The sequence below is a fragment of the Zootoca vivipara genome, chromosome 6 (genome assembly GCF_965207765.1).
Source record: "Zootoca vivipara chromosome 6, rZooViv2.hap1.1, whole genome shotgun sequence".
NCBI lineage: Eukaryota > Metazoa > Chordata > Lepidosauria > Squamata > Lacertidae > Zootoca > Zootoca vivipara.
The window spans coordinates 96,274,981-96,399,403 of NC_142589.1; the positions used below are offsets into that span (position 1 = coordinate 96,274,981).

Consider the following 124,423-nt stretch of genomic DNA (forward strand, 5'->3'; position numbering starts at 1 on the left):
TTGTGCATTGCAGATTTGCAGATTTTCCCGGGCTTCTTATTATAATTATGGTGAACTACCACTGAGCCCAGGGCTTGCTGATCAGAAGGTCGGCGGTTCGAATCCCTGTGATGGGGTGAGCTCCCGTTGCTTGGTCCCAGCTCCTGCCAACCTAGCAGTTCGAAAGCACGTCAAATTGCAAGTAGATAAATAGGAACCGCTACAGCGGGAAGGTAAACGGCGTTTCCATGTGCTGCTCTGGTTTGCCAGAAGCGGCTTTGTCATGCTGGCCACATGACCTGGAAGCTATATGCCGGCTCCCTCGGCCAATAATGCGAGATGAGCGCGCAACCCCAGAGTCGGTCACGACTGGACCTAATGGTCAGGGGTCCCTTTACCTTTACCTTACAACTCCCATCAACCCCAGACAGCTTGGACATCGTTTATTATTATTATGTTATGAGGAAAAAACAGCTCCTTTTGCCCTGGAGGAGGGCAAATGTTGTCCCTATTTTCAAAAAGGGGAAAAGAGAGGACCCAAACAATTACCGCCCAGTCAGCCTGACATCAATACCAGGAAAGATTATAGAGCAGATCATTAAGCAAACAGTCTGTGAGCACCTAGAAAGAAACTCTGTGATCACTAAAAGTCAGCATGGGTTCCTGAAAAATAAGTCATGTCAGACTAATCTGATCTCATTTTTTGACAGAATTACAAGCCTGGTAGATGAAGGGAACGCTGTGGATGTAGCCTATCTTGATTTCAGCAAGGCCTTTGACAAGGTGCCCCATGATATTCTTGTAAAGAAGCTGGTAAAATGTGGGCTAGACAATGCTACCATTCAGTGGATTTGTAGCTGGCTTACTGACCGAACCCAAAGGGTGCTCATCAATGGCTCCTCCTCATCCTGGAGAGTAGTGACTAGTGGGGTGCCACAGAGTTCTGTCTTGGGCCCAGTCTTGTTCAACATCTTTATCAATGACTTGGATGATGGGCTTGAGGGAATCCTGAGCAAGTTTGCAGATGACACCAAATTGGGAGGGGTGGCTAACACCCCAGAGGACAGGATCACACTTCAGAATGACCTTAACAGATTAGACAAATGGGCCAAAGCAAACAAGATGAATTTTAACAAGGAGAAATGTAAAGTTCTACACTTGGGCAAAAAAAATGAAAGGCACAAATACAGGATGGGAGACACCTGGCTTGAGAGCAGTACATGTGAAAAGGATCTAGGAGTTTTGGTTGACCACAAACTTGACATGAGTCAGCAGTGTGATGCAGCAGCTAAAAAAGCCAATGCAATTCTGGGCTGCATCAATAGGAGTATAGCATCTAGATCAAGGGAAGTAATAGTACCACTGTATTCTGCTCTGGTCAGACCTCACCTGGAGTATTGTGTCCAGTTCTGGGCACCACAGTTTAAGAAGGATACTGATAAGCTGGAACGTGTCCAGAAGAGGGCAACCAAAATGGTCAAAGGCCTGGAAACAATGCCTTATGAGGAACGGCTTAGGGAGCTGGGTATGTTTAGCCTGGAGAAGAGAAGGTTAAGGGGTGATATGATAACCATGTTCAAATATATAAAAGGATGTCATATAGAGGAGGGAGAAAGGTTGTTTTCTGCTGCTCCAGAGAAGCGGACACGGAGCAACGGATTCAAACTACAAGAAAGAAAATTCCACCTAAACATTAGGAAGAACTTCCTGACAGTAAGAGCTGTTCGGCAGTGGAATTTGCTGCCAAGGAGTGTGGTGGAGTCTCCTTCTTTGGAGGTCTTTAAGCAGAGGCTTGACAGCCATCTGTCAGGAATGCTTTGATGGTATTTCCTGCTTGGCAGGGGGTTGGACTGGATGGCCCTTGTGGTCTCTTCCAACTCTATGATTCTATGATTCTATGATTCTATGATTCTCTATCGGTAGGAGAAAATAAGAGAGGCCAAGCAGAGACTATTGAGAAGCAAAGCGGCTAATAAGCCTGATTTTTATTGAACTGTTGCAACTGTATCCTCACTCCCCACATGCGGGAGGAACCCGGAACAAAAGTGCACAAGCTCTTATATAGACTTTTGAAATCGTCCACCACCCCCACCCCGGAAACATCATGCATATGTCACAGGAGGCGGGTCTCCAGCAGAAATCCTGCCTGCAAGGATACTTGATAATGGTCACTGATTGTATTACCTGGGCAGCCTGGCCATTATTTGGTAATGGTAAATACTCAGTTCCCGAACCCAGGTCACAGGCTCACCCTATTCATACACAGATAGGGCCTTAGGACAGGATTTGTGAGCACAGAGACAATGGGGAGGTTTTCCCATTTCCTTTGTCCTTGCAGAAGAAACATTTGAGGTCAATCTGGGAGAGTCAAAATGATTTCAGGACTTTTTTTCCTGTACTGATTCAGACACGTGGTTTATACAGTATATTTATGTATGTATGTGTTTGGCTGGTACATTTATGAACATTTATTTTATACATTAGAGTTAGACCATATAATTCTCATAACATACCTACAGAAATACATACAATTATTTATTTATTGAGTTTATATACCGCCCTATACCCAGAGGTCTCAGGGCGGTTCATACAAAAAGATAACAGTATATAAAATAGAATAAAAATAAAAGCAATAACCTAATAACACTACAATGATAAAACCCAACATTTCACTACAACTCCTGTCAGCCATTCTGGCTCCCAATTGGAGTTATACTTCCAAAACATCTGGATCAGGCAGCATATTGGGGGGAATGGCTGCTCGAGGGCACCTGTACCCCCCCCCCAACTCTTTCTGTTTCAGCCACCTTGTGAGGAGACCCCAACCCCTCAGAGCTACGGTTCTCAGCACCGTTCACAAACTACGGTTCCCAGGATCCCTGGGTGGTGGTGAGCCACAATTGCTCTTCAGCAGAGAAGGGCTCCCAAAGTGAACCAGTAAGAAGCCAGATGGGCGGGGTATAAAAAATTGTTGTTGTTGTTGTTGTTGTTGTTGTTGTTGTTGTCATCGCCTTCCTGAGTGGCAGATGAAGATGATGGACCATGCAGAATTGGTGAAGCTGATGGGGAAAATCCAAAACCAAAAAGACTGGAGTAAATTTGTACAATATCTGAAGGACAATTGTAAGCAATTAACAAGACTAGCAGGGTTGCAATAATAAGACTTGTAATGTTAATGATTATTACCTTTTTATATTTATTTTTTTAAAATGGTGATAACTGGAAGAAATGAAACATAAACTGAAAGAGGTAGAAATGCTATAATGTAAAAATGAATTATGAAAACTATGAGGCAGGAGGGAGGGAAGTCGACAAGCTCGTACGAGCAAACAAGTAAAGAGTTGATTAAGGATGTGTTTAAATGTTATAAAATGGAAATTCAATCTATATATATATATATAAATGTTCCCACTGCGTGCGCGGATGTAACACCCTTCCTCCATAACCGCTGAACTGAATTCCAACAAATTAGGACACAACGTACCTTGCCCATCAGGGAGGGATCTGTCATAATTTTGCCCCCCCCCCCAAGCACACCTTTCACACCTAAAATAATGATTAAACACACAAAAAAGTGGCGTCCAAATTAGACATCACCAGCAGAAGGTCTGAAGACTCCAGCAACATCCAATAGAAAGGCAGGTCGCACGCTGCTGCCTCCAAAGCCGCGCCACCAGATGACACCACAAAATTCCACAGTAACCAATTGAAAACAGGCCTTTTGCAGCAACAAGGCCCAACATTGCCCAGCAGACTGAATAGGCCGCAGCAGATTAGGCCGCTTTCCAGACTAGGCCAAGTGGAGGTAGGGGCCTGACTGGGGCTGGGGGGCAAATAGGTCATAGGTTGGGACAGAGTGGGCCCAATCACAGGAATGAACCGGAGGATGGGGGGAGGAGGGACAGAACAGGGTGAGGGGAGACACAGGGATGCGCCTATGTAAACATAACAAGCGAAAAACAGGTGGACTCTGAAGGTGAGGGGGGTCTGAAGGGGGACTCTGAGGCTCCATTTAACAAACTGAGCCACCGCAACACGTGGCAGGGCCAACTAGTAAAAATATAAAAAAGGAGAAGGCATTGCTGTCATGTGGCAGGGAGTTCCATACGTTCCCTGCATGGCAGGGGGTTGGGCTAGATGACCCCCTGAGGTCCCTTCCAACCCTACAATTAAAAGTCGCTTTTTGAGTGCTGTGTGAAGCAGCATTTGTTGAGCTATTGCTTAGTGGCCCTCAGAGGGTTGGTTTGTTTATTATTATTATTTACCGCTTTTTATTCAAATAAATGCCAAAGCGGCTTACACACAAAAGATTAAAAAATAACAATGGAACTACAACTCCCATCAGCTCCTGCGAGCAAACAAACCAAAAGTAGCCGGGAATCTCGGTTAAATTTATACTAGGCCGGGGGAACAGGCCTTCCACCTTCTTTCTGAACTCGGACTCCCGTCATCCTCCGCCGCCGCCCAAACTGGCCGAGGCCTGACGGGAGATGTAGTTTCCAATTTCGCGACGCTCTAGCCGGCTCGCTCTTTCTCTTCTTTCCAGGAGCCGCGACGCTCTAGCCGGCTCTCTCGAATGCCTCTTCCCCCCTCCCCTTCCCGGAGCCACGTTTCCGGCCCGGGAGTTTCTCCTTCCGCCGCCACTGTCATGGCAGACTCGGGCAGGGCGAAGAAGCGGGCGGTGGGAGCGGGCGGGCCCAAGCGGACGCGGCGCTCCCCGGAGCCGCCTGCCTTCGACCCGTGGGGGTGGGGGGACGCGGAGTGGGACTGGGAGCTGCCCCCGCCGCCGCGCAAGGTCTGCTGGGAGTCGGAGAGGCTGGCGGCGAGGGCCCCCCGCCCCCCTTGGGAGATGGCGCGGGGCTTCCCGCCCCGGTGGAGGGGCAGAGGGCGTGGTGTCTGGGCGGGGCCCTGGAGGGGGAGGGGTCCTCGCAGAGGGAGGAGGGGCCGGGACCCGTGGGGGGGAGGGAGCACCCCCCACGAGGAGGAGGGGGAGGAGGAGGAGGAGGAAGACACCTGGAGGGGTCCGAGCAGAGGGGGGAGGGGCCCAGATCTATGGGGGGGAGGGAGCACCACCCACGAGGAGGAGGGGGAGGAGGAGGAAGACACCTGGAGGGGGAGGGGTCCTCGCAGAGGGGGGAGGGGCCCAGATCCATGGGGGGCAGCGAGTCCCCCCCATGAGGAGCAGGAGGAAGAGCCCGGGAGCGGGAGGGGTTCTCGCAGAGGGGGGAGCGGCCGGGATCCGTGGGCGGGCGAGAACCCCCCCCAGGAGGAGGAGGAAGAGCCCGGGAGGTGGAGGGGTCCTCGAAGAGAGTTGTGGGGCTGGGATCAGTGGGGCGGAGAGAATCCCCCCCACGAGGAGGAAGAGGAAGAAGTGCCCCGCCAGCAGCAGCAGCAGGAGGAGGAGGACCCCTTTAGCAGGAGGAGCCGGTGGGGCAGTCGGGAGAGGGAGCCTCCCTCGTGGGAGCCGTTCCCTGCGGCCAAAGCCCCCCGGAAATCCCACTGGGGTGGGAGCCCCAAGAGGGAAGCAGGGGTGCGGGTGCTCCTGACGCCGCCAAGGCAGGCCAGCCTGGAGCCGGGGGGCTGGGGAGAGGGGGACTCGGCAAGGCATGGGGTGAGGGAGCAGCGGCCGCCCCCTGGCAGCCCCCCTCGGGGAGGGAGCTGGTGGGGCGAGCCTGAGAGGAGGGATGGGGTGAGCCCCGGCCGAGAGGAAAGGGGCTGGGGGAGGCCGGCAGAGGAGGGGCCCCGGGAAGAGGCCACCTGGTGGAGCTCGGAGCACGGGGGGGTCTTGGACAGCCTCGAGCGGCTGGCTTCAGAGCAGGGCGGGGACGAATGGCGGAACCCCGACTGGGTCAAGGACCAACCTGTGAGCGTCACTCGGGGCGGAAGCCAGAGCGGAGACCCCGAGGCCTGGGGCAGCCCTGAGATGGAAGAGGAGCTGGGCTGGGGCGCCGGCGAAGAGGACGGCGTTTCCGGCAGCTCTGCGGTGCCGGCGGGCTCGGACGGCACCTGCTCCGCGCCGCAGAAGTGGACGCCCCGCCAGGAGGTGGTGGACTTCTGGGTGAGGGTTTGCCACACCTGCCTGAGCCTCCGGCAGAGGAGGACCCTCATGTCCTTCTGCCCGCGCCCCACGCTGCCCGACAGGAGCCACGAGACGCCCGCCCTCAACCCCGACTTTGCCAACCTGGGCAACGCGCCGGAGCAGAGGATGCTGTTGGGCGATGCCCAGAAACTGGGCTGGCTCCAAGACGAGGTTCTGGACACGCTGGCCCCGGCCATGAACCTCTACGAGATGGCCGAAGAGGCCCTGGAGAAGCGGGAGCCTGTCGACCCCCTGGAACTGCGGGGGTGGGCCCAGCGCCTCCTCCGCCTCCTGGGCAGCCTGAGCAACCGGCTGACCCTGCACCGCCGCGTGAAGGTCCTCCGCGCCATTAACCCCCGGCTGCAGGCCATCTGCTCCAAGATGAGCAGCCGCAACAGCGACGGGATGCTCTTTGGCGAGGACAAAGTCCAGCTCCTGAAGGAGCTGCTGGCCAGGTTCCCCCAGCTCTCCCAGAACCCCACCCCCTACAAGCGGACCCGCAGGAGCCGGAGGAGCAAGGTGTACAGCAGCAGCAACCAGCCCCAAGGCGCAGGTAAGGCCGCCTTGGCCGCAGCCCAAGCCAGTGCCCACCCTCACCCGACATGTTGGGCTGCGACTCGGGGCCAACGGGAGTCCAAAAGGTTAGGGGGGGGGCCAGCATGTGTCTGTCAGCCTCTGAGTCTCCCTGAATGTAGTTGGGCTACAGCTCCCAACACCCTGGAGACCCAGCAGGAAGGAAATTTCAGGAGCAGACACACATTTAACATTTTGGTAGGGACGTGGGTGGCGCTGGGGTCTAAACCACTGAGCCTCTTGGGCTTGCTGATCGGAAGGTCGGCAGTTCAAATCCATGCGATGGGGTGAGCTCCCGTTGCTCGGTCCCAGCTCCTGCCAACCTAGCAGTTCGGAAGCACATCAAAGTGCAAGTAGATAAATAGGTACCGCTCCAGCGGGCCTTCTCGGTGGTGGCGCCTGCCCTGTGGAACACCCTCCCATCAGATGTCAAAGAGGAAAACAACTACCAGACTTTTAGAAGACATCTGAAGGCAGCCCTATTCAGGGAGGCTTTTAATGCTTAATAGATTACTGTGTTTTATTTTTCTGTTGGAAGCCGCCCAGAGTGGCTGGGGAAACCCAGCCAGATGGGCGGGGTATAAATATATTATTATTATTATTATTATTATTATTATTTTATTATTATTATTATTAATGGTGTTTCCGTGCGCTCTGGCACTCGTCACGGTGTCCCGTTGCACCAGAAGCGGTTTAATCCTGCTGGCTACGTGACCCGGGAAGCTGCCTGTGAACAAACCCCGGCTGCCTTAGCCTGAAAGCGAGATGAGCGCCACAACCCCAGAGTCGCCTTGGACTGGACTTAACCCTCCGGGGGTTCTTTACTTTTGTCTTACCTTAAACTTTTAATGCAGAATAGCACCAGCCCACAAGGGTTATTTTTGAGTCTATAGAAGTTTGAAAACCCACTTTTACAAGAACCGAAGAAGAGCGTGCCAGCTGTGTGGAAGAGCTCTCTGGATTTCAAGTAGGCCTCCCACACCCCAGAGCAGCTAGGGCTCCTTTCTTTAAGATGCATTGGCTAGCAATAGCCAAAGGCACTGAGCCCTGTGGCCCATTCCATGGCGGTGCTACTCCTTGTGTCTTAATGGGAGTCATTGTTGCTAAGCCTTCTTCCACTTAGCTTAGCTGGCCATTGGGAGGACCAGCTGTTTTTCATTTTTTCAGAGCGGAAGGGGCATGTTGCTTCCCGTTGAACAGCTAGGGGAACTTTTTTTCTTTTTGCCCCACAGCTTTGGGGAGGCAAGTATCTCCTCGGTATCAGGAAGCTCAAAACAGGGTCTTTCCTGGAATCAAATTCCAAGCTGTATTATTAACATCAAGGGACGCGGGTGGCGCTGTGGTCTAAACCACTGAGCCTCTTGGGCTTGCCGATTGGAAGGTTGGCAGTTCAAATCCCCGCAACAGGGTGAGCCTCCCATTGCTCTGTCCCAGTTCCTGCCAAGCTAGCGGTTTGAAAGCACGCCGGCGCAGGCCCCATTGCGGCGGGAAGGTAAACGGCGTTTCCGTGTGCTCTGGTTATTGTCACCGTGTCCCATTGCGCCAGAAGCAGTTTAGTCCTGCTGGCCACATGACCAGGAAAAGCTGTTTCTGGACAAACGCCGGCTCCCTCGGCCTGATAGCTGCCTTTGACTGGACTTAACCATCCAGGGGTCCTTGACCTTTTACCTTCTATTATTATCATTATTCTTATTTACATCTCTACCTGACTTTTTCCACGAAGGACCTCAAAGTGGTGGGATGCTTTGCTTCAAGGAGGAGTTCCAGCAGACACAGACTGTCTCACAAGGTGAGCTCCAAGCCGCACAAATGATACCACCTTGTTTTGGGTGTTAGGAGCTCAGATATATCAACTAGGCCCCAAACGGCTCCTGAAACCAAGGTTACAGTTGCCAAAACGGAATGTGCAGTTGCCCTTCTTTTTATGCCTTAATTTTCAAATGATGGCCTGACTGTGATTTATTCTCAGTTAAACATGGTGCTGTGGTCTAAACCACTGAGCCTCTTGGGCTTGGCGATCGGAAGGTTGGCGGTTCAAATCCCCGTGACGGGGTGAGCTCCCATTGCTCTGTCCCAGCTCCTGCCAACCTAGCAGTTCGAAAGCATGCCAGTGCAAGTAGATGAATAGGTATCGCTGCGGCGGGAATGTAAACGCCATTTTCATGCACTCTGGTTTCCGTCACGGTGTCCTGCTGCGCCAGAAGCAGTTTAGTCCTGCTGGCCACGTGACCCGGAAAGCTGTCTACGGACAGACGCTGGCTCCCTCGACCTGAAAGCGAGATGAGTGTCGCAACCCCAGAGTCGCCTTGGACTGGACTTAACCGTCCAGGGGTCCTTGACCTGTTTCCTTTTACCGTACTTCTTTTTCTTAACGATGACACAGACCATTAATAATGTAGGAATATTCTTCACAACGGTGAGCAGGGGAAAGCGGAGGCAACAATGCGCTATAACGCCGTTCGCTGCTCCTGCTCAGGCTGCCCAGAAAAAGCATTTTTGTTCCAGAAATCCATTCCCCCCCTGTGCGGATAAACTCTAACTGATGAAATTCTATAGGATCTGGCTATTAGTGTGTGAAAGCAGTCCAGATCTGGGGATCCCCAGATGACTATCGCAGTATGCGCATGGCGGAATTCGAACGCCGATCAGGGATAGCTCAGTGGCGGTAGAGTTCGTGATTTGCCCCCACAAAGTCTGGGGTTTTCCTTTTGCAGGTTGAGGTGGCAGACTCCTTCACTGCAGGGTTTTAAACGGAGATCAGGGGTCTGTTTCCCAGGGGCTTCGGTTCAGGGGGCTGGGCTAGATGACCACTGGTGCCCCTTCCCCCTCTACAGCTCTGTGATTCTGTTATTCCAGGTATCTGGGCCGGCACAGATAGCTCCCTACCCGAGACCCAGCCGGGCCATGCGCTGAACTGGGCAGACTTCGGTTCCTGATCTGTCGGGGAACGGGGCGGTGGAAAAACCAATGGCGTCCACTTGCCAAACCCCCCCCCCCCGTTCTCAGGGGCTTAACTGGCCCCACAGACGCCCAGAAGGAACCCCCTCTTACCAAGAGCAGAGGGAACTATTTTTGCAACAGAAAGTGGGAGCAGAGGGGCCTGGAAGCCGGAAGCGGACCATTCCTCTCGATGGAAGAGATCCCCCAGCGCTTGCCCCCCCCCCGCCTGCTCAAGAGTCTGTCCCTTGGCAAGCCAAGCAGGGCCACCATTGAGCAGTTGGGGGGGCAGCAGGGCAGAATGGGATCCCGGGAGCCAAGAAGACGACTCTTTCGAACACGACTCTCCCCAATCCTCTCTTGACTCTGCCGCAAGACTGTCTGGCCCCCTGGGGGGGGCAAGCTCAAGCAGGGACGGTTTAACACCCCCCCCCCCAGTGAAAGGCCTCTTGGTTTTTAAGAGATCAGACATTCCATTACAAGAAGATTTTTTTCTCCCAACGGTGCAAAACAGTTTGTGTTTGAACTTGATTTTTGTTCTTGAAAATTTTCTGTGGTTTTAATTTTTTTTTGGGGGGGGGGTGCTTGCTGGCACCAGGAAAACCTGGACCCCTCCTTTCCCCCCTCCCTTTTCAATGCCTTTTGCCTTGCAACAGAAGGGGGCACCCTTTTCAACTCTTGGGCTTTCCTGCGTTTTCGTTTCCTGACGGAGGCGTCTTGTGGTGGGGAGTTTCCAGCTGGGCTAATCCTTTTTTTCGCCTGCTCCCCCCCTAAAAAAATAAGTTTTCGCCTGGGGGCAGGAAACAGAACCTCCATGGGACTTTTTTTTTTTTTGCTGACAGTTTTCCCGTGTTGGATCTCTGACGGACACCCAACCCAAATTGGCTGCTTGGCTGAAGAAACCACATCCCGGCGGTTGAGGTCTTGGAGGAGGACCCCCACTCCAGATTAAGAGGAGCACGCTTGTTCTGTTTCCTGAAGGATGTTTGATGGATTCCTGCAAAGAGGATCCCTGGGAACCGACCGATTGCTTTTCGGCTTGCAACCGAAGCGGCCCCTGCGGTGATCGGAACCGGAGCAAGACCTCGGAATTCTATTTCTAATGGTTGACCTTCTGTAGTTGAATAAATGTTGTTTTGCTTTCACAAGCTGTGTCTTTTGGATTAATGCTTCCCCATCGCACCAGGAAACACCCCCCCCCACTCCCCAATTAAAATAGAAACAGAATTAAAAATGCACAATGGAATCATGGCTGTCGTTTTGAGATGTTGGAAGAAAGGGAGCATTCGCCTACAAAAAGGTGAACCGTCTCGCCTGGAATTGACCTGCATGTCTCTGAGCTTCCCTGTATTTTCTTTTTCTTTTCATTCTTTCTTTTTTGAAATAAATTCTTACTGGTTTTACAAAAGCAAAATATATACCGGGGTGGCCAACTCCCAAGAGACTGTGATCTACTCACAGAGTTAAAAACTGACAGTGATCTACCCCTTTTTGGGGGGTTCAGGTCAAAGCTGTTGAGCTTTTTTTAGGAAGGGGAGCCCTGTATGTTTAGCCTGGAGAAGAGAAGGTTAAGGGGTGATATGATAGCCATGTTCAAATATGAAAGGATGTCATATGGAGGAGGGAGAAAGATTGTTTTCTGCTGCTCCAGAGAAGCGGACACGGAGCAATGGATTCAAACGACAAGAAAGAAGATTCCACCTAAACTTTAGGAAGAACTTCATGACAGTAAGAGCTGTTCGGCAGTGGAATTTGCTACCAAGGAGTGTGGTGGAGTCTCCTTCTCTGGAGGTCTTTAAGCAGAGGCTTGACAGGCATATGTCAGGAATGCTTTGATGGTGTTTCCTGCTTGGCAGGGGGTTGGACTGGATGGCCCTTGTGGTCTCTTCCAACTCTATGATTCTATGTTGTTGGACATGCTTGATATATACGAACACAAACTGCAATAACAGATCTCTATAAGAGAGATTCTCCCAATCTCGAGACTCCGCCCCCTTCCTCTCCATGGGGGTCCCATTTTAAACATCTAAAACTGCATATTCATCCAGACTCCAATTTTTATATCACAATTTTTGCACTACAAGTGAGTCAAAATTCTGCTCTTGTTTCCTTCTGCTTACAGTGGTCTGCTAAACAACTTACACATTTTCCCCATTCTTTTATAAAGTTTTTCTCTCTCTTTTCCAGTCAGTTTTGCCACCTCTGCATAATCTGTCAGCTTGATTTGCCATTCCTCTCTGCTAGGGAGTTTGATCTTTTCCCCAGTTCTGGGCTAATAACATCCAGGTGGCCGTTGTTGAAGAGTTACTTTAAACAGAGCTTCTCTGTATTTTCAAGCCATAAAAGCCCTTTTTGGGGAATGCCTGGAAGATTCCTATTTGGACCCAAAAGAGAAGGAAAAGGAAGGGGAGAGAGGAAGAAAGGAATATATAGAGAGAGAGAGAAGGGGAAGGAAGGAAGGAAGGAAGAGAAAAAGATAAGAGAAAGAGGGAAAAGGGAGGGAGGGAGGAAGGCACTTCTGTTTCAGCGTATCTGAAGAAGTGCGCATGCACACGAAAGCTAATACCAAAATAAAAACTTAGTTGGTCTTTAAGGTGCTACTGAAGTAATTTTTTATTAAAAAGAGAAAGAGTGAGAGATAGAAGGAAAGAGGAGGAAGGAAGGGAGATAAGAGAAGGAAAGGGAGGGAGGAAGATTATTATTATTATTATTATTAATACCCCGCCCTCCCCAGCCTAGATATAAAACAACTGATTAAAATACAATAATAAAAAGAGATAAATAGGGTGAGAGAGAGAAGGGAAGGAAGGAAGGAAGGAAGAGAAAAAGCGTGAGAGAGAGAAGGAAAGGGGAGGAAAGAGGGGAGGAAGAGAGAAAGAGAAGGAAAGGAGAAAGGAAGGAAAAGAAAAAGATACGAGAAAGAAACGAGTGAGGAAGGAAGGGAGAGAAAGGTAGAAGAAAAGGGGGGAAGAATTCGCTCCCTTTCCCCGCTGGTGCCACTGGGGGGCGCCCTCCCTCCCTCCCTGCCCCTCCCCCGAGCGGACTTCCGATCTCGCGACAGTTGCGCGTCAAGATGGCTACAAAATAACAGCTCGGCTGCCTTTGATGGTGCGGGAAGAGGAAGCCGGCTGCAGCAGCTGGAAATCCGCCCCCTTTAAAAAAAGCAGCAGGGAAAAGCAACGTCGTTGCAAAGAGAGGTTTCCCTGGCGCAGAGATGGTAAGGCTCTTCTCGTCCCCCTTTCCAAGATCTGGGGGGGGGGTCCTCTCTTAACCCCCCCTCCTCTCCTGCCAGGGCCCCCGATGGGCTGCAGCGATTGCATAATAACAATGCTCAGAGCGATGCACGCGAGTTGGGCCCATTCACACGTGCCCGGGGCGAGAGTGGAGCCGGGCAGGGAAAGGGGGACGTTGCTGCCAAGAACACACAAAACCGGCTTGCAGTGTTAGGCCCCTGACCTCCATGCTGGCTGCCCTGGCCGGCAGCCGGGCCCAGGATCTGGCCCATGCCAAGCAACTGCTCTGGCCCTTGCACCCAAGTTTCCAGTGCTCATGGGTGGGAATAAAGGGCTGGTTTTAATTCGGAGATGCCCCAGGAGCTTCACTGTGCAAGGCAGGTGCTCTAACTACTGAGCATCACAGCCCTTGCCTGAACTTCAGCAGCTGATTTATACAACTTTTTAATAGGGTGCTTCAGCTATAAATATGGTGTGCATGTGGGATTATTATTTTGTTGCTTTGGTTTAATTATTTACTTTTGTTTGAAGGTTGGTGTATAAATGTTCATAATAATAATAATTTATTATTTATACCCCACTCATCTGGGAGGCTTCCAGCAAAATATTAATATACAATAATTAATCACATATTAAATATCAAATATTAAAAGCTTCCCAACTTGTTTTGTTGTTTTGGTTTAATTATTTACTTTTGTTTGAAGGTCAGTATATAAATTTTCATAATAATGATAAGAAGAATAGCAACAGCAACAGATGATAATATTTTGCCTGAACACAACTGCCAACAATATTTGGGCCCTGCAGGGCATGTTCTGTAGGCAAAAGCCCTACAAATCTTGGCTCGTCTTCCTCCGGCGAAGGGGCTTTTTGGGACACCCTACCTTGCAAAGTTGTTGTAGACTTTAGCGTTTGGTTAGCTGATGATTGAAGGCTGCCGGGGGGAATAAAATGAAAGCAGCTTTCTGAGACAAATTTTGGCTTCTCATTCACCGCCAAAGAGGAACCTCGCTCCTGTTTCTGCAGAGTTTTAGAGAACGACCCACTTTTGAGAGGGAGATTCTGATTTTGGTCCCCTCAATCCCCTAAAGGCCGGTTATTATTATTTTGTTTGCATTGTCTCTTCCCCCAAATAAGAGGCCAAGATCAAGAGCGAACCCCCCCCCCCGCCTGTGAATAGGGGAAGGGAATTGGATTCCCGCTTGGCGTCCAAAAATCAAACCCAGACCAACTTCTTCAAATACATATCTCTGTAGCCCAGAAAATCTCTTTAGATGGTTTATCAATATGCTATTTTATAATGGTTTTGCTCTTCATGATTTGATCTGACCACTGCTTCCCCGCAAGAGCTGCAAAAAGTGGATTAAAAAACCCCAACAACCAATTTTTAAAAACCCAAATAAAGGAATATATTATGACTAATGAATTCACTGAAAAGGAAAAAAAATAGTTCACTCTCAATCAATTCAAGAATGGAAACAAGCATCCTTCCCTCTCCCATCAGATACACTGAGATAATAATAGATAATATCAATAATAATAATAATAATAATAATAATAATAATTTATTATTTATACCTCGCCCATTTGGCTGGGTTTCCCCATCCATTCTGCATTAAAACATCAGTCATTATAAACTTCCATCAAAGCATATGTAAGTCCGAATGCCTAAAAATAATGTCACCCAGCTCCTAAAACAGGGGTGTGGAAGATCTGGGATGCAACTGAGAGGCAGTGTTGCGTAGTGGTTAGAGTGCCGGGCCGTGATTTGGATTTTAATCCTCCCGCTTGACCGTGAAGCTCAGTGCATGCTTTGGGGCCAGTCGTGTGCCTCTTGGCCAGGCCTACCTTGCAGGGTTGGTGTGGGATCAAAGGAGAGACTGCGTTGAGCTCCTTGGCAAAAAAAAGGGGAGATTGAAATGCAATAATTGACAATACAAAGGTCCCCTGGTTCTCAAACTGTTCCAAAACCAAAGTGTTCCAAAACCAAGGCACGCTTTCCCATAGAAAGTCATGCAAAACGGATTAATCCATTCCAGACTTTCAAAAACAACCCCTAAAACAGCAATTTAACATGAATTTTACTATCTAACGAGACCATTGAGCCTTAAAATGAAAGCAAAATGTGCCATACTATAAAATAAGACCGTATTGTAGATGGTAACAATTAAAATTATTATTTTTTGTTCCCTGCGCTGATGATTGTTTGGACGGGGGGCTTTTATCCATTTCCGCAGTCGCACAATCGATCCATCAGTAGCAGAACTGGGTTCCACACAGTCACAAAAACAAATGAACGGAAAAAGCCTTGAAAAAGAAAAAGGGGAAATGAAGAGCAAAACCAAAAGCGCCAAACACAGTGGCACCTTGGTTCTCGAACTTAATCTGTTCCGGAAGTCCGTTTGACTTCCGAAATGTTCGGAAATCAAGGGGCGGCTCTGATGGGTGCAGGCCAACAGCTGCAGTGGACGTTTGGCATCCGGAAAACGGTCAGAAACCGGAACACTCACTTCCGGGTTTTCAGCTTTTGGGAACCAAGGTCCCACTGTAATAATTCCCACCATTTCTGGCCACAAGCACATCTGGGGGGCTGCAGGGGTTTTCCCCATCCTGGCCGAGAAGCCAACAAAGTTGCCAAGTGAGCTTCTCTTTTTGGGGGGGGGGTAGATGAGATGAGAGCTGCCTTGCTTGCCCCTAACCAGCTGCCCCCCTTTCACCCCCTCCGGCCAGGAGAAGACGCCGCCACCTGCTGCTGCCCCACTTGCACCCCAAGACCTCCGGCTGTCCCCCAGCCGCGCCAGGAGCAAAGCGGAGAAGGAAGAGGGGCCCCTGCCGTTAGTGACCTCTCCCGTGGCCTCTTTGGGGGGTGAGTAGGGGCAGGAAATCAGGCCTATTCTCTCCCCCCCCAAAAAACCAAAGCCAACTTTCTAGTCCTCATGAAGGCTCAAGGAAATGTCTATGGTATATCTTGCTCTGTACTGTCTGTATGGACTGGCAGCAATTAACATGGGGGAAGGGGGATTCCCATCCCTACTTGGAGATGCCTGGGGGGGGGGTGGAGCCAGAGGGAGGGGGCCCTTCCGCAAGCCCAGCAGGGACCCTGCCACCAACCGCGTCTCTTCTTCCCAGGCCTGGCCAACTCGGGGGTTTCGGCGACCCACAACCACCCCACGCCGAGCAGTGGGGGGCGGAAGCAGGACCTGCGGCTGCCAAAGAGGAGACCCCCAGGTGAGCTGGAGGCCAGGGCGGCCCTTCTTAGCAGGGGGCAAAGGAACGGGGCACATGGGGGCCACTTTGGGGGTGGCCCCCCCTCCTTTCTCCCCAAAGGTGGGGCAGAGAATCTGTGTCTTTCCTGCTCTTGCTTAGTCTATTTTTCCCTCTGCCCCCCCCCCACTGCCAAGTGGCCCTTGGAAGATTATCTGGGGGGGGACATGGCCCTCGGGCCGAACAAGATTCCCACCCTTTGCTCCAATTTCCTGTGGATCCTGCGTGTGTCGTCGCCCCCCCCCCAACCTTTGGAAAGTCACTTCCGGTAGATGTGTATTTTGCCCTAGAGAGGACGTGTGTTCCCATTTTACAGAAAGGGAAAACAGAGGCACAGGATTGCAAGCTGCTCCAGCCTCAAACGGGGGCTGCCAAGGCCTCTTGAATCATATAATAATTCATATAATAATCATAATCATAATAATAATCATATAATAATTCTCTTGCCTCGCCCTAGGGAAACGCTACCAGTGTTCTGGGGACGGCTGCCGCCTGGCCTGCCGCAGCATGAAAGAACTGCTGGATCACATTGCGGTTCATTATCGGCCCACGCAGTCGGTGGAGGGTAAGCCGGGTTTGGGGGTGGAAGAGGGTTGGCCAGATCTCAAATCCGACTCCAAGCTGCCTTTGCTCCCTCGCATTTTCCACTGCAGTAACTTTTGGGGGGGGTGGAGGGGGGAGTTTTTTCATTTTAAAAATGAAAACAGAGAAAAATTGAAACGACCGGAAAAAATGGAAAGGTGTAAAGCAAGGCTATTGAAATGGGCTTGGAGAATGAATGAGCCCAGTTGCCTCTCCGTTTCTCCAGGGAAGATTTTCCGCTGTTCTTCTCCGGGCTGCTTGGAATCTTTCCCCAACATGCAAGTTCTCATGGAACACATAAAGGTGCACTACAAGCCGAACCGCTACTTCAAGTAAGGCTATATTATTATTATTATTATTAATTATTATTATGGGCAGGATCTAGAGGGGGCCAAGTAAATCTACTCCCAAAGCTCAGGTTCCCCCCCTCCCCCGGGGCCTTGCGCAGAAGAGGGGCTGCTCCAGTAGACAAAGCCAGATGGGGGTGTTTTTGGTAGCATGGTACTATTCTGCCAGTTTCCAAAGAGTCTTCAAGGGCAGCCCCGATAGAGCGGACATTGCAGTAGTCAAGACAGGGAGACCAATTCCTTCGTTGTTTCCTCAAAGCGATGCCAGCTTGCAGCCAGGGCCGTCTCTTTCTTGCATAGCAAAAGGCCATTTTTCCAAAGGACTTTTGAACATGTTTTTGTTTTTTGTTTTAAATAATTGTATATGTTGCGTGTCTTTTGTCTCTTAATTTAACCCTTTTGCATAATTTTGCACGATTTCTGCTATTTCATGCATTGTGGCTTGCCATTTCTATCCATTACAGAAGAGCCATTCTTTATTGTAATAGGTGTAAAACTGTCTAATTAATTACTTGCTGACGTTTGATTTTAGCGTTTACTATGGGATTCTAATGCGTTATTGCATACTGCTTGATTTGGTATAAGTTGTTTATTTTAATGTCATTGTGACTTTTTACATAGGATCTGATCGTTATTATTAATATTTGTTGTTTGATTATTAATTTTGTGTGTGTTGGAAGCTGCCCAGTGGCTGGGGCAATTCAGCTAGATGGGCAATGTATTATTATTATTATTAATAATGATAATGTCAAGAGCCACCGGAAGGCGTGGGCGATGGAGCCCCCCACCCACCCAGTACACCTGTTTCTCATTCCTCCCTGTACTGTTTGGAGCAGCTTGGATTGAGCCATCAAAAGATGGGAGTAGCGTGTGGGAACTGGGTCCTTCAAAGGCCCTCCATCCCAACCCCCTCTAACCTGTTCCCCCTCCAGGTGCGAGAACTGCATGACGCGTTTTCGGACACACCGCTCTCTCTTCAAGCACCTCCACAGTTGCTCCTCCGCCGGAACCGCCACCGGAGCCGCCCCTGCCCCCGCCCCCCCGCCCCTGGCGCCGGAGAAGCCCCCCCTGGAAAAGGAGCCCCCCGGGAAGCTGCTGGAGGTTCTCCCCCCCAAACTGCAAACGGTCATCCAGCAGCTCAGGAAGGAAGCCATCCTCCCTAGCGAGGTGGAGGCTCCACTGCCAGCCCCCGACCCGCTCCCTCCCAGCCCCCTGGGGCCCTTGCCCACCCTGCCCCCGGGGCCCCACCCCTTCCCTCTGCTGGAGCCCTCCCTCTTTGGACCCCCGCCGCCCCTGGCCAGGTTTCCGGGGCCGGCTCCCCCCACGCTCCCGGGACCCTTCCTGCCTTACGTCCATCCTGGGAGCTACGCCTTGCCTCCGGCCGCCGTCCAGAGCCGCCTCCGGCCGTTCCTGCCGCCACAGGGACTCCCCATCTCCAACGCCGTCTGGAAGAAAAGCCAGGGTGAGCAGAAGACTTCCTCCCCCCCCTTCACCCCTGTCTGCCAGTCCAGCAATTGTGCCCAATTGGCTCAGATTTTAGATTGCCCTAATCCAGGTTTCTGGGGACCCAGGTGGCGCTGTGGTTAAACCACTGAGCCTAGGGCTTGCTGATCAGAAGGTCGGTGGTTCGAATCCCTGTGACGGGGTGAGCTCCCGTTGCTTGGTCCCAGCTCCTGCCAACCTAGCAGTTCGAAAGCACGTCAAAATGCAAGTAGATAAATAGGAACCGCTACAGCGGGAAGGTAAACAGGCGTTTCCATGTGCTGCTCTGGTTTGCCAGAAGCGGCTTTGTCATGCTGGCCACATGACCTGGAAGCTATACGCCGGCTCCCTCGGCCAATAATGCGAGATGAGCGCGCAACCCCAGAGTCGGTCACGACTGGACCTAATGGTCAGGGGTCCCTTTACCTTTACCTTTAATCCAGGTTTCTAGTCCTCATGACAGCACCGGGGTGGGTGGGGGGTATTTGAGAGGTTTGGGAACTGTCCTTAAATGTTTCACTGTGATGGCAGGGCACTCTCTGTAAGGCTCCGCTTGCAGGGTGCTGCAGAGAAAGTGCTTTAAGCAATAACAGGCAAAATATATGTAACCTGTATTATTTCACAGTTCTTAAACCACGGGTAGGCAAACTAAGGCCCAGGGGCCAGATCCGGCCCAATCGCCTTCTCAATCCAGCCCACGGACGGCCTGGAATCAGTGTCCTTTTACTATATTTAAAATGCATCTCTGGGTTATTTGTGGGGCAAAGGAATTCGTTCATCCCCCCCCCCCCTTCAAAATATAGTATGGCCCCCTGCTGAAAAAGTTTGCTGACCCCTGATTTGAATCAATTTGATTTTAATCAAATCCACCCCGGAGAGAAACCCCCCCCCCAGATATTTAGGAAGCTGGCCCAGGTTTCCACCTGCTCTGAAGGCTCTCGTTACTTTGACTCTTCCAGAGTCTTGCGTGAGGCTTGTCCGTTTGCTCCGGGGCTGAGCGTTCTTCTCTTTTTTGCGCCGCCGCAGGGCACTCCTCCAACAGCCGCATCGTGTGGGAGCACACACGGGGGCGCTACAACTGCCTGCAGTGCTCCTACTCGACGGCGTCGCGGGAGGAGGTCACCCAGCACGTCGAGGACCACCGCAAGAACCCCTCCCCGCCCGGGCGCCTGGACGGTGAAATGGGTGAGTGGGGGGCCGGCGGGGGGACCTTCCCTTTGCCCCCGGCACCTGGGGCAGCACGGGAGGCGGCTGGGTTGCCTGGCAGGTGCGGAGGACCTTCCAGTCAGGGCTACAGCTCCTGTTGCCACTGGGAGTTGTAGTTCAGCAGCGCCCGGAGGGTCCCCAAATCCTACTCGGGAGCAGAGCCGTCGCTCAGCTCCTCTTGTTCAAGTTTGGCCAAGGCTGGGATGTAACATGGTGCCCCAAGGAGGTGGTTGGGCTACGACTCCCATCGGCCAGAGGTGAGGGGAACTGTAGTTTGGCAGCGTCCAGAGGGGCAAAGGTTCCCCAGATGCGGAGTTGTAGTCCAACCATCTCTGGGTGGAGAGTGCCCATTTAGTCAAGGCGGTTTTGTGCAGTTTTTATCAGTTATGCGTTTTTTGCAACGGACAAGTTTTGCTTTGTGATGGATTTTAAATGCCCCTTAAAAAAACAAAACTGACGTCCCCCCTACTTTCCTTTCTTTCCTCAACCAGACTTTGGGGTGGGGCTCCCCTCGTTCCACCCCAGACTGACGCCGGAAGTGGAGAACACACTCTTCTCACCGCTGTGAGGCTTCCGCGGTGCTGACCCCCCCCAAGACCCCACCTCGTTTTGTCACCATCACCGTCTTCATCCCCCCTTTTAAGGTGCAGTAAGGATGGTGGGGGGAATCTTGACTCCTCCCCCCCAAAAAAGGGAGTAGAGGGTGCAGACACCCCCAATAAGTCTTTCCTCTCCAACCCCCCACAGAATGTGTGCGCACAAATGGATGGTGTTTGATGGGAAGGGGGTTGGAATTTAATTATTATTGATATTAATTTAATCTAGAACTTTTTCTGGTGCATTCTTCTTCCCTCCCCCCCCCAAAAGGTTTCTCTTGCTTTAAAGGCAAAATGCTCATTTTCCCCCTGTTCTCTTGGTGAGGACACCTCCAGTCCCTCCTTCCCTAAAGCCGATGATCAGGTTTGCTCAGGTTTGTTATAGTGGGCTATTTGCTGCTTTTGCAAAAAAAACACACACACAAAAAAACAGAAATAAAATGGAATTGTAAATAATAAAATAGAATTGTACAGAAAATGTGAGTGAGCCTTTTTGTCTCAGTGCGTTTCTTTCGAGCCCTATTTTTGAGGGTGGGGCAGTGACAAAGGCAAACAAATACACCTACCTCTTGCCGTGTGTGTGTGTGTGTGAGCGCAAGGAACACCCTTTGTTTTTTTTTAAAAAAAACCGTTTTGTTAGATTTAAGCAACCCACCAGAGTCCTGACACCCTCCCCACCTCTCTACTCACACACAGAGAGAAACTGCTCAGGATTCAAGGTGAGTTCCACCAGCAAAAACACAAGCAGAATTTTTGGGGTGTGTGGAATTGGGGCCTCCCCCTGTGAGGTCTGCAGTGAGAAGCACCCTGCTCTCTGCTCCTGCAGGGATGAAGGGGGGAAGCCCACAAGTGCCCCTCCCCACCTTGGCCAACTCCCAGAGCCGGTCAGGGAGCCTCCTCTGTCCAGCCGCCAAGAATGACTCTGACTCTCTTCTCCTCTCTCAAAAAAGTGCACGGTTTTAATAGGAACAACGATGCATCTCGTCTTCTTTTTGGTCTCTCTTCAAAGCATTATTACAAAAAACCACACAAACCCAACAGTTCTTGTAAACCACTTGGACAGTCATCAAGACAGGATAGCGGAAGGGGATGCGAAATGGAAAGGAGGGGCGTCTCTCTGCCCCCCAACTCCCCTTCGAGGGGTCCAGTCGGAGTCTTGTCGGGAGAAAAGGTGGGCAAGGCACCATGGACGGGGGAGGAGGAAGAGAAGTGCTAAGGCCGTTTTCCCAGGCTGCTCAAAATTGCCGGCTCCTTTTCCGAGGACGGGACTCTGCCGGATGCAGAGGGCCAGGAGAACTTTCCTTGTCGGGCAACTCTGGAGCCAGGCTTGCCAGAGACCTGCTGGTGACCCGGGCACAGAAGAGACACTAGAGGGTGGAGGAGACGTCCGGCCACCAGACCCTCAGTCCTGGGGTCCAGGGCTGCAGAGTAGCGGCTGGAGCTTGGCAGTTCACAGCAGTGGCCTTTCCTGGAGCAGCAGAAGCAGCGGAGAAGGCAGCTCCCACCCGGAGGCAGAGGGGGCGGGGGGCAGCCTTGCCCCGGTGGGGAAGACCAGGGTGCTTGGCGATCCTGCCGCGTCTTTGGCAGGTGGAGGGAGGCACCGGGCGCAAGGGGACTCACCGCTTCCTTCAGAGAGAGAACGGGGACACAAGGGGGGGGTGAGCAGCCAGCGCCAGCAAAGAAATAGAGAAACAACGGGCAGGGTGGCACAGCACCGCTCAGTGGGTTGCTGGAGGGGGTCTCGGTGGCGTCTCCGGGGGGCTGAGAACCCCCCCCTGCCTAAAATCCCAGAGAGTGGCTGCCAGCTAGTGTGGACACCACTGAGCCAGGTGCACCAGAGGGTACAAGGACCAGAATTTTGTTCCTGTTTTAAGGGGAGGCGGTTGGGGAACGTCCCAGGTCCAAACCCCAGGGGCACCACCATGTTGGTGATGGGAAGGGCTCCTCCTGCCTTCGGAAGTCTGCTGCCAGTGCTGAGCCAGGTGGGCCAAGGAGGTAGATTCAGTCCGAGGCAGGTTCCCAGGAAAGCAGAAGCGTGCACCTTAATACTGGCTGTCGGGGTCCGGGCGGCCCCCTCGCTCCTCCAGCAGGCTCTCTGTGCTGGCCGACGTCTCCGAGTCCAGGTTCTCCTCGTCAGAGCCCCTCTGGTCCAACTCTGGCAACCGGTAGGTGATGTCTTCTCTGCGCCAGAGAGAGAACGGAAGGGCCATGCTCACAATGCTCCCAGAGGGGAGGTATTTGGGAGAAAAGGCAAGAAAGGGGATGCTCACCAAGCTCTGTGTGGCATGGAAAAGAGTTCCCCTCTCTCGTAATGCTAGATCTCGCTGGACGCCCAGATTGCTGTGCCAATCACTGCCCCTGAAATGCCAGGGCAGCTTGGAGGGAAACTCCTCCTCTGCCTTCCAGCCAAACCCCCCCCCCAGCTCCCTTTGGGGGCCTGCCACTCACTTCTCCTCTTTGATCGACTGGATCCTCTCGATCAACAGCTCTTTCTCTCGGTTGTCCGTCTCCTCTCCCTCCGGGATAGCACCCAGTTTCAGCGCAGTTCCGTCGTCTGACCCAGTGTCTGGGGGGCCTTTGCTCTGGAAGGGATTGGGGGGGGGGGAGATAGCAAGGTCTGGCGTCTGTTCTGGGCCAGGAAGGAGGCAAACGGTCCTTCAAAGCCTGTCCAACCAAAAAGCCTCCTCCAGGGTTGCAATAAGGTATGAAGCAGCATCCTTTGGGTGGGCAATTTGACACTCGCCAGCTTTTCCCAGTGCAGAAAGAGCACCAAGGAGGGAGGAGGAAGACTTGGGGGCAGCGCAGGTAAAAGGGCCTCTCTCAGGACCATGTCTACCTCACAGGGCTGTGGTGAGGGTAAACTGGGAGAACCACAAAGGTTTCAGTAGCCTCACAGCCTGCTCCAAGCTTCCTGTGTATCCAGAAATGTTCGTTTTTCCACACCGTGAGATTTTGTGGTGGGGGGTGGTGGGGTGGGCCCAACACAGCCCATGTGCAAAGAACCATCTTCCCTTGCCACCAAGCAGACACAAGCCAGCCAGCATATATATATATATATATATATATATATATATATATATATATATATATATATATATATATATGAGAGAGAGAATGAATAAAAGATTAGCTGTTAGTGTGAAATCCTTTATTAAAAAGAAAGAAAGCGTGGAGGAGACTTCCAAGGCTGCTCTGAGAAGACTTGCAGCAGTTCCTATTTTCTGAAAGAGAAGCATAGCTTTACAACCTCCCCACAAACCACACTTTGGACACGGCTGTTGTAACTGGGGAACTAGGAGATACATGCAGCCACGCAGCATGCAGCGGAGTTTGGAAGGGTGCAGGTTAAAAAACAAAACAGCTCTGAAAAGTCGCCTTTTCTGGCTTTGGGGGTCATGCTGTGTGGCTGTCAAAGAGAAAGGAGGGGGGACACGCCACTTGTCATGCACTGAGAAAGTGTCTACCTACCGGTGCTCCCTTGCAGGGAGAGGAAAACCCAAGTTTTACAGGCCATAGCTAGAAAAAGGGAGAAATAAACGATGGCCACACTCACAAAAGTCAGACACTCCTTGAATCAATTGCAAAATTGTTGGCATGGTCTTGGTGGAACCGCTTCACAATCTGCCAGCCTGCCGCAGCAATGGCAACATGCTGTGCTAGACGCGGGGCAATTTCTAAATCTATTTCCATGGCTCCTTTCGTTTCTTTCCCCGCAGAGTTCAAATTGCAACCCATGCACACAAAGATGTGATACTGGGAATGAAGGAAGCATTTTTACTTCTTGTACTCCCAATATTGTTGTTGCAATCTGAATCCCAGAGAACTGAAACAGGAGCACAAAAATTACAAAAAGAAGCAATGAAAAACTAGCCATGACGTTTAATGCAGGTGTACTGCAGAGCAGGGACCCCTGGCGGTGGGCAACACCTGCCCTAATCCAGCCAATCCATGTTGCATAACAATCAGTTACACTCAGAGTAAACCCACTGGCATGAATGGAGCTAAGTTAGTCACATCCATTTATTTTAATAGGTCTCTTCTATGGATGCCACAGGCTTTTTCTTTTTCTTTTTCTTTCCTTGTACAGCTGCACCTCCTTCAGCCAATGGGGAGGCTGCAGTCCAACAACATGACAGCCTCGTTGTTGTTGTTGCTGCTGCTGCCCTCGGGTCCTGCCCTCGGCTTCCCTTGGGGACCCCTTGCTGCCCACGGTGAGAACAGGGTGCTGGGCCGGACGGTCCCTCTTTGTCAGAGAGGGGCTCTGGCCTTCCTCGAGGAATCCGAGTGGCCCCTTTGAGAACAGGAGGCTGGGCTAGAGGGGGCCCCTTGGGCCTGACTCTGCTGCGGGGCTCTTTGGAGGTTCTAAGCTTCTGGAGGGCGCCAGCAGATGTGCCCATTCAAACCAGCGGCTCCTCTTTGGGATGGGCAGCAGCTCACAGTTCACAAGCCACTCCCCCCCCCCCACTGGGCAATCCACAGGCAGCAGGCTTTGCTCGGGGAATAGCTTACTGAGTTCTGCCGCAGCAAGGAGAGCCGTCGGAAGGCGATGCTCTCAGCAGCCTCCAGCTGGCAAATCTCATCCATCTTCACCTTGTACTTCCGCATCTGCTCCTTGATGATCATCTCCACGCAGCTGGGGGCAGAGCAGTTGGGAGAGGAGAGTGAGGACGAGAGGCTGGCCAGAGAGCAGGACCCGTCTCAAGAGGCCTCTGGCGGTGGGGGGGGGGTGTACATAGGAGGATGGGGCACATGCATGGATGAACTGGGCAGAGGAGACCCTGCAGTGCCCCTGTGGGTGGGTGGTCACAGGCGAGGGGCACACAAGCCAACCTCCATTTTCTCTTCCAGGAAGGACTGATCCAGGCTCTGCAGCCCCACAGGAGGGAGGCAACTAGGTCACAAAAAGGAAACCGGTTCCCCATGCAGGAGCATGTGTAGGAGAGGAGCGGGGCTGGGTCTCTATTCATGGGGCAGCAGCTCATGAAAGAGGCGAGAGGACCCTTCAGGTCCCCTGCCACCTGCCTAGGAGTGGTGCTCCACCTGCCCTGCTAATCCAGTCCTGGCTTCCCCTGGGCTCACTCACATGGTGGTTTTCGAGACGTCCTTCATGCTGGTGAGGGGGTCCGAGTTGTCGGGGCAGCGCAAGAGGCAAGGGGCGAAGACGATGGCCAGGGCGTTGGGAGACATGCGGTTGAAGTCCTCCACTAGGGCGACCCTGTGACACACACACACACACACACACAGAAATTACATATTGGAAGAGAGAGAGAGAGAGAGAGAGAGAGAGAGAGAGAGAGAGAGAGAGAGAGAGAGAGAGAGAAATGACACAATGGCGGTTCTTGTGGATGCTCCCATTGGGAGGATAAGGCTGTCTTAAGAGGTCACTACTTTGCTCCTCGCCCATCTCCCTCCCCTCCCTCTTTCCTCATGTGTCTGGTCATTTGAGTTCTGCAAGCCTGATGCTGCGACTCCTTTCTCGTTTAGAAACACCCCGTTAGCGACTTTGGAAAAGGATCGTCCGAAAAGCAGGACAAAGACAAAGTCAGTGCCACCCCTCTTGGGGTTTCAACTGCGCATGGAAATCTTGTGGAGCTGTGGTTTCAAAGCTGCCTTTGTCTACACACACGGGGGAATGCGGAGCATGTCCTTACTTGACCAGGTGGAAGACCAGTCGCTCCAGAGTGTCGTGGTTGGCCTGCGGGAGCTGCTCCAGGACGCTGTAGATGGTGCAGAGCTGCTCCTGTTTCCCCGGGAGCTCTGTGGGGAAAGGGGGAAGGTAAGAGCAGAGCATCGGGGCCAACAGGCAAGGGAGCCCATCGCCCGCTGCCCCCCACCCACAACAGGTGCTCAGAGCGGCAGAGCTGAACATGGAGGTTCTGCCAAGTGAAAAGGATGTTTAAATGGATCATTCCTCAAAAGAACCTGAAGCCTTTTTGCTAGGTATAACGGGGACGGAGGTCCCGAAAAAGCTGACTTATTTATGTACGCTAGAACTTTATGTGCACATAAATAGAAAGAAGAAGGAATACCACCAGCGAAGGAGGAATGGCTTATGAAACGGAGGGACTCTGCTGAAATTAATGACAAAGTGTTTAAGGAGGTGCCGTTTGGGATGGAACCCGGGGCCTTTGGCATTGCGAGGGGCGTTTTCTCCCACACAGACTCACAGCCCGGCCCTCGGAAACTCACCCACGGCCCGCAGGAAATCATGGTACTGGGCAAAGGTCATGAGGGGGTCAGGAAGCTCCCTCAGCCACTGCTTGAAGATCCCGGTGATGGTATGGATGGGGTAATTCTCCAGCCGCACCGAGTTTGGGTCTGAGGAGGAAGAGAAATAAAAGGAGGGAAGGAGGGTAGTATTAGAAAAGAACTGTACCCAAATGACTCTGCCCCTTCCCCAAGAACAGCGGACGATGCTCTTTTGCCTTAAGGTGGAGGAGGGAGAGAGGCCCTTCCCCAGAGTCTGTGACACCCCCTGCCACAAGGCCAGGACATCTCCTTTCCTGGGACCCCCTCACTGTTTGAAAACTTACCTGTGCCTAACAAAACATTAAAGCTTGAGGCCTGAGGGTTCGGATGTGTGTGACTCCCCCCAGAAGCCTCTCTATCTGACCCATAGGACTCTCCCCATGGCCACCCCTCCTTCATTTTGCTGGGCTGCAGATGTGTCCTTGAGCTCTGAGGCAAGAGTCCCTTCCTTGCCCTGACGGAGGAGAAGTCCAAAACAAAACAAGCAGCACGCAAAGGCACCAGATTCAATTAAGTTTCAATCCAGTATTATTAATCCAAAGAGAAAACAATAAGAGAACCATATACAAGTGCTGACACAGGAGCCAAAATCAAACGTTAAACAGATAGCATGTACAAATTAAAGGCAAACCAGTCTTTATAGTCTTTGAGGCTATATAGCGGTCAGCAAAGTGGCAGCAAAAAAAAACCGCCGGCAGCCTGTCTACTACTATTGACACCTCGCTCGACCTGCTGCCACTTTGCTGACCGCTATATAGCCTCAAAGACTATAAAGACTGGTTTGCCTTTAATTTGTACATGCTATCTGTTTAACGTTTGATTTTGGCTCCTGTGTCAGCACTTGTATATGGTTCTCTTATTGTTTTCTCTTTGGATTAATAATACTGGATTGAAACTTAATTGAATCTGGTGCCTTTGCGTGCTGCTTGTTTTGTTTTGGACTTTTGAAGAAATTGGCAGCATTAGCCCATTATCTCTGACGGAGGAGAAAGCACCTGATTTGCCTCTGGCCGTGTCAAACATTTAAGCCCCTGTAATAAACGGTGGGGGCTATTTTTGGGCGATCTGGAACAAGCCAAGGGTCTGCACCAGGGCCCCTGTCAGGCTTCAGGGAATTGGCTTCCTTCCCCTGTGGCAGTAGATAAGCAGAAGAAAGGAAAAGGAGTCTTCTTACCAGTTGGAAACTTTAATAATCACAGCGAGAGAACAAAGAACCCACCTCCCAAAATGGCAGTGCTCCCATTTAATGATGCCACCCCCTCCCTTCTGTCTCTTAATCCACATCACTTCTACATCTTGTGATCTGAGTTTGTACCCACTGCTTTCTGTTCTGCCACTTTCTGAGATCTCCATGACTTTGGAGAAGGGGGTGAATGCTGTCCAGAGACGGTGAGTCGCCATTGCCACTTGGTAGGCTCGATGTTGAGCTCTAACCCGTGTCCGGTCTGATTCAGAATGAGCCACCGGCGCTCTAGCCGTCCCAGCGATTGTTTCATCACCCTCAGCTCCGGGGAAAACCACGGGGCTGTCCGGGCTCCATGCAATCGGAGAGAGCGCTTCGGAGCCAGACAGTCAATAGCCCTGGTTAACTCCACATTCCAGCGGGAATCAGCTGAAAGGCCATCAACATGGGATAAAACTGTACTGTCCTCCTGCTCCCACCATTCCTCCTCTGTGCAGCCCTCCTCAGCACGGTCCCTGACAGGCCCCTGGGAAAGCAGTCCCCCGCTTACCTGCCTGGAGGGCCTGCCGCAGCTCCCGCATGCGGTTGGCTGAGCCCGACTTCCGGTAGATGCCTTCCGTGTAGAGGCCGTGCATCTCCACGTACTCCAGCAACTTCTCCATGACGACAGGGACAGAGTTCTTCTCGCTCGTCAGGGTGCCGACACCCACCCCAAAGTGGCGGGGCTCCAGGTCGTGGTCGCCCTGTGAACGGGAGAGGAGGCAGAGCGTGAGCCAAGGGGGGCCAGCATATGTGTGTGTGTGTGTGTGAGAGAGAGAGAGAGAGACAGGGAGACTCTAAACCTGGCTTCCTTCAAGCATTTTGGACTGCAATATGGCTGTGCCACCTGTGGCTGATGGGGGGGGGGCTGGGGAGGGAGGGGGAGTGTGCACCACCCACCTTCTTTGCAGCCGAGGACATGCATCCGCTCTGGATCTTGCAGAGGCACTTCTTGTGGCAAGTCAGCTTGCAGACTAGAGGAGAGAAACGGGGTAGCCCAGTAAAATGGCAAAAATGTACAGAACCAGCTCAAATGTCTGCCAGAAATGTAAAAGGAAAAAGGGTACTTTTTTATCATATGTGGCAGTCATGTGGGGTGGTAAAAAGCTTTCTGGGAAATACCGTATTTTTTCGTTTATAAGACTAGGTTTTGGGTTTTTTTTTACTTAAAAATTATGTGAAAAACTGTGGGTCGTCTTATACACGGGGCAATCTCCCCTCTATTTTCTTAAACTGGAGCATCTTGGGGCATCTTATACATGGGAAAATACAGTACGGTATATCTAATGAGTTGAAAAAAATGTTTAAGATAACTTGTCAAAAAACCAGAAGATTTTTTGTTAGGCATTATAGGTGCAGAACTACCAAAATAAAATAAAAGACAAGAACAGCAGCAAGGATGCTCTTAGCCCAGAGATGGAAAGAAGAAAAAGTACCAACCAGAGAAGAGTGGCAGACCAAGAGGATGGAAAGATCAGAAACCAGTCTTAAAAGACTGGAATAACTTTCTAATATATCTGAGAGACCACTGTAAACAGTTGAAATCGTTGGCAGGAATAGTGACACTTGTAAAGTGACATTAATTTTGGATACTATGATTATATAATAGATTACAGTAAAAGATGCAGGAATAAAATTTAGAAATGGAACCCATGGAGGGAAGCAAGGAAGTCTGAAGGTTTGAAAGAACCCTTTTTTTAAAATGTTGAAAATGTTATGTTTGTGGTGTGCAACTTTAATGCAAAACTAACAGACAGGAAACAGACAGGAAAGGTCTGTTGATGTCTCCTTCTCATCATCGCTGAGCAAGTTTGAGGCCCTTTGCGCAGCAAGCGGCTATTAGGGACTGGCTAGACCACCTGGGAGAGTGGAGGCTGGGAACTGGGGAGTGGGCACTGGGAGAAGGCAGGGGATGGAGACTTGACCTGGGAGAAGGGATCGGTGATCTGGGGGAGCTTGTAACTGCCGGGAGGCGAAAGTCAGAGGCTGGAGAAGCTGTCGGATTGAGGAACAGCTGCAGGAGGAGGGAGAGAGGGGTCTGGCTGCGGCAGAGTCATGGGCTTCCATACGTCCTCCTCCTCCGGCTCCCACCTCTCCTGCCCCCCAGGACCAGGCGAGAATGGAAGAGGGAGGAACAGAAGCAGGTTATATGCAGGGAGAGTCTGATACATAAGCTGAGGTCAGGGTCAGGTCCTGCCTCACTGGAGCAACTGGACCAATGCCGTTCCTTAACTTGCAAGAGGGAGGCTGGTGGGTGGCAGTGACAAAGACGGGAGCCCCTCCCTCCCCCCCCCACTTACTGCGGCAGAGACAGGCCTTCTCCATGGGCCAGATGTAGGAGCAGCACTGCTCACATGACTGCAGGATGTTCACCTGGTAGCTCCCAAACATGTGTCCGTTCAGTTCTTCGATCTGCAAGCGGGACAGAACGTTATGGCTCTGCCACGTCTCTCCAGAGGGAACAGCGCTCTTAACATGCTTAGGAGCATGGGGACTCAGGGAGCTAGGCCCTTATTCCCACTTAAGCCACACCACCGGGGACCTGGCGGGATGCCACTTACCACGCGCTCCTGTTTCCGCTTCTTCTTCTGAGCCTTACTCTGCTGTTGGGGAGAAGGGGGAAGAATGAGAAGGGAAAAAATACCACCACCCCCCATCTCTTTTCTCTTCCCATCATCCTCAGGGTCTGGACAGCTAGCGGTGTGGGATGACGGGAGTTGCAGCTCCCAACCCTTTGACCCTAGGAACCGGCCTGCCAAGAGTCCAAACTGGCTGAGGGGGCCAATAAAAACAGCACCAACAGGAGGAAGGGGGGGTCTCCCCTGTGGCAGAGGGAGGATCCCTCCCTAAGCGATCCATACGACCCACACCCACAAAACTCTCCTGGGAAGTCCGGGCGGCCCCACGAGGGAAGGAAGAGCCGCCACAAACCTTGGCTGGCCCCAGGTCTTCCTTCTTGGCATAGCTGCGAGCGAACTCGTCAAGGAGGGACTGGAAGAGGTTGAGGACCAGCTTGACCTCCTTCTCCTCCCTCTGCTTTGCCATGTTGACCAAGAGCAGCTGGTAGTTCTCCATCAAGTCTTGGTAGCCGACGTGGATCTGCCCGTTCTGCAAAAAGAGGCCGTGATGACAAGTTCATTCATTTAACTATGCTCTGCACGCAGCCACCTCTGCCCCACAGGGCTCTGGGTTAGAGGGGCTTCTCTTCTGATTTTCTGGGGAAGGGCTTCTAGAGGGTCTGGAAAGGGGGGAGCAGGACGTTAGACATGAAGTCCCCGCTTCATGTGCAACTTACGGGGCTCGAGTACATCGTCTTTATGTTGCCACGGAACTTCTCAGTGGCTTCGAAAAACAAGCACTCGATGGCGGACTTTTGCGAATGGAGATCGTTTATCTGGAAGGTGGGGGGGGGGAAGCAGAGACACGGATTTAATCGCCAATACTCTGAAGAGGAAGGTGCATTCTGTAATCTCTATAAAAACTGGATTTATCTGTTTGTGCTCTATCTGGTTAAGTCGCTTTGATCCTTCTGTTTAATGAAGCAACCATCTCAGACATCCAGACAGCTTTTTAAGATGATGAACTGAAATCCTGAAAAACAAACAAACCATTTATCCCAGCTCTGCCCTCTCACCTTGTTCAGAAGAAATTCGTCCAAGTACTTCAGCTCATTGGCGTTGGTGATATCCCTCAGGAACGGCGCACGCCACTTCTCGGGCGCTGTCTTCCCTTTCCTGATCTTAAGGGTGCGGCTTCTCTTTGCCTTGCCCCCTTCTTTGGCCTGGCGCTCCTCCCCAGGGGGGTGGTCCGGAGGCCTGGAAGGAGCTGTGGGGGACAAAGCAGAGGGCAGGGCTTGAGGCGGCTCTTCTCTGCCAGCCCATTAACCCCCCTCAGCTAGAAACCCTTCAGAGAAGATGACCAAGCCTTCAGTTTATGTTGGGGAAGGGAAAACACTTGTTGGTTTGAGGGCCACATTCTCTCCGCCTGTGGGTGGGCAAGGCAGAGGTAGGCAGAGCAAAGAATGTGAATTGTATGTTTTGTACAGGAGGCAAGTTTCTGCACTCACCCACCCCTCTCTGTGTTCTCCATCCAGGCAAGCAGAGAGGCATGGGCAGAGTTCAAGGGGCCCTTTCCACCCAGGCACAAAACAAGATAAACAAACATTATATTAAGTGTGTGTGTGGGGGGGGGTGTCAGTGAGGAGTGTTTCAGAGGCCAGACAGAGACCTGGAAGCCGAAATCCAACTACCAGGCAAAGATGTTAAAAGAATGAGGAAAGCTTCTAGCCCAAGACACTTGCGAGACCTGGAGGTCAACCACCCAGGAAAGGCTCCCTTCTTCCCTTCTCCCTGCCTCTCTCTCTTTCCTCACCTTCTGCCGCCCTCTGCACGGGCCCCTCCATGGGTAGCACGCAGGCCAGGAGCTGGAAACTCTCGCCCTCATCTGACACGTTGGGACTCTCCTTGAGGTTCTTCCTCTCTGGCTTCGGCCCAAATAATTTCCACAGGGGGCTCTTGAAGGCAGACCTGATGAGGAAAAGGAGGCTTTGAGGAGGAGGATGGTGGCAGGATGAAAAGGCTTGCCAGGGAGAAGGAGCTGCCGCTGCTCAGGATTTTATTTCCAGCACCACACAGGAACCCCCCCCCCCTTCCCTCTAAGCTGCTCAAAGCAGCTCGCATGACTCTCCACGTTTCTGCCCTGGCAGCAACCCTGTAAGGTAGGCTAGGTGGGAAGATAGCAACTGACCCCCCCTCCCCCAGTCACACCCAGGGACCTTCATGACTCAGGTCTCTCTCACACCCCAGCCCAACACTCGGATCTAACAGTTCCCAAATTGGGTACCACTGCTCCCGGGGTGGGGGGTGGGATTGCCAGGGGGGACAGTAAAGCAGCAAGGGGGCGCAGGAGGTGTAAACAACTATTGGCATCAAGTTTGTTCATTTTGTTGAATTAAACAATAGTTTTAACTGAATAAGTGACTGACTTTCAGAAGACATCTGAAGGCAGCCCTGTTTAGGGAAGCTTTTAATATTTGATGAATTATTGTATTTTAAACTTTTTTTGGAAGCCGCCCAGAGTGGCTGGGGAATAAATAATAAAAAATCACCACCACTATCATAATCATCATCATACACCTGGGTTTCAATCTGGGTGGACTACAACACCCATCACCCATGGCTAAACTTATTGTTGTTTAGTCGTTTAGTCGTGTCCGACTCTTCGTGACCCCATGGACCAGAGCACGCCAGGCCCTCCTGTCTTGCACTGCCTCCCGCAGTTTGGTCAAACTCATGTTCGTAGCTTCGAGAACACTGTCCAACCATCTTGTCCTCTGTCGTCCCCTTCTCCTAGTGCCCTCAATCTTTCCCAACATCAGGGTCTTTTCCAGGGAGTCTTCTCTTCTCATGAGGTGGCCAAAGTCTTGGCTAAACTAGGTGGGGCTAATAGGAACCGGAGGGGGGGGGACCCAAGGCGGAAGAACACTTCCCCCCACACCACAATGGCTCTCAGGATCAGGGGCGACTCTGTCCCACGAGGCCCAGACTTGGGAACGCATGGCTGGGCTTTCAGAAAACAAGGGCTTGGGAGCCTAAGAGGTGAAGGAGGAGGGGCTTTGCCAACCATGAATTTTGCACCAGAGCAGCTCCCTTTGTAGAACCACCACTAAGTTGTTAGAGTGGGTCTGGGATACTAGGACAGCACCAGGGGTGGGGGCTCTCCAGGGCCAATGTCTACACTGAAAGTGCCCTGCCGGTTTTCTGCCTGGACAAGCAGAGCATGAGCACCTACCTGTTGTCCACCTGCTGGCCGGAGGTGGCTGTGGGGCTGGCTGCGTCCAGGACGGAAGGAGGAAGCAGCTCCTGGGCCTGCCTTGGTGGTGTGAGAGGCTTCTTGTCGTTCCGGTCACCTTCCGGCACGTTCTGAGGTTGCTGTGCAAGATGGAGAGAAGCAAACTGCCCATGAGAAAGGACTCCAGCAGCAGTAGCAGCAGCAGCAGCAGCTGGATCCGACCCAAAGGGGCCTGGTGTCTAGTCCTTACAGGGGCCGACCAGATGCCCCTTTTAGGAAACACTCAAGCAGGACTGGAGCCCCACAACAGCGATTTCCCTCACTTATGATTCCTAGCAAGCTGGTTTGATGCAGGAATAACACACTTTACCAACCCTGAAATTAACATGCACAAGCAACTTTTGTCTGTTAGTTCCAGTGAGTCTTCTCTGCGTAGAACTCGGCCGGATGCAACACATAGGACCCTCTGCCACTCTTTGCTCACACTGTGGTGGTGGGCAGAATTCTGTAACTGCACTCCCACCAAACAAACCAGGTCCAACCTGCCTGAGCACTGCCCTCACCTGGGTGGGGACACAGAGCCTGGGAAGGTCGTCCAAGGAAGACGCCGTCTCCTTTTTCCTGCAAAGAGGGAGAAAGAGGCATTTCAAAATGGAAGCACCCATTCCAGAGATTGGGGAGCACCTTTGGGAACCCTGATGCTGGAGGGCTGCAGGTATTTCTCGGCTTTTGAAAGGCCAAGAACATGCACAATTTCAATCTCCGCGGACAAATCATCAGCACAAAGCTAGCCCTCTTTGGCCACTGTCGTTTGGCTTTGATATCGTATCATCTGCCTATAAAATAATGCAGAACTGGGTTGCTGCATTTTTAGGGGTTGGGGGGAAAGTGGCTTCCCTCTTGTCCTTTCAACACCCCTCCAAACGCAGAGGCTGCAGTCAGAAAACTGAGAGGCAGGATAGAAATCAAGCAAGTACAGGAACAGGTACACAGTCCTGCATAATAGCCCTTTCTCTTATCCTTCCCAGTATCTCATCCTGACTACAAGTTCCTTGAAGCTGGGAAATCTGCTCCCCTTTGGGCTTATGAGACCCTACAAAAGCTCTCCTAGCCAGAGACTAATATGTCTCTAGGGCCATAGTTACACCATGCGCTTAAAGCGCTACAATGCTACTTCCTGGCTTCCCCCAAAGAATCCTGCTGGATTCAGCACTCCTTACACTCACCTTAGCTGCGGGGAAGGAGACCGGGCCGGCTGCCCCCTCTCGTCCAAGGACTGGCTCAGCCCGTCGCTCTGCCCGCCTCCGGCCAGCTGCCTCTTCCCCTTCCACCTCTCCCGCTTGTCCCGCAGCCTCCCGGGGTCATCCTGGTACCGCTGGATGTGGAAGGAAGGGGGGCTGTCCAGCTCCTTCTGAGATGCCCGCCGGCCTTTGTCTGCTGGGCTCCGGAAGCTCCAGCTGCTGGCCAGGCCGCCGGGGAGGCCGAGGGCCAGATCCGTGGGCCTCTCGGGGTACGTGAAGCTCTGGCTGACGCGGATTTTGGGGCTGTCCTGCCTCCCCAGCCCATTGGAGTCCTTTATCACCACAGTCCTGTCCTCTTGCTTCGGTGTAGAGGCCGGAATGCCACCGTCCAAAGGAAGCCGGTCCTCCTTGCTGCCTTGAACTCTCTCTCTCAGCATGCTGCCGGGATGCGGCTGAGGGGAGACCACCGCCTCCTGCTCCCCTTCTGCTCTGGGCCGCTCAGGCATGTCGCCCCCTTCCCTCCTCGATGGGCCGCTTTCCCCACTGCTGTGGGGGTCGTCCAAGGAGAAGGCAACATGCTTGCTCTGCAGCTCGTTGTGCTCCAGGCCCCTCTGCCGGCGGAACGCCCGCTTCTCCCGACTGCTGGCAACACCTTTTTGGGAGAGAGGAGGGGACTGGTCCCTGCCATCGCCGCTGCTCCTGGCTCCTTCCTCGTCCTCTACCTCGCCTGTCTCATCCAGGGACGCCTCTGTGGGCTCTGCTGGAGCCTGGCTTGAGACATGCTCCTCTGGCTGGTGTAGCCCGTTCACCTGCTGCTGCTCTGCAAGAGCCTGCGCGACTGCTTCTTCCTCTCGCTTTTTGTCGGCGATCATTTGATGAAATCTAGATTGCAAGGTGTGTGTGTGGGGGGGGGGGAATCAATAGTTAGTTTAATGGAGGACGGTAAAAGTAAATGAAGGGAGACACCGCAAAGGGCCTTGTAAATGAATGCAAAGGTTGAACAACGCAGGCCCTGCCAGACTTTTGGTCTGATCTGGCAGGGGTCTCCTCCTGCACCAGTTTTCCCTCCTGGGGCTCAAAATGAGCAAAGAGCGCCTTGCCCCCCTCACCTCTTGCGCTGCTGGTGTCCTCGGACCAGAGCCTGAACAAGGCAAATCCTCGCCTTCTGCCGGCCGTAAGACGTCCGCTCCCGGTACCCACGCCACGCCGACTGGATGTAGAGGGCCGCGTTCTCCCTCTCCAGTGCCCTGCGGACACAGTAGGAGCGCCAGCAAGCCTGGGAGCCCCAAGGACAGGTGAGAAGCTGTGTGTCTTTGCTTCTCACATTGTATTGTGTTGTTTTATGCACTGCAACTTGCTGCTGTTTTTACTGGCTATAGTTTAGTAAGTATTTATTGTAATTGTTAAGAGTGAATCTATCATTTGCTGATATTTAATTTTAGTGTGGTTAAACCACTGAGCCTAGGGCTTGCCGATCAGAAGGTCGGTGGTTGACGGGGTGAGCTCCCATTGCTCGGTCCCAGCTACTACCAACCTAGCAGTTTGAAAGAACGTCAAAGTGTCAGTAGATAAATAGGTACCGCTACAGCGGGAAGGTAAACGGTATTTCTGTGTGCTGCTCTGGTTCGCCAGAAGCGGCTTTGTCATGCTGGCCACATGACCTGGAAGCTGTACGCCAGCTCCCTCGGCCAATAACACGAGATGAGCGCCGCAACCCCAGAGTCGGTCACTAATGGTCAGGGGTCCCTTTACCTTTACCTATTGTATTCTAATGGACTGCTGAATATTACTTTATTTGATATAAATTGATATAAATTGTTTAAAATAATGCTTTTGTTTTTAATAATTTTTATTAGCTTTTTACACAGAACTTGACATTCTTCAATTCACTTTCAATGTATTTATTTCTTACATTCTGACTTCCCATCCTCACCTCCGTGATATTCCTTCATCTGCTGCCATAACTGCCATTCATTTTCTATTGCATCGTAACTTAACTTTACAATCGTTTATTCATTCTCCTTCCCTTGCGTATTATTCAATTCCTGCTTGTGATTTCATTTTGCTAAGGTCCACCCCCCACAATGGCTAGGTTTCTATTGTGATATTTGTCTTGAAACTTTAATAATAATAATAATAATAATAATAATAATAATAATAATAATACCCCGCCCATCTGGCTGAGTTGCCCTAGCCACTCTGGACGGCTTCCAACACACACAAAATTAATAATAAAACATTAATAGTAACAATCAGATCCTATATAAAAAGTCACAATAACTTTAAAATAAACAACTTATGCCAAATAAAGTAGTATGCAATAATGCATTAGAATCCAAGAGTAAACACTAAAAGTAAACATCAGCAAGTACAGTGGTATCACTGTAATGAAATGAAATGGCTGGGGAAACCCAGCCAGATGGGCGGGGTATAAATAATAAAATTATTGAAAATATTATTATTATTATTAGCAGGTAGGGGAAGATGGACCACCTAGCTTCCGGTCCACAGAAATTCCACATGGTGTGGACTGAGTCTCTCCCATCTGCACATAAATCTGCTGCCAGTCAGTGCAGGAAATCCCTAGTAAGACGGAACGACGGGCCGGACTCTGCGTAAGGGAGCTTCTTGTGTTTCTGTGAGGTGGGGAGAGGAAGGATGACCCTCCTACCTGCAAGGTAAGGGCTGCCTGGTGAGCCCGCAAGAAGCGCTTCCTCTCCAGCACCATCCGCAGCCAGCTCTGGAGGACTATGATCTTGCGGATGACTTCCTTGTGGAGGGTGTCCTGCAGCACCTGCCTCACGGCCTCCTTCATGAACACCTGCAGGAGGGAGGGAGGGGAGGGAGGGGAGGGAGGGGAGGGAGGGGAGGGAGGGAGACGCCAGCCAGGGTCACTTGAGGAAAGGGCCCCTTGCACTGCTCAGGAGCGACTGCGGCTCTCAAGCCATGCGTTCCATGCAAGGCCCTTTAATTTATTTCATAAAACTTATATACACAGCTTGACTGGAAAAACAAACAAAAAACCTCAAAGTGGTTTACAAAAAAAGGTAAAGCAATAAAATTAACAACAGTTAAAAGACTTTTGAAAAGTTTAACAACAGACTAAAAGCTGATTAAAACACACCAGCTTTTGAAACGTCAAGGTAGGCTTGTCTGAACAAAAATGCACTTAGTAGGTGCCTGATATCAATAGGCAAAGAGCTCCAAAATGAAGGTGCATCTGTAGGATGCTGTAGGTTTGCTATGCTTTTATACTTATTAAAAGTTTAGTGTTGTGTTTTGGTTTAAATGATGTTGTTTTATGTTGTATACACTTGTATACATATATACATCCAGGGCTTTTCTCTAGTAAAAGAGGTGGTGGGACTTGCTGAGCAGCCAAAGTTGATGAGCTTAAAGAGCTTTCAGAACACACCTGAAAGGTGCCAGAAATCTAGTGGGTTCCAGCTGGAAAAAAGCACAGTGTATATCTAAGAATATAGGTGCATGTAAGAATGGCTGATAAAGATGATGGACTATGCTGAAATGGCAAAAATGACCGGTAAAATCAGAGATCAAGAGGACAATAAATTTAATAAAGAAAGGGGAAATTTTATAAGCTGCTTGAAGGAACACTGTAAGCAATTTAAAACATTGCCAGGATTGTAAAAAAAACAACATTTGCCATGAAGTAAGAATCATGGTTCCCATTGAGTTTTAAGAAAGTTTGGAGAATAAGATACGATGCAGTTTGAAAAGAATATTTAGGGAAACAATGGATGTGTGGAGGAAAGTCTTGGGATTCTGAGAATCCTATTTGTAAAATGGTTATGATCTAAATATGACGACCATTGCTAAAAATGAAAACTAATAAAAAAATTAAAGGAAAGAAAGAATATAGGTGCATGTATGTGAAGTGATTCATACAAGTTTTAAAAATAAATAAATGTACCCCCAGGAAGAGGGTTTTTTGCACTCAACCCCCCCCCCTCGTGGCTTGATCTCCACACCCAAGGATTGTTAAGAAGAGGCTTTGTGGCTGCTGGAGGGAGATTTGGTTGGCTCAGAAGCAACAACAAGCACCACAAGGACAGACCTTGGTCTTCCCGATTTGGTAGCTGCCGGCGCCCAGCTGCAGCTTGGTCAACAAGGCCGAGATCTCCTCCTTAGAGACTTTGGCACTCTTGGGCAGCAGGACTTGGAACTGGTCGACGAAATCCTGGGGAGGCAGCGACAAGAAGCAAACAACTTAGCAAATATCTCCCATTTCGGAAAAGGACAAGGCGGCAGGTGTAATTGTCTCTGTACCCAAGACCCTGGAAAGATGCCACCAGCCAGAGCATATAAAAGTAGGGCTGTATAAACTAATTAAAGTAGGGTGGTCATATTTCAAAAAGTGAAATCTTTCAATGCCCCACTGAATTGAAGGGGAGGGGACACATTTGCCCCAGACCAAGCCAAGAATAAACCCGGCCAGGATCTCTGATAGATGCTGAAGCGAGGGGGGGTCTTGTTACCTGGCATGAAGGCAAGGGAGAGACCTGCCTGCTCCACTGCTTAGTAATACCTGGAAGTTAAACTTGGCACTGTAGCCGGACTGGCGGATTCTCACGGTTTCCAGCATCCCTGTGTACCTGAGCTGCTGGAGCACGAGGCGCTCATCGAAAAGGAGCTCCCTCTGGAACAGAAAGCAGGAGAGAGTCAAGCAGAGATGCCTTCGCTGGCCTCCCCTCCCCGACTCCCGGGGAGAAGCCCCATCCACCCCAAGGGACATGGTTTGCTGAGGTTACCATCACTAGAACCAGCACTCTCCGGATCCCGCACACTGGCAGAGCTCAGGTCTGTGCCTGGCAAATGGAAGGAGCAGGATTCGACCTCTGTCAGGGCTGCAACTAATTAGTCCATCGTGCTAATTCAAGATTAGCCCATGTGGTGCCCTAAGAATGTGGTAGGACTACAGCTCCCATCATCCATGACTGTCAGGGCGCTTTGGCTGAAGCCCAAAAGCACCGGGGCACAGATGGTCCTCATCCCTGATCTGAGAAGAGGCGCTCCCTGCTCTTAGGAGGGGACCTCTCACGCAGAGAGGCATTCCTCTGTCCCTTGCGCACCACGGGGAACACTACTTCTTAGGTTAGCAGTGGAGAATATCTGTGGCCTTTCAGATGCTGCTGGGCTCCAGACTCCCCTCGTTGTCATCTCCGCCCCCCCTGGGAGCCCAGCGACATCCACGTCGGCTGCTCCTGTGCCAGAGGCTGCAGGAGCATCACTGCAGGCCGACTTCCCGAGAGGCAGACACCCTTGCAAAGCAAAGGGAACTCCACTGAAAAAGCAAGTTTAAGCACAAGGTAGGAAAAGGGCAGGAGATCGGGGGGGGGGGGTATCCCTCCGCCAGCATAATACAACAGCCTCCCATGGGAAGGCCCTACCTTTTCGGAGTTGGAGCGGATGCAGCGAATGAAGAAGGGTTCGGCTTTGTTCAGGGTCTCCAGGAGCTTGTTGAGAGATGTCTGCAACGAATCACAGGTGTGTGAGAGGAGTCAAGAGGCCAACCTAACCGCTTTGGGTGGGCTGCATGCATACAAGTGGTTAGAGTGTCGGACAAGAGCCTGGGAGAGACCAGGGTCCGGATCCCCCCACTGGGCCATGAAGCACTCGCTGGGCGTGACCTCGGGGACCAGTCCTTGCCTCTCAAGCCTAACCTACCGTGCAGGGTTGTCGTGAAGATTAAATGAGCGGAGCAGGAGGGGGAATCATGTACATCCCTTAGAGCTCCTTGGAGAAGGTGGAATATGAATACAACCAAATACGGTAACTAATAAATAATAGAATAAATAACATTTCTCAAATTTGGGTCTCCTCAGCTGCTGTTGGACTACTAGCTAGCAGGACCAGTGGTCAGGGATGGAGTTTAAGTGGTGGGGAAGTTGTGTGTATCTGTTTCTCAATTTGATCCTTTTTTGTGGTTTTGTATGTATTGTGGTTATTTTTGCAGTTATTCTTATTGATCACAGTTTGGTAGTTATTTATTGTAATTGTTAAGAATGAATTTCTGTGTAATTATTTTTTGCTGACGCTTTGAGTTTTACTGGTAGTTTTATTGTGTGCTATTATAGATTATTATTACTTTAAAGTTATGTTTTATGATTACTTTTTGCACTGGATCAGATTATTGTAAGGTGCATGTTCTTTGTTGCCTATTTTTGTTGCTGCAGACCACCCTGCGTTGGGTAATGCAGAAAGGCGGTATACAAATCAAAAGCGAAATGAAGGGAGTTGTAGAACAACAGTTTGAGAAACCCTGGAATAAATCACAGCTGGCCGGAATCTCAAAGATCTTTGGGTCTTGGTTAGTGGAAGGACCCTGCCTTGGTTCCTTGGGACGCGAGGGGCGCCTGCTCACCTGGAACTGAGCGCTGATGCTGGGCGGCTTCTTCTTCTTATGCAGGTGCAGGAGGGACTTGGTGGTCCGGTCGTGCAACGTCATGCTCACAATGAGCTTCAGGGACTTGGAGTCCAGCAGGTTCTGCAGCCAAAGGGGACACAGCTAGAGAGTCACACCCTCCACAGAGCGAGCCGCAATCCCTCTGCAATGTCAGGTTGCGGCAGCGGCTGGCGCTGAGCACGAGGGGTTCAATTTGCACTTCTGCTAACATCGTGCAGGTGTGTGTGTGTGCGTGCGTTGGACAACAGCCAAGCACTGGTGTGCTCTGGCAATGGGCCTTGGCGCCCCTGATTCCCCACGTATTTTCAGCCTCTTCATAAGGACTGGAAACTTTGCGTTTTGTTCCAAGCGAAGACTGATCTCTGCTCAGCAGGCCTTGGAGAGTTAGTGCCATGTAGCAGATGGAGTGTCAGACTAGGACAGGCATAGGCAGACTCTAGCACTCCGATGTTTGGGACTACAGTACAATTCCCATTATCCCTGACCACTGGTCCTGTTAGCTAGGGATGATGTGAATTGTAGTCCCAAACATCTAGAGGGCCAGAGTTTGCCTATGCCTGGACTAGGACCTGGGGGACCTGGGTTCTAAAATCCACCCTTAACGGCCACACCATACCGGCTCTCTAATCTGTTTCGGAATATTGCTGCTTATTTGTTTTGAAATGGTGTTCTTGGGTAGGAAGGGTGAGATGTTACTTTTATATATACTGTATCACAAAATCATAGGGTTGGAAGGGTCCACAAGGACCATCTTGTCCAACCCCCTGCAATGTAGGAATGTTCTGCTCCACGTGGAGCTCAAACCCACAACCCTGAAATGGAGAGTCTCAAGCTCTCTCTATATCAGGCATCCCCAAACTGCGGCCCTCCAGATGTTTTGGCCTACAACTCCCATGATCCCTAGCTAACAGGACCAGTGGTCGGGGAAGATGGGAATTGTAGTCCAAAACATCTGGAGGGCCAAAGGTTGGGGATGCCTGCTCTCTATGCATAGCAAATTGACTCTGGTACCTGCGTCAAAGTCACACACATTTTGCAGGGCGCAACAACGTGAAACTTCCACAATTTATTTATTCTATGTTGTCCTTCATCACCATGTCCCCAACCAGCCCAAAACCGTTTCTCTTTTAAAGGAAAACACAGCCCAGCAAATCTCCAGACGTTATCCGCCGAGCTTACCTTTGGGATGGCCTGTCTTTGCTTTGGGCCTCTGCTCTTCCTGTTGAAATATACACATATATATCTGCATTTTCAAGTTACTGGCGCGACGAGTGCTAATCAGCAGCCCTGGCTTTGTTTGTCAATTCAGCGAAGCCATGCCTAGCAGATTAGATCAAGCAAAGCAGGCTCAGGGAGCTAGGTGATGAGCTGGTGGCGGTTAGGGGTGGGTGGGTGGGTGGGTGGGGAGGGTCCTGCTCCAAAGGGTGGCATGAAAAGCCTGTCCCATGACACCAATCCCACGTTGCCAACTCCTGCAATCCAGCAAGGCGCTTCCTTGCTTTGGTTTTAAGCCCCGAGCCTTTGAAAAGTCAGGATTTCACGCCCTCTTTCTATTACGCTTGAGCTTTTGCTTTTGAAGCCTAAAGGGTGGCCCCTGCAGCCCCTTCAGAAGATCCGCCTGCACCTGCTTAGCTCCACACTTGCCACTCTCCTCCTCCGTGCAAATTTCGCAAAGCAAGCAAGTCTTGGTCTTTCTCTCCGCCCCACCCCCACCCCAAGCGCCAACTCACAGGAAGTGGCAATTGGACCTCTGGAGCCGGCTGAGCGATTGAAGGAGCTTGCGGGGATCTTCGCCCTGCCAGGGCAGGCCCTTGATAGTCCTGACTATTTGCTCATGCAAGTCCCTAAGACACGACACACACCCGACAGAGGAAACACAGCACAGAGAGAGAGAGAGAGCCGTGAAGAGACAGAACCACCAGGGATTAAACAGAGGATCCCCATCATTGCCCGGCATGCTCAAAGGATGGATGACAAGAGAGGAGATGGTCCTGGGGTTGACCTGCTTTTAAACGTGGACATTTGGGGTGTGTAAACGGGGGTGCTGCTGGTGCTTGACTACAATCACAGTTTAGTTTCCTTAATATGCATTAATTTGACAAGTTTTTACATAAAACCCGTTTAAATTCCTTCCAACACTGTTTGCAGAGCTGAATTATCTCAGGATTTATGAATCGTATAGATCTCAGTTGGTTAGAGCATGGCACTGATAATGCCAAGGTCCCTGGTTCAATAATCCTTGTAGGGGCCAGCTGCATATTCCTGCATTGCAGGGGGCTGTGCTAGATGGTTCTCGGGGGTCCCTTCTGACTCTAAAGTTCTCTGGATCCACCCCATAGCCATGGCTCTGCACAAATGCTTCTTGTTCCATGTTTAGCTCCCAAGGTCAGCCAAGGAAGATCTCCTCCAGCCCTCTACTCATGCACCATGCTTGTGGAGAGAGTGCCTCCACACATACACACACAAAACCCTTACCTTTGCCACCCTCCAGAGAGAGGCACAAACCAGAAAGAGGACAACAGAAATGTGTGAAAAGTCACTCCTGGGCAGATGAACACTTCACAATGCTGCTGGGCTGTGCTGACAGCCAACCCATTCAGATTCGGACTATTTGCATATGGCATGTCCCCCGCTCCTCAGTTTCTCAAAACGTTCCATAGCTTCAGGGTGTAAACTGCTGCATTTTTTGCACCGCTGAGTTAGCGGAGAACAAGGGGCCACAATGGCTGCTGCAGCCAGGACATTCTGAGCGGGCAGAAATTAGCCCTATTCGGACCTTTACACTATGGCAAGGCCGAGGTTACAGCTGAGGCTCAGGGTGGGTCCCAGCCCCCTCTCCTGCTCTGCCCGCCCTGTGTGCTTGGTTCCCTGTGCCTGGCAAGCACGGAAGGTCCGTCTGCCCAGGATAGCATCTCCCCGGCCACCGAGAGCCCACTCCTCCGCCTCTCCCCCACTTACTTCTTGCTTCCGTACGAAGCAAAGATGTCCTCAAAAGCGTTTATATCAAACTCCTCAGAGCGATCAAAGGAGAAATCAAGCACTGAGCAGCTGCAAAAAGGGAGGGGGGACACACATGCAGAGAGAGGCTAAATAAACAGAGCAATACAGAAGCGAGTAAAGAGAACGGCGGCGGCAGCGGCAAGAAAGTGGCGGGAGATCATCATATCCCTCCCCCCACTCCAAAAAGTCTTCATCCTCCACATCAATTGCTGGCTCAGATGCCCAAAGAGAAAAAGCAGGTGCAAGCAAATGATGCTTTTGGGTGGCAGAGGACGGACACATACTCCACCCCCCAGGAGGGACACAACATGCTGAAAGGAAAGACACAAGAAATCTGGAAACCAGGAAGAGGCTGCAAATAGGCAGCTGCAGGAGAAGGGTGATGCCTTGGTTATTAGGCCAAGCCAGTAGTTTCCCATACTTTTGGGGGCCGCTGCCCTCCCACTTCCATGAGCTCACCCCCAGGGCCCCCTACCCTACAAAAAGCTTTATTCAGAATTGCAGTTTGCACGACCCACTCAGGAAGATAATAACCCAGTAAAGTTCCTCCATCCCTCCAGTTAAAATTGGGGGAATGCCTGGATCAGGGATGGGGGAAAACTGCATCCCTCCCAACATTACTGGGGGACTGGAATGGTGATGGGAGTTGGGGGGGCAGTGACATCTGTAGGGCTGCCACCACCTGACGTAAAAAGGAAAGGACACCTTTCTCTTTCAGAGCTAACTTTTAGGTTCAGTTGATGGACCAATGGAACACTCAGCAGATTCATCCCCCATTTGACCGCTTCATGATTAACTGTTCCTTCATGGGGCCAGGCGAAGCCCAGCTGGGGAGAAGGATCCTGGTAAACCAAGCTCCCCTGCTGCTGCTGTGATTCACACAGCCCCGGACTCCACCACAAGAGGGGCTGGCCTCCCTGGTGGCTCTTGAGGGACCTGCAATGGCCCAGGAACACAGCTCTAGGCAAAACAGAACCAGCAACTTCAAGTAGGGGAGCCCACCAACCCAAGCGTGGAGTCACAACACCCATTAGAAAGATGGGAGGGTGGGGTGGGTGCTCTTCTAAGCGGTTGGATCAGAGAAATGTGCAGAGGGGACCAGCCCACTTTAACCTTCCCACCCTATGACCTCCTTAGCTACAGATTTCAGAGGGTTAAAGGGGTGGGGGCTCAGCATGAGGAGCTGCTTTGGGACTTCATGTGGTGCCTACCTCTTCCTCCATAATTCGAGCACTGGCTGGGGAGACAGGAAGACAGAGAGAGAGAGAGAGAGAGAGAGAGAGAGAGAGAGAGAGAGAGAGAAAGAAAGAAAGAGAGCATGTGTATACCCATGCGGATGCAGAGTACAGGTCACTGATGGCAACAAGGAAGAGGAGGAGGGGTGAGGAACCTCAGGCCCAGAGAACAAAGGGGCTCCCCCAAAGTGTCTCCGTGTGGCCCTTGGAAGTGGCCACACGCCTCACAGGCCAGGCCTACTTGTGCTTCTGCCCCCCCCCCCCGCCACTCAATTGTCCCACTGAAAAGGGTTCCTCACCCTGGAAGCAGAGGGCCTGCGCATCTCTTCGGACTGCGGAGAGGGGGGGCTTTGCAGAAGCAAAGATGCTATAAAGGGAAGCCTGAAGACGCGGGGGCCGGGGGGGGGGGATCCAGACACAGCAGTGAAGAGGAGAAGCTGGCTTCCGCAATGCACAGACCCACAGTCCTCAGCCCCTCTTGCAAAACCAGGACACCCTGGGCTTTTCCTTTCTGCTAGTTTCTTCAAGTTGCCCCCCCCCCCGCTGTCTGAGGGAGTTTTCAAGCCTGTGTGTTAAAGTCTTGAAAGGGGGTATTTGTTAACAGTGAAGGCAACAGGATCACCGAGGTGGGATGGGAAGAAGGGCAGGGACTGATACAATTCAAGGACTCCCCTTTCTGGTCTAAAAGAAGTAATAATTAAGAAAATAAGAGTAGTAATCAAAGCCTACCGATAAACTCTTTCAATTGGGGTGTTGGCTTGCTGCAGTTCCCCCAAGGGTACTCTGGGTCCGTGGCGGACCACGCCTGGAAGGGGGGAAAAGAGAGAGAGACTCCGTTGGCGCTAGATAGACTGTCAGTGGCAACAAGCGGTCTTTCCTCCGCAACTTTTGAGGTTTCGCTTGGTTTCAGTCGCTCGGAAAGGCTTTCTGACAAAAGCAAGAGCCACTCAAGGAGGGAGCCGGTATTTCCCTTGCAGGCGTTTTTGTTTTTAAGTGTGCTCTTTCCTGGCCTGCTCTTCAAAACTGACTCCAGTTTATTATCACGTAATCTGTTATGAGTTTATAGAACACTTGATGCCAAAATAAGCTTCACAGCAGTATAAAAACCAGTTAGGAAAACATTAACGCCTGATCTCCCTTTCTCCCCTTGTGTGTTGTCTTGTTTTAGATTGTAAGCCTGCAGGGGCGACCGTGTCTTAATGGATTGTAGGCAAGCCGCCCGGGGAGCCCTTTGGCCTGAAGCGTGGAGTGCAAATGCTCTAAAACAAACATTAAAATATACACACATGTAATTAAAACGCACGCTAAAACAAACCCGCAAATAACATAGTAATTAAAACAGGAGACTCGGGTTGAGAGGCTGAGAAACACCTGAGCAAATAGATACATCTTCAAAAGCCGTAGGGATGAGAGCAAAAAAGCCTGCCTCCGCATTACCACAATAAAGGAATTGTAAAAATTCATTCTTAAGGAATTGTAAAAAATCCATTCTGAAGGAAATCAGCCCTGAGTGCTCCCTGGAAGGACAGATCGTGAAGCTGAGGCTCCAATACTTTGGCCACCTCATGAGAAGAGAAGAATCCTTGGAAAAGACCCTGATGTTGGGAAAGATGGAGGGCACTAGGAGAAGGGGACGACAGAGAACAAGATGGTTGGACAGTGTTCTCGAAGCTACGAACATGAGTTTGACCAAACTGCGGGAGGCAGTGCAAGACAGGAGTGCCTGGCGTGCTATGGTCCATGGGGTCACGAAGAGTTGGACATGACTAAACGACTAAACAACAACAACAAAAAATATAAAACCAACTTTAAAAACAGGAATGCCAGATTTAAGGTGGAGGGAGCACTGAGCCAAGGAGGTGTAGAACAGAAAGCGAGAGGGAGGAGGGCGTGAAAAAAATAAATATGTAGGGGCGGGGCACCTAATCTTCTCCTTGCTCAAGGCGCCATATTACCAAAGTCTGCCCCTGTCTCCAAGGTGTCAGACTCAGGGGTCTCTCCCAGCCCTCCTTGAGATGACGCCAGGGAAGGAACCTGGGATCTCGTGTAGGCAAAGCAGGAGTCATGGCCCTTCACAATGCAATAACAGACAAGAAGCGATCAGGAAACTGCAGATAAAAGGAGCGGGCTGCAATAATTAATTCAAGGGCCTGAAAGAATAAAGGAAGGTTTCAGACGGCTCGATAAATGATATCAGCCTTGGCACAAGCTGTGCCTTCCTGGAGTCAAAGCTATCACCATTATGTGGCAAATAATTACCAGCCATAAAAGCTGCAATCCATCCCTTTTTCAGAGGAGAAACCCGGCTTTTAGGTCTGTTGCAGCAAAATGCGAAAGAGGAGTCTTGGCAGGACCTTAAGGCTCAATGCCACAGAGAAAAACAGGTGTCTTTTTAAGGAGTCACACTTCTGACCCAGCAGGAAAAAAAGTACTCCAAGTGGTAAAGTGTGCAGTGTGCTGGACCAAGAGATGCTTGGGTTCAAATTCCCAGCAGCCCATGAAGCTCGTTGGGTGACCTTGGGTTGCTCACTGTCCTCTCTTGGCCTAACCTGCCTCGCAAGGCAGTTGTGAGGGGAAATGTGTCTGGAGGCCATAGACAAAGTGTTCATTGCCTCCAGTCACAAGACAAAGCTAAACACAGCCATCTGCTATAAACCGTTTTTCTGGTCTCCAAAGTAAAGATCCCTATGTACAGATCCGCTTATAGGGCCGGGCCATATGTGATTTTCAACATTGTGAATTATCAGCAGCTAAATATTGTGATGTATCATGATGTGGGGAATGTATCTTGCCTGCTTCTTCCTCCTCACTTCAGGTGACCCACCAGGAGGAAAAGTTGGCCCGCCTGCCCAGGAGACCAGAGCCTGAGAAGGTCCCGGGTGAGTACCTTCTCGGGCTGCATCTGCAGGCAATTTGAGCTGGTGATACATTGCAGCTCCCCAGCTGCCGCCAGCACAGTGCAGCCAGGAGTCATGTGTTCTGGGCTGGAGGTGGCTGGGGAGCTGCAACATACAGCCAGCTCAAAAAGTCCGAAACTGGGAAACTGCGATCTCAACGTCCTGCCGGTTTCAGACAATTTATCAAAGTATCACCCAACTCTAATCACCATGCTAGCTAATGCTGCCATGTAAAACCCGCAGCCTCTTACTCCGAGTAGACTTGCTAAAATGTATAAGTTTGAATCAGATAAGTGCTGGAGTTGTATTGAGGTTCAGGTCACGTTTTATCATATGTGGTAGACTTGTAAAAGGGTAAAAGAGTATTGGGAAATGATATAAAATGAATTGAAAAAAATGTTTAAAAGTAACTTTTAAAAAAACCCCAGAGTCCTTTCTGTTGGGGATAATTCAGAGGGAAATTCCAAGGAAGCTTGCAGATTTAACTTACAGAATAAGAGAACAAGAAGAATGTACATTTAAAGAAGATTGGAAATTGTTTACTGAATACAGTGGTACCTCGCAAGACGAAAGTGTTTTGCGATGTTTTTGGTGCTTCGTGAGACGAAGTTTTCTATGGCCGCGCTTCGCAAGACGAAGTTTTTCGACTTTTTTTTGCCGTGGCAAACCGCGCTTCGCAAGACAAAGTGACTCGCGGAACGAATTACTGTACTTTCGTTTTGCGAGGCACCACTGTATATGGATGAAAATTGTGTTTATTTAAAAACGCTGATAGCATTAAGATAAATTCAACAGTGTAAATGAGTTTTAATGGATGTTAACAATTGATTACCGAATGGTTTAGTTCATGTAAAATATGCAGGAATGTATGGTATGCAAAATGAACCATGGAAAGAGAAAAGGGGAAGTAATTGATTTAAGGTTGTTTAAATGAATATTTTGAAATGTCAATTAGAACATTTAATAACATATATATACACCCTGCAGCCTCTTCCCCCGACTCTCGCCGATTCAGGGTCAGAACCTCACACTCACCTGCCATTTTCTGGGCTCTCTGGCGGCCGCCCTCTGCGAAAACAGCCATGGCTCGGATGGCGGCTCGGAGTGTGGCCCACCGGAAGACAGCCACGGGGTCCATCCCAATGAGCTCCCGGACGTAAGCGCTGTCGCTGCTCCGCAGCAAGGCGACAATATCGGGCCGCATGTAATCCATGTTCTTCTCCCGGAAATCCTGCAGGGAAGCGGGGGCCAATGAAGGCGAAACACAGAGCAAGGGCAGGCAACCCCTTACCTAGTGTTTCTCCCCCCCTACCTTTATCTGGTATTTCACTTTGCCTGCAAAGTGCTGGATGATGAAGGCCGGCTCCAGGACGGGCGTCCCAATGAAGAACTTGTTGTCCTCATGCTGCTGCTTGAACTTGGCAAGGAGGGTCTGGCTGGTGGCATGCGGGAAGCTGAAGCAAGGAGGCAGGAGAGGGAGAGGGTTAAAAAAACAACAACACTTCTCGTATTGTTGTCAATGGAGTCTGTCTGGAGTGTGGTTCCGGGCATGAAATAAAACTGACCAAAGTGACCTTCACGGGGCGCAGGCCTGGGCAATGTGCATGGAGGTCCTGGCCTGTCAGATCACACACCCACACACCCTCGCTGAGGTAGTCCAAAGGAAAGCAGAGCAAGACGTTTGGAACCAGCTTGGCTGCAGGTGTTGCCAGAAGGGGACATACGAGGCTCCATCCAACCGTCTTAGGGACCCCACTCTGAGTTTACACCTGAGCCTTTTCTCCCCCTGAAGATATACCACAAGGCAGTGGAGGTTTAGGATCAAAGTTTCCCTTCTTATATATTGGCCCCCTCCTTTCCAGGTGGACGAGCCCGTTGCCCCTGTCTCACATTACAGCACTGAAGCAAAACATCTCCACGTTCCCACTTTCTCTGAAGATGTGGGCTGGGATTACATCAGAGCTCACATCCCTTAGGTTGCCCCTATTTGCAGCTGGGAGTCAGCTTTAGCTGCCACATGAAATCATAGCAACCAAAATGTTCTGGCTCAATTCCAAGAGCTGCTTCTGACCTACAAAGCCTCAGAACCCCAACACCACAAGGACCGCCTCTCCCCATATGAACTGGCCTTTTCCGCGGTGTGCCTCCCATTCCCCTGGCTATTTTTAAGCTGTGGTTGATTTTTCTTATCAGCACTAACTGCCAGACTTTTTTTTTCTAATGCCGCATGCTCAATGAGCTCTTGCCTGTGGCCCCAAATAGAATGGAAAACTATGAAACATCCAACGGCCTGGGAGCTGTGCTGCCTGCTGCGCTGGGGGAGGAAGAATCCCCTTCTCATAGAGAGGATGTCAATCGGCACAGTCTGGGGCTCAACAGCTTTATTGTTTGGGTGACGTTGTTGCTCTGGTCTGCTCCATTTCTATATTACTGTGCTTGATATTAGAGTGATTGCAATGCTTTGCGTGTGTGTGTGTGTCTAATGCAGGCATCCCCAAACTTCGGCCCTCCAGATGTTTTGGACTACAATTCCCATCATCCCTGACCACTGGTCCTGTTAGTTAGGGATCATGGAAGTTGTAGGCTAAAACATCTGGAGGGCCGTAGTTTGGGGATGCCTGGTCTAATGCTATTGCAGAACTGCTTTGAGCTTAACATTTGCTGCTGGAGAATAAAAACATTAAATCTAACAGAATCAACATCGCCCCCTCCAGGAATAATAAAAAGAGAGGGTGCACTGGTACACTGGTCCCAGCGTGCACGGGGATTTACACACCCCCAAGCCAGCACCTTGGACTTAGCTCAGTAACAAATGCACTCAAGAAGAGCCTGCTGGATCAGGCCAGCAGCTCCTCCAGTCCAGCATCCTGCTCTCACATGGGCTGATGACATGTCTGTGGGACACCATTGAGCAGGAGACCAAGCCCAAGAGCAACTCTCCCCTCCTGTGCTTGACAGCAGCTGGTGTTCAGAAGTGCTTACTGGCTCCAGCTGTGCAGACACAGCCTTGCCCTCCATGAAAACGTAACTCTTTTCAGTCAAAGGCTAAACTCTGCGCCAACTGAACTTACTTGCTTTCCTCGTCCAGCAGGTAGAAGAGGCCGGTGGGCTTCTTGCTGATGAGGTGGATGCAGGCCACATTGTCCGTATAGTCAATGTTGTGCCACGTGATCCCTTCGCTCTGATACTCTTCCTGTGGCAAATGAAACAGATCCTTGAAAAGCCGATGTCCCCTACCCTCGTAAGATAGGACCTGGGGAGGGGCGTTGCCAATGGAGTTGACTGGCAGAGGGCAAGACAAATGGCCCTGCATGGTTTTAATTTGTGCGAAGAGGTGGATGCTGCTTGGATGGCTTTGAAGGAGGATTGTTTTCATTTCATGAAATTCACTTACTGCTTGATTGAGGGGAAAGAAACCCCTGAAAGCAAGTTTTCAAGCAAGGTAAAACAATAAAATTATCAGAAAGATACAAGCAATTATCCTCCCATCCAAGCACAAAAAGAGGCATTTTCATTCCCAGCAGGGTGAAAACCCTCAAAGAAGCAAGGCCTGGGGAGAGAGTTCTGTGGGCTTGGAGGGTCGACATTTCAGCCCCAGAATACTGAAGCTCCCCACCAACCGGTGATTCCTTACCTGTTCGAGCTTGAAGATGTGCTGGTTGAAATAATACTGCAGCTGCTCATTGGCGTAGTTTATGCAGAACTGCTCAAAGCTGTTGGTGTTGAAGTCCTCAAAGCCAAAGATGTCAAGCACCCCGATGGAAAAGCACTGCACAGTGAGAAGGAGGGGGAGGGAGGGAGGGAGGAAGGAAGGAGCAAAGCAAAAGAGGGTGGCGTCAGAAGAACGGTGGGGCAGCCACTGCTTAAGAGACTCGTGATCTTTGTTGGTGTGTAATTGGGGCAGAGAGTCTGCTAGGGCTGGGCAATATATGGATATATCGCCCCAAACCGATCTGAAGTCTGTATCGTGATAACGGTTTCATTATTGCTGCAAAACATGATGCGATGTGGGGGAAACCGCGAAGCCCGCCAATGCCTCTACATTCCAGACATCGTGATATATCAGCATATGGCGATGTTTAGCTGGCGATATTGAAAAACGAGTATCGCCCAGCACTAGAGGCTGCCATTGTTCCCTGAAGACATACCACCACAGATTCCTCCATGTCCTTCTTGTTGAGGAGTGCGTGGTTAATTCGCAGAACGATCCAGTCGAAAAGGGCGCTGTAGAGAGACTTGGCCATGGAGTCACGAGCCGTGATGGCCTGCAGGTTGGAGAAAAAGGAACAGACAAAGGAACGTTGAGGAAATCCCAGAGGATCAGGCTCAAGGGGCCCCTCTTGGTCCTGTTCCCACACTGACTTAACCAGACGCTCTGAAGGGAAGCTTTCAAGCAGGACCCGAGCTGCTCTTAGTGTTCTTTACTTGTACATCCGTAGATCTCAGCGCAGTTCACAGTATAAAAATACCCCACAGCATACGCGTCCACCAAGATCAGTGTTGTCTACACTAACTGGCAGGCACTCTCTATGGCTTCAAGCAGGGCATCTTTCCCCAGACTGAACCCAGGTCTTCTCAGCTGCTGTAAGAACCCCTGGAAGGTTAAGTTCAGTCGAATTTGACTTTGGTGTGTGGCGCTCATCTCTGCTTTCAGGCTGAGGAAGCAGGCATTTGACCACAGACAGCTTTTCCAGGTCATGTGGCCAGCATGACTAGACCGCTTCAAGCGCAACGGGACACCATGATGAGTGCCAGAGCGCACAGAAACACCATTTACCTTCCCCCTGCAGCGGTACCTATTTACTGGCACTGGCGTGCTTTCAAACTGTTAGGTTGGCAGGAGCTGGGACAGAGCAATGGGAGCTCACCCCGTCACAGGGATTTGAACTGCTGACCTTCTGACTGGCAAGCCCAAGAGGCTCCATGGTTTAGACCCCAGCGCCACCCTCGTCCCATCTGCTGTAGCTATATCTCTGTGACTCCCGCTGTTATGACACTTCTTTCCTTGTTTTTTTTTCTTTCAAATCATGAGAAGGCAGCTTACGAAAACCTTGAAATAAAGAAGACCATTGGCTCAGCTCACCCTATGATCCGACCAACTCCTAAAAAAATAAATGTTGCCTTTCTCTGTGCTCTATCAGTAACACTCATTAGCCAGCTCTTAGCACACACCAGCTCACCTCGCTGAGACTGTAGGGCAGGATCAGCTTGTCGTTCACCGTCACTGTTTTTCTTTTCGTTAATACTTCCACCAAGATTTCACGTTTCACCTGGAAGAGTGGGGACGGCGGAAGCAGGATCAGGAATGAATGACCTGAGAGCGGCAGACAGAGCCAGCCTGCAGTGGTTTTTCTACCCCTTGGCCCAGAGTGTCCCCCAGGGACCTGCTCCCTCAGTCCATGAAATATATCCATTAGATATATGGGAGTTTGGCATCTGGAGGGCCAGATATTCCCCCACCCCTGAAATAAACCTCCACCACTCCTGGATCACTTTTAAACTCTGAGGTGGAGAACTTCTGCGGCCCTCCAGAAAAAAAGAATGAGAGAACTAAATGTTTGGGAGGAATAATAAATAAAATGTTAGGTGTCATTGTCCCCTCCATACCGCTGCCCCCCAGCAATTAATCGGCAGATTTTTTTAATAAGGAGCGGTCTGGAACCTTCAGGAGCTGGGAGAGAATATCCAGCACTTCAGGGGGTCCGACCTCCAGGCCTTCGTCCCGACCTGCTGCCCGCTTCTTGTAGGTGACGTTCCCCAGGTACAGAATAGCAGACAGGACTGAAAAAATCCTGGAGAAAGAAAAACACAGAAAGTAGAGTTGAAGACACCAGCTTACATGTGCAGATGCCCAGAGTGGCTGGGGCAACTCAAGTTAGATGGGCGTATAAAAATAAAAAAATAAAACTGGCTGCAACTTTCTAAATATCTGGGTAGACTTGTCTAAACAAAAATGTTTTTAACATGGAAAGCTTCCCTTTGGAGCATCTAGTTATCCACTGTGAGAACTGGACACCGGACAAGGTGAGCCCCTGTGAGCCTGACCCACCTGTTGCAGGGCTTTTCTGATGTTCTTATGTACTTACTGTTTTTTGGTCGCCGGAAGGAAGCCAACCATCTCCATGGCTTGCTTTAACCGTTCAAAGTCGTGCTTGAGGTCTTCCCCATCTTCAATTTTCAAGTTATGCTGCAAGAAGCAAAAAAAATAAATAAACGACTAAATCTAAGTACAGAAACACAATTGAAGTTGGGGGCAGGCGCAGAAGTCCTTTGCTAAGACGACACTTGGTAACATTTGAATTGAATCCAACGAAGTTCTGCTCAGAGCACCGCCATGGAATTTCATGCAACCAAGTTAGTCATGTCCAGCGGCTCTAACTCAGAGCAGGACTAATGCTGATCAGAGCTCCTTATTTTTAAATGCAGCTTGAAATTTTAGCACTTCAGCATCTGTTACCAATTAAGTTCTCATTGAACAGAAGAACACAAGAAGAACTCTGCTGGATCAGACCAAAGCAGTCCCACCTAGTTGAGCAGGGACCCTGTCCTTCCAGTGGCCAAGCAGATCCCCCAATAGGAAGCCCACAAGATATTGGATTAACCAGTAATATATGTCACGTACAAAAATCCAGGGCAGGTGGTTGGTGCAGAAAGAAAAGGGCATTCTCTGTGGCAGCTCCTAAGTTTTGAAATTCCCTCCCCAGAGGTGTGACTGCCTCCTTCGCTCTCCGGCCTTTGATACCTGAGATGCATGTTTCCAGGGCCCACCTTATCCCTGAGATTGTAATCTGTTTTTTTTAAATCGCTGTAACCCAGCCTGGCTGGTGAAGGGCAGCTAAAAAAATTAATGGTGTTGATAGTAGTAGTAATAATAATATAGATAGATAAGTTGGGTATGTTTGGCCTGGAGATGAGAAGACTGAGAGGTGATCTGACAGCCACCTTCAAATACCTAAAGGGCTGCTCCATGGAAGTTGGAGTGGGTGTGTTTTCTGAGTGTAAGAGCCACTTGACAGTGGTCTCCCTCCAAAGATGGTGCATGTTCCTTCCTTGGAGGTTTTTAAGCAGAGGCTGGGAAACCATCTGCCGTGGGTGCTTTAGCTGAGATTCCTGCATTGCAGGGGGCTGGACTAGATGAGGTCCCACCCAACTTTACGATTCTATGATATGTGTGTGTTAGTATTAAATATCATGAATAAAAAAAAAAAGAGGGAGGCATGTGGTGCTCAAGAGTAGGGTGTCTCGAAAGTATCTGTACCACAGCATACCCATTCCTCCCCATAAAACTAAGGGAAATCCCCACAACACTTAATAGGTACACACAAACCATGTTCAAAGCATGGAAAACAGAAACAGGCAAACTATCCCCAACCCCAACCCCACTAATCTCCTTGGCTTACCACCCATTATTCCACCATGCAGCACAAAACCTCCAGATAAAAACCTGGCAAATCAAAGGCTTATATCGCCTAACAGACTTTTATAAAAATAACAAACCTCTGTCAACACAAGAAATACAGGATAAACTAGAAACCACCCAAATACCCTGGTTAGCACAACACCAACTACATGCCCTCTTAAACAATCCAGCAGTAAAATCGGCAGCAACTAGGCCCCTGACAACCTTTGAAAACCTCCTCCTAACGACAAAGGGACACGGCAAAGGGATGGTATCTGCAATATATAAAATACTACTCCAAAATCCCACAAGTCCCCTAGACACAATCAAAAGACAATGGGAAGATGAAATAGGTTACAAGATTAATCCCACTCAATGGACCAGAATGTGGTCTAAACCCCCCTTTAAATCCATATCAACAAAAAGGAAAGAACTCAGTCTGAAACTCACCTACAGGTGGTACCTAACACCAAGAAAACTAGCGCTAATATGCCCAGGAACCTCACCAAAATGCTGGAGAGGGTGCACCTTAACAGGCACATATTTCCACATGTGGTGGGAGTGCCCCAAAATCCAACTATTCTGGACAACAACCATATGGGAAATAAGTAAAATAACCAAGCAAACATTAGAAATGACCCCAGAATTGGCCTTGCTAAACATCTTCCAAGACAATAATGCCCAAGTACACTACAAAGAACTCATGGCCCACTTACTCTCAGCAACCAGAAGCACCATAACCAGACACTGGAAAGACCTGTCAGGAGTAAGCCCTACTAGAAAAATTAACCAATAAGCTGAAACTGACACGGGGACAAATAGAAGACGACGACTTCACCCCGGTATGGCTCCCCTTTATCACATACACAGCCCAACAAGACAATGACAAAAATCCACCAACAGCATACAAATCAATATGGCTAACCTGATCCAAAACACCCACCCATCCCACTCACACATGAAACAAAGACCACCACAGCTAACAACAAATGAATAACCATACCCTAGGCCAACCCCAACCTCTCTCACCACTAAAGGAACACAAGGGAACAACAGAGAACCTGCACAAGCAACGCTGACAAAAACACCCCCCCCACATCTATTAAGTAAAATAGAAACATTGTCACCTGACCCCCCCATCTCCCTCTATCCCCCTTTCTTCCCAATGTCTCAACAAATGAAAACGATTTGTAAAAATGTTATGAGAGACATTGCATATATTTCTGTAAATCAAGAAAATCTTTAATAATAATAATAATAATAATAAGAAGAAGTAGGGTGTCCAGCTGGCTGCATCAGGCCTGACCCGGCTAGGAAACCCTACTCAAGACACGTGACCTCTGGCCTTCAGGGGCTGAGCAAGGCGATCCCTGCTGAACACTTGAGTGAGAACAAAGGAGGCCTGTTTGCCCCCCCCCCCAGCGCCTTTTGCGTCTGTCCCAGCCGGGCTCGCATAAGGAGGGCCTTTGTGTACCTGGTTGAGGTAGAAATAGTCTTCAGGCTGCTTGAGGTGGAATTCCTGACGCTCCTCCTCGCTGACGCCGAGCAGCAAATAGTAGAACACATGGTAGTTCCTTCAGGAAGGAGAACACACACACACACACACACACACGGGTCTGTTAACAAAAGCCGCTTGGCTTGCTCTTTTCATAGCTTGCGCACCTTTCTGCATGTGCATCATCCACCAAACATTCTATGTATCTGCCCCCTTTTGCTCCAGGGAGCACAAGGGGGTACCTGTGGGGAATTCTCCGTTTGACCCTCACAACAACCCTGCAAGGTTGGGTGCAGCTGCATGCTCAGTTGCACCCAATCCCTCCCAAGAGTTCAAGTAAGAGTAACAGGGTCACAAGCCCCTCCTCCCTGTCTTGACCACGGCCATCCATCTGGGAGACCAAGGCTGATTCACTCCTGAAACCAGACTGAAGTGGATCAATGGGCCCTCTGGATAGGTATGGGCCTTTGCAGATTTGGAAAGTTCTCTGCCCGTTCCTGTTTACACCCCTGAGTGTGCCCATTTTATCTTCACAACAAGCTACACAGTGCATTAGGCTTAAAGGCAGTGTCTGGCCTGTTGAGATTCAATCCCAGGTCCCAGGGATTTTGCATGTCTTAATAGATTTCTGGCTTCTAAATTATTTGAGCCCTCCCTCATTCACCCACCCTTATCTCTCCTCGGTTCCTACTCTGGGTGCACAATAATAATAATAATAATAATAATAATAATAATAATAATTTATTAGTGATTACTTTCCCTTTTCCGAAGTGTAAAATGCACCATGTATTCCAAGTTAAACCACAAACTTTCTCCTCACCTTTCGTTCTTTTCCTGGGACACCAAGCGAGATTTTTCGAGTAGGTACTTTTCAACCACAGCCCTGGAATCCACCAAGAGAAAAAAAGAGTGAATGGGGGGAAAGAAGGGAAAGCTGCCCCCCCCCAAGGTTCTATGGTGCTAGAATCCATGGAGCCAGGCAGGCCATTTTCCTTATGAACGACAGGGGTGGGGTGGGGGGAGGAAGAGAGGGGTTCTCACTTCCAGCAATATTCTGCTGGTGGAGGGGACAACTGCTTTGTGAAACAGAGAGGACAACCCACCCACCCACCCCTTCACCCAAGAGCCTGCAAGCTGCACTCACCCCCGGACAATGCCGTTCTCCAAGTAGTTGACCTGGATGAATTTCCCAAACCGGCTGGAATTGTTGTTGTGGGCTGTCTTTGCATTTCCAAAGGCCTGCAGTGAAGTGAAATAATGAGGCAAATGTCTGCAGCAAAGTTCAGAAATGGCTGACAGTAGCAAGGGTGAGTTAAGTATTTTTATTTATTTACTTGGTGGGGGGCAGATACCCCTCCCCCCTCGGCTACACCCATGGGCAGTAGCTCTCGGGGTTTTTTGGACTGCTGACAATCCCAGTCCTAAGTATATTGAAGCTAGGACATTCAGTGAGCAAAGCCTGCATCCTATCACTGAGTTGCGGCCCTTACCCTAAAAATAATGTACGATTCTAGTCCTCATGGTCTACAAACCATGGTTGATGCTTATAAAGAGGTGAATTGTTCCTCTTCCCTACTCAAATAACTAAAGGCACCCAGGATTAAACCCAAGATTTTCTGTACTCAGCAGGTGCTAGGCTCTGCTGTTGACACAGCATTGTTACGGATAGAGTAACAAAGCGCTCTCTCTCTCTCTCTCTCTCACACACACACACACACAGCTCAAAGTGCTGGCAGCACATCACCCACGCTAATTTAAATCCAGAAAACCGTACTATATAAATTTATCATGCTTGTAAAACAAAGTTCAGCACCAATCCTCCTTTGGACCCCATCAGTGAGGCCGAGAGGGAAGTCTTGCGCCCTGTGGAGGTTACGGTTTGACTTCACCCCCAGAGGTTCACTCTGTTGTCTCTTGAGACAGATGGATGCCAGAAACGAGGCACGGAGGCTGGACCAAACTGCTTTCTCACCTACTCTCCTCCTCCAAGTGCACACACACACACACACACACACACACACACACACACACACACTCAGGCGTTGTGGCAGGCAGGCAGCTGGCTGCAACACCCACAACATTTAGCATATAGCTCACAGGCCTGGGCGGAAACCAACCCCAAACTGGGGCTGACTCATTTATCCTAGAGTCACAGAGCCAACACACCATCCTTGTGACATCAGAAGAATAAGCAAGGCTATTTCTTTTTCTTCTTTTTTTAAAGGAAGTTAGGGCCTTCTCTCACCCTCCTCTCTCAGAAAACCTATTGACTTGATGACCTCGTCACCATCAGCTGCAACCCCCTGGGCTGAACCCAGGAAGAAAGTGAGAAACAGAGGGGAGAGAAGATGAAGTAACAAAAACCACACCAAAAAAAGAGCAAACGTGGCTTCCAGAACAATTGAACTCAGAAAGGTTGCAGGAGGGAAGGGAGGGCTTTGGTAGGGGGGCTAGTGCGAGACAACAGGCAGCGGGTGCCTCCTGCCATCACTGCCTCCTGTGGGAGGGAGTTCCACAGTTTAACCCTGCATAGGAGGGAGAAAGGTTGTTTTCTGCTGCTCCAGAGAAGCGGACACGGAGCAATGGATTCAAGCTACAAGAAAGAAGATTCCACCTAAACATTAGGAAGAACTTCCTGACAGTAAGAGCTGTTCAGCAGTGGAATTTGCTACCAAGGAGTGTAGTAGAGTCTCCTTCTTTGGAGATCTTTAAGCAGAGGCTTGACAGGCATATGTCAGGAATGGTTTGATGGTGTTTCCTGCTTGGCAGGGGGTTGGACTGGATGGCCCTTGTGGTCTCTTCCAACTCTATGATTCTATGATTTTAACCCTGCAGAGTTAAACCCTGCATCTTCCAACATTCAGCTTCACTTCATGAATTCTAGCGTTATGAGGGAGGGAGAAAGCACTTTCTCCAAGCCATGCAGAATGTTATAAACTGGATAGTCACCTCTCACTCGCCTTTCCTCTTTACTATAAAGACCCAGATGCTGCAATCCTTCCTCCTAGGGGAGTCACAGTTGAATGTCTGTTGGCTGGATGACTAAAGAAGGCTTTAGGTCAGGGGTGGGGAAGGTCTGTGGCCCTCCAGATGTTACCAGATGCCACCACCCCCACCACTATTCATGACCTTTGACCCTACTGGCTGCAGGGACTGCTGAGAGCTCAATCCCCAACTCCCTGCACTTTAGGTTACATTCCTAGATTTAAAGCAGGCTCCATTTTGTTGCAAAACAACAGGTTTTTTGTTGTTCCAACAGGATGTATTGAGGTCATTTTGAGAAACACCACAAATTTTGAACTGGGAAGCCTGGGTTTAAAAGCTCAATCTGCCCTGACGAATCTCCTCATTTCCCTTCTTCTCCGCCCCTTTTACAATTACCCATATAAGCCGCCTATGGTTTTCTGAAAGGAACCCAAGAGTGTGATGACCTCATCTGTGTGGTATTTAGCCCAACTACAGAGCAAATTCTCCAAAGCTGATTAAAAAAATAAAAAAATAAACCCAAGCTGGGCCATATAAAGTCCCCAAACAATGTCCATGGCAGCGAAATGTGGCTATTTTTTGAGAAAGGGTACCCACCTACTCTTACAGCCTCTCTCTCAGAGAAAACAAAAAAAAAACCAAAGCAAGTTGCTAGATTAAGAGAACAAAAAAAGAAACTCTCTCCAAAATGCTACCCGCAGTGCCAGGACAGAATCTGTGCCACAAAAGGCTGCCAGTAGCTCTCTTCCCGCCCCCGCCCCCATTTTGTTGGGCTTCATCCACTGGCAAGTCCAGTGGCATGGGTGAAGTCGTCCCAGAAGCCATGGAAGCCAAGGGCTTGAAATGAGTCTGGCTCAATGCAGAACTCTCTTCCCCATGCCAGAAGGCAGGCATGACTCCGAAAGCATCGGAGCAAGAGACCTTTCTCGGAAACTTCCAAGAAATGAATTTCTGGAGGCAGATGTGGGGTGTGTGTGTGTGTGTTTCTTCCCAACTACTGCACGAGAATCTCAGCTTCCCAAACAGCCTGCGGCCAGACATGCATCCTGGGAGTGGTCCTCACGTTTTCTTATGATATCTCAGTGGATCTGAAGACCCTTAGTGCTATCTGCTGCACCCTCCCAAAGGCACCATGATGCCTAGGCTCTGAGGCCACTGCTGGGGCCAGCAATGCTACCAGTTGCTGGAAACCACAGGAGGGGAGAGGGCTCTTGTGCTCACGTCCCCCTAACTTGTGGGCTTCCCAGAAGAGCCATCTGGTCAGGTGCTGGACTAGATGGGCCACTGGCCTCAGCCATCAGGCTCGTCTTAACTTTCCCTCAAATGGAACCTGAAGAACTTCCCTTCCCTTCCCCCCTCCCTCTCCAAAAGTCTGAATGAGTTAGTAGCAACCAATGCCATGCCATCAGCTGATCCCGGAGGGGCTCCCCACAGCGACCTCCTTCCTGTTTTGGCCGACAGACCACAAGTGGAAGAAGCTCAAAGAGGTAGCCAAGCCTCAGAGAACTTCACTTCTGCTTTCTGGTGGAGGTGGGGAGGGGAGAGGGAAGGACAGACACACCATGCAGGACCTCTGAAGCATCTTGCCCAAGTCACTTTATGAATGGAAGCAAGATTTGGGGGGTGGGGGAGAGGCAGCGCCTGTCTCTATTTGCCAGCTGAGGTGGATCCTCCTTACCTGGGTTTAGGAAATCAGAGATGGTAAGAGAGTGGAGCTTATTTATGTGTCAGAACAAAATCACAAGCCTTGCTGAGAAACTCCCTAGAGCAGCCTTTCTGAACCTTGGGTCCCCGGCATAGCTGCCAAGTTCTCCCTTTTTTTAAGGGAAATTCCCTTATGCTGAATAGGCTTCCTCGCGAGAAAAGGGAAAACTTGGCAGCTATGGTCCCCGGATGTTGCTGGACTACAACTCCTATCATCCTTGACCGCTGGTCCTGCTAGCTAGGGATGGTGGGAGCTGTAGTCCCAACAACAGCAGGGACCCAAGGTTGAGAAAGGCTACAGTAGAAGACAGGGGGAGCACTTGGGGCCCTCCAGATGCTACTCCCATCATCACCAATAAAGATTCAATTTCGTTGTTCTGTATGGGACAATGACAATAAAGATTATCTATCATCATCATCATCATCCACAGACGACTGGGGAGCAGGAGGGTATGGGGAAGGCCACAAATGTTTCCCCAGCCCCAAGTTAGAAGCAGTGCTCTTGGGCTCAGTTCCTGCTTGTGGGTTTTCCGCAGGCATCTGGTTGGCCACCGTGAGAACAGGACGCTGCACTAGAGGGGCCCCCTTTGGCCTGGCCCTGCAGGCTGTTATGTTCTGATGATCTCAAGCAAGCAACCATAGACCTGGGCATTACATAGTGCAAATAAAATATGCAGATAAAAATATAGAGACATCTGGACATAAGGGGCGAGGACAGCAAGAAGCCTGAGCTAGCTGCTATAAAGCTTAACAGTGACTGTCCGTCCATCCCTGTTGTTATTTTCTGCTTTTAACAGTATTTATTTTATTATATTCCTGGAGCCCCGCCTAGATTAAAGGCTCTAAATACAAATACAGTAATAAATAGAGCTGACTGGTCTGCAACACAGGAAAAAGGATTATTATGGTTATTCTGAGGAACACAAGAAACTGTCTCATCCCAGTTCAGACTAATCCTTTGTTTAGCCAAAGTGGTCTGCACTCTCCAGGGGTCTTTCCTTCCTACCAGGAGACAATTTGGGGGGGGGGGAGAGAACCAGGGACAGTCTGCCTGCAAAGCGCTGCTCTGCTACCGAGTGACAGGCTCCCTTCTCCAGTGGTCCTTAACAACTTGAAACCTGAGCTACAACCAGAAGAAAGTCTCTCAGATGCTCCTCCCATGTATAGGAGGAATGGAGTGCTTTCCCTGGATGCTCCTGAGCTGAGCAGGTGTCTTCTCTTTCCATTTTTAAGCACCTGCTGGCAATCTGTCTATTCCTTCAGGCAACTAGGAACACACATTTCCACAATACTGTAGCTGGCTCATATATTTTTTTACTTTTATTTTTTATACGGTTTTATGTACTGCTATTGTAAACTGCTCTGGGGCGTACAGGGCGTTACGGGGGGGGGGGATCTCTGGTGGGGGACATGCCATGCTCCTTCTGGGGGGTAGTGTGTCCACCTTTGGTCCCCACCCTGCACTCAGCTGTCAGCATGGAGTAATGGCCACACCCTGGGAGTGGCTTCAACTGGCTGGCTAAACCAGGCAAGGGGTGTTGGTGGATAAGGAGAGATCTCTGAAATCCCGGGAAAAATTCCCTTGCATGTGAAGACAGGCTCCAGAGGATGGAGTGGATGGGACCAAGAGGGGCTCGAAAGGTAAAGAAGGGGGTTTCTGCCCCTGTTGTAGAGGGAAGTGAGGGGCAGGTGGGGCTTGCCTACCTGGGAGAAGGGAAACTCTGACCCTAAATCTCCTCTACCTCAGGGGAGATCTTGGGGAGAAGAAAGGCTCAGGAGCAAACCTTCCACAAATCCAGAGTCAATAAGGCATTTGGATGGCGCCTGGTGTGCTGAAGGGGTAAACGGTGCAGGCTGGTGTTGGGAGCACACTGGAACTCTGCAAGGACCCAGGAGGGACAGAAGCCGCTCACCTGAGTTGCAGCCAGCCTATTTGAGGAAGAGGGTTCTTTGCTCGCCGAGGATTAGGAAACGGAAGCATGTGACAGAAAGAGAGCAGTGCGGGGTGGGGGGGGACAAGAGAGAGAGAGAGAGAGGCCTATGCAAAGCAGAGTGCAGCTCTACACTGTGCAGAAAGGCTAGATCTTTGTGGAGACTTTTGTTGCCTCTCGCTCTGATTAAGTGAAACCAAGCCATGAGGTCAGCTTCAACTCAAGACTAGAAAAGAAAAAGGCAGCCAGCATCCAATGACCCGCCCCCCCCCATCCACCCCGCTCCTGTTTCTTAATCTCCATTTGCGAAAGACGGCATGGGTCAAATATGACTAAATAAGGAGAGATCTCTGAAATCCCAGAAAAAAATTTGGTTGGGGGTGGGGGTGGAGGAAGATGCTGCTAAGGAGAGGGTCAGGAGGAAAGCCCTGCACAGAAAACAAAGCACGGCCCAGCACAGAGGAAAAGGCCCCGTTTTAATACTTCCTTCCTCAGAGCTGTTGAAAACCTCAATAGTGAGTGGCTTAAAAACCCATATAAGAACATCAGAGGAGCCCTGCAGCAGCTGGATCCAGACAACGTGAGCCCATGTAGACCAGCCTCCCATCCTCCCAAAGGCCAACCTGATGCCCCCAGGGGAAGCCTGCAAGCCGGATATGAAGGCAACAGAAGCACCTCTCCCAGCACCTGGTGAATGCCAGAACACAGCCATCGCAGCTGGTAGCCCTGGGCAGCCTTACGCACTTGTCAAACCCTCACTGAAAGCCATCCAAGTTGGGCGTCATCACAACATCCCATGGGAGCAAATCCTACATTGGCTCCCACTACGCTTCCAAGCGTTGGTGCTGACCTTGAAAGACCTAAATGGCCTCAACTCCGTAGATCCGAAGGAGCGTCTCCACCCCCATTGTTCAGCCCAGACACGGAGATCCGGCTCCAAGGGCCTTCTGGTGGTTCCCTCCCTGCAAGAGGTGAGGTTACAGGGAACCAGGGAGAGGATCGTAGTGGCGCCTGCCTTTGTGCAACACCCTCCCGACACATGTCGAGGAAATAAACAACCACCTGAGTTTTAGAAGACATATTAAGGCAGCTCTGTATGGGGAAATTTTAAAATGTTTGATGTTTCACTGTGCTTAATTTGTTGGAAGCCACCCAGAGTGGCTGGGGCAACCCAGGCAGATGGGTGGGATATCAATAAATAAAATAATAATAGTAATAAAAATAGTTTAGCCAAGCACTGGGTAAAGATGAATCTCCCATAAGGACCTAAGAGGATTCAAAGTAAGCCCATCTAGATCAGCCACCCATCCTGTCCCCTAGTGGCCTGAGCTCCATAGAATCATAGAGTTGGAAGAGACCACAAGGGCCATCCAGTCCAACCGCCTGCCAAGCAGGAAACACCATCAAAGCATTCTTGACATATGCCTGTCAAGCCTCTGTTTAAAGACCTCCAAAGAAGGAGACTCGTCCACACTCCTTGGTAGCAAATTCCACTGCCGAACAGCTCTTACTGTCAGGAAGTTCTTCCTAATGTTTGGGTGGAATCTTCTTTCCACAGAAGCAATCCTCCCCGCTTGAGACCCCCAGAGACCGAACCCATCCTTTCCGGTTACAAAAAGGGCTTGACAGCAGAGAGAGAGTTTTACAGGTTGCTTTTCACCTCCAGCACCGGTCCAGCCCCCAGAATGGTCCTCTCCACCCCACTGGCATAGCCCTTCTGGCTGAGGGCGGTGAGGCAGTGGATCAGGAAGTTGGTGCTCTGCGTCTTGCCGGAGCCGCTCTCCCCAGAGATGACGATGCACTGGTTGACGTGCTTCTTCAGCATGGTGTGGTAGGCCACGTCGGCGATGGCAAAGATGTGGGGCTCCAGCTTGCCCAGCTGGTGGCTCTCATACATCTGGACGTACTTGGGGTTGTAGATGGGCAGGAACTTGAAGGGGTTGATGGCGATGAGGATGCTGCCGGCGTAGGTGTAGATCTTCTGCTTCAGGAAGCGCCGCTTGAGGTTCTCCAGCAACGTGGCCTCTGTCAGGTTGGGCAGGTTGCACAGGTCGTTGACGTCCTCCTGCAGCCAGGGGAGGAAGCCTCGCTCGACCAGCCGCCGGACCTCCTCCCGCCCCTCTTCCTCCCCGGAGGCCACCTGCAGGTGAACGTACTTGATGCTGCCGTCCGTGTTCCTCTCTTGCAGCAGGAAGTAGTAGCCGTCCTGCCGGGGGTGCTCGTCCTGCGCCCGCCGGGGCCATAGCAGGACCCTGTGCACCGGCGAATCGTTCCCGTCTAGCACCCACTCCTCCCCGCCCGACTCCTTCACCTCCACCAGAACGTAGTGCTTAGAGACGTCCAGGCTCAGGGAGCCGATGACGTCCCGGATGACGTCGGCGGTGGTGGCGTCTTTGGTTGCCGTCACGCGGCAGCAGGAGGCGCTTTCGGCCGAGAGCTGGGGGTAAATATGAAGAGTGTAGGCCGCCTTCTCCGGACAAGCTGCACCGCCGGCATCTTTCGCGCTCATCCTGCCTCGGCATACCGCCCTGGGCTCGGCTGCGGGGCTGGGTATCTGGAAGGAAAAGGAAGGAGGGAGATGGGTCAGGGGAGGATCCCAAAGCGGAGGCGCTGGGCAATGGACCTGGAAGACCGGGGTTCGAATCCCCACTCGGCCATGAAGCTCACTGGGTGACTTTGGGCCAGTCACTCTCTCTCAGCCTATCCTACCCCACTGGCAGTGTTAGAAACTTAAGATACATAAGCAGGGCACAAAATGGTTCCTTAAACCAAGGTTGCACTTGCCAAAACGGAATGTCTAGTTGCCATTTTGGGTGCAATACGGCTCTAAAGTCTCATTTTTTCAAATGGTGGACTGACTGGGACTGATTGAACATCTGGCTAGTTCAGAGGACAACCTTGAGCTAGGTGAAGAGCTTTTGAGAACTTAAAGAAGAAAAGTCACTTGATCCAGGGACAGTCCACAAATCTATTGACCCATTCCAACCTCTTTCTCTTTATTCTGACTGCTCCTGCTCAGGCTGCGCAGAGAAAGCATTTTGGTTCCCAACATTCATTCCAATTGTGCAGATAAAACATAACGGATAGAATTCTACAGGATGGGTTATTAGTGCGTGAAAACAGTCCAGATCCAAGGATCCCCAGATGGCGGAGATGTCAGGCACAATCCTTGGTCTGACTTGAAATAAGGCAGTTTTCTGTGTTCCTATGAACAGCAGCTTAAGTGTCTGCAGAGACGAGGTGACCAGTGTGGCTGGGAGTCAGCAGCATCTGGAAGGGGGCCAGAGCAGTTGCTCCTGGGGCGGAGGTGACATGCACCCTCACAGCAGGAACATTCAGTTTGCACTGTTTGCTACAAGCTGCTCTGAGTCTCTGTGGCAAAGCCTGGGCAAAAACATACCCAAAATCAAACTGTCCAATACAAAAAAGCTGCTTTGGATGGGGAAGATTCAGGAGAAATGCCAAAGGGACACATACGACTTTGGTTTTTTTAAGCTCCTTGAATACACCAGTGTTGCTCCAGGTCTAGGCAAGCCCAAACTACCGTCACCTTGGATTTCTGATGTCCCAAGGGAGGAAGAGAAATTTCCATGGAAATGGTACGATGTGGGGGATCTTTCCCACCTCAGGGAAATTTCTACAACACATTTTTCAGTGGAAAATTTTCTCCCATTTTAAAAGAAATCCATAACATTAGCTAGCGACATTGTAAGACGCCAAACTGAGCAGCTGGAATGAACACGGCAGTAATCAAATCTGAAAATCAGAAGCTACAATTAGCTTATTTCACGTGATTAGTCCGAAGTGGTACATGCATTCACAGTCAAGGATGGTAACAATTCCAATTGCCTTCAATTTTTTCCTTAAAATCTACTGTAAGGAATGTTATCGCCATATCTTAAAACATTTGCAAGCATTTCATTAAAAAGTACTTTCCAATGGTTGTATCAAACCAAGTTCTACTCAAGAGTAAACCCCCACTGATACAGATGCAACTGAGTTTGTAATGTCCTATAACTTCTTTGGGTCTACTCATTTGATACAACCCTAAAAAAGCTTCCAGTTTGTTTAGAGCAGGGATGCAGAGAAGCATGAGGTGACAACAGCCACAACTGTCCAACTAACAGGCCAATCTCAGCCTCGGTGAACAGGCGCAGAGTGACCCTAACATGCAGCCACCTGTGCAAATGGACAATGGCATTTTTTTTTTAAAAAAAGAGCCCTGTGCACACAGAATTACCGTGACTGCAGTTCTCGATGGGAGGAGCCACACCTTAAGACAACTTGTAAAAACAGCCCAACACTGAGCTACGAGAGAAGGTTAAAAACTCAAGACCCAAGCAGGTGGGCAAGGTAAAGGAAAGCAGCACAGCTGAATCGCGAGGGTCAAGCTGAAAGGGGAGTTGGAGTGGGCGGCCCTTTGCATCCCCCTTCCAACTCTACAACTCTGTGATTCTGCAATTCTCCAGAACATTGACTCGCAGAGCCAGTCGCCAGGGTCGGTTCCATACATTTTTGTGCCTGGAGCAGAAGAGCAAATGGGTGTCCCCTCTCCCCAAGCGTACCCACCGCTGACCAAGTTATTTTGGCATCTGCAACAAGAACATTACCTGTACTGGGGAGCCAAATGACAGCATCATGTTAAAAACTTAAGAACTTAGCAGCAGGATCAGGTCAAAGAGGGTCCATTTAGCCCAGTGGCTAAGCAGCTGCCCCCCAAGGGAACGGAGAACAGTTTGTGATTCCCCAAAACTGACATTCAGAGGCATCATCATCGCTTACAGCCTTTGATGGTATATTTGTCTCTATTTTGAGCCATACGAATTGGAGATCATTACTAACATCTCGTGGGAACAAATTCCACAGTGCCTATGTGAATAAGGCCTTCCTTTCGTCTGTCCTGAACCTTCCAACATTTGGCCTCAAATTCCAGTGCGACAACAGGAGAAGACCTCTCCCTATCTGCTTTCTCCACACCATATACAGCTCCTTGCTACAGCAATAATGAACCATTTGCAGCCTTTTTGTGACACCGAAAGTCAGTTGTCAGCTGCCCATCCCATTGTGCTCAATGGGAGAGGCAGCCTGACAAGGTCTGGGTTCATCTGTCACACCAGCCACACTCACTTGACATGACCACAACCGGCCCTATCATCTTATCATCAAGGAGCACTTGCCCTCCAGGATATTCTGAGCCACAGGAGGAAACAAGCATGCTCTCCAAAAAGTGAATCCTAACCCTGAAAAACAGCCAAGCATCATCAAAGCAGCACAAAAGAAGGCAGGAAGAGCCAGGCCAAGGGATGAGTGTTCGCTCTCATTTGTTCTCCCCCAAAGGAGACAAGAGAATAAAATGTGTTGTCATTAGGCCCAATTAAAAGGTCACAAAGAACCCAGGAACGTGTGCAGTGCTCTGCAGTGTTTTATGCAAGATAAGGTTACCCCCGACTAATAGCCACAATGGATAGTTGCAGGCAGTAGGCCCCTGAATTCTGGTCACTGGGTATCACAAGTGGGGAGAGTTGTTCTTCAGCTCCCATGCCTCTGCCCCATTTTTTCAATGAGTAGGGAAGCAGCGTTTCTCCTTCCCTCCCATAGGAAATACAAAACAAAATGGGCAGCCTTGTTGCAAATCCTGGAAGGCAGCGGGACGGTTTACCTGAGCCTCAGGAAGATGGCAGGAAAGGGGACCGCAAAGAGGAACGGGCCGAACAGCTGCCTCCCCATTGACAGAAGTGAGGCAAGGCAGGACAGTGTCACACACACACCCCAAGGCCATTTCTGCGACCCATCGATTTAGCCAAAGCAGGCACCCCATGCTGCCTGAAAGGGGAGGCCAGGAACAGACACGGCTTTGTCTCTTGCTGCCCGTGGGCTCTGGCGGAACAAACCGGCTGCAACGTGACCACTTAGGAAACACGCCTACTTAGGGGAGAAGTCAAGGGTCAGGCAAATTCTCCCTAGGCATGTCTCGAGTTCTTACCAGAGCAGAGGGAAGCTGTCCTGCTCTCAAGGCAGATGAGGACCCGGAGCTCACTCCTTCCTCCATTCCTTCCAAGGGGAAGGCATGACACATAGGAAACTCAGCTTACTTCTCCTTCAGCTAACCCACGGAGGGGAAGCTGCGGAATCGCTTTCCTCTGGAGGTTTTCAGAAGGCTCTGATGCCAATAAATGCCCTTCCTGGGCACTGAGAACTACAGCCTCTTCCAATTTGGAGCAATGGTCTGCTTGCCAAGGGAGGGCCGCTCGGTTAAGAGGGGGGAGCTGCTATTTGGGCTAGAGCTGAAGCAGCAGAGAAAAGGGAAAGTAATTTGCCGGAGCCTTTTACAGACAGAAATTCTGAGGCTGTTTCTCAAGGCCTAAGGCTTCCCAGCAGAACCTGACAGAAAGCACCTCGGTGTCAGAGGATTTGCAAAGCACGCAGAAAACTCTTACCTTGTGCATATCACAGCCTCTGGAAAACGCGGCAGAGTGTCTGTCCCCATCCCATCCCATCAATCTGTCCGAGGCAGCGGTTTAGTCTACATAAACCCGTAATTTTGAGCTGCATGTTTAACCAATGAATCATGCCAATGCTAAAAAGGGAAAGCTACCATTATAGCAAAACTGGGCAGCCGGGGGTGGGTGGGGGAATAAAAGACACATTTCTGCAAGTGAACCACTTTGGCTTAATAAGTTCTTCCTTGCTAAACTGGGATTTATTGCCGCCCCCTCTGGAGGAGGCAGAATCGTCACAGAAGCAACAGCCTCAAATAACTCATTCAAAACTAAACAAAACAAAAAACCACCCTCCACTGACCCAGACACTTTATTTACAAATATGGGCCTTTCTGTCCCTGCCGACAGAGATGGGAGATTTCTGAAGGCCCCCGGAGTTGTGAAGGGGCAGAGATCCCAAAGCTATGGCAAAAGGAAACAGAGAACTCCTCCAGACTGCTGAAGACATTACAGGTCCACTATAGAGGAACTCCAGAAGCTGCTCTGTACCAGCTCAGACCATTAGCTCCACCTAGCTCAGTATACACTCACTAGCAGCAACATCTATCCTGGATTTCGGACAGGAGACTACTCCCACGCCTACTTGGGGTTCCTGAGGACTGAACTTGGGACCTTCTGTCTGCAAAGAGGATGCCCCACCCCTGAGCAACTTACTTGATTTTTATGAGGAGGGCAGTAAGATTCTAGTCCTCATGATTATGACTGAAGGACTGGTTTAAACAGGAAGCTGCTACACAGAGTCAGACCACTGGTTCACCTGATGCTCAGCATTGTCTACACCAGGGGTCCCCAAACTATAGTCCGCCCCCCCACAAGGTCTGAGGGACAGTGGACCGGCCCCCTGCTGAAAATTTTTGCTGACCCCTGGTCTACACTGACCGGCAGCAGCCCCACCTGGAGATTCCTGGGATTGAACATGGTGCCTTCGAAGGCAAAGCAGGTATCCTACCACCCATCTACAGCCCTTGATCATCTTGGTCGCCCTCCTCTGCCCACCTTCCAGCGTGTCAACATCCTTCTTAAATTGTGATGCCCAGAACTGGACACAGGATTCCAGGTGTGGCCTGACCAGGGCAGAAGAGAGTGGGACTACGACTTCCCTTGGTCTGGACACTAGACTTCTGTGGATGCAGCCTAGAATAGCATTCGCTTTTTTTGCTGCTGCATCACACTGTTGACTTGTGTTAAGCTTGTGGCCCACCAAGACCCCCCTAGATCCTTTTCACATGTACTGCTAGTGAGCCAGGGGCCTCCCATCCTATATTTGTGCATCTGGTTCTTCCTGCCGAAGTGCAGAACCTGACCTTTGTCCCTATGGAAATTCATTTGGTTTGGGTCCAGTTCTCCAATCTGTTGAGGTCACTTTGAATTCTGATTCTGTCTTCTGCAGCGTTGGCTACCCCTCCCAGTTTGGTGTCATCTGCAGATTGGCTGAGCATCCAATTCCTTCATCCAAGTCGTTTATAAAGATGTTGAACAACAGGCCCAGGACAGAACCCTACAGCACCCACTTGTTACTTTTATCCAGGATGATGAGGAACCATGAATGTGTACTCCTTGGGTTCAGTCGGTCAACCAGCTACAAATCCACCTAAGAGTTACATCATTCAACCCACATTTCACCAGCCTCCTCACAAGAATATCAGGGGGGACTCCGTCAAAATCTTTACTGATATCAAAAGACACTATATTCACAGCATTCCCCTGATCCACTAGGCTTGTAATTCCATCAAAAAAAGAAATAAGGTTTGTCTGACATGACTTATTTTTTAGAAACCCATGTTGGGTCTTAGTAATCATGGCATCCTTTTCTAGGTGCTCACAGACAGACGGTTGAATGATCTGTTCTGGGACCTTTCCTGGTAGCGATGTCAAGCTCACCGGTCGGTAGTTATCTGGGTCTTTTTTCCCCTTTCTGAAGATGGGAACCACATTTGCCCACCTTCAGTCTGTAGGGACCTCACCTGTCCTCAAAGAATTCTCCAGGATCATAGACAAAGGCTCTGAGATTACATTCGCAAACTCCTTTAGCACCCTTGGGTGCAGCACCTCAGGCCCTGGAGATTTGAATTCACTTAAAGTAGCTACCGGAGGAGACTCTTGAGAGTCCCATGGACTGCAAGAAGATCAAACCTATCCATTCTTAAGGAAATCAGCCCTGAGTGCTCCCTGGAAGGACAGATCGTGAAGCTGAGGGTCCAATACTTTGGCCACCTCATGAGAAGAGAAGAATCCTTGGAAAAGACCCTGATGTTGGGAAAGATTGAGGGCACTAGGAGAAGGGGACGACAGAGGACGAGATGGTTGGACAGTGTTCTCGAAGCTACGAACATGAGTTTGACCAAACTGCGGGAGGCAGTGCAAGACAGGAGTGCCTGGCGTGCTCTGGTCTATGGGGTCACGAAGAGTCGGACACGACTAAACGACTAAACAACAACAAAAGTAGCTACGTTGACAAGTTAATGCAAATTTTTGCTTTTCAAAAGCAGACAATTCAGCTTTGGCAGACTCACACTATTGTAAGATAGCACCCCTCTCTCTCTCTCTCTCTCTCTCTCTCTCTCTCTCTCTCTCTCTCTCTCACACACACACACACACACACATAGAGAGAGAGAGAGAGAGAGAGGGAGAGAGAGAGAGATCACAACCATTAGGCTTGAGCCTAAATATTTAAGGAGCTTCCCTTTAAAAGGCAACAGGACCACCTTTGTCTGAGTGCTGTATTGTGTTACTCTGCTAAAGTCCAGAGCTTCCATGCTCCATTTCACTACTAAAAAGGCATTTGAGAGTGTTAGGAAACAGAACTAAGCACACACACAAGAGGACTTTGTAGACACGATTGGATTTTTTTTTTTTTGAAGAAAACAAACACAGACCCAAACAACAACAGCAAGGAAGGATTTGCTAATCCCTGTGCAAACATTGGGCAGTTCAGTGCCAAGGGCACAGGACTGTGCATAGCTGCAGCACAGTGTTTTACAGATTGCAACTGCTTCACTGATTATCTGTTCATTAGTCTATATGATTTATGCTGTACAGTGGTACCTCGGTTTATGAACACAATTGGTTCCAGAAGTCTGTTCATAAACTGAAGCATTCATAAACTGAAGCGAACTTTCCCATTGAAAGTAATGGAAAGTGGATTAATCCGTTCCAGACCAGTCCGTGAAGTACTTAAACTGAAGCGTTCATAAACTGAAACATGGGTGTAATTGGTTCCGGAAGTCTGTTCATAAACTGAAGCGAACTTTCCCATTAAAAGTAATGGAAAGTGAATTAATCCGTTCCAGATGGGTCCGCGGTGTTCATAAACCGAAAATTCATAAACCGAGGTGTTCATAAACCGAGGTTCCACTGTAGTTGCAATGTTCTATTGTGCTCTATCATGCTATTGCTATTTATTGTTTGTGAGCCGCTTTGGGATTCATTGGAATGGAAAGCGGCATAGAAATATAGGAAATAAAATCAAAAGCACACTCAGCCAAAGGAATCCTACACTGATCACTGATCATGTCTGCATAGATTGTGTATGGGAAGGCTGCTGAGTGAACCAATGGCTGCAAGTTTTTCCCATCTGCACAATCAAAGGCTGGGTGGTGGTGTCAGTTTCTAAATACCTCATCGCAGGTCTTGCCTTTTAAACAGAACAGAACAAAGAGAGAGAAATACATAGCTTTTTTAAAAAAACCTAGAGCCTTGAATATGAATGCTCGAGATCAGTCATTGGAGGGCTGCTCTTGCCGCCCCGTACGTGATTTGAACCCAGGGCCTGCAGCCAAGATTGCTGCCCCGCTCAATACTTCCACAGAGGGAGTGAAGCCACAGAATTTCCCTGGCAAGCTGAGACCTTGAGTCCTGGGGCAGTGTCGGAAATCAGATGTCTAACGCTGCACTCTCAAAAAAAGGTCCCTACAAAGAAATTTAAGATCTGTCTGGGTTGGAGTCTCCTCAACCCATGAAGTGTAATAAAAGGGTGGGTAACTGAGGGCTAGAAGCATACGGCTCAAGTGGTTTATTCATACTCTGGATTATTCAAGCTAACGTCGTCCATGAATCACGCTTTCCCACAAAAAAGTGCTGTCTGCTTGAAGTTTCAGCCACCAGATATATGTGTCTTCTTTTTCATACACACTTCAGCAGACAGCATGTAACCCTCTTTCGATTATTCAGGGAGACAAATGTTTAAGGCTGTGTGGCAGGTCTGAGAGAGGAGCCCAGAGGCCTGGCGCTCAGTTTGGTTTGAGTGACACAGAAAACGGACTGAGTCAACCTCTGAAGGAGGGGGGGGGGCAGGCAGGAGAGAAGAAATCTCTTTGTTTAGTCAGCTAGTCATCCTCCAGACTCAGAGAGCACAAGTCATGGCTCACTTTGGAAGAGAGAGGAAGTTATCAAGAACATCTGCAGCTGAAAAATGCAGAGGGGAAGCAGAGGGGGGGGGTTGTAGAGGGGAGAGGCTCCCGCATCAAGGGGCCTCCTCCAAGTTTGGAAGAAAGAAAGTGGGGACTCCCCCTGCCTTCCGCCACCCCACACAAGAACCAGCACCTCTGAAGTCGGAGGTTAGGAAAGGTCTTGCAGCAAGAGGGTGAAAGCAAGAGAAACCATGCAGAAACTTTTAAAGACTTTTTTTCGTAGCCGACAGCCACACACAGCCACCCAAGGTGTCTGCTTAACAAATTGAGAGCATTGGTGTATTTAATTCGCATCCCATCACTTCCTCAAGCCAGTACAGACAAGAGCTATCTCCCTCTTGTTCTCATGAACACCTTGAGGGAGAAGGGAGGGTTAGAGGTGGCAGCTGCACGACTGGCGAGGGGGCAAGGACGGAAACCTTGCCAAAATCCCATTTTAAAAAATACAATCAAGCATTAGAGGCCTCCTAACCAAATTTATTGGGCATTCCTCAATGCAAAATGAAACAAAACCCTGCTTTTCCTCTCTGCACAGAACATCCATAAATGACGCTCCGGCCAGTAAAAACGCAAGTAATGAAAACTTAAAACAGCAGTAAAGCAGAATACAAGATCAGAACCAGCGGTAAGGAACGTTATCCATTGACGGTGGAATGCAAAGAAAGCAAGCCTAACCTCATGGGGCAGAGAGTTCCACATATGGGCTGACACGGCAGAGGGGGAGGAAGCCCTCCTTGTGTGTTGACACCTGCCTTGCCTCAGAAGCACACAGATGAAACATCTGCACCATAAATTTAAAGCACATCCTGCCCCAAATTAGAATCCTGGAAACTAGTTTGCCTCTCACCAAACTACAATTCACTATATTCTAAGAGTGCACCCATTGATCCAAACTAGTGTTGTGTCCCCCGCCTGCCCCGCCCTTTAAAAAGTGAAACCTCTTCAAAAAGAGAGCAATCCAAAAGGCCTGGCTTGATATTTCTGGTATTTCTTGCCCTAACTTATCCCCTACAGATGGGGGGGGGTATGTGCAAGGGGGGGGGAGAGAAATCTGTTAGTTTTGCTACAAAGTTGATGCAAGAGGCAGAGGGTGCCCAAACCACATAAGGGTGTGAGCGCTCTGCTCTGCTTGATGGAAGGTTGCCTCATGATATCATCTTCGGACGCACACACAACCCGACCAGCCCCCAAAATCTCTGCTCTCTTTGAGCTCTGGCAAGGAACTTTTAAACAGACACACACAGAGAAAGGGGGAGCGGCGGCTAGGAGAGCAGTGGTGCCAACTGGCTGTTTTAAGTTCTTCCTAGGTCTGGTGGGGGGCGGGCAGGGGGATAAAAATCAGACAGCACCACCATCCCTTTCCTACCACTGTAATAAATCCAGACACCTCGAGGCGCTCCCAATGGGGCAGCCCTGTTAGTAATGCATCCGCGAGGCAAAGTGATGCGAGATGGCACAGCCCCTGGCCAATGGGGACTGCTCTCCAGAAACCGGGATCCGTTGCCCAAGGCTGCTGGCAGGAGAGCCCAGCCACCAACTCCCAGCCTGAATTGCAGGGAAGGGAGCAGAGAGTCACCCCGAGGGAGGGGCGGGGCGGGGCAGGCCTCTGAGCCCCAAGGTCCTGGCAGAAAGCGACAGGTTGTACACCCCAGGCCCAGCACCTGAAACAGAGGCTGCAGAAGGGCTCTCAAATGATGCCTGCCTCCATGCCAGTCCTTCCCTCCCTCACAATGAACCAATTCAGTGGAGCAAAAGGTAAAGATGCTGTCACTCACACTCAGCCCTGATCCACATTGATGACAAAAAAAAGAGATATAAAGGCAGCTCACAGGGTCCCTCTCTGGATAAGCAACCTCAAGACAGGTACTCTTGAAATTAATAATAATAATAATAATAATAGGAGAGGTACAGCGTCCAACTACCTGCAACCCCCCCCCATACTGTGCCCCCAAAGCTCTCGCCTTGGCCCCCAAATCTCTCGGCTTTCAGGTAAATCCCTTACCTTGGGATCCAATACTGACCAAAGAAATCACTGCATCACACACAGTACGTACTGAAATTATGGGATTCACTCTCAGAATAAGTCACGATGGAGGACTCTAAAATAACAAAAGGATCATAGAGATGGAAGGGACTCCTGAGGGTCATCTAGCCCAACCCCCAGCAAGGCAGGAATTTTTTGCCCAATGTGGGGCTCGAAAATCACCTTGTTTTCTTACCCCTTTAACGTGATGATTTTATATTCTCATTGCTGTAGAAATATTTTCCGCTGTTTTTAAATCTACATTTCATAATATACTTAATGTATCACACTGTGTTTTAGGATCTCTATTTTCTTCCATATCTTCTCTACTGGTCATTGACCGAGAGAGAGCAATAAAAATATTATATACACACACACGGTGCTTTTTTCTGGGGGGACGTGTACCCCTAAACATAATGTGAATCCTTGCACTTTTGTCGGTTTACTCATGTACTGTATTTATTTTTCCTGATTTGAACTATAAAATGGTGATTTTCTTGAGCCAAAATGAAAGGACCCCTAAACATTTTTAGAAAAAAAGCCCTGTATATAATAATATAGTATAATATGCTGTAGTATAGCATAATACAATGTAATATATTATATATATACACACTTATATATGTTATATACACACAAACATATATCAAACCATATATTATATTACATTATATTAGTACCCTCTAACATAATATATACACACTTATATATGTTAGACACACACAAACATATCATATCTTATATTATATCATATTATAATATGTTAAGTACCCTATAACATATACATCAGACTCTCGACCACATGACACGGCACCCCCCACCCCACGAATGGGACTTCCCTTCCACTTTTTTTTGAGGCTCCCACAAGTATTTTAGGGGGGAGGGGGGCGTGTGTGGCAGAGAGCGAAGGGACCCGACTCTTGGTTTTTTATTATTATTCTCTTCTAAATGCCCCTCCGGGGAGAAAACTCCTTCAGCCTCAGTTCCCCACCCCCACCCCCACCCAAGGGAGACACCCTCTCAGAGGTGGGACACGAAGCTGGGGAGTGGGGAGAATTGTGCCACCCCCCTCACAGCTCCTCCTCCCTCGCAACTTCTCTTCCCCCCAAAGAAATACCTCAGAACCCCCAAATTTACCTCAGGAAACCCCACATCATAGAAATTACCTCAGAAACCCCACCAAATTACCTCAGTTCCCCCCAAATTTACCTCAGAACCCTACCCCACAGAAATTACCTCAGAAACCCCTCCAAAAATTACCTCAGTTCCCCCCAAATTTACCACAGGAACCCCCCCACTAATTTTTTTACCTCAGTGCTGTCCCTTTCCCCCCTCCGAGTCCTACCTGCGAGCGAGGGCCGGGCCAGCGAACGAGGCAGGCGGTTCCTCCGGGCGAGCTCCCCGCGGCTGAGGAGGCGACGGCCGGGAGCCGCCTCGTCCCGCCCTCGCTCCCTTCCCGCCCACAGCGGAGGCGGCCACTTCCGGGTTGTACGACTCCACGGCGCACGCGCGGGAGGTGGGAGCAGGAAAGGAAAGGCGAGGGACGGCCGCGCAGGCGCAGACCGCGCAGGCGAAGCCCGAGCGTCGCCCGGTGCTCTTCCTGGGCCGGCCTTCCTTTCCTGGGAATGGTTGAGTTGGGACTCAATAGGGGTTTTTGGTGATTTATTGATTAGTCAGAGATACACAAAAGAGATATGGATATTTCATTTTGTAAAATGTCATACTTTTCAGAAACGTACAAAAACGCATACCCATCACTAGGTATTTTTATTTTATTTTAAATTTTTATACCGCTTTATATTTTTAAGAAAGATCTCAAAGCAGTTTACAGCATATTAAATCAACAAATCAATTTTTAAATCAATTTTTTTAAAAAAAAAATTTTTAAAATAATATGCAGGTGTAAAACTGCCTCTCGAGTTACAAACTGCTACTTTAGGTGTGTAAATTCAATAAATAATAATAATAAAGTCTAAAGAAGAAGAAAAGCAGAGAAACGACAAGAAAAATGAAAACCTAAAGAAAGAGAAAGCAGAGGAAAACGGGAAAGTTGGAATAAAAGGATTTCTGGCTCTCTGTACTGTAGCTAAATATACTATTCACGCCTTCAGAGTCAACTATTTAATATTATATGAACCAGTATTTTTTCAATCTTCAAATCCCATCAGATGTCAAAGAAATTAACAACTACCTGACTTTTAGAAGGTATCTGAAGGCAACCCTGTTTAAGGAAGTTTTTTTAAAATGTTTGGTGTTTTATTGTGTTTTTAATATTCTGTTGGAAGCCGCCCAGAGTGGCTGCGGAAACCCATCCAGATGGGAAAGAAAGAAAGAAAGAAAGAAAGAAAGAAAGAAAGAAAGAAAGAAAAAGAAAGAAAGAAAACAGGCCAAAAGAAGACACTGTTGCAGCCAGACTTTGCAGTGAAAGACTGAAGAAGTGCTTTAATACAAAAATTCAATTTAATACAAAAATGCAAGCAGCTTAGCAGAGAGGGGGGCTTCAGCTGCCGACCCCTTGCTGTTGGATTCGGGATGAGAGGCCTGGAGGGGGGCAAGCCTGGGGGTTTGGGCCTAACCAAAGTAGAGCTGCTTCATCCTCTCGACCCCTTGGGTGTCTTCAAAGACCTTCTGGCAGCGCAGGGAGGCCTCTTTGCCAACGTCGGCCGACAAGTCCAGTCCGTGCACAAAGGTCCTGGAAGAGGAGGAGGAAGAGGAGGAGGAAGAGGAAGAGGAGAACGTGAAATGGGAACAGGGAAGCAAACAGGCTCATCTCTTTGTGAAAGATCTAGTAGGACCCATTGCTAAGAACATGGGAGAGACAGGTCCCGAGCCTCAGACCGACCAACATTCAACATCGTCTTTCCAACCAGGCGCCTCCTCAAAGGAAACTATGGCAAGGGCCTTCCTCCTATTACTTCTCCCCATCTTCTGATCACGGAGGTCCAGCCCCAAAGGTCTTCTGGCGGTTCCCTCCCTGAGAGAAGCAGAGTTACAGGGAACCAGGCAGAGGGCCTTCTCGGGGGTGGCGCCCGCCCTGTGGAACGCCCTCCCATCAGATGTCAAGGAAATCAACAACTACCTGACTTTTAGAAGATACCTGAAGGCAGCCCTGTTCAGGGAAGTTTTTAATGACTGATGTTTTGTCGTGTTTTGAATTTTATCGTGTTTTTTATATTCTTTTTTAAAAAAATTCTTTATTCATGTTTTAAAGCGTTACAAAAAGCAAAAACAAAAAAGTACATCTATGTTCATCTATACAAAAAGTAAAATACATCAACCTAAGAAACAAAAACAAAAATTATTTCCTCTCTCTCCCCCGTTTCCCTTCCCCCCATCCCACCCCCTATCCCACCCTCCCGCCCTGACTTTTAGAAGACACCTGAAGGCAGCCCTGTTCAGGGAAGTTTTTAATGACTGATGTTTTGTTGTCTTTTGAATTTTATCGTGTTTTTAATATTCTATTGGGAGCTGCCCAGAGTGGCTGGGGAAACCCTGCCAGATGGGTGGGTTATAAATAAATTTATTATTATTATTATTATTATTATTATTATTATTATTATTATTATTATTAATGTGGGTTCCATTGGACCATTGTGGCTAATGACCACTCAGGGATCTCCAACCATACCCCGAATACACCCAAGGAAAGCAGGCATGTCCCTTAAATCCAGTGGGTATGTTCTGACTAATCCCTTCATTTCCAATAAATAAATGAGTTTGCAGCCAGCCTCTCCTGAATAGCATCACATGGGTGAGCCTAAATCCTCCCTTTGAAGCCGTTTGAGCCTGTGGGCCACCTTGTGGCAGTGAGTCCCATAGGTGAACGGGCTGCTGAGTGAAGAACAACTTCCTTTCTGAAGCACTGGGCAACCAGTTCTAGTACTTATGAGCAAATGACAATACCTCCTCTCTACACATTTGATTGTTTTATGCAATTTCTGTCTTATTCTTAGTGTTCTTCTAAGCCAGTTCCAAAAAGGCCCACAATCTCACTGTTTGGTAAAGTGAATCTCCAAGCAAAGCAGATGCTCTACTTCAGCAGGAAGGAAAATTGGACGTCATATTTCTGTCTCATTCTTTGAAAGTCTGTATTCCCAACATGGAGAAAGTCTGTATTCCCAACATGGAGAAAGTCTGTATTCCCAATACGATTCACCAAGCTCTCCCTCAGCCCCTTAATAACTTGCCTCTTCCTCCTCCTCCTCCACCCAATCAAACAGGAACAAATCTCTTACGTTCTTTTAAAATGTGCTTTTACTAGAAATACCTTGGCAGCTCGGCAGCTACCTCCAAGGACACCTCCTCCAGCTCCTTCGTGATGCTCAGGCCCTTGGCATTTTCCTTGGCGTGCTCTGGCAGGGCTCTGCGCAAAGCTTCCTGGGTGGCGGCCAAGGCCCTCTGCAAGTCGTCTGCAAGTCGAGGAAAGAGATTCAGAGAGAGGCAGAGATCCTCTTAGATGGCAAGCCCTACCATCAAACCAGGAACCCTCCCCATTGAAAAGCAACTTCTTGAAGAGGCAACTCCTGCCCTCGGAGGTCTTGCCGCAGGAGAAAGCTCAGGAGGGCTGTTTCTTGGACCAAGCTGAAACAGCAAATCTCCCTTGCTGTCAGGGTGGATAAAAATCAATGTTTTTTTTTATTTAAATCAGCTTTAAAAAATAAATAAATAAATTGAATTTTGAAAATAAAATGCTTTTGGAGGAAAAATTTGCTAATTTGCTACCTTTTTCTTTTTCCAATCTTCTTGCTCAACCTGCCTGCTTCCTGCATCACCTGGCCTGGACTGCTGGCTGCCACAGCAGTCCCCCAGGTTATTAACCTATTTGTACATGTTTGTAACTTTAACCCTAAAGCCTGCCTTCAGGGATCACACTGTGCTCTGCCTAATTGTGAGTAAAACTATTTTTTGTTACTTATGAATAAGACTATGGTGTCTTTATTCTTTTAGGAGGGATTCAAGGGGTCTTACCAGGAAATTATTAGAACACATTGCAATCTGGACAAGACAGATTGAATTGCTTATTGCCTTAAGAGACTCACACGAGTTTGCAACCAGCTTTCTGCGCCGTAAGAAGGCGAATGCTCTCTGCTAGGTGAAGGAACTTGCTAGCGCAAGTTAGGAAGGATATTAATAAACCATATAACCTCTCCTGCCACCCTCAACATTCCTGCAAGCAGATGCTTCCTGACGCCACATGGGGCTGAATCCAGGAGTCTCTGCCTCTCAGCTGCTCCCCACAGAAAAGGTGTCTCCACTCCCATACCTAGATACTGGCTCTTGTCCCTGCCCAGGTAGATCTCATTCACTGGCAGCTCGTGCCTCACTGTGTCCAGGGCTGTGGCAAAGTGCCTGTATTCCTCTTCGAAGGCCGGGCTCTGCTCAAAAACGGGAACAAGCGCTTCGAGCTGGAAGCCCCGGTGGTGGGAGGAAAGAGAGACGTTACTCGCAGGACTAAACCAAGCCAGCCCCGTACAGAAATGTCCCCAGACCTGCCCCCAGGGAAGCAGGAAGCCCATACCTGTCTGTCCAGCGACTCGGAGAGCTGGCGGTCCTTCCTTAGGCGCTGCAGCCTGCGCCGTTTCTTCTGGGCGTCCGCCTGCAGCCTCGCAGTCTCCCTGCTGAGGGTTAACAGGCTCCTCTCGGCGTGCCGTTCCAGGAAGGCGGTATTCTTCTCCATCTGATTGTGACGCAACGTCGTCGGGTTTCAACACGCGTCCACAAAAGGCAGGTGAAAGAAGAAGTATTTATTGCAGGGGCTTCTATTTTTTTTTATTTTTTTTTCAGGGTTAAAAAAGCTTTTATTGTATATTAAAATTTCAAAAGAAAAATACACAAAGAAAAATACATATAACAAACAACAGATATACGCTTTACAACAATTCTAAGAAAAAATTATGGCATTATTCGATAAATTTCGAAATCTAGATATTCCAGACCTTGGATATAATAAGAGTCAAAAAAGGAAACGGAAAAGGAAAAGAGAAGGGAAGGAAAAAAAAAGGAAGAAAAAGACGAACAAAGAAGGTCTCTAAGGTAAGTCATTACGGGGTGGGAAATAAGGGGAAGGGGGTGGGATGGGGTGGGAGGGGAGGGGAAAGGGAAAGGAAGTAAGTAGGCAATAAAGAGGGTTAAAAGGGACAGTTGTGATAGACAGAATAAAATTTCGACTTCCCAACACTTATAATCGGTTACATTTCATAATTAAGTTCTACTAGGCTTCTCCCTATCTTTTAACATAAACCATTTTCCTCACCTTCCCATTTCATTATTTCTTATCATCTCGTGCTTCTTAATCTAGACATATCACCATCTTTGTGCTTATCTTTTGTTTATAGAAGTACTCTTCCACATATTTCCACTCTTTCTTCACCTTTTGTTTGGGTATCTTTCTAATCAGGGCGGTTAATTTCGCTAGGGTCATATATTCGGCTAATTTTATATACCACTCCTGTATAGTTGGAATCCTGTCTCCTTTCCAATTCTGGGCGATCAGCACTCTAGCTGCCGCGCAGGCGTAGAGGAGTATGTTCTTCCTATCCGATGGTATATCCTCAGGGATCATGCTTAATAGCAGGATCTCTGGCTTTTTTTCGAATGTAAATCTAAGCATTTTTTTCAGCTCTTCATATATTTCTGACCAGTACTTGCTAATCCTATCACACCTCCACCAGCAATGATAAAAATCCCCCAAAATCTCCTTACATTTCCAGCATTTGTTTTGGTCGTTTCTGTAAATTTTAGCCAATTTAGCTGGGGTCAGATGCCATCTATGTGCCATCTTCCATATATTTTCTCTTATCGCCATACACGCTGAGAAATTTATGTCCTCCCTCCATAGCTTTTCCCATTGCTCAACATAAATTGACCTCCCAATGTCTTGGGCCCATTTTATCATTGCGTGTTTGACTAGCTCATCTTTCATTTCCCATTCGAGTAAAAATTTGTACAATTTTGCTAATGGTTTTCCCTGGTTTTCCAATAGGTATTCCTGCAACTTCGATCTCTTATCATCAAATCCTATCGCCTTGTGTTCCTTAAATATCGACTGCAGTTGGAGGTAATGTAACCAACTTTGACAGTATTGCTTAATCTGGTTATATGGTTTGAGCTCATACTGATTATTAGTTTTCCTAATCAAATCTTTGTAAGTTGGCCAATTACCCCCTTTCGGTTCCTTGCTCATCGCCGTCATTTCTAGAGGTGAAAGCCACCATGGGACTTTGGGTTCCAGCAGGTTTCTAAATTCTTCCCATATGTCAAGTAGTGGTTTTTTGAACACATGATTGGTGAATGATGAGTATTCTCCCTTCTTTTCTTTTAATAGGTGGGCGTGCCAACCTCCTATGTTCCTGAATCCTTCCAGTTTGAGTAATTCCAAATCATCTAACAAGAACCATTCCCTCATCCAACACAAGCAAGATGCCGCATAATACAGTTTCAGATTCGGAACCCCCCAACCTCCCCTTTCTTTTGCATCTGTTAATATCCTAAATTGTACCCTCGGGTTCTTTCCTTGCCAAATAAAATTGCTTAGATCTTTCTTCCAAGTTTCGAATGTTTCTTTTTTGAGTTTTATCGGTAGCATTTGGAATAAAAATATTAATTTCGGTAATATCATCATTTTAATTGCAGCAATCCTGCCTGCAAATGTTAAATTTAGCCCCTTCCAATTTTCCAAATCCTCTTTTACTTTCCTCCAAACTTTAGCATAATTATTATCATATAATTCTACATTTTTATTTGATATAATAATTCCCAAATATTTGATTTTTTTCACTATCTCCCATTCACTAATTGTTTGAATTTCCTCTTCCTCTGCCTTCCTTATATTTTTGGTCATCAATTTAGTTTTCTGATTATTCACTTTTAGCCCCGCTACCTTCCCATAATCCAATAATTTTTGTTTCAATTTAGGTAGGGTCTCCACTGGGTCTTCCAACATTATTATTAGGTCATCGGCGAACGCTCGCAATTTAAGCTCGCTTTTCCCCACCACTATACCTTTGAGTTCTTTGTCCGTTTGGATGTCTTTCATCAGGAATTCCAGTGCCCATATAAATAACAGCGGGGATAATGGGCATCCTTGCCTCGTCCCCTTAGATATTTCGAACTCCCTAGTTATGTTCCCATTGATAATCAACCTTGCCGTTTGTTTGCTATAAATAGCGATTATTCCCTCCATAAATCTGCCCACAATTCCCAATTTCCTTAGCGCCTCCTTCATGAAACTCCATGCCAAATTATCAAAAGCCTTCTCGGCGTCCAAAAATATAAAAGCTGCTTTCTTGCTGGGATTCCAATCTATATATTCAAATATGTCCAGCAACACTCTAATATTGCTGGACATCTTTCTTTGTGGTAAAAATCCTTGTTGTTCCTTACCTATTACTCTATTCAGAACACTTTTGATCCTATTGGCTAGAATTCCGGCAAATAACTTGTAATCAATATTTAGCAATGAAATTGGCCTGTAGTTCCCTATTTCCTCTCTTTTCTCTTTATCTTTGGGTATCAAGGTGATAAATGTATCTTGCCACGTCTTTGGGAGCATTCCTCTTTCCAAAATCCTATCTACCATTAATTTGTACACATCTCTTAGTTCAAATTGTAATACTTTATAATGTTTCCCTGACAGACCGTCCGTACCTGGCGATTTCCCCAATTTAAGCTTATGCAGGGGCTTCTAAAGGGTTCTCCTACTCCTCCTTCTCATTTATATACCGCTTTATATTTTAAAAGGGGGAAATCTCAAAGCGAATTTACAACACATTAAAGCAGCATATGAAACAATCCAGAATAAAACAAATTCAATCTTCAAGGAAAATATTTCAGATCCTTCTGTAAGTGACATTTTGCTTTCCCCATATTTATTTACCTACTTAATTTACGGGGCTGCCGTATGGCAGAAGTACAGTCGTACCTTGGATCCCAAGCTCCTTGCGAGTTGAATGTTTTGGCTCCTGAATGACTGAAACCCACAAGTGACTGTTCCGGTTTGCGAACATATTTTGGAACCTGAACGTCCAACGCAGCTTTCAATTGGCTGCAGGAGCTCCCTGCAGCCAATTGGAAGCCGCGCTTTGGTTTCCGAACATTCTGGAAGTTGAACGTACTTCCGGAACGGATTCCGTTCGACTTCCGAGGTACGACTGTATTCTAAGAAGCTGGGGGGGGGGGAGTGCAAATGTCTATCATACTTTGAAATGCTGATATCGCTGGATCAAGTTCCACCCATTTTGCTTTATTAACGAAACGAAACAGTGCTAATTAGATTTTGAATATGAGTGCAATTCTTAGCTTGCTGAATTTTAGTGTGCTATTATCTTCGTTATCATGCAAAGTGCTATTCTGAACAATGCTTTCTATAGGGTAGGGGGCACTGGGGATGAGCTTATGGCACAGAGGGGGCGATGGCTCCCAAAAGTTTGGGAAATCACTGGCCCAGCACCCACTAAACACTCCTGGATTTGTTTGTTGTGGGGCAGCAGCCCCTTAAAGAACATCCAGAGGGCCACAACCAACTAACCCGGTGTGCTAACAGAAACCATTGTGCAGCGAAGCTATCCCACAGAGTGTAGGGGGGCACCCCGACTTCTTCCCATTTCATCCTTACAACCGGTGAGGCTGAGAGAGACTGTGGCTGGCTCCCGAGGTCACACCCAGCGAGTTCATGTGGCTGAAGGGAGAGATTTGAACCACTAGGCTGCGACCAGCTCTCAAAGCAGGGATAAGACTGTTGGTCTTTTACCTTCAGGGAGGCATAGGTCAACAGAAGTGTCTCTGATTCCAGCATCCTAATCAGGTCGTCAGAATCAGGAGAGACCTGGAAGAAAACAAAGCAGATTCATTAACCAATCCAACGTGTGGGAAACTATTGAGAAAAAGCAGGGAGGAATGGCCAGGGTGAATCTGCTGCAATTATCTTTACATGCTTAAGAAAATATAGCACTGCAATTTTTTACATTAGAGAAACCTTAGGTCTCAGATGCTGGTGATGATGATAATTAAGCTATGAATTGCCTTCTAAACAGGCATCTTAAAGCAATTTACACATAAGATAATTAAAGACAACTAAAAGCACAAAAAAACCCCAAATGCATTCAAAACAAGACAAGTGGGCCCTCGTGGCCAAGACCGGCTCATCCGTCTGAGGAAGTTTGTTGCAACCAAAACACCTCCCTAACAGCAGACTTAAGAGTATCTGTTTGTCAACAGCTCAACAAGAACTGCACACCAGAGGCACGTAGCCCCTCACTAGAAAATAAAATCCGCATTCAATCTACCCCCATGACTCACCGGGCTCGGCTTTTCTCGGGAGGTGGCTTTTAGGTGGTGTTTTGAACTCGACGCTCTGGGGCAGCTTTTGCCTAGAAGTGGCAACCAGAGAAAAGACAAACACACACGTACAGTCACATTCCGGTTAACAGTCAAAACCCGATAGGAGACTGGGCTGCAACTGGAAGGAAGGAACCCACAAATGGCTGCGGCAATGACCCCCCCCTGCTTTTTCTGTTTAGCGTTTTCCTGTGCTCTGAATACCTGAAGGAGCATCTCTACCCCCATCGTTCAGCCCAGACATGGAGGTCCAGCTCCGCGGGCCTTCTGGCGGTTCCCTCACTGCAAGAAGTGAGGTTACAGGGAACCAGGCAGAGGGCCTTCTTGGTGGTGGCGCCCGCCCTGTGGAACGCCCTCCCAGCAGATGTCAAGGAAATCAACAACTACCTGACTTTGAAAAGACACCCAAAGGTAGCCCCATTCAAGGAAGTGTTTTAATGTTTAGTGGTTTTTATTGTGCTGGCAACCCAGCCAGATGGGCGGGGTATAAATAATAAAGTTACTATCATTGAATTATTGAATTATTACTGAAACAAGCATGCAGGACAGATGCCCTCTAAGTGCTGCTGAGAGGCAGCCACTCCCATCGTCTCTGACCACTAGGCATGCTGCCCCTGGGGGCTGATGGGAGTTCAACAGCGGTGCCAGGAGGGCCACAGATGCTCACCATCCATGCTGTAAAAAGAAATATATATATATATATATATATACATACACATACATACATACCGTGTTTCTCATATTTTAAGGCATCCCTACAAAATAAGGCATGGCAGGATTTTCAAGACCTAGCGAAATATAAGGCGTACCCCAAAAATAAGACATGCTGGTATGGCAGGGCACGCCATGCCAAGTCCCAACCCAGCGGGACCCGGCAAAGGTCTGAGAGGGCGGCTCCGGGAAGCGAGGAAGGAGCAGGCAGCGGCCGACAGCAAGAACCTTCCGCGAGGGAAAACGGGACGACATGCCCAGGCGAGAGACAGGAGGAGGAAGAGGGCAGCGGAGGCAGCAGCTGCAAGCAGGGACCCAGACAAGGAGGCAGCTGGGAGTGCGAGAGGGAGCGCAGCCGGAGCCGGAGGGCGAGGAGGAGCCTCTGGCGTGGGGAAGCCGGAGGGCGGGCAGGCAGGCAGGCAGGCCGGGCGGCTGTGGCGGGGCAGAGGATCCGCCGGTGGGAGCTGGGAAGGAGGAGGAAGTGATGCGTGTTCCGGCTCCTCGTGTGCTGCAGTGCGGCAGCTCCGCCCGGCCTGGCTCCTCCTTCCCTGGCGTGCGCTGTGCTCGCGCTGTGCTGCTCTCCCGCCGTCTCTTCCGGCTCAGCCAGAGCCGAGACAAGGACGCGGGGAAGGAGGAGGAAGAGGAGGCAGGCCCTCGGCACCCATGGCAGCCTCCTCCGGATGGGAGCAGCACTACACGGCAGGGAGCCCACCCTTTGCCGGCTCGAGCTCCAAGCCGGCGGCGGGCTGCTGCCTTTGCTGGTTCCCGCTCAGTCGGGGCTCGGCAAAGCGCACACTTTGCCAAGCCCCAACGGAGCGGGAGCCGGCAAAGGCAGCAGCGCGCGCTTTGCCAAGCTCCAAGCCGGCGGCGGGACGCAGCAAGAGCTGCAGCACGCACAGCTTGGAGCCCCAACCCGGCAGGACCCAGCAGCGTGCCCTGCTGAAGCGCCAACAAAGTGCACAGCAGCCAGTTCCGGGCGCCGAGCCACAGCAGAAAGAGGAGGTACCGTAATTTTTTTTAAAAAAATAAGACACCCCCGAAAATAAGCCACAGGCTTATTTTCTTGAGTAAAAATGAATATAAGACATGACTTACAATATGAGAAACACGGGTACATACATATATGGAAAACTAAACAGAGGCATCCCTCCATCCCTTGCGCACAGTGGCAAACGCTGCTTCTTAGATTAGGGAGGAGGAATGTCTCTGGCCCTCAGATGTTGCCGGTTGGCAGAATCTCCCTGTCTCCCTAGATAACATGCAGGTTGCAGGAGATGCCTTTGGGGCCGTCTTTACCCGGGGGTGCAAGGGGTGTGGGGCACCCAGGCACCAAATTCGGGGGGGGGGTGCCAGTGCCTGCCACTGAAGCTGGCCTAAGCTCTTAACCAGGAGTCAGCAAACTTTTTCAGCAGGGGGCCGGTCCACTGTCCCTCAGACCTTGTGGGGGGCCAGATTATATGGGGGGGATGAATGAATTCCTATACCCCACAAATAACCCAGAGATGCATTTTAAATAAAAGGATACATTCTACTCATGTAAAAACATGCTGATTTCCGGACCGTCCACAGGCCGGACTGAGAAGGCGATTGGGCTGGATTGGCCCCCGGGCCTTAGTTTGCCTACCCATGCTCTTAACCAGGGGTCAGCAAACTTTTTCAGCAGGGGGCCGGTCCACTGTCCCTCAGACCCTGTGTGGGGCCAGACTATATTTTGAAAAAAAATATGAACGAATTCCTATGCCCCACAAATAACCCAGAGATACATTTTATATAAAAGCACACATTCTACTCATGTAAAAACATGCTGATTCTTGGACCATCCGCGGGCCGATTGGACCACATCCAGCCCCCGGGCCTTAGTTTGGGAGCCCCTGCTCTTAACTATCTACCTGTTATGAAATAATAAATAATTTTGATCAAGCTAGAAAAACAAAATACATACACACCTAGGTATTACCGAAATGTATGCCTATTGTTTCACTCAAAGACTTTCAACTTTGTGCACTCATTTACCAAAGACTTGATGCGCCAGCGGCGGCGCTTGCCATTCACAACGGTGCTGTGCATGCGAAATTAACTCTGACATAAAAATATTATGGGACATATTGTATTGCGCTGCTCTGTGGCAGTGGGGTCAGCGGCACCCTTTGACACCTCCGGGGGCAGCTCAACTAAATTTGGGGGCGCCGGGCGGAACTTTGCACCCCGGCGGCACATACGCTAAAGACGTCTCTGGGGGAGAGCTCAAGGGGTCTCGTCCCGGATGAAAGGATTTGCCTTAAATACCCCACATGGGGGAAAAGGCAACACCTGGGTCTTCTGTGGGACATGCCCCCCCCCTCAAAAAACCATGCAGAAGTTCTCTCCGGGAGTGGGAGAAAGGAGGCCAGCCCCTCTGCACCCAGTTTGAGGCTGTAACTTGAGGAAACACGTACTTTTGATGACAGAGACCTCCAGTTCGGGGCGGGATCTTCCATGGCTCTCCACCAGAGTAGACTGCAAAACCTCATGAGGGTCTAGAGGAGGGGAGGAAAACCCCATTATCACGGTTTGCCGGAGCGGCTCCCAAGCAGTTTACCAGCATTGAACTAATTGCAGGATGGAGACAAATCATTAAACACAGATTAAAATGAGAAATGGCTGAATCGAAACCACAAAGAATAGACGGAAGTCAACAAACCAATAAATTAAAAAGGGATTCAACCCAGTATGAGGGACACTGTGAGCAGAACACCCTGATATTGGTTTGAATTAACTAAATACTGTTTTTTGTTTGATAGGTAGTTTTAGTTTTGTTAATTTTTCCGTCATCGTACATTTTTCTTTTCCTTTTCTTCTTTTCTCTCTCTCTTATTTTATATAATGCACATTTATTCTAGATTTCTTGACAACTGAATTATGTATATTACTAGTATCATTAAGCCCGTTAAATTAAGCTTTTCTGGGGAGGGTGGACACCCAGGTAATCACTTCAGTTAATATTGTGATCGACCTGGGACACCCCCATGATCGACCAGGAGATCCTGATCCACCTGTTAGACATGCCTGCTTTATATAAATCAACAACCCCATTGAAACAGCACAACCGTCTGAGCAACAAGTGTACTGCACTGTGAGGGTCGGACTAGGACTTGGGAGAGAGCAGGGTTTGAGTCCCGACTCGGCCAGGAAGCTCGCTGGGCCTAGGCTACCTCACAGGGTTGTTGCAGGGATTAATTTGAGTAGGGGGCTGAGCCACATACACTACCTTGAGTTCCTTGGAGAAAAAGCAGGGCAGGCGATCGGAAGAACGCCGATTTATGCAGGCATTGTCTTCTAAGAGCCAGTTACATACCGAAAGTGATGGGGGCCTCTTGTATTCCAGTAGGGAATTACCAACCCAGATCGCCTTCTCAACAGATTTTTAAAATATATATATATATATTTTATTAAAGATTTCTTGAATTACAAAGGTGTGTTCAGTGTCTCTCATATTTTAACATGTATCATCTTTGCAAATCAGTTTCATTTGTTAAGACACTAAGAAGAAAGAGGGAAAACGAGGTAGATAGGGGATGGGAGGGTGGATGGGGGTAAGAGTAGGCGACGATGTTTCTGTTTTGCTTAATATATGTAGGGCTTGATGTCAGCTTTGTTTGTGTTGGTGCTCCTTTATTCGCTTGTGTTCTTTTGATGGTGAGAGAGATTGGGGTTGGCCAAGGGTGTGGTTGCTCATTGGTGATTGGCTATGATGGTCTTTGTTTTCGTGTGTGAGTGGAGTGGGTGGGTGTTTTGGGTCAGGTTAGCCATACTGATTTGTATGCTGGCGGTAAATTTTTGTCATTATGTTGTTGGGCTGTGTGTGTGATAAAGGGGAACCATACCGGGGTGAAGGCATCCTCTTCTATTTGTCCCCGTGCCAGTTTCAGCTTGTTAGCTAGTTTTTCTAATAAGGCTGTTTCCCATACTACTTGGTACCATTGGTCCAGGCTTACTCCTGACAGGTCTCTCCACCAGAGTATCTGGTTATGACATTTCTGGTTGCTGAAAGTAGGTGGGTTATGAGGTCTTTGTGGTCTAAATGGGCATTATTATCTTGAAAGATGTTAAGTTGAGCCAATTCTGGGGTAATTTCTATTACTTGTCCGGTTATTTTACATATTTCTCATATGGTTGTTGCCCAGAATAATTGGATTTTGGGGTATTCCCACCACATGGGAAGGTATGTACCTGCGGAAGTGCACCCTCTCCAGCATTTTGGTGAGGTTCCTGGGAGTATTAGTGGTAGCTTTCTTGGTGTTAGGTACCACCTGTAGGTGAGTTTTAGGGTGAGTTCTTTTCATTGATATAGATTTAAAGGGGGGTTTAGACCACATTCTGGTCCATTGGGTAAGGTTGATTTCATATCCTATGTCATCCTCCCATTGCCTTTATATTGTGTCTAGGGGGTTGGTGGGATTTTGGAGTAGTATTTTGTATACTGCAGATACCATTCCTTTGCCGTGTCCTTTTGTCATTAGGAGGAGGTTTTCGAAAGCCGTCAGGGGTCTAGTTGTTGCTAATTTTACTGTTGGGTTATTTAGAAAGGCATGCAATTGATTTTTTGCTAACCAGGGCATTGGGATGTCTTCTACTTTGTCCTGTATTTCTTGTGTTGGCAAAGGTTTGTTGTTTTTATAGAAGTCTATTAAGCGGTGTAAACCTTTGGTTTGCCAGGTTTTTATCTGCCTTCTCGACAGATTTAACCGTAGGTCCATAATTTTCAAACTATGTCTGAAGGAACCCCACCGTGTGAACTTGCCCCTGAGAAAAGCAGGTCCACCCCAGGGAGCCCCTTCAGGGTGCTTGACCCCCCCCCCCAAAAAAAAACAACAACAACTCACCACCTGTGGCTTTGGCAGAGGCCTGGAAATTAAGAATAAGACAAGGCAAGTTAGGCATGTGCTGTTATGCCATGAATGGGGAGTGTGAGTGTTTCAACACACACCAGCAATTGGGCAAATAAAAATAACGAGGCTTACACCTCCCCCACATCCATCCCAAACATGTTTCAGTGGGATTTATTTCAATGATTATTATTATTTATTAGATTTATAAGCTGCCCTTCATCATAAGATCTCAGGGCGGTTCACAGAACAAAACGCAGGATAAAAAACAAGTAAACAATTAAAACAGCAAAACATTGACGCCCACCTTCTCACAGAGATATTTAAAAGGCTGTAGAGAATTAATCAGCCCAAGGCCTGGCTGAAGAGGAACGCTTTCGCATGGCGCCTAAAAATCTATAATAAAGCCACCAGGCAAACCTCCTGGGAAAAGAGCAATCCACAAACGGGGAGCCACAACCAGTTTATTAGCTATTGGAAAAGACCCTGATGTTGGGAAAGATTGAGGGCACTAGGAGAAGGGGAAGACAGAGGACGAGATGGTTGGACAGTGTTCTCGAAGCTAAGAACATGAGTTTGACCAAACTGCGGGAGGCAGTGCAAGACAGGAGTGCCTGGCGTGCTCTGGTCCATGGGGTCACGAAGAGTCGGACATGACTAAACGACTAAACAACAACAACATTCCATCCCCGAAGAATCGATGCTTTTGAATTATGGTGCTGGAGGAGACTCTTGAGAGTCCCATGGACTGCAAGAAGATCAAACCTCTCCATTCTGAAGGAAATCAGCCCTGAGTGATCACTGTAAGGACAGATCCTTTGGAAGGACAGATACTTTGGCCACCTCATGAGAAGAGAAGACTCCCTGGAGAAGACCCTGATGTTGGGAAAGATGGAGGGCACTAGGAGAAGGGGACGTCAGAGGACAAGGTGGTTGGACAGTGTTCTCGAAGCTACGAACATGAGTTTGACCAAACTGCGGGAGGCAGTGCAAGACAGGAGTGCCTGGCGTGCTCTGGTCCATGGGGGTCACAAAGAGTCGGACACGACTAAACAACAACAACAATTTTACCAAAGACTTCTCAAGAGAAAGTGATACACAAACCTAAAGCGGAAACGCCAAAAAGAGGAATTTCACATCCAGATCTCACCTTTCCAGATCCTTTTTGATAGTCCAGGTATCGCGAGGGCACGATTCTTCCCCCTAAGGAGGCAGAAAGGAGGCAAGAGAGAAAAAGTGTGAAACAGGAAGAGGCAAGGTGCCTCTGAGCATGTCAGGAGCAGCTTTTCCGAAGACTGTGGCGGGGGGGGGGGGGAAGCAAAGTGCCTCCCCTCTCCGGAACAGCAGTAAGCATGTGCAGAGTTCCTCTTGCTCCTGTAGCACCCCTTGCCCTCCCCAATGGGCATAGCCGGGGGGGGGCAGCTGTCCACCCCAAATCAATAAAAATCAATAAAAATACTGAACTACGGTAGTTCCGCCCCCCCAATCAACATAAATCATGACTACGCCCAGGCAGAGGGCCTTCTTGGTGGTGGCGCCTGCCCAGTGAAACGCCCTCCCATCAGATGTCAAGGAAAGAAACAACTACCTGACTTTTAGAAGATATCTGAAGGCAGCCCTGTTTAGGGAAGCTTTTAGTTTTTATTCTGTTTTTAATGTTCTGCTGAAAGCCACCCAGAGTGGCTGGGGAATAAACAATAAATTATTACTACTATTATTATGATTATTATGCCCATGCCCCTCCCCTCCCCTCATTATTTTCTTCTGGGGGCACAGCGCCTCCATGTTTTCTTCAGGTGGACACCCCTACCCCTGAGCATGTGCAAAGACCTCCATCCCCCCTGTGCATGTGCAGCTCCCCCCCCCCCCCACAACATGTGCATCACACATAATCCCCCATCATATGGGTCTCATTTTATGTTATTATATTTATATTTAATAGTTGTTGTTGTTGTTGTTATACCGCCCTTGCTCATAGGATCTCAGTGCGGCTTACAAAATGAAGCAAGCAAATGATTAAGACGAAACAGCAAAGAGCAACGATCCTGACTAGGGAAGAATGGCAAGCCAAATGGCTGGATTATGCTGAAAAGGCTAAACTAACAGGGAGACTAAGGAATAAAGAAGATAAAAGACTCTAAAAAAGAATGGGGGGATTATAACCTACCTAGGAGACCATTGTAAACAAATGAAAACATCTGCCGGACTTTAAAAAAATCACTTGTAAAGTAACGAAGTTCATGGACAATTAAGAAAAATGAAAATTACGGAAACTGTATTGCTATGTAAACCTGGAGAAATAGTCATTAGGATCCATGTAAGAGGGAAGTCGAGAGATCCAGAGAATGTCGCGAAAGGATTATATAAATAATTGGTTGCAAAATTGTATTTGTAAAAATATGTTTTTGAAAAAATGAAAGACGAAACAGCGGGGCTCCCGAGCATGTGCAGAGCGCGGCCGCCTTCCCCGAGCATGCGCAGAGCGGCCCCGCCTCCCCCGAGCATGTGCAGAGCGCCCCCGCTGCCGTCACCTCTCTGCTTCGGCCGGGCTCCCGCCTTCTCCTCGGACGCCACGCCGCTCCGGAAAGAAGAAGAAGGCGAAGAAGCCGCCGCCGCCTCCTTTCCCGCCATTTCCCCTCACACAAAAGGGGCCCACTGCGCATGTGCAGAGACACAGAGACAGAAGAAGCCGCGCGTCCAGAACGCCCCCCCCCCCCCGCTTCCGGGCGCGCGTGCACAGAACCCCGCTGCTTTCCTCCTCGCGCTCTCATAGGCGGATTCGGGCGGCGTCACGTGAGCCTGTCGCTCACGTGACCCCGCGGAGGTGGAAGTGGACTCTGACCCACCGGCGGACGCCTCCTCGTGGAGGCGAAGGAGAGAGAGGCCCGAGGTGAGAAGGTGAGCATGCACAGAGTGCAGGAGGCAGAGCAGCGAGGGCGGGTGGAAGGCGAGGACTCATATTCCCCTTAATTCCTCAACTATCCCTTTCCTCGGAAGGTTCCTGAGCAGGAGGAACGTGAAGGGTGTCTCTGAGCGTGTGCAGAGTGCCTCCCTGGCCACGGCACTCCTGGCTGCAGGGCAGAGCAAGCGAAGCCGGTTAGATCTGCCAGTCCCGAGACTGAACTTCTGCTTTATTACCTGCTCATATTCCGAGAGTTAACTGTTAGCATGGAATACTCCTTTAAAATTGAGAGAATTTAACCAAGCGACAGATTGACTGCAATGTTTTCAGTGAAATGAAACATTTAAGATTGACAAAAAGAAAGGATTTCAGTATGAAATCTCAAATTTTCAGAGAGAAATAATAGAAAATGATAAGAAATTATTGTCAAAAATGTATAATCTGTTGCTAGAATGGGAAATGAAAGATGAAGAGGTTAAATTGTCATGATTAAACGGGCACAAGATGTGGGACACAATATACAGAAGATTGGGAAAAATTATGGAAGTCTGAAATAAAATTTACTGCATGTGTGGTGATTAAAGAAAATTATATGAAAATGATGTATGGATGGTACCTAACTCCAGTAAAATTAGCAAAAATGTATAAAAATAAAGGAAATAAGTGTTGGAAATGTAAATCAGCATTTTTTCATATATGGTGGGATTGCATAATTGTTAAGTATTGGAAAATGATTTATAATGAATTGAGGGCTTTTGTTTGGGGGGGGGAGTGCAGAACCTCATATTTGTATTGATTTTTATTGATTGGGGGGCAGCTGCCCCACCCCTTGGCTATGCCCATGACAGTGTCACACTTTTTAACCAAAAATAAGAGAGGTTTCAGTACTGTGTACCTTTGAGTAACCCCTGGTTGCGTGTGGCACCCCCCCCCCCCCGGTTCTCTGCAGTTCTCCCCCCAGCCAGCCACTGGGCCTGGACAAAACGCCGAGATGATGGCCCGTGGCCGGCAGATCTTTTCCATCTACTGGAAGCCGCTCTTCCAAGGCCGCCTCCTGCTGGTCACCAACACCGTCAGCTGTGGGGGGCTCCTGGCCACTGGGGACACGCTCCGCCAGGCCTGGGAGATGAGGCAGGACCCCAAGCGCAAGCGGGATCTGGCCCGCACAGGTGAGCTGCAGCCGCCCCTTTCTTGGAACTTCCTTTCTGCCATGCTACCTGAGATTTCAGTCTGTCTCGCGCTCTGTGGGTCGTGGCCATTAGCCATGCTCCTCGAGAGGTGCGGAGGGTGGCAACACGAGAGCGGGGCCTTCTCTGCAGTGGCTCCCCATCTGTGGAATGCAGTTCGACAGGCGCCTTCATCACACACCTTTAGGCACCAGGCAAAAAGGTTCCTTTTTAACCAGGCCTTTGTCTGATCTGTTTAACATCCTATACCCTTTTAAAATGTGGTTCTTTTTGGGTGGGTGTGTTAGTGGCTTGTTGTTTTTATTCTGATTATAAATCTTGTGATCTTTTCTGTGAACCACCCAGATATAGGGCAGTATATAAACTCAATAAATAATACACTGGTCCCTTGGTTCTCAAATGCCTTGGTACTCCAACAACTTGGGACCCAAACACTGCAAACCCGGAAATAAGTGTTCCAGTTTGCGAAAAATTTTCAGAAGCCAAACCACGTCCTCCATTCCGTTTTGAGTGTTACACTGAGGTCTGTCTGTTTTTGCTATTTATTTTGCGTTTTTGTTTTGTTTTTGTGACTGTGTGGAACCCAGTTCAGCTACGGATTGATTGATTGTATGACTGCAGTACATCATTTATTGCTTTCATTTTATGGATCAATGGTCTCATTAGATAGTAAAATCCATGTTAAACGGCTGTCTCAAGGGTTGTTTTTAAAAGTTTGGAACGGATTAATCCATTTTGCATGACTTTCTATGGGAAAGTGCACCTTGGTTTTGAAACACTTTGGTTTTGGAAGGAATGGACTTCCAGAACGGATTAAGTTTGAGAACCAAGGTGCCACGGTGTATATGTTGTGATCTTTTCTGTGAACTGCCCTGAGACCTCCGGGTATAGGGCAGTATATAAACTCAATCAATCAATAAATCAATCAGTAATAATAATAATATAATGGTGATGTGATGCTGGCTCGGCTCTGCCTGCAGAGTCGGAGGCAGCTGTGCTTTTGAATATTGGTGGCTGGAGAGCGCTGGAAGGGAGACGATTCTGGTGCTTGAATCGTCCTCAAGAGTCTCCCCTGGGGGCATCTGCTCTGCCACTGGGAGACAGGGTGCTGGCCTGGCCTGATCCAGAAGAGCTCTTCTGCTGCTCTTCCTTTAAAAGCAAAAAATTATGTGCTGTGCCACTTGACCGCCTTTCCTGCACCGCAGAGCTTAGCCAAAGGGCAAGGTCCACACTGGACTCTTCAAGGAAGGTGACATGGCGTTTTCTCCTTGCCAGCCTGCAGGCCCGTCAGGAGGGACAAACCCCCCAGTTTGAAGTAGACCAGAGCTCTCTCGGCTTCAGTCCACAAACAGAACCTGCCCTGTTGCAGGAGCCGCAAGAGACCCGTTCCCATTTTGTAAGAACCGGGCCTTTTCAACACTGGAACTCCCTGCCTATTGATATTAGGCAGACACCTTCCCCTTTACTCCTTTGGTGGCTGCTAAAAACATCCTTGTTTAGACAAGCCCACGCAGCTGCTTAGAACGTCGGTGCAAGTTTTGCAGTGGCCCCTTGGTTCTCAAACTTAATCCGTTCCGGAAGCCCGTTCCAAAACCAAAGCGTTCCCAAGCCAAGGTGCGCTTTCCCATAGAAAGTCATGCAAAACGGATTAACCTGTTTATAAACAACTCCTAAAACAGCAAGTTAACATGAATTTTACTATCCAACGAGACCATGGATCCACAAAATGAAAGCGATAAACAATGTACTGCAGTCACACAATCAATCCATCAGTAGCTGAACTGGGTTCCACACAGTCACAAAAACAGAACAAAAAAGCCGCAACAACGAAAACACGAAATCAATAGCAAAAACAGAGAGGCCTCAGCGTAACACTCAAAACAGAACTGTAGCACTCAAGTCGGAAGCGTAGCACTCAAAATGGAGCATGTTTGGCTTCCGAAAAAAGTTCACAAACCAGAACTCTTTACTTTCAAGTTTGCAGTGTTTGGGTTCCAAGTTGTTTGAGTCCCAAGGCGTTTGAGAACCAAGGGACCACTGTATCTCCTTTGTCAACTGCTGCGAGGGTCTGTTTTTTGCAAGAAAGCGGAGTGTGCATTTGATCAAATCAATCAATCAATGATGGGAGGTGTATCCCAGAAACATTGGGGGGCTGTAGATTTCCCCTATTCCTTCCCATAAAGCATTTTTCCCTGTACCTGGGGGGAGGGGCAGACCCCACCCACCCCTGTACCTGGGGGGAGGGGCAGACCCCACCCACCCATCCCACTGTTTTCTGGAGGAGGCAGTAGGAATCCATCTCTCTCTGCACAGGGAATCGCAGAGCTGCAGAGTGGGAAGGGACCCCCAAAGGTCCTCTAGTCCAATCCCCTGCAATGCAGAAACCCCAGCTAGAAAACCCCTGGCAAGTTGCTGCCCCCCCCCAAGCTTTTCACAAGCGCTTCATTTAGACTTCCAAGTGATGGAGCCTCTCTTTTTTTGCCTGTGGAGGAGACTACAAATTTCTTCTCCTCCTCAGCGCGCATGTTTGCCATCGGATGCAGCATGGGCCCGCTAATGCACTTCTGGTACCTGTGGCTCGACCGCAGCTTCCCCGCTGCTGGCTTCAGCGGGATCCGCAGTGTCCTCAAGAAGGTTTTCATCGACCAGATCGTGGCCTCCCCGGCGCTGGGCGTTTGGTACTTCTTGGGTGAGTAAGGACGTTCCTCGACATCGCTAGGAGAAAAATCCCGCTTGGAGGGATTGCGTGTGTGGGAGAAGGTGAGGTGGGGACTGGGGCTCGATAGCCCTCCTGTGGCGCAATGGGTCTGGACAGGATTCCTGCACTGCCCAGGGTTGGGCTATATCACCCTCGGGGGGTCTCAATGCTACCATTGACTCCCATTGACTCCCAATGCTACCATTGACTCCCTCGATTTCCCACCAGCCAGACTGCTCCAGCTTCTGCCTCCGAGTCCACACTTCTCTGCCACACTCTCCCCGCCCACTAAGCCCTGTGACCTCTTCCCAGTCTTTGTGGAATGTGCCATACTTTTCCATGTGTAACGCGCCCCCATGTATAAGACACCCCCTATTTTGGGGGACTCAAATTTAAGAAAATGGGGGGAGATGCCGCAGAGACATTGAGCTTTTTTTGGGGGGGTGTTACGGATTATGCAGGGTTGATGAGCTTTTTTTATGGGGGGTTGCCCATAAAAATTGCTCACCCGCAGGCATCCAAATATCCACTTCTCGTCTGTCCCCTCGTCGGAAGAAGCTGCCGGAAGAAGCGGCAGCCAGTCAAATGTCCACCCTATGCACTTTCCATGCATAAGACGGCCCCCACTTTTTAGCATAGCTTTTAAAGAAAAAAACCTAGTCATACACGGAAAAAAAATACAGCAATCAATTGAAGCAGTCAAATACAGTGGTACCTCGGGTTACGGATGCTTCAGGTTGCAGACTCTGCTAAGCCAGAAATAGTACCTCGGGTTAAGAACTTTGCTTCAGGATGAGAACAGAAATCGTGCTCCGGCAGCGGCAGGCCCCATTAGCTAAAGTGGTGCTTCAGGTTAAGAACAGTTTCAGGTTACGAACGGACCTCCAGAAAAAATTAAGTTCTTAACCCAAGGTACCACTGTACAACATTCCTTGTTTGCCTAGAGTAGACACAGACCGGGGGGGGGGATGGGGGATGTTGATCCGGCCAGCCGAACTCCTGTTATACCTGTCTGGAGCATCGTCCCCCTGCATGTGGCCAGGTAGGTGGGCATGACCCTGGCAGACCCCGCAAAAGGTCCAGCCACACAGCCCTCTGCCTTCTCTGGGACTGAGCCCATGGGCCCATCCTGACAAGGAGGTAAGCCACCGCTGTATCTTTAACTACAACCTAAAGCCTGCCTTCAGGGATCATACTGGGAACTGAATGGGGGTAAACTTCTCCTTACTTTTAAAAGAAGTTTCTTGTGTCCTCGTTCTTTTTAGGAGGGATAAAAGGGGTCTTGCCAGGAATATACTTCAATCTGGGCATGCCAAATTGGATTGCTTAACAAGAGAGGTTGAAACGAATCTACCAACTAGCTTTCTGCTGTGCAAAGGGGAATGAGCTCTGCTATATATGTGACTCACTAGCATGAGTTAGGAAGGATAATATTTAATCAATATATCCTCTCCTACTATCCACAACATTCCCCCAGTCTTCTCCCTCCTCTCTCATATAAAATAATTCTTCCAACAAAGCGGCTAATTAAAAACTTCCCTAAACAGGGCTGCCTTCAGATGTCTTCTAAAAGTCTGGTAGTTGTTTTTCTCTTTGACATCTGGTGGGAGGGTGTTCCACAGGGCGGGTGCCACTACCGAGAAGGCCCTCTGCCTGGCTCCCTGTGATCTTGCTTCTCGCAGGGAGGGGACCACCAGAAGGCCCTCGGGAGAGGGACCCCGGTGTCCGGGATGGAGACGATCCTTCAGGGATACTGGGCCTCCTCTCACCCACCCCCCCTCCCTTGCTCTGAGCCTTCTTCCCTTGGGGGTTCCCCAGCCCATAGCCCCCCACTCCTCTGCCTTCATCCAGCCCGTGACAAAAAGGGGTGCCCTTTCCTGCTTCCTCATTCAGCTCAATGCCCTTTGCAGAGCTCAAGAGAAATCCCCCTGGATCTGATTGTCACCCAGAGGGTGTTTGGGAGTGTGTGTGAGCCGATAATGGGGGGCAGAAAGTCACAACGGGATGGCACAAATTGTCCCCGTGGGGTTCAACCCAGATCTCCCAACTCCCCGCACCTCTGCTTCTGGGGGCGTGAGCCTGGCATCATCCTGCACACACACACCCCACACCATTTCCTTTGTCTTCCTGCAGGGATGGGGTCTCTGGAGGGGCAAACACTGGATCGGAGCTGGCAAGAGTTGGAGGACAATTTTTGGGAGTTCTATAAGGTAAGACTCGTCCCTCCCCGTTCCTGACATCACATCCTGTCCCGTGGGGCAGCTGACCCCCATTTCCTCTCCCCCCTCGCAGATGGACTGGTGCGTGTGGCCCCCAGCGCAGCTGATCAACTTCCTCTTCCTGCCCGCCACATACCGGGTGCTCTACATGAACGTCATCACCCTCGGCTGGGACACCTACCTATCGTACCTGAAGCACCGGGTGGGTAAACCGAGGCAGCAGCGCAGCGCGCAGGTTTGGGGTCTCCGGCTGAGAGGGGGTATCCCAGAACGGCAGCCTCAGATCTTTGAATCATGAGCTCGGGATCCATGGTCTCTTGTAGGGCAGAGGTGGGCAGGACAGGAGGATAATTTATTATTTATACCCCACCCATCTGGCTGGGTTGCCCCAGCTACTCTGGGCGGCTCCCAACAGAATATTTTAAAGCACAATAAAAACCTCAAAACTCGGCCCTCCAGATTTTTTGGGACAATTCCCATCATCCCTGACCACTGGTCCTGTTAGCTAGGGATGATGGGAGTTGTAGTCCCAAAACAGCTAGAAGGCAGAGTTTGGGGGTGCCTGCCTTAAGGGATAATTTCGGCAGGCTGCCATGTATTTAGCGAGACCAGCGATCAGTCCAGCTCACGATTGTCCACACAACAGCAACTCTCCTGCGTTTCCGCTTCCAGAGGATCCACTCTGCTCTAGCCAGAGATCCCCACCAGGTACATAGATCCTCAACTGATGAGATCCCACCCCGCTTTCTCTTTAGCCTAAGCACCCATCCCTCAGCCTGGAGGAAGAGGCCGAAGGCGACACAGTCGAGATCGAAACGACCGGGTGAATGCGGGCCACGCGCTTCCGCCAAGGTTGGATCCGGGACTCCCTGGGCACTGGGAAGCAGGTGCCGTCCCCTGGGGGCGCAGCCCTCTCTCCCCTCCCAGCCGAGGCCTCGTCTCCCTCATGCAGCAGCGCCTCAGATCCAGAAACGGAGCCAGGGAACTTCAGGGCTTGGCACAGGCGGAATCTGGAGCCTGGGCCTCTCCCGACTGCGGACCCCGGTCCTTCCCAATTCAGTCGAAAGTGCCAGGTCTTTTTTTGCGCTTCCCAATTAAAGAAAAAGCAGGTTGCCTTTTTTTGCACCCCGTTGCCAAGACAGGTGCTGCTTCTCTCTGCCGCCAGCGCCTCTGGTTGCCGTTGCGTCAAGCCAGTTTGTCCTTTCAATGACTGCTTTCATGTATTGTTCATCTCCTGTTGAAAGCCACCCAGAGTGGCTGGAGAAACTCAGCCAGATGGGCAGGGTATAAAGTAATAAATGATTATTCTTATTATTAAATTATATTTTGAGTGCAGCAGAGCTGCCAGGCTCCCGACTGCAGTCGAACGGCAGCGGCTGGCCCCATGGCCAAGGTTGCAGGTTCGATCCCCGTATAGGACAGACAGCTGCATATTCCTGCCTTGCAGCGGGTTGGAATAGATGATCCTCTGGGTCCCTTCCGACTCTAGAATCCCATTCTTTCCTCGTTTCTAAAAACTTACCCGGCCTCCCAGCCTCACCACCGCCAACCCACTGCCCTCGAAGGGAAGCCCCCGAACCAAGTGTGAGAGCAGCAGCGAGGCACTCCGGGCTTGCGGTTCCCAGCAGCCGGCATTCAGGGGTAGACTGCCTCTGTTGCTGGAGGTGCAGCCATGCGGGAGAAAACCCCTTTTAAAAGCACCCGACTCCCCCCCCTTGCCACATTAGATGCCCTTCAAGCGCTCGGCCTCCCCCTTTCCTTCACAGGGACTAGCAGCGTGGAATGCTTCTCGTGATCAGAATTTTATTTCTTCACAACTCTTCTTGGTACCACGATATTGGGATTTTCTTTCCACCCCATAGCTTTTAATGGTTTTTTTTGTTTTTTTAAGAAACTGAACTCATTTTGACACTTCCGACAGTTTTTTTTTTAAATACAGTACAGCATATATATATTTTTATATTTATATATATATATATAATTTTCCCCATAGAAGTAAACTTCACAAAGAGAGAGAGAGAATGTTTTGTGTCTAAATATCCGCCAGAACGGGGAAAAACCCCAAAACGGTACGTAGCATTTCCATGAAAAAAGAAAAGGGGGATCGTGGGATGGAGGGGTGAGGAATAAAGAGAAAAGGGGAATGTTTTAAACAGTGGAGTTTGGTCGTTTGAGAATATTTAAAGCCAGGAGTTCTCCAGGTGAAGCGGGGAAAGATTGCTTGCGGGTCGGGGGAGGCAGGAGCAGCAGGTGGGGGCCACACCACCTTTCCCCTCTCCTACGGCACAACAGCCTCTTCCCCAACCTGGTGCCCGGCAGATGCCACCAGCCTCAGGCAGCCCTGCTCCCAGAGGCTGAGGTCCAAAGCGGTTCAGGTTCATAGGAACCGGGGTCCAAGAAAAAAACCCGGAATGCCCTCATTGGGGGGGGGGATACAGGGAATGTAGAAGGTGGACAGGGCAAACCAGACTTCCAGATGTTGGCTGGGCTCCCAACAGCTGGCTGCTGATGGGATCTGGAGCACCAGCAGCACCTGGGGGGGGCAACAAGTCCCCCCTCCTCGTGTCAGAAGGGAAGGCAAGAGGCGGTGTCCAATTGTAGGCCCACTGAAACAGGCTGCCCTACGCCAGCCACATCCGTTCATTTCAGGTTAACTCGGGGAGCGACGGAGGCTGCATCTGAACAGGGGACAGGATATCCTCAGTCACGGCTCCGCCTTACACCCCGAAATCCTGGGAGCTGTAGTTTTCAGGGTGCTGAGAGCTCTTAAGGGACACCCCTCCTCCCTCAATTCCCCTTACGATTTCCAGACAGGTTTTACTGCCTGCATTACAATCTCTGTTTTAGCGCTTGGGATTCTCCTCTTGCAACTTTTTACTCCGTCCGCAATTCCCAAAACTTGGGCCTCCGGGTGTTTTTCAGGACCATCCTCCCTGGCTAGCAGGACCTGGGTCAGGGAGCGTTGAAAGTAGAGTTTCTTAAGTATGCTGAGAGTTGGTAGGGGACCCCTATTCCCTTTGCAGAGCCTACCATTCCCCCCGTTTTCTGGGAAGAGGGATTGGCTCTGGAATCCGCTCTGTGGTGGAAACATGTATGTACCTCCCAATTCCAGCTCTCAGCATCCTTTACAAACCTTTCCCATAATCCTTTGGGGAACCTGTGGCTGCTTCAAGTGCTGCTGACTATTCAGTGCAGACGGTGCCGGAATCTGGCTTCCAGCCCTGCAAAGTACAGATGGCCAAAGTTATCAAATTCCCAATTGCAAATCAGATGCATCAACGCAAGCTGCTGAAGAACTCTCCTTGGCCTGTCGGTCTGGAAGACCGACAAAACTGGACAAGACTGGAGAAGGTGGTTCCACAAAAGTGGAAGGAACTCTGTAGTTTGAAAACATTTGGAGACCCAAGTTTGGGGAACGCAGCCCTAAGTGGTCTGCGCCATCAAGGACCCAAACATGCTCCCAGAGGGGATATGTTTGGGCAATGAGGAAGCTGCGTTCTACAGAATGCCATGCCGCTCAGTACTGCCAACACTGACTGGCAGCAGCTGTCCAGGGTCCCATCGCTATGTGGAGATCCCAGAAACTGAACCTGGCACCTTTCCCCGGAAGAAACTTAAGATACTGGCCCTCATGGGCCTAACTGAAAGGATGGAGTTGCCTGTGATGTCTGGGAATTGTGGTTCCGTGAGGGGGTGGGGTCTCTACAGTTCCCAGAGATCTTTGGGGAGGAGTTTCATAGTGCTTTAAATGCAGTCCTACAATTCCCAGAGTTCCCTGGAAAGAAGAGTTGATTGTTAAACCGATTTGGGAACTGTAGCTCTGCGAAGGGAACAGCACCCTGAACAAACTACTATTCCTATGATTTTTTTGGGGGGGGGGAGTGCGGGCAGCTGTCACTCTTTAAAGTGGCGCGATACTGCTTTAAATGTGGATTAATCCGAGGAGGTGTTTAGCGGCTGCTCCTGTTGCCAACCTTGGTCTGCCTTATTCTCGTTCATCTTATTAAATACAGTGGGGTTGTTTTTTTAAAAAAAAGAGAATAACCTACAAGCAACTGAAAAACCGTGTGTTAACATTTTCTTTAAATAAATATTGTTGTTGTTGTTTAGTCGTTTAGTCGTGTCCGACTCTTCGTGACCCCATGGACCATAGCACGCCAGGCACTCCTGTCTTGCACTGCCTCCCGCAGTTTGGTCAAACTCATGTTCGTAGCTTCGAACATAAATAAATAAATATAAAATAAATAAATAAATATTAAATAAATATAAAAAACCCCAAACACACGCTCACACACACACACATGAAACATAAATAAATAAAACCACCAACAGCACAAACCACAGCACGGCAATAGGACCTCCACACACACACACACACACTTCAGAGTCTACTTCTATTTACAGGGAACGGGCTGCGGGGATTGCATTTCCTTTTTCCTGTACACCAAGGAAGACAGGAGGAGGACGACCGGAAAGGGGTTTTTGCAGGGGTTTAGACACAGCTGGGAAAAGAAGGGAGGGAGGGAGAGAGAGAGAGAAAGAGAGAGAGACACAAGCTGTCCTCTGCAGGGCAGCAGTGGGAATCGAGGAAAGTGCCCCTGGCGGAATTTTGGTGACGCCGGTCCAGCAAGGAGGGTCTTTGCCCTCCCCGGCTAGCCAGCCAGCAAGGCCAAAGAGAGTCTGGAAAGCAGGGAGATCTGTGTCCAGACAAATCGGAGGCCAGGAGATTCCCCCAACTGCAAATTGAGCCATTTCCTAGATCGTGGCTGTCGTATGAAAGCATAGAGAGCCAGGCGTCATTTTCTATGCTGCCGAATGAGGCTTCAGAAGGGAGATCTGAAGATTCCCAACTCCCTCGCTGGCTAGCAAGTTGGGAGCCGGACGTTGCCTGGAGGGCCAGACCTGTCCTGGCCTGAAGACGCCACAACAGCCACACGCCGCCACTCTGGGAGGTAGAGAGGACCCATTTGGGGAAGGACGGACCCCATCATTGCACAGAAGCAGGTGTGGGTGGGCCTCCCCGCTAGCGGCATTGCAGGACCAATCCTGCTTTGGCGAGGGGGCCTCCCCAGGTGACCAAACCGGGGGGGACGGGGACGGGAGCTGCAGAATTCAAACACGGGGACCAAAGCAAATTGGCTTCAGGAATCCAATCAAACTGAGGAAGAGTTCTCCAAGGCTTAATTCCAGGGAGCTGCCTTACACAAGAGTCACTGCTGGGTCTGTCTTGCTTGGTATATTGTCTACACTGACCGGCAGTGGCCCTCCAGGCCGGGGGGGGGGTTTGCTCCCAGCTCCACCTAGCGATACCACTGGGGACCGAGAACCGGAGGGCAGGCGCTCTACCGCTGAGCAATGGCCCAATTGCTAAAAAACAAAATTAAGACACCGGTCTTTGTGGCTGATTCCAACGAATACGCCTTGTGAGGAGTAAGGTCGCCGGTCCATTTAACTTAGTGCTGCACCCACTGGCTGGCAGCAGCTCTCTGAGGTTGGTTTCCCCCAGCCTTACCTGGAGACGAGCCCAGGGGCCGGAACAGGGAGAAACTCCTTCAGGAGGGAAAGCAGCCGCTCTAACCGAGGAGTCAAACCCTGGCGGCAAGGGCAGGTCCAAGCAAGGGGGGCCTGCTCTGCTCTCTTCAACACGACGGGGTGTTTTTTGGGGGGAGACACACAGAACGCATGGACAAAAGAACCAGCAAAGGAAGGTGGAGGAGGAAGAAAGAGGAACAGCGGTGGACACCCAGATTTGCAAAACCAAGAATAGCTACAAATAGAGGCGTGTGGTCCAATAAATAAATAACTTAAAGAAGAACCCTGAACAGTTTAAATAGCTTCCTCTGCACGCTGAAGACCCGCCTCCCCAGCCCGCCCCACACAAAAAAAGACAATCCACAAAGATAAGACAGGTGGGGGGCTTAATTCTCACCCGTCCCTTAAAGGTGAGCGAAGGGAGGTGGTTTGTTTTTGAGCTTTTACACCCCTCCTAGGTTTGGGGTCTCGTTCCCCCCACCCCACCCCAAAAACCAACAACCCCACAAAGGATAAAGCAATGGGATGGGTCAATGGGGGTGGGGAAATGGCTAGGCCAGGACTCCATAGTTACTCGGGAGGTGGCGGGGGGGGGGGAGACATGAGGCAGGCAAGGAGGACGGTGCGGCAGGAGAGGGGGACGGGGTGAGGTTCGGGGTGAGGGGGGCTCCGCCTGGGAGTCTCTTCAACAGGCACAGTCCTGGTGCGGGGGCCCGGCTTGCTGGTCGGTCAGCTGCGGACCCTGCTTGGCCCCGGTGACGGCGGGGTCGGCCGTGTCCAGCGACTCGGACATCTTTTCGCAGATAATGTCCACCAGGCGCTCGAAGGTCTGCTTGACGTTGATGTTGTCTTTGGCGCTGGCCTCAAAGAACTCGAACCCTGGTGCGGAGGGGGAGGGGGTGGGATTGGCAAAAAAGAATAATAATGAACAGAGAGAGAGACAGAGAGCAAAGGGGGGGGGGGGAGGAAATGCAAGAGAGCCCTGGAAGGAGAAACAGGGATCTCAAAACGCCCGGCAGGACCCCCAACAAGGCAAAGACCCTCCTGCCTTGGCCAAACACAAGGGGGGGGAGAGACAGAGAAACTGCCCCCGCCCAAGGGCAAACCTCTCTCATATTCCCCCGCCTCGTATTCCCCCTCATTCTTCTTCCATTATTATATCATTAACACCTGAATCATCTTCTTCTATGTATTATTATTATTATTATTATTATTATTATTATTATTATTATTATTATTATAAGTTAGCATTATTTCCTTTATATGCAGCCAATCAGGGCGGCCCCCGACAGAACATTAAAAACACAACAAAGCGTCAAATGTTTTAAAAACCTTCCCTACAGAGGGCTGTCCCATGGAAGATGGAAGCCAGCTTGTTTTCGCCTGCTCTCGAGGGTAGAACCTGAACTCATGGCTTCAGGTTCCAGGAAAGGAGATTCCAACTAAATCTCAGGAAGAACTTTCTGACAGTAAGAGCCGTTTGACAGCCATGGCGGACTCTCCTTCCTTGGAGGTTTTTAAACAGAGGTTGGGTGACCATCGGTCTTGGATGCTTGAACCGGGATTCCTGCCTTGCAGGGGGCTGGACTGGATGACCCTCAGGGTCCCTTCCAACTCGAACAATTCTATGAATCACCATTAATGATTTTTATCATACCACTTACTATAACAGCGGCACCTCGGTTTTTGAGCGTCTCAGAAGTTGTACGTTTCGGATTTTGAACGCCGAAAACCCGGAAGGAAATGCTTCAGTTTTCGAACGCTTTTCAGAAGTCAAACATGCTCTGCGGCTTCCGTATTGAGTTTACTGTTAAGTAAATGCTTCCAGAAGGAAATGCTTCGGTTTTAGAACGCTTTTCAGAAGTCAAGCGGTCTTCCGGAATGGATCACCTCCGTAAACCAAGGTGCCACTGTCTTTTAGCCACCAATTATTATTATTACCATCATGAAACACCATTATTTTTACTACTATCCTCTCCATTGTTATTATTACACTGATGCGCCCTTTTCCTCCCAAGAGCTCAAGGCGCTGCCCATGTGCCTCTCACCCCGCCATCGTCACAACAACCCCGCTGGGCAGGCCAAAGTCATCCTTGGTGGCCGAGGAGAAACCTTGCAAAGCCCTGAAGCCTCTCCCCCTCCTGGATTTCCCCCTTCCTGCTTCCCCTCTCTCTCTCCCCGGAGCGCCTTCTTCCGGCTGCCAACTCACCCAGGTGCTCGGCCAGCTGGCGGCCCCGCTCCGATGAGACGACCCGCTCGTCCTCCATGTCACACTTGTTCCCCACCAGCAGGACCTGGGCGTTGTCCCACGAGTAGGTCTTGATCTGGGTCGACCTGGCGGAGAGACGGAAGCGGCAAGGAGGGGGGTCATGGGAAGACTGTTTGGACAGCCAAAAAGACCACTCACCACCTCCCCTTCCTGCAGAGCTTCTAAGCTAGTGATGGCCAAACTCTGCCCTCCAGATGTTTTGGGACTACAACTTCCATCATCCCAGGGCTAACAGGACCAGCGGTCAGGGATGATGGGAATTGTAGTCCCCAAACAGCTGGAGGGCTGAGTTTGGCCATCACTGTATCTAAGCAGAGGTGGGAAGGCCATCGGTCAGGGATGCTTCAGTCAAGGGGGTGGGCTGGATGACCCTCAGGGGCCCTTCCAACCACTGGACTATGTGCTTCAGAAGCTGAGAGCTCTCTGCCCTCCATTGCCCCCCATCTGGGCTAGCAAAGGGCAGCCTTCAGTCTCTTTCTCCCCCAGAGTCACACTTCTGTATTGCCCACACTCAAGGTGGATTTGATTTAAATCACAATTTACATCACAATTTAAATCATTAGTCAGCAAGACTTTTTTTACAGAAAGACTCATTCTTGCTGGTATAAACTTAATATTTACAAGCAGAGGGAGGCTTCCTTTTTGGAATAATAAATTTTCAGAGTCGTATTTTACTGTTATATCAAAAATTACTGATTTGGTTATACTATTAGAAATACATTGACAGATAATTATGAAATTATGGTGAGGTTTAATAAGTCAACAATTTATATTTGGACAACTTTTCTGCTGTACTTTGTTGGAAGGAGGAAAATAATCATTTCCTTAATAACAATTTAAACAATTTATTTAACTAGAACAGTAACATATCATATACACGGGAAAGTAGGGTATATCTTGGTATTGGTACAGTGAGGCTATTATTGGATTATAATGGAAAATTAATAAAAATTATTATTCCCAGGGTCTCCTCCGGGACTCACCAGTCCTGGACGGCGTTGAAGGACTCCTCGTTGGTGATATCGTACATCAGGATGAAGCCCATGGCTCCCCGGTAATAGGCGGTGGTGATGGTCCGGTATCGCTCCTGCCCGGCCGTGTCCTGGGGAAAGGCCAAGAGAGGTTGTGACAGAGCGGCCCGGCAGGATCAGGCCCCCAATTCTGCCCCAACATCAGCCGGAAGGAGCTCTTTCTTGGCAGAGAAATGGGGCTCTTTCGGTCCCATTGAAAGATCCCTCCTTCTTTTCCTTTGTAGGGTTTATTTCATCAAACTTATACACTGCTTGATTGTAAAAAGAAAAGCCAAAACCCCACAGGGCTCAGAGTGGCTTACAAAAAAGTAAAATAACACCCAAGAAAAATTTACAGTAGCTTAAGATATACCAGAAGTTAAAATACTGACACAGGTTAAATTTCACATCTTCCTAAGCACCTATGATTTTGCTATGTGGTTTTATGCTTTTATATGGTAGTACACCACTGGGATATATTTTAATGATACCGTGGCGAATTTTTATAATTTTATTTTTAAATATATATGTGGGGAGGGGTGAGTTGTTATTACTCTGCGAACCAATCTTATGAACAGCAGTAAACAAATCAAACAAATAACTAAACTAAACTAACTTTAGGTGCCAGGCGAAAACATTCTTCTTTGGCTATCTTATCTTAGAATGGTTTTATCTTACTTGTAGATTTTTAATTTTAAAATTGAATTTTAACATTGTATTAATCTGCATTTTAATTGAATTGTTTCTTTTATACTTGCGTTGATATTTTTGTTGTTAGCCGCCCTGAGCCCGGTCTTGACTGGGAAGGGCGGGGTATAAATAAAATTATTGTTGTTATCATTATTATTATTAAATAATCTATGGGCTGTTAAAAGCCAGAAGGACAGACAGACTGTTTTAACGAACGTTTTACCATTCTGCTTTTCATTATCTTTTTATTATTTGCAAGTTTGTTTATTTATTTATTTATTATTATTTTATTAAAAAGATTCTTTATTACAAAACAGTTGACATAAAACATAAACAAAACAACATAAACAAACCACAAACGCTGACATAAACTAACATATCATTTAACATTCACACCCTTTAACTTCCAGTCCACCTCCTTGTACTTTTTACACCGTATTGATCTGTACGCACTTCATCATCATCATTCTTTTCTGATATTTGTCAAAAGAAATTTTAGGTTTCATAGTTTCCTAACATTTCAAGATTCAGTCTAAATCTGTTAGGAGATTTACATGATCACAATACTTTCTGAGATATTCTTTAAAGATCCAATCTTTACAGACTTTCTGGTTTGAGTTTCCTTTTATTCTCCGTCATTTTCACCAATTCTAAACACAGTGGCACCTCGACTTCCAAAGGTTTCGACTTCCGAAGTCCGCTAACCCGGAAGTATTTTCACTGCGGGCACGCGGTCTGCGCATGCGCAAAATGGACACTGCGACTTCTGAAGGTTTCGACTTCTGAAAAGCGCCGCGGAACAGATCGCCTTCGGAAGTCGAGGTACCACTGTACTCTCAATTTCGCTTGCCAGTGGGTTTTTGTGCTGCCTTTCCAATTTTTTGGTATTAAAATCCTAACCGCTGTGGTTGCGTGCATAAAGAGGCTTCTGTATTTTTTTGGTATTTCGATGGACAGAATACCTCACAGGAAGGCTTCAGAGGGGTTTATTTTAAAGGAGAGTTTGAAGATCTTTTTGAGTTCATTATGGATTATACCCCAGAACTCTCTTATTATCGTACATTCCCACCACACATGTGATTTACCATTCTGCTTTTCATCCTGTTTTTATTATTGAACCCCCCAAAAACGGGTTCTTAACGTCATACGCCGCCCTGGAATCCTTTGACGAAAGGCAGCATATACTGTCTTTTTCCCTATTTTGGGGCACTCCGATTTAAGAAAACGGGGGGGGGGGAGGAGGAGGAGGATCTATCTGTGTATAAGACGTCCCCAAAATTTGGACATTATCTCCCGCTTGGACTACTGCAATGCGCTCTACGTGGGGCTCCCTTTGAAGGTGACCCGGAAACTACAACTAATCCAGAATGCGGCAGCTAGACTGGGGACTGGGAGCGGCCGCTGAGACCACATAACACTGGTCTTGAAAGATCTACAGGATGTTTCCAAGCACAATTCAAAGTGTTGGTGCTGACCTTTAAAGCCCTAAATGGCCTCGGTCCAGTATACCTGAAGGAGCGTCTCCACCCCCCATCGTTCTGCTCGGACACTGAGGTCCAGCACCAAGGGCCTTCTGGCGGTTCCCTCGTTGCGAGAAGCCAAGTTGCAGGGAACCAGGCAGAGGACCTTCTCAGTGGTGGCGCCCGCCCTGTGGAACGCCCTCCCATCAAATGTCAAGGAGATAAGCAACTATCTGACTTTTAGAAGACACCTGAAGGCAGCCCTATTTAGGGAAGCTTTTAATGTTTGAGGAATTACTGTATTTTAAAATTTTGTTGGAAGCCCAGCCAGATGGACGGGGTATAAATAATAAACTATTATTATTATTATTATTATTAGTTATTATTAATAATAATAATTTTTAGGGGAGAAACCTAGTCTTATACAGTGGAACCTTGATTTACATACACCTCGTCTCGTGGATGTTCCAAGTTGCGTCCGTGGCAAACCTGGAAGTAAACACTGGGTTTGCCGTGATTCACGCATGCGCAGAAGCACGCTACCACCGAATGCACACAAGACGCCTCTTCTAGCGCCCCTTTTCGACCAGCGGGCGGACCTCTGGAACGGATTATGTCCGTAAGCAGAGGTTCCACTGTACACGGAAAAAGATGGTCAACCAAATGAAGTGACTGGCCAATAAAACGAAGAGCGAACCCTTGGCGAGCGACCCTGCGAGGCGGGCCCTTTCCTTACCCAGATCTGCAGCTTGATGCGCTTGTCGTTGCGGTAGATGGTCTTGACTTTGAAGTCGATGCCGACGGTGCTGACGAAGGCGGGCGTGAAGGAGTCGTCGGCGTAGCGGAAGAGGAAGGAGGTCTTGCCCACGCTGCTGTTGCCGATGATGAGGATCTTGAACATGTAGTCAAAGTTCTGATCGGAGGACTCTTTCTGGCCATAGCGGGCGTCGGTGGCGGAGGCCATCTGGGGACAGAGGAAGGGGAGGCGAGGGGGTGAGCGGCGGGGTGGGGGGCCCGCCGGGGGAACCCTCGCTAGGACCCCAGGAGACACCCGGGGAAGCCAGAAAGGGTTAAAGAGAAACCAAAGCAAGAGCTTGTTTCAAATGGGAAACCTTTCAAAGGGTATTTTAAAAAGACCACATTTTCCCGTATATAAGACTAGGCTCCCCCCCCCCAAAAAATTAATGTCAAAAATTAGGGGGCGTCTTATACACAGGGCCATCAAAAAACCCTCCCTTTTCTTAAATCTGAGTCTCCAAAAATAGGGGGCATCTTCTAGATGGATGGCGGCTAACAGATGGAGGTTGAATCCTGACAAGACAGAAGGACTGTTTCTGGGGGGCGGGCAGGTGTGGGGGACTCCCTGGTCCTGAATGGGGCAACTGTGCCCCCGAAGGACCAGGTGCGCAGCCTGGGAGTCATTTTGGACTCACAGCTGTCCATGGAGGCGCAGGTCAATTCTGTGTCCAGGGCAGCTGTCTCCCAGTTCCAACTGGTCCGCAGGATGAGACCCTCCCTGCCCACAGACTGTCTGGCCAGAGTGGTGCATGCTCTGGTTATCTCCCGCTTGCACTATTGCCATGCTCTCTCCGTGGGGCTCCCTTGGAAGGTGACCCGGAAACTGCACCTAATCCAGAATGCGGCAGCTAGACTATTGATTGGGAGCGGCTGCTGAGACCATGTAACCCTGGTCCTGAAAGACCTTCACTGGCTCCCAGGACGTTTCCGAACACAAAGGGTTGGCGCTGACCTTGAAAGCCCTCAACGACCCAGTAGACCTGAAGGAACATCTCCACCCCGGACACCGGGGTCCATCTCCTGAGGGCCTTCTGGCGGTTCCCTCCCTGCAAGAAGTGAGGTTACAGGGAACCAGGCAGAGGGCCTTCTCGGTGGTGGCACCTGCCCTCCCACCAGATGTCAAGGAAATAAACAACTATCTGATGTTTAGAAGACATCTGAAGGCAGCCCTGTTTAGGGAGGTTTTTAATGTTTCAAGTTTTACTGTGCTTAATGTGTTTAATTTGTTGGAAGCCACCCAGAGTGGTTTGGGCAACCCAGTCAGATGGGTGGCATATTGATAAATTATCACCGCCACCATCATTATAAGAGATCTGTCTCTCAAAGGAGCCTCCCTCAAAGGGTTGTCGTGAGCGTAAAATGGGCAAACATAAAATAGTAACGATAACAAGGCTCATAGCCCTGTCTTTCCCCCTTAACTATGCAAAAAAGGACCAGCGTCATTACAACAGACTGGGAAGAAAACGAAAGCCAGTTTCCGTTCTGCATCCCCCTTCCTCCTCCCCCTCCTGCAATGCAGCTCACCAGCCAGAGTACGCTCCCTGGAAATGCGAGCTGGCGAAAAGTGTTTGCGGAAGGGGAAAATAATAATTAATATGTGGTTATTAGTCAAAGTGACATCCAGAGACCTGCCTTCCACTGGGGTTGAAGTGTCTATGCGAAGGAAAACAAGACGGCAAAGACTTTCAGCCCTTTCAAATCCCATCACTCGTTGCTGTGTTTTGCCGTGCACCATAAAAAAATAAAGCATCTCTACCTTTCTAAATAAATGCATGCATTACGGTTGCAAATGTTGGTGGGGATGCATCAACCCCAAGGCAAGTTTTAAGAATCCAGAATGGAGACAAGGATTGTTCATTTCCACGAATCCGTCGCCATCTTTTCCAATCGAGCCCACTCCGTATCATTTACCCACTGACTGCCCAGATCCCTTTCTAACCCTGTTGGATTTAAAAAGCTGAGCAAAATAAATGAGCAGATCTCTCTTTGATGATGGTGTTGTCCACAAAATGCTGCTTCCGGCTAGATTTCCCCGGGAGTCTGGGGGTGGGGAGGGCCGCGACCCTTATAACCGGCCCTTAAACCCCCATGCTTTGTTCCACGGCCTACTTTTCCTTCTGCATAACCCTTTTAGCTAATTAAATGGCCAGTCGCTCGCATCATGCAAATCTTGGGGCCGCCGAGCCGTTCCTACAGGAGGCGTCAAAGCAACCTCAACCGGGATTTTATGGGAGGGGGAGACACATTTGCACACCCAGGCTGGGGAGGATTAAATAATAATAATAATAAAAACAGATCCTAGTTAGCGGTATTTTCATGCATCAGGGAGGACGTGGGAGGGGGGGTGTCCCCAAGCCGCGTTGAGAAGGATGCGCCCCCCCCCCCGGTTCACCCCAAACCTCCAGGAATTTTAATTATGGCAAAGAAGCTAAACCCCAAAGAAGCATAACAAGGAAATGGGTTTAAGTGAGATCAAGACAGAGACGGGCAGCTTGCTTTTGCTGACGGAAAACTCCTTATTTCCTTCGAAGAAATGGAGAGGAGATGGCCCCCACACACACACCAGGTGGCCGACAACTTGCGCCCCCCCCCCCACTGCCTGGCTGTTTGTGGCATGCAGCATTGACACACACACACCCCAGCAAAATTTGGGAAGAGTCTGGCTACGGGAAGAGGGCTGATCTGGCTTTTTCAGGCCACGGATATCTCAAGCCCCGACTGCAGTGGGGTGTCAACGCAGTGCCCCTCCTTCAGATGCTGGTGGACTACAATGCCCATCATCCTTCTCCTTCAGCGGCACTGGCCGATGGGAGTTGTAGTCCGAAAACGCACCAGATATCCTTGCACATGGACACACACTTTTCCCTTCTTGCCAGCAAGGGAGAGAAAATCGTGCATCTGTGAGCAAGAAGAAGAAGAGCCACGTTTTCCTGCGTCAGAGGAGGCGGTCCGGAAAGCTAAATTTGCCCACGCAGGGATGTTCTGTCCCTGACATCGGGAACAAGCTCCCTGCTGGCTGCGATCCTGCGGGGTCTGCTTCCTTCTGCAACCCCGACAACACACAGAGGGGTAAAAGAAGCTGCCTTATGCTGAATCCAGTCCAGCTTGCCCTTATGCTGAATCCAGTCCAGCTTGCCCACCTAACTCAGTAATGCCTGCTCTGACTGGCAGCAACAGCTCCCCAGGGCGATGAACTTGGGACCTGAATGCAAAGCGGCTGCATTCAAACTTTCATGGAGGGCAGGAAACGCCCTACTTTCCGCTCCCTCCCCACCCAGAACGGGGACCCCCACCCACTGATTTTGCTTACGGGAAATGAAAATAGGCTGCATAATGACATAATATTGTTGTTGTTGTTGTTATTTATTGAATTTATATACCGCCCTATACCCAGAGGTTATCAGGGCGGTTCACAGAATAAAATCAAAATATAAAAATACATAATCAAAATAAAAACAACAACATATCCATAGTAATAAGAATATTACATGTCTCCTCTTTCTTCCAAGGATGACTGAAATAAAAGTACAGTCGTTTCATTGCATAACTCACATTTGCCCCAAGAATTGTTCTGATAATAATGAAATTGTTATTATCTGCTCTGTATCCCATATTTTCTCTGAGGATTACTCGATATAGATATCTCTTCTGGATGATCAAAATAATATTATTGTTATTTATTACATAACTCACATTTGCTCCAAGAATTGCTGTAATAATCATAATATTGTTATTTACTGTGTATTCCATATTTCCTCTGAGGCTTCCTCATATAATAAAGTTTTTTATTACATATCAGTAATTATGTAATTATTTCACTTCAAATAGGCCTTTGGCTGATTCAACATCCAATGCCCTTTTAAAATGTGTTGGGGAGTTGGGGCACTATTGGATTGTTCTCATTTTTATTTTTATTCTGCATTTTGTGGTTTTATATTGCAATTTTATCTTGTGAACTGCCCTGAGACCTGCAGTTATCAGGCGGTATACAAATTTACTTAATAATAATAATAATAATAATAAATATATTTATTGCCTAGATAAATTATTATTAGAATCCCTCTAATAATGCAGAAAACAACTATTCTACTTATTATGCAGCATCTCAAACATTGTAAATATTTGTTGCATTTCCTCCAGGGCGCTTAAGTTGCTCCCACCCTCCCCTTCCCCATTTCATCATCACAACAACCCTGCGAGGTAGGAAAGGATGAGAAGACACTCAATGGCCTCCAAGGTCACCCGGTGCATGGCTGAGCAGTGATTTGAACCCAGATCTCTCCGGGGCCCTCGTCTGCCTTGCTTCCCCCTATCCTGCCCTCCCCGCCAGCCCTGCGTGACCCCAGGGACCACATTCTGCACTGTGCCATTGTCCCGAGGGCCGCACAGCCTCACGGTGGGTGGGGCCAGGAGTGGGAGGAGCCACCAATGCAAATTTCACCTCCAAGAGACCTGGTCCGAGTTCGAGAGCAACACTGCAGCCAATCCAAAACCAAGAGGAGCTGCCAAGGGCTTGGTAAGAGAGGCCCGGGGGCCGCATGCGAGATTTGATCTAATCCTGCCGAAAACAATCTAACGGCCAACAACAATGGAGCCAGATGCTCAAGCAGCAGGGCCCCATCTCTTTGCCTGTCCGCAGATAGACTGCTCCTGAACAGGGGGCTCCACCTAAGCCACCAACAGGCCCTCTCCTCCTCCCCTGCCCCACATACTTGGTTCACACACATGCAGCCCACTTTTAAATGCCACCCAGGCAGGGCCGGATTTAGGTTTGATGTGGCCCTGTGGCCCCTGAAGGTAATGGGGCCCTTTCTCTGTCCAGCTGTTATTTGTCCACAACAAATTGTTGCTGTTTTTTGTGTTGAATAGATGCTAGAATGGTCATTTATGGACCTGATAGGTATCTCAAGCCATTTGCACCTGTTGCCCTGCAACCAGTCCATGCAGAATGCCGGCACCCTATATATAGAAAGGAGCAAAGCAGGGATATTTGAGGGAGCAGGATAGCAGGCGGGGCCCATGACTTACATCCGAGGAGCCAACACAACACAAAACACTGTCGCTGGATGGAGGTTTTATTCTGTTTGTTTTTTATCTTATATTTTGGAATTGGACATCCAGTTTTTTCCCTCTTTAATTTTTGGGGGGCCACCAAGAGAGTAGAGCTAGCGCTTGTTGAGCTTAGACGTAAATCCAGCCCTCCACCCAGGCCGACAGCCATCATCAGCCCCGGTCCCCACAGAAAATACGTCCATCTTGGCGACATCAATAGGGCCCAGCTTCCTGGTTGCCCTTGGCACCCGGGCATCAATCATTCATATGCCAGGCGTCGCGTGGCAGCCCTTTGGCCTGGACAGCCGTCCATCAACAGGACACATGCTCCTTTCTCCCGCTGCCCAAATCTGATCCAGTTGCAAACGTCCCTCTCCGCTGGGAACCAAGAGGAAAGGAGATGGAATTGCAAAAAAGGGGGGTACATCCCGGAAAAAGGGGTGTATGCAATGCTATGAGTCTACTCCGAGTAGGGCTAACGCTGGCGGTGAACCCCATCCCAATCCATTTCCACCTTCTCTCCTTCCTGTGCAAAAGGCAAGGCAAGCACCCAAAAAACATCATCTCCTTCTTGCCTACACTCAATGCTGCATCGCTCACCCCAGAGAAGCACGCAGTGGGTTGCAATTATGGTCTGCAAAAGGGGGGGGGAAGAGAGAGGATCCAAAACACGTGAATGAATTGCCTCTCTCCGCCTTGATTTTTTTATTTTTTAGCTTTGCAACTGGCAAGCTGGAAAAGGGGGCAGAGGTAGAAAGAAAAAGCCATCTTAAGCTCATTCTTGTCAAACGAAAGGTGAGCTCCGGCCAAAGCGATTCGGATCCACAAAACCAAGAGGTTTGGGGAGGTTTTTCCCCTGCTTTTTGAGTTGGGGTTTTTGCTTTATTTTGCAAAATCTGCCTCCCCCCCACCAGCAGATCTGGCTCCTTTTCCAACTGCGCTGCTCGCTCCCCCCTCCCCCCCGGTCCCTCCTTTCCCAATCCGCCTGTTTACCATCTGCATCGCCGAAGCCTCTTTTGCCAGGCCAGCAATTCCAGCTTAGCCCATCGCCGCCCATTGCAAGAAAATGCAGAATTAAAAAGGCGGAAAGCACCGCTCCCGTTAGCAAACCAGCATCACCCCTGTCCAAAACACCTCCATTTTAAATTATGTTTTTGGTAAAGAATCCAGCGCTTTAGGCTTGCCCCCCCCCCACCTTTGCAATTTTGCATCTTCTTTTTCTTTGCATGTGTCAAATGAAGGTTACCCCACCCCCCAAGAGACGCGTTCTTTCGCATGCAATGCAGGGGTGCAAAAGGTGCAATGCAGGAAAGGTGCAAAGACGGCCCCAGGGGGGTGCAAAGCTAGGGGGGGTTGCCCAAGGCGCGCACTCACCTCGGGAACGCGCTTCGGGTCTAGCAGCAAATGCAGCAGCAGCAGCACAAGCGGTGCGAGGCGACGGCACCTGCCTGCAGAACCCGGGCTGACGTCACCAGCGCTCCGAAAGGGGAGGGCGGCTATGCAAATAGAGCGGGTGACGTCAGGGAGCAAAGCGCCGCCTCCGCCTTGACAGCTCCTGGAGGCGGGCTCGTGGGAGCTACCTATCCCGCCACGCGATTGGTGGATCGCCTAGGATTGGCAGCCCTGTAACCAGCTTGAATAAAACCCAACGGGGCTTATTTCTAAGGAGGGATGCGGGGGGAGGGGGAGAAGCCTCACGAAACCTCGCGAGATTTCTTTCTCCCGCCATTTTTCCCTTCCCCCCCCCGCCTTCTAGGCGTATCTGTGGCGAAGCAAATCGCGTGACCCTGAGGGGAATTTATTTATTCTTAGATTCTATTTTTTTATTAAAGGGCTCTTAAGCCGCCTCAAGAGTCCTATAAATACTGGTCATCCAGAAATAAATCACGCAAATCAGTAGAAGACCACGAGGGGAATTTCTGACCAATTTTTCACCTCAGGATAGTCTGCTGTTGCGCTTTTCTGTTCAATTATCGCCATGATTTTTACCTCAAAAAAATGCTCACCCGATGTTTCAAAATACTTAATTTCTGAGTCCAAGTCACAGGTTCAACCTATTCATACCCAAATGTGCCCTTAAGGCAGGATTTGTGAGCACAGAGACAACAGGGAGTCTTTTCCCATTCAAAATGGCACATGTTTCAGACATGTGGTTTATATAATTATGGCTGTGTCTGCCTGGTACCTTTATGAACATTTGTTTTATATCTTAAACCTTATAATTCTCATAACATTAGTTATACTTCTTAAGTTGTCCTCGAACATCACCTGAGTTGCAGCATCACTCAGCCATCACAAAAAGAGTTCGTTCACTTTTGTTTTTAGGACAGGCTGCAGAACTTTCCCGCCTGGCATTTTCCCCTCCCTTTCTCTGCTTTTTGCCTCAACAAAATGGCTGCAGTTCTCAGTTCAGATTCTAGAGTTTCCCACCTGTTAAATCCACATCTAGAAAGATTGGTGATTGGTTGGGTCATGCCAGCCAGGAGGCGGACCCTGTGCGGAGGAAGAATCGCTCCGATATGACTAGGTACACAACACCCCTTCCCCCCAAATGCCAAACATCATGAACAATAAAAGTCCTTTAAGTGTGTTGGCCATTTCCGTTCTCACTGTGACCGCCGCGGCTCCTGTATCTGTGCAGGTGACTGGGGAGGTTCCCCCACTACCTGTTTTCCACAGGGTGTGTCCGGCTGGGGCGGTTCTGCTGGAGTAAGTGGTCCCGGGTCAGCCGAGGACTCTGGCCCGAGGTCACTCGGCTGGGGTGTCTCGGTTGCCGGCAAACCCTCTGTTTTTCCACCTGTTCCACTCACCGAGTCACCAGCTAGCCTCATCCTGTGACTCCGCTGATTGCTCTGGTTTGGAAAATGCCCTGGCCCTGATCTGGTCAAGATGCCTTTTCCAAACCAGTCCCCCTTCTAGCACCACCTCATAAGAAACCAGGCCAGTGCATCGGCCTATGATGCCTGGAACCCATCCTTGACCCGACCCATAGTTGCAGGCATATACCAGATCCCCTGAGGCAAAACCCCTAGGTGCCTTCCACTCCACAGTGGATGGTCGCTGCTCTAAGGCCCTGTCGGGATGTATGCTATCCAGGAGAGTCATGAGCCTCCTTCCCATTAACAACTCTGCTGGGCTACGACCGGTTGTTGTCCTCGGGGTGACATGTTGGGCCAGCAAAAACTCCGCTGGAGCAGACCTAACGTGGCGGATTCCATTCTTATAAACAAATTCTTGGAATTCCGCTGAAGTAATAGTGGCGCCGTTATCACTTACCAGGGTGTCAGGTAAACCGTGAGCTGCGAATAACTTCCTGAGTGCGTTTATGGTGGCTCGACTGGAGGTGGTTGAGGTCGGCGTAACCTCGAGCCACTTGGACTGGGAGTCTACCACTATGAGGAACAATTGGCCCTGGAAAGGACCTGCAAAGTCTATGTGCAACCTGGACCATGGAGACTGTGTGGATTCGGGGAAAAGCTTTCTAAATGCCTTTGCCGATATTATGGAATACGCTGAGCTCCATTATGCATGGTTTTCCCTCTATTTTGACTCTCACTTTAATTTTATTGGACCCTGGGAATGGAAATTGAAATACCCTGGCCGAAGAGATTGACTGCAGTTCCTCCTCTTCGAGGGCCTCATGAATGCGCTGTTTGGTGCATGTCCTGGTGTTCCTGGAACGGCAGACTCGCACGATGTGTTCGGTCTTTCCACATCCCTGACACATGAGGTCACGGAACCTGCACGTCTTACGATCATGCTTCTCCCTGCAGCTGGCTCAGGTATTGCGCGGATTGGACTGACGCTGGTCTAACGATGCATGTGTGGCTTGGGGATGGTAGTTTCGGTCAGATCGGTCCAGGGTTCGATGGACCTCCTCATGGTGGGAATCACTCGAAGATGAGCGGTCTCTCTGAATGTGATGCGTGCCCCCATCCACTCAGGGATTAGGTCCCTTTTCGTGGGCACCATCCTTTTCAAAAACCGTCGCCATATTTATGGCTTCCACCATCGTAATGTCGTCCTTCGCCAGCAACTTGCGGTGGATACGGCCGTTGCGCACGCCGATTATGAACCTCTCAAGCAGTCATAGAATCATAGAGTTGGAAGAGACCACAAGGGCCATCCAGTCCAACCCCCTGCCAAGCAGTCATTCATATAAGTTAGGGAACTGGCAATACATCGCGATTGCCCGCAGTGCTGCTATGTACTCGCTCACCAACTCTTGTGCTTGTTGCCCTCAATGGGCAACATCGTAATGGCGGTGGTTCTTGGTTGGCTGGGGCGCCAGATGCCCCGTCATAGCCTTAGTTAGCTCATCGAAGGAGCAGTCTTCTATATCCTTCGGTGCCATCAACCCTTCCAACAAAGTGATGGCGGAGCTTCCCAACACTGTCAGTAGTATGCCTACCATATCAATTTCTCTGGTGAACCCTTGCAGCCGCACATAACTCTATCCGGCGGAGCCATTGTCGCCATTACTCCGGGTGACTCATATCGAAATCTGGGGGAAGCCTACTCTGCCCAGTAGCGATTTTCATACCTGTGACTGTTGCTTGATCGGTGGCAGGTGCTTGTGAAGGCCCTGCAGGCCCTTCTTCGTCGCTGGCGCTCCTTGAGGTGTCCAGCGTGGCAGGGAGGTGCGGTGGTAAGCACTCAGGCCTCAGACTGGAGGGGCTAGCATCCCATCCTCGTCTCCCATCCTCGTCGCCAATGTTAAATCCACAACTAGAAAGAGGCTGAGTGAGTTCCGTTTCCAACATTCCTTTTATTAACAAACACCAGAGTTGAACAGCACTCTGAAGAACCCCATGTGGAGTGTGTGCCTGCCTAAGGTCAGCTGACAGTCCCTGGCCAACTGCCAGAACTAGACTAACTGTCGGCTTCTGATTGGAGTGTTCACCTCCGCTTGGTGATTGGTCGGGTCACGCCAGCCAGGAGGCGGACCCTGTGCGCAGGAAGAATAGCTCCAATATGACTAGGTACACAACACCACCTTCCTTCCTTCCTTCCTTTCACAGTGGCTACCTGGCTGCCTAGACTGGCTGGTTTTCGGGAGCCTGTGGCCCAGAGAAGCGAAAACCGCTTTTCCCCACCCCCGATCGGTTCCAGCGTTTTATTTTCCTCATGGATGTCCAAAAGAAAAAGTGAATATAGTGTTATTACTAAGACAGAGAAAACTTTTGCTCTGTTTCCAAATGAGAGAGCAACATTCGAAGATATGGGTCAAGTTGCAAAGGCTTGGGAATATTGCAACGGCGCTGTAAGGGGAAGGGATTACAGAGAACCCCCCCCCCATCAGAAGCAGCCTGTCTCCAAGCAGCCATGAGAGCGAGGGGTCTGAAGGGGTGAGTCAGGAAGCGGAGAAGGAGTGCCAGGGCTCTGGCAGGACTAGAGAGCCCCTGCTCCATAGGCAGGAAGAGAGAGAGACGGAAAGAGTGGACAGGAGTAGGGCAGACAGAAGACCAGTACCTCCGACGCCGGAACTGCGAAAGAGAAGGAAAGGGAGGCGCTTCTCAGTTCCGAGGCTTTTATGCTGGTCGAAAACGCAAAAGAGTTTAGTGCAGGAATCTGACTCGAGTGGGTAGACATGATATGAGCAATCCGTTACACTGTAAATAATGTGCACCAATAAAAACGTCTGAAAGACAAGCATGTGGACGGTCGTTACTCAAGAGTAGTCGCAACAAACCCTGACAGGCGTGATGGCGCTTTCCCCCTTGGTGCTGTTGGGCCCCTGTCCTCTCATTTAAAAATAGAGCGCCCATCTCACAGAACACCACTTATGTTCAACTTTATGTTTTTCTTTCTCTGCTTCAACTTTAGCCAATTCCAATCTTAGTCTTATCACCTCTCATTCAGTATGAGGATTTTCCTCAGATGCAGTAGCTCCCTGCACTGCGTCATCCCGAG

The 124,423-nt window shown here is 49.5% G+C and overlaps 6 protein-coding genes across 22 annotated transcripts; 3 read left to right on the forward strand and 3 right to left on the reverse strand.

The window, feature by feature from the left end:
• Positions 1 to 4,606: 4,606 nt before the first annotated feature.
• On the forward strand, positions 4,607 to 10,716 carry LOC118085972 (uncharacterized). Of its 2 annotated transcripts, none has more exons than XM_088673121.1 (3): positions 4,607 to 6,611; positions 8,355 to 8,420; positions 9,488 to 10,716. In XM_088673121.1, exons 1-3 carry the CDS (start codon positions 4,628 to 4,630, stop codon positions 9,565 to 9,567), a joined length of 2,130 nt encoding a protein of 709 aa, XP_088529247.1. In that variant the 5' UTR covers positions 4,607 to 4,627; the 3' UTR covers positions 9,568 to 10,716. The 2 variants fall into 2 exon arrangements, with proteins under 2 accessions (XP_088529247.1, XP_088529246.1); XM_088673120.1 differs by having other exon boundaries at positions 10,411 to 10,716.
• Positions 10,717 to 12,552: 1,836 nt separating this feature from the next.
• Positions 12,553 to 20,756, forward strand: ZNF414 (zinc finger protein 414). Of its 4 annotated transcripts, none has more exons than XM_088673122.1 (9): positions 12,632 to 12,785; positions 15,039 to 15,290; positions 15,532 to 15,667; positions 15,931 to 16,029; positions 16,523 to 16,630; positions 16,874 to 16,979; positions 17,927 to 18,456; positions 19,503 to 19,661; positions 20,174 to 20,756. In XM_088673122.1, exons 2-9 carry the CDS (start codon positions 15,216 to 15,218, stop codon positions 20,248 to 20,250), a joined length of 1,290 nt encoding a protein of 429 aa, XP_088529248.1. In that variant the 5' UTR covers positions 12,632 to 12,785; positions 15,039 to 15,215; the 3' UTR covers positions 20,251 to 20,756. The 4 variants fall into 4 exon arrangements, 3 of the variants coding, with proteins under 3 accessions (XP_088529249.1, XP_034972893.3, XP_088529248.1); XR_015950779.1 differs by having other exon boundaries at positions 12,662 to 12,785; positions 17,927 to 18,549; positions 18,920 to 19,661; XM_035117002.3 differs by lacking the exon at positions 15,039 to 15,290 and having other exon boundaries at positions 12,620 to 12,785.
• A 456-nt stretch (positions 20,757 to 21,212) lies between these two features.
• On the reverse strand, positions 21,213 to 78,261 carry MYO9B (myosin IXB). Of its 9 annotated transcripts, none has more exons than XM_035116967.3 (42): positions 78,128 to 78,261; positions 65,511 to 66,404; positions 58,375 to 58,469; positions 58,051 to 58,113; positions 57,210 to 57,309; positions 54,423 to 54,523; positions 53,999 to 54,128; positions 53,517 to 53,606; positions 52,485 to 52,601; positions 51,971 to 52,105; positions 51,408 to 51,529; positions 49,649 to 49,790; positions 49,372 to 49,567; positions 46,169 to 46,244; positions 44,163 to 44,252; positions 42,935 to 43,048; positions 42,384 to 42,423; positions 41,163 to 41,285; positions 40,189 to 40,269; positions 39,327 to 39,437; positions 38,856 to 38,978; positions 37,452 to 37,601; positions 35,890 to 36,056; positions 34,766 to 35,662; positions 34,103 to 34,160; positions 33,540 to 33,679; positions 32,121 to 32,275; positions 31,384 to 31,574; positions 31,045 to 31,143; positions 30,681 to 30,857; positions 30,311 to 30,352; positions 30,050 to 30,161; positions 28,650 to 28,723; positions 28,261 to 28,453; positions 26,468 to 26,596; positions 25,930 to 26,035; positions 25,362 to 25,493; positions 24,788 to 24,911; positions 23,747 to 23,794; positions 22,727 to 22,860; positions 22,320 to 22,459; positions 21,213 to 21,904 (listed from the first exon to the last, which is right to left on the reverse strand). In XM_035116967.3, the coding sequence occupies exons 2-41, from the start codon at positions 66,357 to 66,359 to the stop codon at positions 22,321 to 22,323; spliced, it is 6,165 nt and encodes a 2,054-aa protein (XP_034972858.2). In that variant the 5' UTR covers positions 66,360 to 66,404; positions 78,128 to 78,261; the 3' UTR covers positions 21,213 to 21,904; position 22,320. The 9 variants fall into 9 exon arrangements, with proteins under 9 accessions (XP_034972858.2, XP_060131261.1, XP_088529243.1 ...); XM_060275278.2 differs by lacking the exon at positions 78,128 to 78,261 and adding an exon at positions 70,288 to 70,418; XM_088673117.1 differs by lacking the exon at positions 42,935 to 43,048.
• Positions 78,262 to 78,536: 275 nt separating this feature from the next.
• On the reverse strand, positions 78,537 to 95,454 carry HAUS8 (HAUS augmin like complex subunit 8). Of its 2 annotated transcripts, XM_035120809.3 has the most exons (10): positions 95,225 to 95,454; positions 93,844 to 93,896; positions 92,691 to 92,712; positions 90,264 to 90,344; positions 87,079 to 87,149; positions 86,531 to 86,605; positions 82,301 to 82,459; positions 82,046 to 82,187; positions 81,050 to 81,191; positions 78,537 to 79,474 (listed from the first exon to the last, which is right to left on the reverse strand). In XM_035120809.3, the coding sequence occupies exons 1-10, from the start codon at positions 95,322 to 95,324 to the stop codon at positions 79,354 to 79,356; spliced, it is 966 nt and encodes a 321-aa protein (XP_034976700.2). In that variant the 5' UTR covers positions 95,325 to 95,454; the 3' UTR covers positions 78,537 to 79,353. The 2 variants fall into 2 exon arrangements, with proteins under 2 accessions (XP_034976700.2, XP_088529250.1); XM_088673124.1 differs by lacking the exon at positions 95,225 to 95,454 and having other exon boundaries at positions 90,264 to 90,416.
• Positions 95,455 to 95,513: 59 nt separating this feature from the next.
• MPV17L2 (MPV17 mitochondrial inner membrane protein like 2) lies at positions 95,514 to 103,714 on the forward strand. 4 transcript variants are annotated; one of them, XM_088673125.1, is made up of 6 exons: positions 95,514 to 95,591; positions 95,691 to 96,764; positions 99,301 to 99,471; positions 101,614 to 101,690; positions 101,773 to 101,901; positions 102,455 to 103,714. In XM_088673125.1, the coding sequence occupies exons 2-6, from the start codon at positions 96,587 to 96,589 to the stop codon at positions 102,524 to 102,526; spliced, it is 627 nt and encodes a 208-aa protein (XP_088529251.1). In that variant the 5' UTR covers positions 95,514 to 95,591; positions 95,691 to 96,586; the 3' UTR covers positions 102,527 to 103,714. The 4 variants fall into 4 exon arrangements, with proteins under 4 accessions (XP_088529251.1, XP_034975014.1, XP_088529252.1 ...); XM_035119123.3 differs by having other exon boundaries at positions 96,545 to 96,764; XM_088673126.1 differs by having other exon boundaries at positions 95,514 to 95,583.
• Positions 103,715 to 107,482: 3,768 nt separating this feature from the next.
• RAB3A (RAB3A, member RAS oncogene family) lies at positions 107,483 to 119,992 on the reverse strand. Its single transcript, XM_035119122.3, has 5 exons — positions 119,885 to 119,992; positions 113,397 to 113,624; positions 110,484 to 110,602; positions 109,441 to 109,565; positions 107,483 to 108,110 (listed from the first exon to the last, which is right to left on the reverse strand). The coding sequence occupies exons 2-5, from the start codon at positions 113,622 to 113,624 to the stop codon at positions 107,917 to 107,919; spliced, it is 666 nt and encodes a 221-aa protein (XP_034975013.1). The 5' UTR covers positions 119,885 to 119,992; the 3' UTR covers positions 107,483 to 107,916.
• Between the last annotated feature and the right edge of the window lie 4,431 nt (positions 119,993 to 124,423).

Excerpts from the sequence above, each read along its gene's own strand:
- LOC118085972 (XM_088673120.1), top strand. The coding sequence starts at position 4,628 with ATGGCAGACTCGGGCAGGGCGAAGAAGCGGGCGGTGGGAGCGGGCGGG. Across the intron at positions 6,612-8,354 it reads CAACCAGCCCCAAGGCGCAG|GACCTCAAAGTGGTGGGATG; the intron begins GTAAGGCCGCCT and ends TTTTCCACGAAG. Across the intron at positions 8,421-10,410 it reads GACACAGACTGTCTCACAAG|TTTTCCCGTGTTGGATCTCT; the intron begins GTGAGCTCCAAG and ends TTTTGCTGACAG.
- MYO9B (XM_060275278.2), bottom strand. The coding sequence starts at position 70,347 with ATGGGATGGGATGGGGACAGACACTCTGCCGCGTTTTCCAGAGGCTGT. Across the intron at positions 24,912-25,361 it reads GACGTCTCGAAAACCACCAT|CTGCGTGGAGATGATCATCA; the intron begins GTGAGTGAGCCC and ends CTCTGCCCCCAG. Across the intron at positions 22,460-22,726 it reads CAGTCGATCAAAGAGGAGAA|AGAAGACATCACCTACCGGT; the intron begins GTGAGTGGCAGG and ends TCTCTGGCGCAG.
- RAB3A (XM_035119122.3), bottom strand. The coding sequence starts at position 113,624 with ATGGCCTCCGCCACCGACGCCCGCTATGGCCAGAAAGAGTCCTCCGAT. Across the intron at positions 110,603-113,396 it reads GCATCAAGCTGCAGATCTGG|GACACGGCCGGGCAGGAGCG; the intron begins GTAAGGAAAGGG and ends GCCTTTCCCCAG. Across the intron at positions 108,111-109,440 it reads CCAGCTGGCCGAGCACCTGG|GGTTCGAGTTCTTTGAGGCC; the intron begins GTGAGTTGGCAG and ends CCTCCGCACCAG.
- MPV17L2 (XM_088673125.1), top strand. The coding sequence starts at position 96,587 with ATGATGGCCCGTGGCCGGCAGATCTTTTCCATCTACTGGAAGCCGCTC. Across the intron at positions 99,472-101,613 it reads GGGCGTTTGGTACTTCTTGG|GGATGGGGTCTCTGGAGGGG; the intron begins GTGAGTAAGGAC and ends GTCTTCCTGCAG. Across the intron at positions 101,691-101,772 it reads ATTTTTGGGAGTTCTATAAG|ATGGACTGGTGCGTGTGGCC; the intron begins GTAAGACTCGTC and ends CCCCCCTCGCAG.
- ZNF414 (XM_088673122.1), top strand. The coding sequence starts at position 15,216 with ATGTTCGGAAATCAAGGGGCGGCTCTGATGGGTGCAGGCCAACAGCTG. Across the intron at positions 15,291-15,531 it reads CGTTTGGCATCCGGAAAACG|GAGAAGACGCCGCCACCTGC; the intron begins GTCAGAAACCGG and ends CCCTCCGGCCAG. Across the intron at positions 15,668-15,930 it reads TCCCGTGGCCTCTTTGGGGG|GCCTGGCCAACTCGGGGGTT; the intron begins GTGAGTAGGGGC and ends TCTTCTTCCCAG.
- HAUS8 (XM_035120809.3), bottom strand. The coding sequence starts at position 95,324 with ATGGCGGGAAAGGAGGCGGCGGCGGCTTCTTCGCCTTCTTCTTCTTTC. Across the intron at positions 92,713-93,843 it reads ATCAAAAAGGATCTGGAAAG|GCCTCTGCCAAAGCCACAGG; the intron begins GTGAGATCTGGA and ends CTTAATTTCCAG. Across the intron at positions 81,192-82,045 it reads GGACAAGAGCCAGTATCTAG|ACGACTTGCAGAGGGCCTTG; the intron begins GTATGGGAGTGG and ends CTCGACTTGCAG.